The 114473-nt window shown below is 47.6% G+C and overlaps 1 protein-coding gene and 1 long non-coding RNA gene across 6 annotated transcripts; one reads left to right on the top strand and one right to left on the bottom strand.

Annotated features, from left to right (window-relative positions):
• Positions 1–9813: 9813 nt before the first annotated feature.
• Positions 9814–82759, bottom strand: RASSF3 (Ras association domain family member 3). Of its 5 annotated transcripts, none has more exons than XM_072843117.1 (7): positions 82552–82689; positions 39832–40010; positions 20213–20320; positions 17102–17330; positions 15369–15478; positions 14602–14704; positions 9814–12412 (listed from the first exon to the last, which is right to left on the bottom strand). In XM_072843117.1, exons 2-7 carry the CDS (start codon positions 39865–39867, stop codon positions 11973–11975), a joined length of 1026 nt encoding a protein of 341 aa, XP_072699218.1. In that variant the 5' UTR covers positions 39868–40010; positions 82552–82689; the 3' UTR covers positions 9814–11972. The 5 variants fall into 5 exon arrangements, with proteins under 5 accessions (XP_072699218.1, XP_072699220.1, XP_072699217.1 ...); XM_072843119.1 differs by having other exon boundaries at positions 39843–40010; XM_072843116.1 differs by lacking the exon at positions 39832–40010 and having other exon boundaries at positions 82552–82739.
• Positions 25673–26597, top strand: LOC140642472 (uncharacterized). The gene is made up of 2 exons (XR_012038891.1): positions 25673–25782; positions 26190–26597. It is a non-coding gene; the product is annotated as an uncharacterized lncRNA (long non-coding RNA).
• Positions 82760–114473: the final 31714 nt, after the last annotated feature.

The raw sequence follows: 114473 nt of genomic DNA, 5'->3' as shown, positions 1-114473 counted from the left end.
GGTAAATGTTATTTACCAAAACAGGTCAAGATTTTGCCAATCCCTGACCTAGGAGGTTGTCACGTATCTTCCAAATTATGAAAACCAGGTAGAAAAAACATGTTAGAGGACACCTTTAAAGTTGCCAAATCTCTATCAAAAAATAATCTGAGGGGCACCTGGCTGATTCAGTTGGTAGAGCATGCGACTTGATCTCGGGGTCATGAGTTTGAGCCCCACTTTGGGTAGAGAGATTATCTAAAATCTTTTTGAAAAAAGAATGCTTAGCTAAATTCTAGAAAAGTAACCTGAGTATATTACAAGGTGAAGCCAACAAAAAACATTTATTTGTATAGACAAAGTAAGGTAAAGTACAGGCTCTGATGGATCAATGTTCTTTAAGATTTTTTAAAGTAATCTCTCCACCCAACGTGGGGGGGCTTGAACTCGACCCCAAGGAGGAGAGTTGCATCCTCTAAAATCTTAAAAAAACATTCTCTGAACCTGCAGATCTGATGCTGATAGGATCGAGAGACTCAAAGGATGTTCGTAATCAGTACTTACTGTGCTAGAACACCTCTGCAGGATGGGTTTTTTCCTTATGCTGCATTTACCCAAGCTCACAAAGTTAGAGAATAAGGATTCCAAAGAAGATCTGGCTTCAAAGCCATCTTTCTGCTAAACTCCACTGTCTCTGATCAAAAAAAGGGTTTTTCCCTCTTCTATTACACATCTGAGTGCCTACTGTGCCCGGCAGTGAGGTAGATTATGAAATGGAATTATTCTGTCCATGACATCTAGGAAAGCATATAGACTGACAACAGATAAACTACCAACCAAGAGGACTCTATCCAGCAAAGTTATTCAGAACTGAAGGAAGAGGGATCCCTGGGTGGCGCAGCGGTTTGGCGCCTGCCTTTGGCCCAGGGCGCGATCCTGGAGACCCGGGATCGAATCCCACGTCGGGCTCCCGGTGCATGGAGCCTGCTTCTCCCTCTGCCTGTGTCTCTGCCTCTCTCTCTCTCTCTCTCTCTGTGACTATCATAAATAAATAAAATCTTTAAAAAAAAAAAAAAAAAAAAAAAAGAACTGAAGGAAGAGAGTTTCCCAGAAGACAAGCAAAAGCTAAAGGGGTTCATCACCACTAAACTGGCCTTACAAGAAATGTGAAAGGGACTTTTTTTTAAAGATTTTTTTAATTTATTCATGAGAGACAGGCGTGGAGAAGCAGGCTCCATGCAGGGAGCCCCACATGGGACTTGATCCCCTGGTCTCCAGGATCACGCCCTGGGCTGAAGGTGGTGCTAAAGTGCTGAGCCACCTGGGCTGCCCTGAAAGGGACTTTTTTAAGCTGAAAAGGGTGCTAATTAGCAACAAGATATATGAAAGTATAAATCTCACTGGTAAAGGTAGTGGATCAATCTTAAAGCTAGTATAAGGCTAAAAGGTAAAAGTAATAAAAGTAGGGAGGCCTGGGTGGCTCAGCAGTTGACTATCTGCCTTCCAGCTCGGGGCGTGATTCTGGAGACCCAGGATCAAGTCCCATGTCAGGCTCCCTGCATGGAGCCTGCTTCTCCCTCTGCCTGTGTCTCTGCTTCTCTCTCTCTCTCTCTCTCTCATGAATGAATAAAATCTTTTTAAAAAAATAGTAAAAGCATAGGTACAATAAGGGATACACAAGATAAAATATGTAAAATGTGACATCAAAACCATTAAAAGTTGGGGGAATAGTAAAGATGTGTTCAAGTTACCAACATAGACTGGTATAAATATATGTTCTCTGTAAGCCTTGTAGTAAACATCATGCAAAAAAACACTAGTAGCTGTAGAAACCACCACAGAAAAGTCACCAAACCACAAAGCAAGAAGAAATAGCTATAAAACGGCCAGAAAATAACAATTGGCAGGAAAAAAAATTTTTGAAATGGCAGTAAGCACATACCCGTCAATAATTACTTTAAATGTAAATGAACTGAGGCTCCTGGGTGGCTCAGTCAGTTGAACATCCCGACTCTTGATCTCAACTCAGGTCTTGATGTCAGGATCTCGAGTTCAACACCCATGTTGAACCCCTATACCCAGCATGGAGCCTGCTTAAAAAAGAAAAAAAGTAAAAGAACTAAATTCTCCAATCAAAAAACACATGACCAGGAATCCCTGGTGGCTCAGTGGTTTAGTGCCTGCCTTTGGCCCAGGGTGTGATCTTGGAGTCCTGGATCGAGTCCCACATCGGGCTCCCTGCATGGAGCCTGCTTCTCCCTCTGCCTGTTTCTCTGCCTCTCTCTTTCATGAATAAATAAAATCTTTAAAGAAAAAACACACACGTGACCCACCTACATGCTGCATACAAGGAGCTTACTTCAGCTGTAAGGACACAGGAAAGTGAATGGATGAAAAAGCCATTCCATGCACAAGCAACCAAAGGAAAGCGGCAGCTATACACCCATCAGACAAAATGGACTTGAAGCAAAGGCTAGTAGACCAAGCGGCATCACCTAACACTTAAGGGGTCAATCCAGCAAGAGAAGGTAATGTTTCTAAACCTTTCCTTTTTTGTTTGTTTCTAAACATTTCTGTAACGTTTGCATACCCAACACAAGCGCATGTAAAGATACAAAGGAAATATTAACTGAATGCAAAAAAAGGGGGAACCTGTCCCCACTACCTGGATTTACAGGGAAACTAGTTCAGACTAAGGGGGAAGTAGCCACAACCGTACAAGTGGTTTCCTATCCCCACTCCACAGCATGGTGGTTGGAGAGGTCAAAACAGCTCCTTTTTCACACCTCCTGTATTTCCAGAACAGCTGGGGTAAGCCAGCAGCCAGGATGGCTCCTAATGATTCTGTGTGGTTCCTTTCCACATGCCAGCTGGCTGGTCCACGCACCCAATAGGGCAGGCATGTGTGGCAGGTACTGGGTGACACCAGAAGCTAATCATGGAAGACCCCACCACTTGTCCTTGTCCTTGCTCGCTCTATCGGATGGCTCGGGAGGAAACCTGCTGCCATATTATGAAGACCCCAAAGCAGCCAGATGGTTGGGTCTCTATGGTGAGCATCCGAGGCCCGTCAGTGAGCAGCCCCGGCTTGCCAGCCAGCCATGCAAGCAAACCACCGTAGTCTTCCAGCCCCAGTCGAGACTTCAGATGCTGACCAGGGCTGCCATCGTCTGAACTACGGTGTCCCAAAGAGACGCCCAAACCAAAGCACCCTCCAGCTAAGCTGCTTCCCAAACTCCTGACCCACAGAAACCATGTGACAGAACAAATGTTTCAGCTGGGGTATGGGGCGGGGGCGGGGGGTAGCTCAGCGGTTGGGTGTCTGCCTTCAGCCCAGGGCATAACCCCGGGGTCCCGGGATCGAGTCCCACATCAGGCTCCTGCAGGGAACCTGCTTCTCCCTCTGCCTGGGCCTCTGCCTCTCTGTGTGTCTCTCTCATGAATAAATAGTTTTTAAAAAAAAAAGGTTTAAGCTGATATTGAAGTAATTCGTCATGCAGCAACATAGGACTCCTATGATGACAAAATCTGGTTTACCAAGTGAGCAACCGAGGCGAGGCAAGCCTTCCGTCAAAACCTACTCAACTGGGCAGTCCCGGTGGCCCAGCGGTTCAGCGCCACCTTCCACCCAGGTCATGATCCTGGAGACCCGGGATCGAGTCCCGCGTCGGGCTCCCCACAGGGAGCCTGCTTCTCCCTCTGCCTGTGTCTCTGCCTCTCTCTGTGTCTCTCATGTATAAATAAATAAAATCTTAAACCGACTCAGCCGAGGGTGCCCAAGAGGGCCATGCTGTCCGGGGCCGAGGCTCACCTGGTGTCCGAGGTGGGCGAGAACCGTGTGTCACATACAGGAGGCTCCCGGCTGTTGCCCCACAGCCAGGCCAAGGCTTCCTGCTGCCACGGTCGCCTGCCCGGGCTCGGCACACGTCAGGCTGGGGGGCTCCGGCCGGGGTGGGGTTGGGGGGGGGACAGTGCTGCGCGGCCCGTCGTCCAGGCCCGTCCCAGATCAGGGGAACGGCAAGGTCGCTGGGCCCGCGGTCAGCGGGACACCCGGGACTCGCCACCACCCGTCAGGTGGCCTTGGGCCTCTGCGCCTTCGCGGATGCTCCCCCAGCAGAGGAGGCGGGGGTCCCGAGCGTGCCTGGGGAGCACGGTTGGGGCCCGCGCAGAGCCCCGAGCCCGGCCAGGTGCAGAGGACACCGGTTCCCAGGCAGGAGCGTGCAAGCCGAGCCCTGCAGCCGGGACCCCTGCCAAGTGGCTGCAGGCCCGGAGCCGTGCTGGGGGTGGAGGGGCTCCCACCGGGCGGTGCTCGCACCCACACCCACTAGAAAGCAGGCTGAAGGCCCCGGGGGCGCCCACGCCGCCCGTGCTCACGCCGCCCGTGCTCTGCGTCTCGTGCTCTGCGTCTCGGCATCACTGGCCTCTGGCAAGGGGCCGGCCCGGTTCTCCCTGTCCCGCGGCTCTAAGGCGTTGCCGGGCAGCGCAGGCGGCTGGGGACAGCCCGGGCTCCCGACCGCCTGGAATCTCGGTGTGTGATGCTCATCTCACGTGCTGCCCAAGGACGGTCTTCAGAAACCGGTCCCCGCTGTGTCGAGCATGTTCACGTAGGGCATGGGACCTGCTAGGCAACGCCTACTCCTCAAGATCTCAGCTCTAAATCGCTTGCAGAAGGCAGGCCTCTCCCACCCGTTAAATGCTCATAAGGCTCTGTACGTCCCCATGACAGCACTCACCAGTTTGTATCTCACATGGTTTCCGTGAAGCAAGGGGCTGTCAGGTTCTTTCCCACCATAATCCACCCAGTACCCAACATCTCCAGGGCGATCTATAGGTAGATGGCGAATGAAAGAAGTTAAAACACTCCGCGTGCTACTCTAACTTTTTCTGCAAAGAACAGAACAAAGCAGTAGAAAGTGAAAGTTTAAAAAAATATACCAACAGGCGGTTAAAGGATATAGATATCGCAGAACCCAACGGGATGTCAGATCGACTCCTTTTTCTCTTTGTGTTATGTAAGCTCTTATACCCAACAGGGGGCTTGAACTTCCAACCCCAAGGGCAAGACTCACGTGTCCTGCTGGGTGAGTGAGCCAGCCAGGTGCCCCAGACTGACTCACTTTTCAAATATAATTAATTCCAAGCTGTTGGCTGGGAAAGGAAAAAAGGGGGAAGCAGAGGGGAAGGAGGAGGGAGGGAGGGAGGGGGAGGAGAGGGAGAGAGAGGGATGGGGCAGGAGGGAGGGAAGGAGCCATAATAAGAATTGTCATTTTGATAAGCCTAAACCGCCTGTAATTCCAATCATACGAAAGGCAAAGGATGTTAGAATATCACTGATCAAAAAAGGGGGGGAATCCCTGGGTGGCTCAGCAGTTTAGCACCTGCCCTCGGCTCAGGGCGTGACCCCGGGGTCCCAGGATTGAGTCCCGCTTCGGGCTCCCTGCATGGAGCCTGCTTCTCCCTCTGCCTGTGTCTCTGCCTCTCCGCGTCTCTCATGAACAAATGAATAAAATCTTTAAAAAAAAATTTTTTTTTTTTTTCAAAAAATTCCAGTTGATCAACAGCCTGTACCAGCCAAAGACTCAGGTAGCCACCGGGCCGTACTGCGCGTACAGCTCCCCTCCAGAGCCAAGGGCCTGGGGTCACGGAGCCTGTGTGCAGCCAGCCCACTACGCTCAATTTAAAATTTGTTTAAACAGGTACCATGTGATTTCACATGTATGTGGAATCTAAAAAAAAAAAAAAAAGCAAAAAGAGACCCATAAACACAGAGAACTGGTGGCTGCAGGACGGGGAGGGGAGGCGGCTTGTGCAAAACAGGCAAAGGGGAGACATGGGCTTCCAGGTAGGGGATAAACAGGTCTGGGGACAAAGAGCCCGCAGGGGGTGCAGTGTGTGGTATTCTAACTGCCTGCGGCCCAGGCCATGACCCCGTCCCGGGATTGAGTCCCACATCGGGCTCCCCGCAGGGAGCCTGCTTCTCCCTCTGCCTATGTCTCTGCCTCTCTCTCTCTCTGTGTCTCTCATGAATGATCTTAAAAAAAAAACAACAACCGTGTTCTATGGGGACACACGGTAGCTGCACCAGGGAGACACAGCAGGTGTGACTTGTGGGCTCACTGTGCTGTGCACCTGAAACTAACCTAACCTTGTGTCAACTGCAGTAAGAAAGGGGGTTTTATAAAAAGCATCCAGAGGGATGTCCGTGCCCACGGATGTGTCCCTCCAGCCTCTGGATCCCTCGGAGGGCCCGCAGTCAGTTTACGAACAGTTCGGGGCGCTGGTGAGGGCGGCAGATCCTCAGAACCCCGTGCTGGGGGAGACGCAGAACAATCAACTAACAGCAGCACCTCCGGGAGGTGTGGGGACAGTCCATGAAGGGCACGGAAAGCTCATTTTGCCCTGAAAGCTCTTCCTACAGGTCCCAGGCTGCCCTTCCCAGGTGCCAGCTTCCTCCGAGTGCATGTCCTTCCCGAGACCGACTGTGCCTCCGCTGCCTTAGGTACAAAGGAACTAACCTGCACCAGTGAGCTGGGGGTGGTGGGCACAGGGCCCCCCGGGGAGCAGGAACGGTGTTCCTGGCCGTACCACACCCCTCCAGGTCATTGTCCTCGGCGCTCACACCCCTCCCGGCACAAACTCCATCTGCAGGAAGGCGACGGCAGGTGGACTCCTCTGAAGGCCCACACCTGGGCGGCCCGGTCACCAGGTGTCTCCAGCGTCTTTCACCGAGGCGGCGTCAGATGCTACCCCGACTGCTGCACCTGAAAATCACCAACTCTGACCATTTTCCGTGAGAGATGACACGTGCAAGACAAGACTTGAGGCGTCTACCCTTCTGAAAAGGATCTGAAGACCCACTGGGCTCAGTGCAAACCACTCGAGTTTTAAGATGTTGCCTTGCGATCAGCAGCAGCAGTAATTCAAGAATGCTAGCAGCTCCAGGGTTCCTAAAATTTAAGTAAATCTTCTTGCACCTGAAAACCAGAAAGCCCTCGGGATGCCCAGGTGGCTTAGTCAGTTAAGCTTCCTAGTCTTGGTTTCAGCTCAGGTCATGGTCTGGGGGAGTGGGGGGGCTGACCCCTGCATCAGGCTCTGCGCTCAGTGGGAAGTCCACTGCTTGACATTCTGTCTCTCTCTAAAGGCACGGGGCGTGAGAGAAGAAAATCAGAGAGCAGGAGAGCAAAGCCGCCTGGGGCTCCACTTCAGAGAAGGAACTACACAGGATTTCATTAATCCCTCCTGCTAATAAAGGCTGCCAGAAACAAGGGGGGCCCCCAGACACCCCCCCACCCAAGACCCAGATGCATTAAAAAACTAAGACTCACGTAGAAAGATGTAAAGGAACTACTCTGGTTGCAGTAACGCCCTTCCAGAAGCAAAGCCAAAAACCCCAACTTCCTTTGAAGTGTACAAAGAGCTCCGGCGCTCCACTGTTTGTGTATAAACATTTAAAAATTCCAATATTCACATTTCCAAGAGGGGAAGGAGAGAGGCGCTTCTGGGGTCCAGCTGCTGCCAAGTCCTACGTGAGCCGCACATGAGTCACAAGTGTCCTTGGAGACTGCTATTTGAGATCAAAAGGGTCTGTCCTCCACCCTGCCACCCTCACCTTGCAGAACTCCAGGGCAAGGGCTGCCCCAAACCAAAATGAAACCAAAAGGCACCAACCAAAAAACGCAAGCAAAACCAACACAACCCCACCGATGACGCTTCACCTGGAAGTGATTTAATGCAACCCGCTCCCATCCCCATCCCTAATCTGTGCACAAGGCTGCTCTTCTGCACACCCAGTTAGGCATGTGGTCAGTCACACCAGACAAGTGTGCACTTTGAGGACCCTGAGTACTTGGTTTCCTGTGCTCCTCTGGAGAGGCTCATCCTGCACCAGGGAGTGGAGCTCCCGCCTCCGCCATGGGAACCCTGCACCGTGGGAACCCTGCACCCCCCCAGCCAGGCTTCTAGTGCTTCGGGGGTACGGAGTGCATGGGGGGTGGGGCACACTGGCCCAGCTCCCTGCCCCGTCAGCCCATCCCACACAACAGAACCTGTGGAATGAAAACGCACGTGGATGGTTCAATACCGTGTGACCTGTAATCCCTTGGACGGGATGCTAAATGCACAACCACAGGGGAGGACGGTTGTCCTTTCATGTCCCCAAATCCCCACTGCACCGACTGAGAGGCTGGCTTCCAGACGAACTGCTCGTTCTGGGCTTTTAATTGGCAGGTGACCTGGAAAACTGGATCAGAGCCCCCAGGACGGGGGAGCAGCGGGGCAGGACCAGGCAGGTGGACACCTACCTCACGGGGGAGAAAATGAATGAATACGTGTTATTAAGGTTTTTAGACTAACGCCCGGCACACCGTCAACACTTGGTTTGAATTCGTGCCACAGTAAAGGGACCTTCCCCTTCCCTTCACACGCACGCACAGGATTGCCATTCACGAGGATTCTGCAAAACAAGGAAATTTAAACAAGTTACCAACTGGTGACAAATTCTGACAAAAAGCCTAGAGCAAGAAGCTAACCAACTCCCTTTAAAAGATAAAAATTCCTAAAAACCCACCGTGTCCTTGGGTAGTAACCCAGGCCCAACTCCCAAACTAGGTTCCCTTGGCTAATTCACCAGAGACCTATACCAAGCCGTCCTTGCTAGCCTGATATTTTCACTTCTACAACAGTTTTGGGGGACACCCCGGTGGCTCAGCGGTGTAGCCCCTGCCTTCAGCCCAGGGTGTGATCCTGGGGTCCCGGGATCGAGCCCCGCATCGGGCTCCCTGCGTGGAGCCTGCTTCTCCCTATGCCTGTGTCTCTGCCTCTCTCTGTGTCTCAAGAATAAATAAAATATTTTAAAAGATAAATTTAAAAATAAAATAAATAGGGATCCCTGGGTGGTGCAGTGGTTTGGCGCCTGCCTTTGGCCCAGGGCACGATCCTGGAGACCCAGGATCGAATCCCACATCAGGCTCCCGGTGCATGGAGCCTGCTTCTCCCTCTGCCTATGTCTCTGCATCTCTCTCTCTGACTATCATAAGTTAAAAAAAAAAATTAAAAAAAAAAAAAATAAATAAATAAAATAAATAAAACAGCTTTGTGGGGGGGCACCTGGGTGGCATAGTCACTTAAGCATCTGCCTTCAGCTCTGGTGGTGATCCCAGGGTCCTGGGATCGAGCCCTGAATCGGGCTCCCCGCTGGGGGTCAGGGTCTGCTTCTCCCTCCCCCGCTGCTCATGCTCTGGCTCGCTCTCAAATAAATAATAAAAATCTTTATAAATACATCAATAAAGCAGCTACGGACCCGAAATGCTTTCCCCTTGCCCAGGGCCACAGCCTCGCTCCTGCCCCCAACCCCCCGCCTCCAGGGGCCGTGCAGCCGGACACACGCCGGCCTGGAGCAGGTGCCCAGGTCACCCCCCATGTCAGCACCCGGTGCCCCTTGCTGACCACCACATGCCCCCCATGCCACCACCAGGGACACTCACGCGGACACACACAGGGTGAACCCAGGTGGCTGTGCGTCAAGGACGGGAGGCCTGAAGGCGGGAACGGAGGGCACAGGGCGAGGCCTTCTCAGGAACCCGCAGGTGCCCTCCCGCCACCGATTCTTGGTTCACCCCGACAGACGGAGACCTCACGATGCAACTGTTCAGGCCGCGTCTGGGAGCAGAGCCGCCGCCAGGGATCCCCCCGAGGGGTAAGAAAACAGGAGAGGCAGCACCTGGAGGGCGCGCGGGCCCCCATGCCCAGGACACCCTCCTGCAGCTCGTCCCACTCCCGTGGCCTCCGTTTACCCGGCACGTTATTATCGTAAATAAAAACACACGAACAAACATCAACGAACAACTTCGACTTTTAATAAATGGAAACAATTTGCCATTCCAGGAACAACTGTAGGGAAGAAAAATCTTCCCTATAAAAATAAACTCATCAAAATTATAAATATACCTTTTTTTTTTTTTTTTTTTTTTTTTTTTTTTTTTTTACTTCTGCGATTTAGATTGCTCCCCTGCAATACTACCCCCCCTTCACTTAGACAACATTCCGGTACCATCACTTATTGAAGAGAAAACAGTATTACAGCAAAGCTTAGTTTAATTTAACATAACAATTTGTACAATGATTTTTTTTTTTAAATCTCTGGCCATCGTGGCCTTTCTTCTTTTATGCATGAAAAATGCTGCTGCAGGAACCAGTGTTTGGCAGAGAACATCAGTATCGAACTATATTCACTGACAGATTTTTCAATACGGCAAGTTCTCCAAACTGCAACTTGTAGTGCACACGGCAACGAGCGAGGTTCTGGATACTACGGAGGAGGATGCCTATTTTAGACAATCTATTTCAAGTAAAAAAAAAAAAAAAAAAATTCACAGATAACCATCAGCTACTACTTTAGGTTCTAACAGTGTCTTAATCTGAGAAACAAATGCTTCACAAAATATAAGCTTACTGAGTGGGCAACCGAAAGACCAGCTGGCTGATAACAGTATACGCAAACCCAAGCCACAGTCTGAACAGTAAAACCAGTATAAAAATCATGAGGGCATTCCCTGAACAATAAAGGTAAAGTGTCGGATGACGATGTCACTAAAACCTCATCAATGCACTAAAAAGAAGTTCCATGCAAAATTAAACAAGATGTGCCATACATATTTTATAGCTAGTTCTACTTTATTTTTTTTCCAACTCTCCTTAAAATGCTTAGGAAGATATGATTGTCTCAGTAACTCATGTGGCGCCGCAGAACCACGGCTTACACCTGCCTCCACCAGGACGGGCAGTCTCTGAAAAGTCAGAAGCGCCACCAAGAGGGGAACAGAAATGCAATAAAAGGCACAGTTCACTTAAGAGGCAAAGAAATGAAGCACCTTGGAATTTCAAAAAGAATCCATTAGGTGTCACCAGAGTGTTGACAATTCCTTGGGAATTTATAAAACAAAATATATCTAGACTGAAAAGTAGATTATAAGGCCCCTTTAGAACCACAGCACATCTTTCCCATTGTCTTCAGATTGCTGCAAAGAAAATGAGGTTATTTACTGTGCTTTAAAGGAAGGCTTCCATTGCACATGCCTTTCTTTGGTGGGTAGGAACATGCACTTTTGTTAAAGCATTTCCGCAAAGAACCCCTCTTGTGTGCTTGGCTTTTGGGGGCGGGGGGAGTCCTCCGTCCCTGGCCACCCTCCTCTTTACAGACCAGGACTCCTGGCAGGAGGATCTGAAGGCCCTGAGTCTATAACTATATCCTCAGGTAAGCAGAGGGCAGTCGCTGAGGAGGGGGAGGGGGAAAGAGGTGGGAGTGGAGCAGGAAGAGGGGAAAGTGCGAGGAAGAAGGAAAAATAGGGAAAGGAAGGGAGTGACTGTCACACATGGATGCTAAGAGCTCTCTACCTCCATCTCCCAGCTAGCAAGAAAACTGCCACCACCCCTGCCCCCGGACCCAGAATCCTCTTCAACTCAGAAAACAGCTGGGGGGGAGGGGCGCATCACAGGACAGAAGTTAGCAGGTGATCACTGCACCCCCCCCAGGCCGGTCCTCAGGGGGCGACCCGGCTGCAGGGCTCCCCCTCCATCTGGGCCCACGAGCTCCACCTGCCAGAAGGTTCGAGTCTCCGGTCAGCTGCAGACTTCCCATTCCTCCTCTGGGTCCAGCTCCTACTTTCTTTGGCTCTGCTCCCACATTACACTTACCAGCAAATCCAGCTATCCTACAGCAAGCTTAACCTCAAAACCATAAGCCTTCGCGTCACCTACATGCACCTGCCCTGTGCACCTGCCCTGCCGAGGCCACTGCCTCCACACCTGCTCGGCACCTTCTCGGTCGAGCTCCTAGTCTCCCTTCACAACCTCCTCAGGGTCCCTGGTCCTGGCCTCTCCACTCCCACAGATCGCATCCCCTGACATCTAAAAACAAGAAGAAAAACGTCACCCGGACAGGTAACTTCAACACGGGACAAGTATTCGGATAGATTCCTTGTGAAGCCTGGAAAAAATCACCTGCATATCCTGAAGCTGAACGTCCTCATCACAGAATTAACTAAAACAGAGTAAGGAAATAAAACCCAAAAACAAAAACCCCAGAGTCCCTGCTTCCAAGCAGCCTGGGCGGCTCCGGGCCACACGAGCAGATTCACAGCTTGCCGGGGGGTCGGTGCCGCAGAACCACCGAGAAGCTGCCCGGCAGCGGGCCGCCGAGGGGCCCAGGCGACAGCCGCGATGACAGCCGTGACGACAGCCCCGACGACAGCCCCGCGGCAGCCGCTTCGGACACAGGCCCCGCGTCCTAGTCGGGCTTCCACACCTCGCCCAGGGCTTCCTCCAGCTTGTGTCTGTAGGCCGCGTAGCGCCGCCGCACGCTCTGCAGCTGCTCGGCTTCCTCCTTGTCCAGGATGCGCAAGAAATTCTGCAGCTCCGGGAGGCTGAAGGCTTCCCACTGCGGGGACACAAGGCGGGGACGGAGGGGGCGGCCTGAGCGCGTGGGGGGCGGCCACCCCTCCCGCTCCGGCCCTGCCCCGGGGAGGGCACCCAGGATGGCACCCAGGCCCAGGCCCGGCCCCCAGGAAGGGCACCCAGGATGGCCCCCTGGGAAAACATGTAGGCCCAGCCCCAGCCCCGGCCCCCGGGAGGGCACCCACACAGCCCCGGGCCCCCGGGAGGGCACCCAGGCCAACTCAGGCCTCCCACAGCTCTCCATACCAGCTCTCACTGGGGCCGAGGACAGGCCTCAGGGCCCCAGGTACACTAGACACTTTGGCCTCTGACCTGGCCCCCCTCCACCTGAGCCCAGAAGCAACAGGAGCCACTCCCCCCGCCCTCTCCCTGCAGCCCCCACGGTCACTGCTGCCTCCCCACCCCCCCATCTCACCAGCTCCTAAGTGGCTCTCCAACTGGCCTGCTTTTCTCTGCTACCTCTGCTGCCTCCTCGGTCACTGCCCTCTTCTCCAGGCCCCGGAAGAACCCGCCCCATGACCCCGACTCCACTCTTCCATTCCCCAATCTGTTCCTCCAACAGCCAGCCGGACTACTCTCTGGAACACGCAAATCCAGGCATGCCCGGCCCCTGCTATAGTTGTTCGATGGCTTCCCCTGGTTGTTCCTGCTAAGTCTGCAAGACTCTAACCTCTCCGCTCCCCTCTCTCACGCTGTCCTACTCACATTTCCCTCAGTAGCTCTGCCCACGCTCTCCACGCTGCCTGGCGAACTCCTACTCAACCTTCACGTCTCAGCTTAGATGCCACTTCCTCAAAAGAAGTTTTCCACGATTTCCTTCCTCCTTCCCTTCCCACCCAGGACGTGGTCTACTAGAAGCCCGCACTGAGCAATGACAGCCCTGATCACAAGAGATTTAAAAATTACGATGATTATTTGCTTAGTATCTCCCTCACCTACACTTTACCCACGCTGCAGCTGTGGAGCTTCTCACTATCCAGGCTGAGCCTCTTGCCCGAGTCTCTGACTTGTTTCCACAATAGCACCGGGTACACAGAAGGCACAAAATAAACACTGTGGGGTTTAAAATTTTTCTTGATTGGGATCCCTGGGTGGCTCAGTGGTTTAGTGCCTGCCTTTGGCCCAGGGCGCGATCCTGGAGTCCCAGGACTGAGTCCCACGTCAGGCTCCCTGCATGGAGCCTGCTTCTCCCTCTGCCTGTGTCTCTGCCTCTCTCTCTCTCTATCATAAATAAATAAATAAAAATAAAAAATAAATAAAAATTTTCTTGATTGATCAGTAAAGGTCAAGAAAGGTGCTTGCCATCACTGGGGAAGATTTTGGTTTTTTGTTTGTTTTCCAACCACCACATCCTCCCTGGGACCTCCGCTGAGAATCACTGCCTTAACCAGGAACAATTTTTCTCTCTCTCCTTTTTTAAGATTTATTTATTTATTTGAGAGAGAGAGCGTGAGTGAGTATACGCACATGAACAGGGGGAGGGGCAGGGGGCGAGAATCCCAAGCCTGACTACCACTGAGCAGAGAGCACAGACCCCATCCCATGCCAGGCTTGATCTCACAACCCCAAAACCATGACCCAAGCTGAAACCAAGGGTTGGATGCTCAACTGACTGAGTCACCCAGGTGCCCCGGGAACAACTTCTGATGGGAACTCCCAGGGGCGTGGGGAGGGAAAAGACAGGAGACAGCCTAATACAAATGGGACAGATGCAACAGAAAGAATGAAACCACCAAGTAGGCACAATGGCAGAAGGCTTCCTGGAGAAGAATTCTGACCTGGTTATCAAAGAAACATGGAGTAGGAGGAAAGAACTTTCTACTTTCTATTAATTAAAGTAGCAGTCTTCCTAAAACTCCCCAAATCAGGTTGCAACTTACAGATCTAGGACCATAATTTACAAGGCATGTTCACATATATTTTTAATTTGTGACTCAAAACCACCCTTTAAAGTCTTTAGTCCCACTTCACAGATTTCAAACCCGAGGACTGAAAAGATGAGAAATTCTACCCGAGGTCATGCTCCTCAACTAACAAGAGGAACAGTAGGAAGCAGAGGCCCGGTTTCCTAGCTTTTACCCTGGAAACTATTCTCACTGCATCACACAATGTTGCACACGGACAATTCATACCATTTCCTGTTCAGACAGCAGACAGACACCCAGGGCTTACAAGATTGACTCAAGTGTCGTCTTAAAGCTGGCATTTGATCTAGAGAAGGACTGTATGAAGGGCTTTTCTTCCTCCAACTGAACTGGCCTAAATTCAATCCTCCCTGGAGAGAAAATGGCAAATGATGCACATACAAACGTAATTTCTAAATCCCTTTGGCAAAAAAATAAAAATCATTTTGGCAAGAGAAAAAAAAAAAGATTCTACAAAGTTTTATGTCCTTCATGGTTTAAAAAAAAAAAAAAAAAGGCTGCATTTCCTTTTTGTGCGTAGGACATTGTACTTTTTGATTACATTTCCTTTCATTTCCCTTCAAACGAAGGAGCCTGGAGAGGTCTGTTAGTAGCAAACATATGGAGAGTATCAACTTTCATGGTTTAGCTGGATTAGGCTAATTTGGAGGTAGAAAGAGTGAAAAGGGCTCTTTGGGTGGGAGGAAAGTTTCTTACTCGCTCTCTTCCCACTTCTGAGAATTACAAACCAAGACAATAGATATTGCAAAAAAACGTACAGACCTAGATATCTGTATTTTGTAGATACATTGTAGGCTAACTTTGGGTTCATTTCTGGCAATTCAAAAACACACAGAAAATGGTCCTCTGCAGACCAGCTCTCCCCATCCCAAGAGATACAGACAGACGGCCAGACGTGCGTGCACATTCTCTCTCCTCCTGTTCCCCCTCATCCCCACCCCCCACTGGGAATACAGCAGTAAAACAGAGCCAGCTGCTCTATGTGGTTTAAAGGAAGAACGAACAATCACTTACCTCTCCGATTTCATGTTCACGAAGAACGAAACTCAGTGTGTCTGTCCTGGGCCCAGCTACCAAACGCAGGTAGAGCGGATGTTCCCGGTCTGAGAGCTTGCAGGCATAGACTGCGTAAGGAAGCAAGCAGCCCGTTACACAGCATCGCGCCCTTCCCTGGACCCCACACCCAGCTCTCTATCCCCTCCTCCCGACCCAGGCCACAGCGCACGACACCCAGCCCCCAGGTCGACCTCCTCCTCATCTTATCCCCTTGAACGGCCGGCAGTGGAATGAAATCTATTTACGTTCCAGCTGCACAGTATATGCTATATCTTAATTAGAAAGGAAATGATTCTCAGGAGTGAATTCAAACAGGTATTAGTTAGTCCCAAGATGGGCTCAGAACGCATTCTGCTGCTCCATTTAGAAAGCAATACGCTTTACGCAAGCACCTGCAACCCCTTTAAGAAACAGTAATAAATAAATAGATAGAAAAATAAATAATAAATAAATAAAACAGTAAAAATATACCATCCAAAGAACACAAAATCAGAGCAACTCTCTCTGTAGATTAATTTAGAATTATTAGCAGCTGCAAACAAACCAAGCAGTCGGAACGCAAGCTCTGATGGGTTTAGGCACAGCTGTGCGTGTCTCCTGTGAGACAGACAGACACATACACACGAGGGACCCAGCACCGCCTGCACTGCTGAAAGAAGCTGCCGCCCAGGAGGGCAGTATTTCCACAGGATGCTCCTGCTGTCCGTCTGTGCAGCTCAAGTCCAGGCGGGCAGGCAGTGCAGCCGGCAGGACGCGATGCCACCCGAGCTCGTGCACGTTAGTCCAGCGCTCCTGGAGGGAAGGGCCTCAGAGCTGCGGGCTTCCCTGCAGGTGTAAATCCCCTCTCTTGGAGCCTGGGCCTGTGGCTCTTTGCGTGCTGCAGGGCCCAGGCCGCAGCTGGGGCGAGGTGCACGCTCGGCATCCAGCTGCGCTCGTCCCCGGGCAAACGGAGGACACCTCGAGCGTGTCACCCCAGCAGCTCTTCCTCCTGCAACAGCCCAGGTAGCTGACCGCCGCACACACGGACACACTCAAGGGAGACCCTGGTGACCAGCGGACCGGGCCTCCACCGCGGGGGACAGCCGCCGCTCAGCGCCTCTTCCAGTGTTGGTTCGCTTAACCGTCTCGGCCTGCCCGCTGAGCGCGGTATGAGGTCAGAGGCCGACGGCAGCCGAGCGTCCTGCATCCCCCGGACGTGCCCCTGGGGAGCCCGATGCCGCTGCCCAGCCCGGGAGAGAGAACGCGGCTGCCTCTGCGCAGCAAGTCTGAGGCCTGCGGGGACGCGCGTGCGCCTCCCCATCCTGGAGGCCCCCGGGGCAAGGCCCCAAGCCACTCCTGGTGGAGTGCGCTCGTGCAACCTCCAAGCACAGAGGCATTCTTTTTTTGTCCTGAAGGGCATTAAAGTTAAGGCTTAAAAAAACTCTAAGCTATGCCCCCCACCCCGTGAACACATCACAAAACCCGCCGCAAATGCCCATCATGTGTGGACACCTCGGAGCTCCCCGGAGCCACAACTGCCCGGCTCGAGACTACGGAAGGCCGGGAAGCACTGCCAGGGTACGCCCCAGTCACCGTGGCTTCCCGAATCTGTCCCTGGGCTCTGGGATCCACACACCCAGCCGTGTTCCCTCTGCTGAGGAGGACAAAGACCTGAAAGCAGAGGCCACTTCATCCCAGGCCTGGCAGCGTACCTTGGTCTTCCCTATGACAACGCTTATAAAGTGCAAACTTGGCAGGGCTCTCGGTCACGAGAAACTTCTTGAGCAGGGCCTCGATCACTTCCCCGACGGTGTTCGTGCTGCTGATGTGAAGCGTGTTCATGCAGCCGTTGCTGCTGGGAGCGAGCTTTCCAGAAGTCTGGGGGGGGCTGCAGAGCTCCATCTGGACTTTAATGAAGCCAGTGTAAATCCCATTTGAATTCTGAAGCAGGAAGAAAAAGCGCACGTTGGTTGGGCCACCCGTGGCCTTCTAGAGAAGGAGCCTAGCAGGACGGAAGACTAGGAGACCCCCTTCCTCTCGATCTGAGCTCCTACAGCCGTAGAGCTTCACTAAAGATTGCCCCTAAGGGCAGGATCTGGGAGGGAGGTCAGCGCCACCGGGCAGCAGGCAGTGCTTCCAGGGACGGACGGAAGGGGTCTGCAGGACAGATGCGGCGACAGACGCTTCCTGGTGCTGCGGGGACCAAGCAGAGACTGACGCCTCTGCGGCCACCGGTGGAAGGTGGGGGTGGCCGGAAGGGTTCCCGTCCCCCAGAGCAGGGGCCTGGAGCAGGGGCCAGAGACTCCCAAGGGGCACTTGTGCGTGGGGGACACGTCGGGGCAAGCTGCTTAGAGCAAACATCTGCAGCTGGGGGCCAGCTATCACCCAGAAAAGGAAGGTCACGGGGCGCCTGGCTGGCTCGGTCAGCTAAGCACCTGCCTTAGGCTCAGGTCCCGATCCCGGGGTCCTGGATGGAGCCCCTCATGGCTGGGGGCGGGGGTGTCCTTGCTCAGTGGGGAGCCTGCTTCTCTCTCTCCCCCTGCTCAGCTCTCTAGAAAAGAAAAGGAAAAAGAAAAGAAGGGGAAAGGGAAAAGAGAAAGAAGAGAAGGTCGCTAGGGTACCTGGAAACAGCCAAGCAAAGCTGGAGGGAACAATATGCAAACAAGCTAGCTCATCCCCCCTCCTTTTTTTTAAGATTTTATTTATTTATTCATGAGAGACACAGAGACACAGAGACAGAGACAGAGACCCAGGCAGAGGGAGAAGCAGGCTCCCTTGGGGAACCCGATGTGGGACTCGATCCCTGGCCCCCAGGATCACGCCCTGAGCTGAAGGCAGGCGCTCAACCGCTGAGCCCCCCAGGCACCGCACACGGTGTCATTCCTGGTGGCAATAATGGGTGTCCTAAATCAATTTCACTGAAATGTCCAGGCACAGCATTTGTCCCCTACAGCGTGGGGCACGGGATGATGCATCTCGGGTGCCTCCAGCAGCAAGTGTAAAACAAGTAGAAGCTAGTGTGACCTGTGGATATTCTAAGCCCTTGTCCTTTTTGTCTTGCCCTGTATTTATACCTCCCTTCTGGATACTATTTTCTGTTTTATTGAGGGATGCTTTTTATACAGGAAAACTGCACATATTTAATATACACGACTTGCTGAGTTTATTAGTATTTGTTCTAAATGATGGTAGACTTACGGTCTCTTAGTTGCCAAAAATAATAACGATGGCCTAGTCTTCACTTTTTTCTAAAACTATTTCTAAATACACATCCAGTGTATTTAGGGGGGAAAAAGTATTCTAATGTTTTATTTTTTTTTATTAAAACAAATCATCAGGTGTCATATAGAAATGGGACAGTTAAACTAAAACTTTAAAAAACCTCCTTTTAAGCCCATTTATTTTTCTTCCTTTCCACAAGATCAATTTACAACACTGATTGACTTGCTCGTTCTTGTGCAAAGTATCACACAACACTTAAAACTTCTAGGTTTGGGGATCCCTGGGTGGCCCAGTGGTTTAGCACCTGCCTTTGGCCCAGGGTGCGATCCTGGGGTCCCGGGATCCAGTCCCGCTTCAGGCTCCCTGCAGGGAACCCTACTTCTCCCTCTCCCTGTGTCTCTGCCTCTCTCTTTCATGAATACATAAATAAAATCTAAAAAAAACCCAGTCTTCTAGGTTTGTAATGAGATGCGACCTTGCGTGTTTTAATCTCCACGGGGGAGGGAAGAAGAACCCGTGGCAAGCAGAATAGGTCTCCTTCGATGCAAAATGCATTTGAAACCAGAGAAGCATCACTGCCAGAGTAATGAAGACTAATCTTGGGATCGTGTGTCCGGCTCCCCGCTTTCGGGGGAGTCCCCCTGGGGAGGGATGCTTTCTCACGAGGTTTTATAGGTCATGCTCCTTCCCAAAGTCCTGTCTAAGCGAGTCGCCCGGTCCTCTGCTGAACGGTCAGTTCACAGTCAACGGCCTGAGAGGCAGGAGCCCAAGGGCCCCGGGGACGCACCGAGGGCTGGCAGGTGCAGCCAGAGGCCGAGGCAGACGCCAGGCCAGGGGGAGGCCCGGGATACTCCGGCCTCGCTGCGGGCTCTCCGTCCAGGGCACTAAGGCCTGGGCCTTCTTCCCCCGTACCCTCACTCCCCACGGCCCTCGGAACAACGGTGGGTAGCAGCTGAGGGTTACCTCTGCCATCTTCCAGGACAACCAGCCCCGAGGAGTCTTAGCTCAACTGTATTCTAATCCAGGGCCATGAAGTCCTCTTGCCGCCACTTGCAAATGTATTTGCCCAAGATAAAACTTATCTAAGCCTTACCAGAAGGAGTTACCTCCTGTGTGGTCAACGGGCAACGGCTATACTCAACGCCAAAAATCCTCTGGAGGGGTCACACAACTTTTACAATAAATCTTGCCAGTGTTAACTGATGTAGAGAGAAAGCTACTTCAAGAACAGCTTTAATCTGAGCGCTGCAGAGATACTCCCACGTTACTGTCCCGCGTGCCTTGACCATTAAACTTCTGCAGATGCTGTTCATAGATTTTTTAAGATTTATTCATGAGAGACAGAGACAGAGAGACAGAGAGAGAGAAAGAGAGAAGCACAGAGATACAAGCAGCGGGAGAAGCAGGCTCCACCCAAGGAGCCCGACGTGGGACTCGATCCCAGGGCCCCAGGATCACGCCCCGGGCCAAAGGCGGCGCTAAACCACTTAGCTACCCGGGCTGCCCCGTTCAGATATTTTTAAAACATACAGATGGGAACACCGACGACTGAGGTTTGTCTTTTGACATGTGTCAGCGTAAAGAATACTATGGGTGCTTACCAAGGTCATCTTCAACTTGTCTGTGACTGCTAGGTTGTATTTGTGAACTTTCTCTTGGATTTCCTCTTTGCTGAGGTAATTGTGCGTCTCCTTCTCTTTCTCCACATCCTAGAAGAAAAATAGGCCATGCTGCACATGAACAGGCACAGAAAGAGATGCAGATAAGCCGGGATTCTTTTCTCATCCCACACAAGGGCTCGGAGCACTTGACCTTGAAATCCACAGACACTAACACACATGCCCCCCCCCCCCCTTCAACTCTCAGGGTCACACACCAAATACAGCTTTCATTCCTCAGGCCAAGTCTCCCCGAGGGCTGTAGAGCCAATAAAACTAATCTGTCAGCAGCTAAAAGCAACACTTCCCTCAACGTGGTCCTTTGGTCAGACCGTCTTTGCTGAATTTCCCTTCTGCACAAGCACCATTCGCTGCGAGCACCTGCAAGACTGGCTATTTTCATTTGAAACGACATTTAAGGACACCTACCGAAAGCTTCTCTAGCACATTCTACCAACTTTATGTTCTTTACAGCTTCATCCCATTTACAAAGCAAAACAAAGCACAAGTCCCATTACAAAGCAGAAGGGGACCTACCGTCCCCCAGTATGGGACTTAATGACGTGACCTGGCACGAAGCAAGGACCTGGTTAAGGACACCCACCAGAGGGTCACTTCCGTTCCAAACAAATCCTCGTGTCCGGATTTCCCCTAACCGCCCATTCTCACAGGCCCCAACCTCTCTCTACACTGCGGGCAGGACGGTATTGGTTGAACCCTCTTACCACTGAAGGATTCGCCAGTGGTGTACGGTCTCAAGAGCTCAACCGGTGTGGGACGTTGTGCAATGGCTAATATGCAGTCACAGGGCCCAAGCTTGTGTGCTACAACCCCCCCGGAGCCAGCTGGACAAGACACCTGGCGTGTACTGCATTTAAGTCTCCCACCAACCTAACCCAAGATGACATTGTTCCAGTTTCCAAAGGAGATCAAGTCCTAAGTGAATTCACCTGCTAAGAGAAACTTAGCTGTTCTGTGGCAGTGATGGAACTTACCTGAAGCCTGGTCCCAAAGCCCACCAACCCTCAGTCACTCCCGTTCCTGAGGTGACGTGGCTTGCCGGGGCTAACCCCACTAGTTAACACACCAAATCCAATTTTAATCCAGGTCCTCTAGGGGCTGTTTCCACGAACACGAATAGGTCCCCACTGTTCCCCCATGGGTGTCTGAAAACCTGCAAAAAGGCTATGGATCATACTCAACCCTGAGTAGCACCCAAAGGACGAAGCATCCTAACAACCTTCAAGGCAAGAAGAGGAAGAGTAACTAATATGGACTGATATATCGCCCACAAAACCCCCAGGCAGGTGTCTCTTTTTGGATCATCCTCGCAGCCGGAAGCTACCCACGCCAGTCTGTGCCCACCGTCCCCAGGAGCTGGTGCCACAGGCCCCACGGAGTGGCTACCAAGGAACCTGTAGGAACACGTTACAAAAGAACCTAAAATGACTCTAGGGGCGCCGGGGTGGCTCCATGGGTTAGCTGTCCGGCTCTGGATCTCAGCTCAGGTCATGATCTCACGTCATGGGATGGAGCTCCTCATCCCTCTCGCTCTGCCCATGCCCCCTGCTTGCAGGTGCACATGCGCGTGCTCACTCTCAAATACATACAATCTTTAAAAGGAAAAAAGAAAAAAAAGGGTGGGGGGAGGATCCCTGGGTGGCTCAGGGGTTGAGTGCCTGCCTTGGGCCCATGGCGTGATCCTGGGGTCCCGGGATCGAGTCCCACATCGGACTCCCTGCATGGAGCCTGCTTCTCCCTCTGCCTGTGTCTCTGCCTCTCTCTGTCTCATAAATAAATAAAATCTTTTTTTTTTTTTTTTTTTTAAATTTTTATTTATTTATGATAGTCACAGAGAGAGAGAGAGAGAGGCAGAGACACAGGCAGAGGGAGAAGCAGGCTCCATGCACCGGGAGCCCGACGTGGGATTCGATCCTGGGTCCCCAGGATCACGTCCTGGGCCACAGGCAGGCACTAAACCGCTGCACCACCCAGGGATCCCCAATAAATAAAATCTTTAAAAAATAAAAGAGAAAAAAGAACATAAAATGGCTCTTGACCATTCAGGTCGTGAGTTTCTTGAATTCACACCCTGAACTGGCTGAGGTGTGCGGACTATAAAGTATGTCGGTAACTTCTCAAGTTCAGTGGCATCCAAGTCCAGGTGTCCCAGGGGTCAGTGGTGACAATGCTGGGGAACTAGCACGAGACACCTGCTCGTTCCCTAGCATGAGGAGTGAGCCCCAAATCCCTTGGGGACCATTCTGTCTGCCAACATAAAACCCCAAAGCAATCCTATTTTTGGTGTCAAGGGTTATTAGGAAAGAAAAAAAAAAAAAGCTATAGATCGAATTTTTCAGAAGCTTCAATGATTTTTTTTTTTAAGATTTTATTTATTTATTCCTGAGAGACACAGGGAGAGAGGCAGAGAGACACAGGCAGAGGGAGAAGCAGGCTCCGTGCTGGGAACCCGATGTGGGACTTGATCCGGACCCCGGGGTCATGTCCTGGGCCGAAGGCAGGCACTCAACCACTGAGCCACTCAGGTGTCCCTTCAATGACTATTTCTAAAGAAATTCAAAAATATTGCACCTTTCTGCTTGTCCGGCTCTTTCCAATCCACAATTAGCAGGCCACGAGCCATAGCTGAAAAAAATAATGAGGCTTTGTTCCGACATTTATTTTTCAGTCCAGACAGTCCAAAGACTCTTCAAAGCCAATACTAAAAAGTAGACAGTGAGATGGGGCACGAGGGTGTTATGAAAAGTATGCCCAATACCAGCAAGGCCAGGGCTCCGATCCCAAGTCTGTCGCCAACTAATCCCATGCCCTCAGCTCAGTGACCTGAGTCCACTCCCTCATTTCCGTTCAAATAAAGGTACCAGAGTGAATCATCTCGAAAGTGCTTCCTGGCCTAACAGGAGAATTTTGCAGAGATCTGAGGCTGCTCTCACTCATGTGTGACCTGTAGAGCAGGATGGTGCCATTTAAGGAATCAAGGCAACCAAAGGCCCATCATTAAAGATGTATAAAAAAATTTTTTTTAATGTACGAAAATAGGGACTCCTGGGTGGCTTGGCGGTTTAGCATCTGCCCTCCGCCCAGGGCGTGATCCTGGGGTCCTGGATGGAATCCCACATCGGGCTCCCTGCAGGGAGCCTGCTTCTCCCTCCTCCTGTGTCTCTGCTTCTCTCTGTGCCTCTCTCATAAATAAATAAATAAATAAATAAAATCTTAAAAAAAAAAAAAAAGGTATGAAAATAAGGGCACCTGGGTGGCTCAGTCAGTTAAACATCCGACTCCTGGTATCGGCTCAGGTCATGATCTCAGGGTCAGGGGATCGAGCATGGAGCCTGCTTGTGATTCTCTCTCACCCTTCTCCCTTCACTCCACCTCCCCCCCCAAAAATTTTTTAAACAAATAAATAAAAATGAACAAAATAGCTAACTGCACAAATACTGGAGCATATGTCCAGTCTCGAGGCTTGCTGCCTAAATAAGAGATGATCCTAAAAATGAAAAGGAAGGGGGGGATCTCTGGGTGGCTCAGGGGTTTAGCACCTGCCTTCCGCGCAGGGCGTGATCCTGGAGACCCGGATCAAGTCCCACATCAGGCTCCCTGCATGGAGCCTGCTTCTCCCTCTGCCTGTGTCTCTGTCTCTCTGTGTCTCTCATGAATAAATAAACTCAAAAAAAAAAGAAAAAAAAAAGAATGAAGAGGAGGGAGAAGAGTGGTTAAGAGTGAAGAGGCAGGGTCAAGACAATTCAGTAAATTGTTTCTTTGTTTTGTTTTTAAGATTTTTTTTTTCTAAAGCAATTTCTACACCCAGTGTGGGCTCAAACTCACAACCCCAAGATCAAGGGCAGTGTGCTCTACTGGCCAAGGAGCCAGCCAGGCATCCCTGGGGAGTTCTTTTTTATTTTTTTTTTTTTATTTATTTATGATAGTCACAGAGAGAGAGAGAGAGGCAGAGACACAGGCAGAGGGAGAAGCAGGCTCCCTGCAGGGAACCCGATGTGGGATTCGATCCCCGGTCTCCAGGATCGCGCCCTGGGCCAAAGGCAGGCACCAAACCGCTGCGCCACCACCCTGGGGAGTTCTTAACTGCAGGTGCTGAGCTCAGCACCCAGGCCTCCCAGGAGCCTGAGGAAGACTGAAGGAGCGAGCTGGCTGGGAAAGAGAAACTCCCCCTGGATCACCCACACAGGCGTGAATGAGACACGCTGGTGCCCCAACTCTCCTTCCCTCTCAGAGATCAAAAGGCCAGGAAAGAGGTGACCCAAGGGACCTCCTAGAGCCTTTCAAGGCAGACCCCTCTCGTTAAAGGGTCAGCTGGAAAGCAGATCCCAGAGAAGCAGCTGACACCTAAAAGGCTGCGACCCTGATTTTTTTTTTTTTATTATGAAGACAGAACTGACATAGGACACTGCACGTGTTTTAGGTGCCCTGCGAAAGGACCGGACAGGCGTATGTACTGCAGCGACTGCCACAAGTAACAGGCATCCTCGCCTCACGTGATTACAATTCTTTATCCCTGCCATGAGAATGTTCAAGATCCACCGTCTGCTGGGACCCTGCACTGTTCAAGTCCACTGATGTCGCCCAGCACGGCCACAGAGCAAGGCCTGCTGCCCTGAGCAAATATTTGCTGAGCTTCTGCTGGGCGCCAGGCCCTCGCCCAAGCGTGGGGATGTCAGGCACGGCACGTCCACCTGCACGGTGCTTACCGTCCAGCACAGTGGAGTACAAGGGGAGGGAGGAAAGGTGGGGCGGAAGCTTCTGGAAGCAGAGGGACAGGCACATGAGTCCCAAGCTCAGGCCCTGGAGTGGAGAACACTGGTTTCTTTCAGTGTCAGGACTGAAGGAAGTCTCTAGAGCTGGAGAACTTCCAAATCTTTACCCCTTTAAAAGAGACTGCACCCCCCACACACACCAGGAAGAAGCCTCCTGCCCCTCCTCCTGCGGGCACAATGCCTTTGGGAAGCGGCATGCAGCAGCCCAGGAGGCCAGAGCTGGGCACAAGGGTGCAAAGGTGCAAAGGAGGAGGGGGTCTTTAAAAACCTGCATGGGGGGATCCCTGGGTGGCGCAGCGGTTTGGCGCCTGCCTTTGGCCCAGGGCGCGATCCTGAAGACCCGGGATCGAATCCCACGTCGGGCTCCCGGTGCATGGAGCCTGCTTCTCTCTCTGCCTCTCTCTCTCTCTGTGTGTGTGATTATCATAAATAAAAAATTTAAAAATATTTTTAAAAAATTAAAAAAAAATGGGAGTGCAGAAGAGATAAAACAGTACAGACACTGACCTTGACCTGGGAGGGCAGGAAAGGCCCGGGGCAGCGTCCCTATTGTTGTCCCGGCCACGCCCAGGTGCTCCAGCAGCCACGGGTCCTTTTTTATTCATGAGACACACACAGAGAGAGAGGCAGAGACATAGGCAGAGAGAGAAGCAGTTTCCATGCAGGGAGCCTGACGAGGGACTCGATCCCGGGTCTCCAGGGTCACACCCTGGGCCAAAGGTGGCGCCAAACCGCTGAGCCACTGGGGCTGCACGGGCTGCCCAGGTCCTCTCTTCTCCCAGCTGCTTTGCTTTCCCAGTCTCCCCACTATACCCTCCGGTACACCCATTCCCCGCCCCCCCGGCGGCGGGGGGGGGGGGGGGGGGGCGGGGAGGGGGGCATAAACCCCAGCCTCGCTAGTGTTTGCCTCCAGCAAGCCCGGGGGCCCCTCTGGGGTTTGCTGGCTCCTGGGGGTCACAGAGCTGGGCTCCCCCGTGGACTTCCCCAGGGCCGCGCCCTGCCTGCGTCCCTATCCCCGGGTTAGAGCCACACACCGCCCCAGAACCTACCCCTCCTACAGCCTGGGCCCAGGGTCTGAGGGCTGTTAATGCCCTTCCTGCTAACTCCTCTGTAACTCGAAATTTTAGCTCAACTTACAGGTTTGAGCTAAAGAGCTAACAACAACCAGAAGCTAAAGCACCCGGAGGACCCGCTGCGCTGCCGCCGCCTGGGATGAGCTAGGTCCTATCACCTCTCGGCCCCGTCCTTGCTGTGTGACCGAAGGCAGGCCTTTCAACCCCTCTGTTCCGCCCCCCCGCACGACGAGCAGGCCAGAGCTGCAACAGCACAGAGAACACCAGGACGCCCAGGGGCTCAGCGGTTTGGCACCTGCCTTTGGCCCAGAGCGCGATCCAGGAGCCCCGGGATCGAGTCCCGCATCGGGCCCCCTCTGCCTACGTCTCTGCCTCTCTCTGGATTTCTCATGAATAAATAAATAAAATCATTAAAAAAAAAAGAAAAAAGAAATAAAGAAAAAGAAAATATAACACAACTCATTATTCAACAATTCTACTGAGTGCCCCTGGCGCCCGGCTCTGGGCCAAGCGCCTAAAGCTACAGCACAGTCTTGGGGCCGCGGCCTCTCCCTCCTTTCCGGACTGACAGCCTGATGCAGTTGGTCTTACTCCTGCCCCACCCCCCTGTTTTCTTTAAAATAAAAAAAATAAAAAACCACTGACCCTTTAAAAACCACCACTAGCATAGTGTCTCTGACTGGGTGGGGAACAACAGAGGCACAGCACCTGACAACGGACGGACAGACGCCAGGTAAACAGTGTCACCACCTCTCTGTCGCTGGTCCTACAGCTCCGTGTGGGGCCGCTCGGGCTCCTGGCCGGGCTGCAGCTCAGCCCATGCCAGTGGAAAAGTGTGTATTTACCTGGCCAACAGGTGCTCACTCCAAGTGAGGCGAGATTCCAAATTCACAAATCCCTACTTTGAATGTCACCCTCCAGATGTGGAAACAGGGCAATCACCTACTGTGGTCCCAAACGGACTGGGATACCCAGGGGCACCAGCCACGGAACAGGTGCCAGTCTTGGGTACAGAACAGAAATCAGGCACCCGGCATCCGACCCGTGCCCGGTCTCGGAGCAATGGGCCCCTGCTGCAAACGGGATGCACAGACAGCTCGAGTGGAATGGAGTCTTGATTAATGACTTTTTTTTTTTTTTTTAATTCATGAGAGACACAGAGACACAGGCAGAGGGAGAAGCAGGCTCCAGGCAGGGAGCCCGATGTGGGACTCGATCCCGGGACTCCAGGATCAGGCTCTGGGCTGAAGGTGGCGCTAAACTGCGGAGCACGGAACCCCATGCGGGGCTCGATCCATCCCCAGACCCCACGACCGTGACCTGAGCTGAAGGCAGATGCTTACCCCAGAGTCCCCTGGACCCCTTCTCCCATTTTTATTATTTTTAAATAATCTAAATGTAAATACTGATGTGTGGCCTGGGGGACTCGACTGGACAATGTGAATCTGGACTATAACGTGCACGGCTGCCAACGAAGAGCAAGACAGGGAAACCCTAAAAGACAGCAATGTAAAATAATAGGTCAATGTAAAAAAGACAACCATTCTGGAGCAAACGGAATTCTATTCCTGAAAAAAGAATAGGAACACTTTTTCTGGGGTGCTCGGTGCTGCTGTTCTTGACCTTAAAAGTACAGGGTGCTGCTTGCTGCCATGGTCTCAGGGCACCAGCGCGGACAGTCGGCCAGATGCCACGTCCAGAAGCTCACGCTTATCTTGGGGCACGGCCATGGCACGCGGATTCACTCTGGCCAGTCCAGTTGCTCCCCCTGCCAGTTGGGAAGATCTTTTATAAATATTGGCTATAGGGCTGGGGCTGAGGGCTCAGGAACCATCCTGCCCGACTTCAGCTTGTAGCCTCTGCGCAGCCAGGAAGGACGTAGGCCGTTCACGTCTCCAACAGCAAGAAAAAGGGAACGATTCTCCCCCCACTCGGCCTCGGGGTCGGGAGACCTGCACCACTGCTAGCTCAGGGCAAGGAAAGGCAGAGGGAAGAGGAGGGGGGTGGCTGAGGGGACACTGCTCCCCAAGCCAGAAGGGCGCCTTCCTCCTCCTCTGCCTCCGCCCTCAGAGGCCCCAAAGCACATTAGGATGCTATAGGATCCGGGAAGACCAGCAGGTTAAAACCAACCGGTATCAGCACCCGGCAGGAAACTAAGAAAACAGACCGGCGCCACTGTTGGAGGTGTGAGCTCATTAATTATGAGCAGATGGAACATTACATAACAACGGACATTTCTCTTATCAATTATTCACCTCGTGAGCGGATTCTGTATCCGTTCGGGGATATTAGCGCACCCGACCCGCACCTGTTGAACTTGACCGCTTTAAACCACCTTTGTCTCAAGGCTACTTGTGAAATAACAAAGAGAACAGCAGAAGGGAGTCTAGGTGGGTGTTTTAGAGGACTTTTTTTTTCTTTCAAAGGGACTTTGAAAATAGAAGCAGGCAGCAACCTTATAAGGATGGAACAGTGTAGTAGGCCTCTCTTGCACGCACGTGTGCCATCTACTGCCTTTCAAGTCTCCCAGCCGCCCCCCCCCCAGCCTCGCCCCTTCCACTTGTCCAAGAGCACTGCACCACCCCGCGCCTCCCCTGGGACCCCCCTTCTCGGGGTCCACCCCACTAGGAAGCTGTCCTACCCACAGGAGCCCCCACTGCTCTATCCCGGGAGCCCCCAGGCAACCCCATCCATGCATCCCGGGCCCTCCGCGGTGGGTGGGCTGCTTGCGGTGCTCCCTCCTGCCTCCAAGGAACCCGACAGCATCTTTGAATCTTGCACTCGGGGATCCTGTCCTGGGACGGGCTCGATGCCCCAAAGTGGCTGCCACACATTCCTTTTCAACCGGAATCCAGCGGGTCCGGAGCCCACATCTACAAGACTGCATTTGCAATCCAACCCCGCTTGTGTACATTCTTATCAATCTGCATGAGGTTTTTTGTTGGCTTCTCAAAACTAAACGGATCTGCAAGGGCACACAAAAGGCCTTTATGACACCAGACAGAAAGTCTTCTATGCTTCTGTTCCCTGTCTGCACCACCGAAGGGGGAGCCCCTGGCCACCCCCACACGCTCGGGGCAGGAGAGCAAGCACGGGCCCAGGGTGTTAATAAGATTAACTGCAGTTGTGAGCCACCCGAAGCGTCCCATCTGGGCCTCCCATGACCTCACTTCTTAAACCCCCCTGGTTACCAGTCCGCAATACCCTATATGGTTGTACTTTCAAAACCGGGTCGTGTGCCAATCGTCAAACAGCCACTCGTTTGTCTGGAGCCAGAAAACAAACTTGGAGGTGGACCAGTCTCCTCGGAGTGCCCCAGCTGGAGAGCCCAACCTCCAGGCATGCCCGACCGCACTCGGACTCAGAAACCCCAGGCTCAGAGGGGATACACTTTCACAACTGGTTTTAGGGCTCTCAAATTCTGGGTGAGCTCAGTGACAGAGTATTAGCAGCCTCAGAGATAAGCACATCCAAATCCAGCCACTCAGCTGTGATCATTAGATCATTAGAATGAGGCCCCTGGGGAGTCAGCACCCCCCTGAGGTTTGGGGCAGAATGGGAGACGCAGTGGACTCTTGGGGGTTTCCAAAGAAAGGTGCATCCTCCTCGAAGGACAGCTTCCCTGATTATTAAAACACCATTGGACTATGGTTCCTGTCCTTTTCCGCACTGAGTTCTCTAATATATATTTTTTAATTTATTTAAGAAATCTGCACACCTACTGTGGGGCTCAAACTCATGAGCCCAAGACCAAGACCCACACATGCTCTTCTGACTGAGCCAGCCCGGCACCCCAGTTTTCTAATGTTCTATATTATATACACCACTGCCCTAATCAAGTACCTACAAAGTAAGGGTATTAGGAAAATTAACTGGAAAAGTAATATAAGGAATCACTGAGAAGCCAGGAAGGAAGTGAGAAAGGCAAAGGCACCACATTGGTAAGTGGTGACACGGTGTCGACCCTAAGTGACACTAAGTTCTAGATTAAAACAGCTCACTGGGGGAGCCCCGGTGGCGCAGCGATTTGGCGCCGCCTGCAGCCCGGGGCATGATCCAGGAGACCCAGGATTGAGTCCCACGTCGGGCTCCCTGCATGGAGCCTGCTTCTCCCTCTGCCTGTGTCTCTGTCTCTCTGTGTTGCTCGTGAATAAATAAACTAATTAATTTTTTAAAAATAAAATAAAATAAAACAGCTCACTGCTCAAGGATCCGAGGGTCATCTGGGCACTGCCTTTGGCTAAGAGCAATTAAAACTGTAGCTCCGGAGATGCCTGGGTGGCTCAGTGGTTGAGCGCCTGCCTTCGGCTCAGGGCCTGATCCCGAGGTCCTGGAATTGAGTCCCGCGTCGGCCTCCTGCATGGAGCCTGCTTCTCCCTCTGCCTGTGTCTCTGCCTCTCTGTCTCTCATGAATAAATAAATAAAATCTTTAAAAAAAAAACTAGCTCCAGAGCCACAGTCCTAGTTTAGCTTAGCCCAGGGACACTAGAGGCTCTTACAAAGGTCAGAGTTTGCCAGTCAGGTCTGTGACCTTCACATCCTTTGATTGGTTATGGAACCTTTGAACCTTGGCTACAAGGGGAGGGAGGTTCCAGAGAAAGGAAATGAGCAGGCTCATTTGGAGGGGAGCCAGACAGGAAGCGTGAGGGACCGAAGGCTGCAACAACCAGGGGGAGGCAGGTGGAGCCCAGGGAAGCTGCGCAGGCGCCGGGTTGCTCCAGCTCCACCAACAGCAGGAATCTGAAAATCCAGGGCAGTGGCTTCCCAGCAAATAGGAGCCATCACCTAATTTGGATGGAGAACGGAGTGTCTCAAGTAAACCAGAAATGTGGGCGCCTGGGTGGCTCAGCCGGTTAAATGTGTGCCTTTGGCTCAGGTCATGATCCCAGGGTCCTGGGATCCAGCCCCAGGTCACGCTCCCTGGCCAATTGGGGAGCCTGCTTCCCAGTCTCCCTCTGCCTGCCCCTCCCACTGCTTGTGCTCTCAAATAAATGGTCTTTTTCTTTTAATTACGTAATTTAAAAAAATTAGAAATGTCTATAGGTCAGCACTCCAAGAAAAATTATCAGCAGCAAGCTTCTCCAAAAGATACCTGGCGATCTTCCTTGCCAATTATAGTCTGGAGTCTAGGTTAACACCCCATAAAAAGATGTGAAAGCAACTGGCACCACGAGAGGAAGGGAGAGAATCGTCAGTCCTTTCAGGCCAGATGTCCGGATGAAGAAAGATTTTAATTAGACAAACTTGAAAGTCCGAAGGGGGCTGCAAGGGTTAAAGCTGCTTTCTATCCCTCCAGTTCCCATCCACTCCCTCTCCCAGCAGCCTCCCCACCACTCCAGGCTGCTCTTTTGAGTAAGTCTGTTCAGAGCTCTTAAAAGGCTCCACTGAAGTGTTTGAGGACTGGTTCTTCTACACCACAGGCAACTCGGGATGAAGGACAAAGAGAGAGCCCCCCATTTTTACAAATGCTGCCCCAGGTGAGGAGTCACCTTTTGTCTTCCGACCAAGGAGTTAAAAGTACTCTGGAGTCACTAAAAGGTTAGATCAATTCAAATAACGACTCAGGCGAATTATCACCTTAAAAGCATTTGACATAAGCAGTCGGTAGAGACAGTTTTTTCTACAGAAATCCTCCCCTGCCCTCCTGCTTAGTTGCAGAGGGGGTGAGAAATACAGAAGTCACCAGAAGAGGGGCTGTGATCCTGGGATCCAGTCCCCGCAGGGAGCCTGCTTCTCCCTCTGCCTAGGTCTTTCTTTGCCTCTCTCCATGGGTCTCTCGTGAATAAATAAAATCTTAAAAAAGAAATTTTTTTTAAGTCACCAGCAGTGTGTCAGGGATACAAGGCTGGCCACAGTCAGAGGCTTGGGTGAATTAGGTGACACCCAGAGATGATCAGAAGGAGAGAAGCTGGGAGAAGCCCCTGCCAGAAGGATGCCCAAGGGCCTGGTGCACGGCACCCACCGCGCCCACCCACCCCCAGCCCAGACCTACTGCCTCCCCTCTGAGAGCTGCCCTTAGTGAATCTGATCACCAAACTCCAGACTCTGTGCCACCCCCTTCACAACCAGACTCTGAAGTCTTCTAATAACCCTATAACTGGGTACGCCACTATTAGCCCTATTTTGCAGATAAGGAAATGGAGGCTTACGAGGACGTGCAGTTAGTGCAGAAACTAGCAAGTAAGGTTCATAGCGGGTCCGTCCGATTCAAAGCCCATGAAGCCAAGAAAGCAGGAGGAGGAAAGAACCAACCATGAACTTCAGATGATGAAAATAAGAGGAGAGACCCTCGGGTCTATGCACTGCTGGCTTCCAAAGGCTGTTCTGATAACACTGTGTCCAACCTAAAATTTGGAAGAGTGAAAACCTAATACAACTAGCAGTTTATTAGAGAGTCATATGAGAGCACCTGGGTAGCTTGGTCAGGTCACCATCAGACTCTTGACCTCAGCTTAACTCTTTTTTTTTTTTCCCCCCCAGCTCAACTCTTGATCTCAGGGTCATTAGTTCAAGCCCCTGTGTTGGAAAGAGGGAGAGAGAGAGAGAGAGACTTAGTAATCTGGCCAGGACCACAGAGAATTAAAAATCAGAAACTGAAAAAAGAAAAAAATCAGAAATTGTTTCCCCGCATTAAGGAAATAGCTAAATAATACTTCCAAATCTCAAGAGGGGCCATACAGGAGCTGTTAATGGGAACCCTACAGAAGACTTTTTAATGGGAGGAGAAAAAAAAAAATTGGAAGAGAAACCGTAAGACAAACTACGTGCCTAGCTGGACACCAAGCCCAAAGTGGAGTCACTTGTGCTAAGCCCAAGTCCCCAAACTAAGATCAAATACCGAACTTACAGTTGCAGCCTCCCCCCAGGAGTGGAACCTTACACCAGTCGACCCGATTACACCGGGTCAGCACTAGTGAGGTCATCAGCCTGAGAGATCCCTGCTGTCCCCTAAAGGAGGGTGACCTTGCCACAATCTGCCCCTTTTGCTTTTTCTCTCTCGCCACAGTTCCATGTGCCTCTCCCTGCAAGTGCCACCGCCACTGTGCCCACCACCCCAAAATCTTTTCCTCTTGTTACAGCTCTTCAGAGTTCCGATGGGCCAGATGGGATGCAGCTCACTCAATTCCTGAATCACGGACCAGAGCCAGTGAGATCATGGAAGATTGACTCAGCTGAATTTTGTCTTTTAAGGTGTCAACGTGCCCACGGACAAGAGAGAAACAAGCCAAGATGTTAGAACCGTGCTTACGCCAGTCTGCTGAGATTGGAGGTGGGTTTTCTTTCTACACAAAACTTCCCACAAAATTTTCAAGAGCTTCTCTGGAAGTCTGTAGGACTGTTGATCGGGAAAATAAAAAGACTTCCACGCATTAAAAAATTAGATCCTTAAAAACGAGTAAAAACAAACAAGCAATTCAGCACGTATGTCAGCATAAATGGACACTCTGCTCCTCGGCGGAGGGGCCACCTCGAGATATTCGGGGGCCCCTGGGGGGCTCAGGGCGTGATCCCGGGGTCCAGGATCGAGGCCCCCATCGGCTCCTGCAGGGAGCCTGCCTCTCCCTCCACCTGTGTCCTGGCCTCACTGTGTGTCTCTCATGAACAAGTGAATAAATTACTTTAAAAGAGAGAGAGAGAGAGAGAGAGAGAGAGAGAAACAAGTTCAAGAGGAGGTGCAGAGGCTGCAGCACAGCACCGCGAGGCTCCCCGTGACCCATGCACAGCCCGCCGCACCCACACCCCCGCCTGGGAGGCTGCCAGGGTCGGCACCCAGAGGTGCCAGGTGAGAACAGGCCCTCGGAGGGCCGGGGAGTGAGGGAGCCTCTCTGCGTAAAAAACAAAAGCCAAACTGTTGCCAAAGGCTGTCAAAGGGAAAAGCCAGGTCTTTAACATCACCCCATCAAGGCAACCAATTTCAATTTATAAAATCAAAAAGCTCCCCTCCCCTCCCCATCCCCAAAAAACAAGCTACCCTCCCAAAACTGGCCCGGAAATCCAGCTGCCAGCATGGGGCGGGGGGGGGGGGGGGGGGGGGGGCAGCAGGAGGGGGGCAGGGCGCTGCTGGTGCAACCCTGAGGATTTGCACACCCTCTCGGGCCTGCACAGGAAGTCCCAGGCTGCGAGGAAGTGCCTTCCTGCCCCACCTTTCCTCAAGGCTGGAGATCGCCTACCCCCACACTGCCTACCCCCCCACACCAGCCCAGGGCGGTGCAGGGGGAGCTGCCTGCAAGGGGGAGATGCACACAGGCGCAGAGAGCCCCAGGCAGCCTTGAAGTGGAAAGAAGAGAGGCCAAAGGAGGCTTATTAGCATTAGGGTTTGGGGCAATCCTCCAGCCGCGCGTCTCTAACCTGAAGACCTGCAGGGGGAGGTCAGCACACGCAGCAATGCACGCTGCGGGGTCCCTGGGGGCCGGGAAAGGGACCTCCTGAGAAACGCAGATGTGGGGCTTCATCTTGCACGGTGGACCCCAGGTCCCCAGCACACAGATGTCAAGGTTCCCTCTCTCGTCCTTTCTCCCAGCCACCACTCCACTCCTCTCAGGGAGGAAAACCAGGGAAGGTTTTCACAGTCCTCTAACATGTCTAACACACCTTTTAAAACCACCACTTCCAGAATGCTCTAGAAAAGAACACTTGGTGTTGAACAGCATCTGATCCCCAAGGGCCACGCTGTCCAGGCCCGACTACACGACCAATTCCAGGCCAGTCCTATGGTGCGTGTGACATGTGAGAGTCTTCCAATTTAGCACTTTCCTTCCTTAGGAACGGTTTCCCTTCCCAAAAATATCAAAATTGAAATACTCCATTTCCAAGTCCCACTCTGCCGGGAACCCCCTTCCGATCACCGGGTCTCCTAAGGCCCTGAGGCAGGATTAAGAAGAAAGGACACAGGGACTGGTACATGCTGGGTAAGCTCTGCACTGCTCCTTAGGACACGGAGTTCTGGGCCAGGTCCAAACATGGGTTACATGTGTCGCCCTCCCCAGAGGGCCCTGACCTGGGAAGGCTGTTGACCCCTGATGAGGATGCAGAGGCCAATGCAAAGGTCACCGGGGCAGCATGCTCCTCCAGGGCCTGGGAGGAAAATCAGTTGCCAACCAGCTTTGTGTGCGACTTAAGAAAGGAGGCTTCGTCCGTCCACCCGTGGGCCACCCATGGGCCACCCGAGGGCCACCTGTGGGCGAGGCTGGAGGGGAAATCGGGTGCGCAGACCTCTGCCCCTCCCTCCGCCCTCACTCAGAGCCACCACTCTGCTCTGAACGCGGAGGGGGGCCACCTCAGCCCAGCCCGGGAGGTCACCCCGGGAAGGGACCTGCCCACAGACACAGGCCACCAGCTCCCTGTCAGCCTCCTCCGCTGTTGGCAAAGAAAGTTAAAGCAAACTTTGGTCCCCATCTTCCTTCCCCACCACCGGATCCAGAACTCAGGGGGGGCACCGGGATGACAGGGGATCCTCCCGGACTATCCCAGCTGGTACTAAATGGGACTATTTCTAAGATAGAGAAATTCTGTTAGTCTCAGACAATGAAAGACCCCTTTTTTTTTCTTTTTTTTTTTTTTTTTAAGATTTTATTTATTTATTCATCAGAGACACAGGCAGAGGGAGAAGCAGGCTCCATGCAGGGAGCACGACGTGGGACTTGATCCCAGGTCTCCAGGATCTTGCCCTGGACCAAAGGTGGTGCTAAGCCACTGAGCCACCTGGGCTGCCCTTTTCTTTCTTTTTCTTTTCTTTTTCTTTTTTTTCTTCTCTTCTTTCTTTCTCTCTCTCTCTCTCTTTCTTTCTTTCAAGATCTTATTTATTTATTCATCAGAGACCCAAAGAGAGGCAGGGACACAGGCAGAGGGAGAAGCAGGCTCCACACAGGGAGCCCGACGCAGGACTCGATCCCAGGACCCTGGGGTCACGCCCCAGGCCAAAGGCAGATGCTCAACCCCTGAGCCCCCCGGGTGCCCCTAGGACCCCCCCTTCTGTCAAGGGATTTGAAGAGAAAGCACACACACTCCAAGCAACTGAAAAAACGGTTTCAGAAACTGACAAATACAAACCGTAACCTGGGTGCGCCTTTCACAAAATCACTGTGGTTTCCCACCTGAGGCAGATAAGCCACATTTTTCAAAACCTCGTGGTATTTTCAAAACATAAACACACCTTAGAAGTGTCCAGTGCTGGGCAGCCCAGGTGGCTCAGCGGTTTAGCACCACCTTCGGTTTAGCACCACCTTCGGCCCAGGGCGTGATCCTGGGGTCCCGGGATCGAGTCCCACGTGGGGCTCCCTGCGTGGAGCCTGCTTCTCCCTCTCCCTGTCTCTGTCTCTCTCTGTGTGTCTCTCATGAATAAATAAATAAAATCTTAGAAAAAAAAATGTCCAGTACCATCTAGGGCTGGCGGAGGAAAGGGAGCTCGGGGCGTGTGCTCAGCCCCCAGGCACAGGCCTCTGCCTCGAGCCCCGCACCCTGACCTCCCACCACCTGGGAGCGGCTCCCAACCTCAACTAGTATTTCTCTCTCTCTCTCTCTCTAGCTTTTTCTTCAGTTCCCACTTCCTGAATTTGCAGGTCTCTGTCAACACCACCACCAAATCATGTTTTTCCCTTTCTGCTCGGTAAATGCATCAATTCTGACATTGACAAATATTTGCCAAGCGCCTAATATTTAGCAAATAGCCGCGCGAGGCCTGGGGTGGAGCAGGGAGCAGAACACAGGTTCTATGTGCTTGGGGGTCGGGGTGGGACATGGAAAGAGGTATCATCGGGGAAGACGGGGGACAGAAAGGAAAGCAAAGGAGAGAAACAGCTTGGGAAGGCTTCCTGGGAGAGGTGAGATCTTAACTGGATCCAGCCTCAGGTGTTTATAAATTCTTCTGTCAAAGATAAAAGTCATTCCTGGTTTGCTTCCCCATCAAACAAGTTACCCAGAGCCCATAAAACTAGAGAGAGAAGCGGCCAGAGCTCCTAATGGAAGGATTTAGAAAACCAGACGACAGACCTCAAATCAGCTAATTTTAGACAAAGAGAAAATACTTTCTGTGCTGCTACAGGGTATTTTTAGAAGGCTGTTTCAGTTAACCACTCTGAACATCTCATCAGGAAAAAAAAAAAAAAAAAGAACAAAATTTCAAATTTACAAAGCAAGTTAACGGCTTCCTTTGTGCCTCATGGCTTTCATCCTAAACAGAAAATAAACAATTGGCATTCTGCAACTAATTCCATTCTATGCCTAAACACTCTAAGTACCTGCTAAGCACTTAGGGAACAAAGTTGACTCTAGCTGTTCTTTCTTACTGTATTTCTTAAGGAAACACTGAACAGGGGATCCCTGGGTAGCTCAGCGGTGTGGCGTCTGCCTTTGGCCCAGGGCCTGATCCTGGGGTCCTGGGATCGAGTCCTGCACTGGGGCTCCCTGCATGGAGCCCTCTTCTCCTTCTGTCTCTCTCTCATAAATAAATAAATAAAAATCTTAAAAAAAAAAAAAAAAAAGGAAACACTGAACGATGAAGCACATATGAGCAACAGGCAATAAATTAGCACAAAATGCTAAGTTTTCCCTCCCTTCCCAAACCACCCAAACACAGTTTAAACAACACTTCATAAGCAGAGAGCAACGCCAAGCCTATCCACTAGGCTCTTAAAACCTGACTACTGGCTCAGCCTGAGAGCAAATCAAACTCTGAAGTTTAGGATAAGAAGTTCCAGAAAGTTCAGCTTTCACTGCGCACAGTGGCACCTGCTTATTTTCTGCAAAAAATACATCAGTCTTGGAGATTTGGACTGGACCACCCAAGGCCCTGCCACTCCTTTTTCAGATGTTACAATCTCAGCCTAATTTCCTGAAAATACCCATGAGGCACCAAGCAGACTGCCCCTGGGTCTTGGATTCCTGCCAGCCAGGAAGCCTGCAAGGAAAACACAACAAGCTCACTCTGAAATGCTCGCTGCTAAGACCCTCAAATGGTTGTGCTATTCATATTAGTCCCATTCATTCAACAGGTTAACGAGTGCCCAGCCCTGTGCCAGGGCACTTCCCAGATATAGACCCTGCCCTTGAGGAGCTCAGGGAAGGGAGAGAAGCAGGTGGTTTCTTGGGAACGGCTTCCCTCTCAGCAAATACTGTGCACGCTGCCACGTGTCAGGTACTAGTGCAGACACTGTCCTGGCCCCAGTGCACTGAAGTGCACCCCCTGCATGGGGGAGGTGGGGGGGGCCTCATCCATTTATTTTTGTAGAACCTTTTCCAAACTGACGACATGATGACACTCCACATCCTTAAGCATGAATCTCTGAATAAAGCTGTTCTCCTACATCATCAAAACCCCTTTATCAGGGATCCCTGGGTGGCGCAGCGGTTTGGCGCCTGCCTTTGGCCCAGGGCGCGATCCTGGAGACCCGGGATCGAATCCCACGTCGGGCTCCCGGTGCATGGAGCCCGCTTCTCCCTCTGCCTGTGTCTCTGCCTCTCTCTCTCTCTCTCTCTCTCTCTGTGACTATCATGAATAAATAAATAAAATCTTTAAAAAAAAAAAAAAAAACCCTTTATCATACCTGAGAAAACTGGGAAGAGCTTAATCTCCATTCCGTATTAAAAGTTCCCCATCTGTTCCAGAAATACCTTTTATAGCTGTGTTTGATCCAATCAAGGTGCTCCTATTGATCTGTTAGGTCTCTTTGGTCTTATTTTAAACCACGGTTCAATCCACTTCTGTTTTCACTAAAATGTCAGCGTTCAAAGATGAAATAGGCACAAACATAAAGAGAAAAAATACTGCTGCATTCTAGAACTCAGAATTTTCATTCCCAGGTAACCAGGGTATCAGGTGTATCAAAAGTTCTAGATTGCTAAGTGTAAGGACAGCCAATTGCCGATGCACCCCAAGCCCCCAGCAGCCCAGAGAACCCAAGCGAACGTCAGGCATCCCGAAGGACCATCCGCACCATGAGCGTCTCCGGCCTGCCCAGAGCATCTGGCGACCCAACTGTCTGCTGCGCTGTTCCGGCCTACTCCCTTCCCTGCGCAGAGATTACAGGCTGGCCTCTCAACCCTGTGGGAACTAATAATAACCAGTGGTAAAGCCAGTGATTTCCCAGGTGGACAGATCAGCTGTGAAGAAAGCAAAATTAGACACTTTCTGGGAACCTTCAGCGAGACTCTGCAACCACACCAGACCTTCGGGATGCCATTCAATCGGCCTTCAAAGACCCCAATACCATGGGTGTCCACGTGGCGGGCAGAGCAAGGCCCGGCTTCTGTCCTGCAAAACACTGAAATGCTTCCAGAAGAAAGTTCCCGCTGCCGACTATTATCAGCAACCTCCCGTGACTTTTTAACTCACGTACTCTTGACCAACAAAAAGTGATCGCTTAACATTCCTCTTTCATTACCTTCTAAGTCTCTTCACCTGCTTGTCAGCAAAAAGGATCATCATAAAAATACCTGCCCTCAGAGGGTCCTTGTTGAGAGTAAGGGAGGTAACACACATGAAGCCCTTTCCAGTGTCAGGCCTACCGTCATCCTTACCACTGCTACTGGCACCTTTTTTAAAAAAATTATATTACTTCTTTAAGCAATCTCTGCACCTAACGCGGGGATTGAATTTACAACCCCAACATCAAGAGCTGTGTGCTCCACTCATGTCTCTCATGAATAAACAAAATCTTTAAAAAATAGATAAATCAATCAATCAATCAGTCTAACTTACTGACAGCGCACCTGGGGGCACAGTTGGTATAAGCATCGGGACTGTCGGTCTCAGCTCTGGTCCTGATTCTCAGGGGCCTGGGATGCAGCCCTGCCCGGGTCTCTGAGCTCAGCAGGGAATCTGCTTGAGCTCTTCCTCTCCCTCTGCCCGTCCAGCTCACGCATGTTCTACAATAAATTCTTTAAAAAGCAAAAAACAAAAACTGACTTAGTGACAACTATTAAACTGGGGCAGACATAATGTATAGAGAACTGAAAAAATTAGCAGTGGCCTTCAATAAAGTTTAATTTTTTAAAAAGATTTTATTTATTTATGAGAGAGGCAGACAGACAGAGAGAGAGAGGCAGAGACACAGGCAGAGGGAGAAGCAGGCTCCGTGCAGAGAGCCCGACGTGGGACTCGATCCCGGGACCCCAGGATCACACCCTGGGCTGAAGGTAGCGCTAAAACCGCTGAGCCACCCAGGCTGCCCAGTTTGTTTTTTTTTTTTAATACCAGTAATAGAACCCATATTCCTTGAACTAAGAAAACCACCACTGAGGAATAATGAGAAACTGAAGGTGTAAATCGCACAGAGCAAGCTCCCATCCCCGAATGGATTCCTGCTAATTCCCAAAACTCGCATGTAGCTGTGTCGTAAGGTAGGGCTCAAGTCGAGGGAAAGCACTGCTTTTGCTGTTCCACCAATCAGCAGGCACCACACCTTCCCTAGGGCTGTTATCCTCTTCTCTTTATCCAAGCACATTTTGTTAGAAACCTGACGGCTCTGAAAACGTGTTTCTTCCTTCTGCCTGCGGACTCAACAGAGAGCAACACAAGATGGTCTTCGTTACGTACATTAACCATGGTTCCCGCCTCAAAATCTATTCCTCCAGATGCCCACAGGGTCATTTCAAAAGGGAAGAAAGGGGAGAGGAGAGATTTAGGGAAAGAAGTGACCAGTGCGGGGAACTGGCGGGAGGAGGGTCCACAGTTATGTCTGGGCTCCAAATCTCACACTTAGGTCATTCCTGCTTCCAGCACTGGGCAACTCCTCCAAGAAAGCAGCCCCTGTGGTTTCTATTTAAAACTTTTGAGTTTTCCCACAGAAGACACAGAATTAGCTACGCAGCTTTAACCTAGAATAGCTAAAACTTACTAAATGCTTGAACTTTCCAGGGTATACCCAAAGACACCACAAACATGTACCTCTCAAACCCTTTGTTCCTGGAGCCTGCATTCCCAGCCTGCCAGCACCAGGCCCACGCCCTCCCAGAAACATCCAGGACAGCAGAGTTCCGCTTCAACAAAGAGGCAAGTTTTGGCCTCCAACCGAAGCATAAAGACCCATTACACAGGGCAACACCAGGCAGCTACATTATGGGTTAAATAACTCAGTATTTCCTCCTTCCCCCACCCCAACACACATACACACGCTCCATGCTGTTTTACTCTCTTCTCCTTACCACTACCACTATTTAATATATAATTTAGGCATTTATCTTATTACAGGCTTCCCCACAAGCATCTGAGTTTCTGGGGGACACAGGTATTTTTTGTCCCGGTTTTGGTGTCCAAGACCTAGAGCAAAGCCTGGCATACAGATGGTGCTCAATACACATTTAAAAAAAAAAGATTAATTGATTCATGAGAGACACACAGAGAGAGGCAGAGACAGAAGCAGAGGGAGAAGCAGGCTGCCCAGGGGGAGCTCAAGGCAGGAGTCGATGGGAGACCCGATCTCGGCTCCCCAGGATCACGCCCTGAGCTGAAGGCAGATGCTCAACCACTGAGCCGCCCAAGCGCCCCTCCATACGCATTTCTGAACGAAAGAAACGAACAGGTTTTGCTGGGCATAACCTCAAAGGAGAGAACACTTTCTGAAAGCCTGCTATGCATCGAGCAAACGCTAGAACTTTACCTAAGAAACATTAGTGCCCTTCCACACGAGAAGCCAAGGCCAACCTGTGGGTCACAGACACAGCTCCACTTGGCAGGAGCAGAATCTGAACCCAAAGCCTCCCACCGGAGGGCTCTTCCCCTGTACAGAAAGCCCCAGAGACAAACCCTGAGAACAGACCTTCCCAAGTACAGGGCTGGGGCAGTAGGTTCTGCTGACTTCTTTAGTTGACATTTTATTTTAAGTAACCTCTACCCCCAGAGTGGGGCTCAAACTCACACCCCCCCCCGCCCCTGCCCGGACCAAGAGTCGCATGTTCCACCCACTGAGCCACCCAGGTGCCCGCTGACTTTAATGTTTAGCAAATGCAAAATAAAGCTTCTTGTGCATCCATGGAGACAGGGGGGAGATGGGGTGAGGCTCCGGGACTGCCTCCCAAATCCTCCGCATTCAAGAGGCCAGAGAGCAGGCAGGGAAAGGACAGTGGTGTCCCTGACGGGCCCTCCGCGCAAATGCATCATCCGAAGCAGAAAGGACGGCTAGTCTGGATTAAAGCAGACCAGCAGGGACGATGCTTCCTCAAAACACAACCAACAGTTATCCTGAAACAGACTGCCTGAAAGGAAGAGAGTTTCCAGAAACTTCTCCAGCTTTTTTTTTTCTAACTTCCAAGTATTGTGCATTGAGTATGTGTTATCTTAGTCACTGCATCAATTTTAAAAAAAGAAATTTCCCTGCGTTTCAAAGATAAAACAAATGACAGCACCATCACCTACTTAAAATTAAGATCTGATGTTGGCCTCCTCCTTAAAGGTCAAGAAATCAGATTAATGACCTACTGGTAACTTTACTCAGGAAATACGAAGCTGCGCTTGTCCCTAATAGCACCTCTCCAGGTTTGGGCAGCAGTTGTCTTACAAGACAAGCCAACATAAACCTCTCAGGATTCATACCCTTAAACACAATGAGCTAGTTCTTTAAAATAATTTCCTTTTAAATGCCTATTACAACAGCTCGTAAGGTCACTGGTGAAGGATAATGGAATTAGCAAAGAGAGGTATTGCTTTTAGTGGAATTATTTTCCTTTTTTAAATAATTTATTTATTCATGAGAGATAGGGCGGGGGGCAGAGACACAGGCAGAGGGAGAAGCAGGCTCCATGCAGGGAACCTGGGCGGCGCTAAACCGCTGAGCCACCTGGGCTGCCCGTGGAATTACTTTCTAGTGTCCCTTGGGGCGGGGGACAGGATTTGTTTCCAGAAACATTGCTAATAAAAATTTTAAAAACTGGGGATCCCTGGGTGGCGCAGCGGTTTAGCGCCTGCCTTTGGCCCAGGGTGCGATCCTGGAGACCCGGGATCGAGCCCCCCGTCGGGCTCCTGGTGCATGGAGCCTGCTTCTCCCTCTGCCTATGTCTCTGCCTCTCTCTCTCTCTGTGTGTGTATGACTCTCATAAATAAAAAAAAAAAAAAAAAAAATGGGATCCCTGGGTGGCGCAGCGGTTTGGCGCCTGCCTTTGGCACAGGGCGCGATCCTGGGGACCCGGGATCGAATCCCACATCGGGCTCCCTGCATGGAGCCCGCTTCTCCCTCTGCCTGTGTCTCTGCCTCTCTCTCTCTCTCTCTCTCTCTCTGTGACTATCATGAATAAATAAATAAAATCTTTAAAAAAAATAAAAAAAAATAAAAATAAATTAAAAAAAATTTTTTTTAATTTTAAAAACTAAAAAATTTAAAAAATTTAAAAAAGAAACATTGCTAATAATTCTTAACCCTTAGCATTTGATTTATCTATACTTTCTTTCAAATTTTGCTATATTAAAAACACAAGGGGCGCTGGGTGGCTCAGTCTGTCAGGCATCTGCCTTCGGCTCCGGTCACGATCTCGGGGTCCTGGGATCGAGCCCCATATTGGGCTCCTTGCTCAGCAGGGGGCCTGCTTCTTCCTCTCCCCTGGCCTGCAGCTCCACCAGCTGGTGCTCTGTCTCCGTCAAGTAAATAACTGAATAAATCTTTAAAAGACAAGCAAGATTTGCTGTATGTTGAAAAGGTACACCCCCCATCTCCCCCCACCCCTTGGAAAAGTGACAGGGAAACAGACTCATTTACTTTTATTATAAAATTCGCAAACAGATCAAATCAGGATAAAGTACTCCACAAAAACCGATCCCTCCCGGATCCTAAAGTGAACTGCACGGGGGCTTAGGACAGCCTTGGCATTCAGCCCAAGAGCTAGGGACCCGGTCTCTCTAGGCTTGGCCACTGTGCTTTGACTTCTTCATTACTCAGAGAGCAACCACCAGTTGGGGTTTAATTTAGGAGGAACTAATCTTATCAGGAAATTGCTTTGTATTTCAAACTGTTCCAAAAATATCTCACCCCTGCCTCGCTTCACCTCTCTGCCACCTCCCTCACCTCCTCCTCCCTGGGGAGAAGAATTTATTTAACAGATGGACTGCCTCTGAGAATGAGCTCTCCCTAAAAACATTAACGGCATAAAAAATGTGTTTTGAAACTAGACTGTCCAAGCTCATGGTCGCTGACCCATCAGCCCCTCATGCCTCCCTCCCATAATTTGTTCTTATCAATTTTCAAATAATTCTATTTTGCTCTGTGCTACAGACGGGGTTGTTCGCATCCTCCCCAAAATGTGTACGTTGAAGTGCTAATCCCCAGGGAGATGGCATTAGGGGGTGAGGCCTTTGGGAGGTGATAGGGCCTAAAAGGATAGAACCCTCAGAGAAGAGACTGCAGAGAGTTCCCTCGCCCCCGACCACCCGGTGAGGACACAGCAAGCTGTGAGCCAGAAGCAGCACCCGCCCCCCCAGACACCCCATCTGCCGGGCCCCTGGTCTCCGACTTCCAAGACTCTAGAACTGTGAGAAATAAGCTCCTGTGGTTACATGCCACCTTGCCCATGGTTACAGGACCCTCTGTAAGCATGTGCTGCCTCAGGTGGGCATTTCGCTGCCCTCCACTGCCCAGCCCATCAGTTCCTCAAGGAGCTGCCTGGGTTTGCCTCCTGCTGCCTCAGGAATAGGAGCCACCAGATAGCTCGCCTCGTCCTCATCCTGGGGACTCCCACAAAAAAATTCATTGCTCTTCTGGCACCAGAGGATTTTTACCCCCCCTAAGAATTTTCAGGCTGCAAACTCTTATTCTTTTATAGACACGGTCTTTTTAAAGAGTGCATCTGTGGGTATCAAATTTCAGCCATGTATTGATTTTACTACTTTAAATTAGATTTCCAGACACTTCGCAGTCAGCCCCCAAATACTACCTAAATAAATAGTGCCACCCACACTTGCACCACAGATGAGCACTATGCAACGTGACACTTTTTAAAAAGCAAATGCATCTCTCCCAAGCTCCCTCAGGATTATCAATGCCTTGGAGCACACTTTCATCTTTCTCCAGTGCAGAGCTCAATTTCGGGGACACGGGAGACGCTCCACAAATGACAGGTGGAAGGATCAGAAGCAAGATTACAGCAGGTGGAGGCCTCACTGAGCATCTGGCTGGTCCCTCACACACACTCAGGGCAGGAGCGGAGGCTGAGCCACTGGAACCGGTGCCCAGTCCGGTAGGGAACCTGGACACCATGTCCCACCCTCTCTGCTCCTAAAGTGAATTTACTTTAAAAAAAAAAAAGGGGGGGGGATCCCTGGGTGGCGCAGTGGTTTGGCGCCTGCCTTTGGCCCAGGGCACGATCCTGGAGACCCGGGATCGAGTCCCACATCGGGCTCCCGGTGCATGGAGCCTGCTTCTCCCTCTGCCTGTGTCTCTGCCTCTCTCTCTCTCTGTCTCTGTGACTATCATAAATAAATTAATTAATTAAAAAAAAAAAAAAAAGTAAGCTCTTGGGACGCCCGAGTGGCTCAGTGGTTAAGCACCTGCCTTCAGCCCAGCTCCTGATCCTGGAGTCCCGGGATCGAGTCTCATGTCAGGCTCCTTGCAGGAAGCCTGCTTCTCCCTCTGCCTGGGTCTCTGCCTTTCTCTGTGTCTCTCATGAATAAATAAATATTAAAAAAAAGTAAGCTCTATGCCCCAGCGTGGAGCCCAACACTGGGCTTGAACTCAGGACCCTGAGATCAAAACCAGAGTAGAAATCAAAAGATGGAGGCACAACCAACTGAGCCACCCAGAACCCCCTCAAGTGATCGTACTCTTGAGTTCCTTTTATGTGTGGTCAAATACACATGACATAGAATTTAACCTTTTACCCATTTTTAAATTCTTTCAAGATGTATGTATTTGAGAGAGAGAGAGAGCATGAGTGGGAGGGGCAGAGGAAAAGAAGAGAATCTCAAGCAGACACCTCGCTGAGTATGGAGCCCGACGTGGGGCTCAATCTCATGACCCCGAGATCAAGGGTCGCACGCTCTGAACCTGCCAGGTGTCCCACACGCTACCCATTTTTAAGTTCAGTGGCCTTGAGCACGGTTCACAGTTGTAAACCCTACTTAATGTGATCACCAACACCCACCTCCAGAATGTTTTCTTATCTCCCCCTCTTCCTCTCCCTCAGCCTGACAACCACCATCCTACTTTACCACGTGGAATCTGACTACTCGTGGAATCTGACTACTCGAGGCAGCGCAAGTCAGTGGAATCGCAGTCTTCTTCTGACTAAGCTTAATGTCTAAGGTTCCTCCACAATGAGGCAAGTGTCAGAATTTTACTTTAGACAATTACTTTGTTGACAGCCTGCAATGAATGGTCCATAAATTAAAAGGACCAGTATCAGGAAATCCCAGATTTTCCATGGGGCAGACAGGCCCGATTCTCTGATCACTTCTTGCCTGAATGAGCCTTCAGCCTGATTTTTCTTATCACCGGGCTTACAGACGCAGGCTTGTGTAAACAGCTTTCACTGCACAAATTCACCCCCATTCAGCATTTCCCCACCACCAGTAGATAAGAGTGTTTAATGTTCTTTATCTTTCATTTCAACTACTTTGGAAGGTCTGGGGCATAGAAAAAGGAAAGCAGGAAAGCACAAGCAATTCTGCACTCTTCTTTGCACTAAAAATTCATTAATAAGATCTCTTTCTTAGAGTTACTTAGATAAGAGTCCCATACCAGGGGCACCTGGGTGGCTCAGCGGTTGACCATCTGCCTTTGTTTGGCTCAGGTCGTGATCCCGGGATCTGAGATCAAGTCCCACATAGGGCTCCCTGCAGGGAGCCTGCTTCTCCCTCCGTCTATGTCTATGTCTATGTCTCTGTCTCTCTCTCTCTCTCTGTGTCTCTCATGAATAAATAAAATCTTTTAAAAAAAAAAAAAAAGTCCCACACCATAAAATTCACCCATGTGAAGCATACAAGTCAGTAGTTTTAGTATTCTCACAATATGTACCAACACCCCCAAGATCTAAGTTCACAATATTCTCAGACCCAGAAAGAAACCCTGTCCCCAGGGGCAGCCTGGGTGGCTAAGCAGTTGAGCGTCTGCCTTTGGCCCAGGGCCTGATCCTGGGGTCCTAGAATCGAGTCCCACATCGGGCTCCCTGCACGGAGCCTGCTTCTCCCTCTGCCTGTGTCTCTGCCTCTCTCTGTGTGTGTCTCTCATGAATAATAATTTTTTAAAAAAAGAAACCCTGTCCCCATTAGTACGTGGACCCCACTCCTTCCCATTATGCCACTCCAGAGTTTCTATCTAATAGTCTTACATTCCAGGAACACCAGGCTGGCTATGTGAGTAGAGCACAGTGACTCTTGATCTTGGGGTTGTGGGTTCAAGCCCCACACCGGGTGTTGAGATTACTTTGAAATCTTGGGGCACCCGGGTGGCTGAGACGGTTGGGCATCCGACTCATGGCTTCAACTCGGATCATAATCTCAGGGCGGTGGGATTGAGCCCTATATCAGGCTCCATGCTCAGCAGAGTCTGCTTGGAGATTCACCCTCTCTCTCCCTCTCCCCCCACATGTGCATGCATTTTCTCCCTCTCTCTCTCTCTAGCTCTAAATAAAACTAAAAATATATATTAGTCAGACTAGTGGCCAGATTATTGTGCCAAGCTAGAAATTACTCCTCCCACTGCTGCTAAATTGATTTTATTGGGTTTTAGAATGGAGAAAACAGAGGGAGAACTGGCATTCTGACAGTGAACAATAACAACACCACTTTCCGAAATAAATTTGCTCTTGACTTAGAGAAGCTCCACTAACAACTGCCCGCTACCAACCTGGTGATGCCTGAGGGTAAACCTGAGCTGGGAATCCATGGTCATCACCCTTAGACATCCTTCCATAGACATGCTGCTGATTGGTTCCTGACGATCCCGAGACTTTAAGGAGAATTATGCTGAGAATTATATACTGAAACAATCAGCTTTCTAAGTAACGAAATCATGAAGCAATAAGTATGTGATTTCTGTGGTAAACCTGACATAAGGTGACCACATATTCATAAACTCTCCTGGAGTTAAGAGGAAGCAAAAGACAATCCTCCGTAAGTCAAAAGAAGTCCCCAAGTCTGGGGGCTGTGCAAGTGCTGGCTGGGAAAATCATCTTTCTTCTACAAAAGACTTAGTGCCCATAAAGCCCTGGTCCTAAAGTGTGTTAAAAACAAAAACATGGGCCCCTGGGTGGCTCAGCGGTTGGGCATCTACCTTTGGCCCAGGGAGGGATCCTGAGGTCCCGGGATCGAGTCCCACGTTGGGCTCCCGCAGGGACCCTGCTTCTCCCTCTGCCTGGGTCTCTGCCTCTCTCTGCGTCTCTCATGAATCAATAAATAAAATCTTTAAAAAAAAAAAAAAAAAAAGCCTGAGGCCTGGCATGAAGCGAGCACCGTACCACAGTGTACACTGAACAATACAGAAGGTTTAAAAACAATGCCTTGGAAGGAGTCACAGATCTGGGTCTACAAAGCAAAACATATGGTCATATTTCTGTATGTCGTCTTCTCAGAAAGCTACACTACTCAAGAAACCTTCAGATGACCACGTTTATTTGTGATTAGCACCTCAGCTCTTTACCTTGTAGCTTCTATTCCACCCTCCTCCATCCCTCTGCACAAAGGAAATTGCTGATACACCGAAAAGCACGGTTATCACCAACTGGTCTACTGTACATTTCAAGCCGCTGCCTTAGCACTTCCAGTAATTCAAAAAGACTGTCTGGGGGCGCAGGGCTGGCACAGGGGGTGACACATGTGACTCTTGGTCTCAGGGTTGTGAGTTTGAGCCCCACATTGGGTGTGTAGAGGTTACTTAAAACTAAAACCTTTAGGGGGAATCCCTGGGTGGCTCAGCGGTTTAGCGCCTGCCTTTGGCCCTGGGCGTGATCCTGGGGTCCCGGGATCGAGTCCCACGTCGGACCCCCTGCATGGAGCCTGCTTCTCCCTCTGCCTGTGTCTCTGCTCCTCTCTCTATGTCTATCATGAATAAATAAATAAAATCTTAAAAAAAAAACTAAAACCTTTAAAATATTTTAAAAAACACGTTGGGGCACATGGGTTTGTTCAGTGGTTGAGCGTCTGTCTGCCTTTTAGCTCAGGGTCATGGTTCCAGGGTTCTGGGATCGAGTCCTGCACTGGGTTCCCCGCAGGGAGCCTACTTCTCCCTCTGCCTGTGTCTCTGCCTCTCTGTCTCTCATGAATGAGTAAAAACAAATCTTTAAAAAAAAAAAAATTTCCTGTCTTCTCACTCTCCTGCCCGTAGGATGTGAGTGTGTCCTAGAGGTCACAAGACCCACTTTCCTCACTGACTCCAACCTACAGCAGGGGGAGAACAAGTACGTTAGAATCAACGGAGGCATTTTTTTTTTTTTAAAGATTTATTTATTTATTTATGTTGGACATAGAGAGAGAGAGAGAGGGAGGCAGAGACACAGGAGGAGGGAGAAGCAGGCTCCATGCCGGGAGCCCAACGTGGGACTCGATCCCGGGACTCCAGGATCGCGCCCTGGACCAAAGGCAGGCGCTAAACCACTGAGCCACCCAGGGATCCCCAACGGAGGCATTTTTAAAAATCCAAGAGGCTCCTGGGCCCCAGAGCCACCAATCAAAGCTCCTGGGCAGACCCACCCAGTACACTTCCAAGAGCTTTTAGGAGCAATTCAGACGCCCACCCTTGGTGAACTCTACTTCTCCAGAGCTCTAGCCAGGAGCCCTGGTCCACTCTCACAGCCACAGCCAGTGGCTGGCCACAACCCTTCTGACCTTCAGCTCTACTGCAATGTCCTTACCACTGCCCCATGCATCTTTCTGAAGAGGGAAATATCTCAAAGGCTTCGTGGCCACAGAATCAAGAAAGCACCTCCAGAACCTAGTCCAGGACTGGGGGCCAGGTTTACACCTGCCACATATCTCATGTGTGCATCAAACACAAGAATCCGTCGGGAGCACAGACCCCACCCCCTAGCCCAACCTCTAGTGCCCCCATGTCTGAGGTCCAGCTGCCTTTCAAAGTACAGGCCTCATTCCTCCTTCTATACAGAGCCTGGTACCAGGACAGCACAGCACACCATCAGGCCCTTTCCTCCACACTTCCTGTGTCATGGTCAGCCAAGTGCATTTCTTTTTTTGGGTACCTCATACAGCACTCTTGAAAACTGGACCTATTTCCCAATTACTCTGTTTTATACTCCTAGAAGGACCCCCCCACCCCCAGAAAAAGAACAACCCTGTGAATAAAACAAATATAGGCCTCATTTACTTTTGATGAATAATAGATCACATGACATAGCACTGGGCAAAAGACGGCAGCTGCAGAAAGAATACTGAATTATTTCATTTATATAAAAAGTTTGGGATGAAGCAAAGTTAACTCATAGTAACAGAAGTCAGAATAGTGGTTCTAGCCAAGGGGTGAAAGGATTACTGATTAGGAATAGACATGAAAGTGTTTGCTTCAGAAGCACATAAACTTTTAAAAATAAATAAATTTAAAAAAAGGAATGGACACAAAAGAACCTTCTGGGGTGTCAGAAATGTACTGTATTTTGAGCTGGGGGGTAGTTGGTAGGGGAAGGTGGAGAGAAAGAGACCCTCATGAAGCTGTGATGGAGATTTGCACATTTTACTTTATATTAGTTATACCTCAAATTTCAAAATTCAAATACATAAATGAAGATTCTGTGTCTGAAGATAAAACAAGCTCCATTCTTAACCTCAGAAACAACGTGGGGTTTTTTTTCTTCTCTTTTTTCTTTTTTTGGTAAGAGAAGGCAGGCTAGAAGGCTAGTAAGAGTTTTACTTTATAAAACCTATACCTAAAAGCACCCAAAAACTTTAAAAATTAAAAAAAAAAATTTTAATAAATTAAAAAAAATAAAAAATAAAAATAAATTTAAGATTTTTTTAATTTACTTATTCATGAGAGACACAGGGAGAAAGGGAGAGACACAGGCAGAGGGAGAAGCAGGCTCCACCCCAAAGCGGGTCTCGATCTCAGGACCCAGGGATCACACCCTGAGCCAAAGGCAGACGCTCAACCGCTAAGCCACGGGGTGTCGTTCAAAATGAAAATATTTGTACAGAAAGGATAACTTCATCTGTAACGTCCTGTCCTGTAAAGGACAGTGGGTAACAATGCCAATTCTCACAGGGTTGCTGTGATGCTAATCAACAGAGATAACATAATAAAGCACTGAATACAGTGCCTACTGGTCAGTACAGTATCTACTCATCACTTTATCAGCTTGCAGGAATCATCTGTCCATGTCCTTCAATCTCTTTCAGCCCAGCCCTCAAAAGTTCTCAGCCTAGCAGGCATCTGATAGGGGGAGAATAAACTCAGAAGCTCTCTGAAACCATGCAAGCCATAAACAATCCCCACCTGATTCCAGGATACCCAAGCTGTCTAGGCCACACTTATCATACCTGGGTCTATAAAATCCTCTGGGCACGCCCAGGTGTACCAGAGGTCGTTGGGATAAAGCTGGCATATAAACCTGAGGCAGGCTTACTTACAACTCAGAAGAAAACCCATTTATATTTAAGCTGACCTTAAGACTACGTTTGCTAACACACAGCACTGCTGAGAAGTCGTAAGCTCCCAGCTGCAGGCACTGCGAGTGTGGTTCACTGGCCCTCACTCCTCCAGACCCACTCTTGTACTCTTGCTCTCCCCACCTTCATTTCTAGAACAGTTTTAATAGCATGAGCACCAGGAATTTAGAATATTCCTGGCTCTCTACCTTAGAAAGCTCTTATCAAGGTACTCATGGCTTTGTAGGCAATTTTAACTGATGATGGTTTAGGCTATTTCCTTGAATTATCAACACCACTCTCTATGGCTTACTGACCCTGCAAAGCAAAATATTTATATTCAGTAATGTCGACATGCAAAAAATCCAAAGAACAGGAAACTACAGTTAAGAAAAACAAAATACCACAATAAGATTAACAAACTATATGCAATTTTAAGGACACCTTTAGGAAGTTGCCTTTGTGTGAAAGCATATTTTGGACACAACTGTTTGCATGCCACAATGAATCTTAACTTCATTTAAATGATTAGTCAATCAAGGGGAACAAATGAAACTCTGATAAAGTGAAAAAATTAAATAGTCCTTGTTTAGGACTAAACTGCCAGGAACCTCTGGGTAATTTTTACCCACAGGCACCAAAATAAAATCATATGCAAATTTTTTCTATTACAAAAGAAAAACAAGACAATTACAGGAGGAAAAAAAAAAAAAAAAAAAAACAGAAGCCAAATGAGATTAACCTATCATCCGAAGAGGTAAAATTTTTGGGGTTTTTTTATTTTCCCTAGTCTTGTATTTAAATTATACATGCTGTTTTTAAAATCTTTTCCGGTTAAAAAGTTTTGTAGTATCTGTGTACTGAATACTTTAACAATCTCTAATGTCTGTTGGTGAAAGGGTACAGAGTTTCTATTCTGTAGAATGAGGGAGTCTAGAGAATGTCCAGGCAGGATAACTATAGTTAATGTTCTACTGCACACAGGAAACATGTTACCACGGTTGCTCTCATCCCACAAAAAAAAAGGTCAATGTGAGATGACACGTTAATTAGCCTGTTAAATAAATAAATAAATAAATAAATAAATAAATAAATAAATAAGAATTAGCCTGACTGTAATAATCCGTACACTGTGGATACCTAGTCATGTTGTAGATCTTAAATATATAAAATTTTTATTTGTTGATTTTTAAGGATTTGAGAGAGAGAGAGCAAGAGAGTGAGTACAAGCAGGGGGAAGCAGGCTCCCCCCTGACCAGGGAGGCTGATGCGGGGCTCCATCCCAGGACCTGGGATCATGGCCTGAGTTGAAGGCAGATGCTTAACTGACCAAGCCACCCAAGTGCCCCATAAAATTTTTATTAAAATAAAAAAACATGTAATAGGGCAGCCCTGATGGCTCAGTGGTTTAGTGCCACCTTCAGCCAAGGGTGTGATCCTGGAGACCTGGGATCGAGTCCCACATCCGGCTACCTGCATGGAGCCTGCTGCTCCCTCTGCCTGTGTCTCTCATAAATAAATAAAATCTTAAAAAAAAAAAAAATGTAATAGATAATATGTGAATGTTATTTTGGACGAGGCCCTGTCTGTTTTTTACATTCATTAACTTTGGTCACATTCAAAATGACCTAAAGAAAGCTGTGATTACAATTATCAGAGCCATTAAGAAACTTGCCCACATGGGGATCCTGGGTGGCTCAACGGTTTAGCACCTGCCTTCAGGCCAGGGCCTAATCCTGGAGACCAGGGATCCAGTCCCTCGTTCCGTTCCCTGCAGGGAGCCTGCTTTTCCCTCTGCCTGTGTCTCTGCCTCTCTCTGTGTCTCTCTCATGAATAAATAAAATCTTTTAAAAGAGTTGTTTAGGGATCCCTGGGTGGCGCAGCGGTTTGGCGCCTGCCTTTGGCCCAGGGCGCGATCCTGGAGACCCGGGATCGAATCCCACATCGGGCTCCCGGTGCATGGAGCCTGCTTCTCCCTCTGCCTGTGTCTCTGCCTCTCTTTCTCTCTGTAACTATCATAAATAAATAAAAATTTTAAAAAAATTTAAAAAAATAAATAAATAAAAATAAGAGTTGTTTAATCTTTTTAAAAAAATGCTTGATGAGCCTTTATATGACAAATCTTTTCATATATCCATGGGTTTTGGTGGGTTTTGTTGTTTTTTCTTTTAATTGAAGGATAAATTTTGAGAAGTAGAATTGCTAGGTCAGAGGAGAAAGCAAACCACTTAAGAAACCAGGTAAGGGGTGCCTGCCTGCCCCACTGGGTAAAGCATGGGACTTCATCTCAGCACTGTCAGGTCAAGCCCCATGCTGGGCACAGAACCTACTTCAAGTAAAAATTTAAAAAATAAATATATAAGCAGGTGATTTATCAACCTGAGCTTATTTTACCAGCTTACAGGAAGCCTAATACAGTAGAGAAAAGATCATTTGCAACAAATAACTGCAATTTGATGGCTCCAAGTATTGGACTAAAAGTCACTATGTACTTCAGGGAATCAAAGGAGGCTAAAGAGGATGAAGGAAATGCTGTTCACAACACATTACCTGCCCATTAAATCCCCTTGTGTCGGGCAGCCGGGCCGCCTTCAGCCCAGGGTGTGATCCTGGAGACCCGGGATCGAGTCCCACGTAGGGCTCCCTGCATGGAGCCTGCTTCTCCCTCTCTCTCTCTCATATGAATAAATAAATAAATAAATATTCTATTTTTTTAAGATTTTTTTTTAAATTTTTATTTATTTATGATAGTCACACAGAGAGAGAGAGAGAGAGAGAGAGGCAGAAACACAGGGAGAAGGAGAAGCAGGTTCCATGCACCGGGAACCCAACATGGGATTTGATCCCGGGTCTCCAGGATCGTGCCCTGGGCCAAAGGCAGGCGCTAAACCGCTGCGCCACCCAGGGATCCATAAAAATTTTATTTAAAAAAAATATATCACTTCTCAAGCCCAGTCTTGACAACTGTGCACTCGTTGGACCCCACATCCACAGGATTTCCCATTTGTTCTCTATTTTGACCATCACCTGCTTTAAAGTTTGTAGTATAAACTAGCAGGAGAGTGGAGAATCTGTAAGAGGCCCACGAAGCCTCAGATGATCAGTCAGTGACCGACATTAAATCCGCAGGAACGCAAAGCTCACCCCTCATCTCCTCATACAATGGCAAGGAGACCCTTCATTCTGTATTCCTGCACAAAGCCTCTGTCAACAATGACAAGATTCACTGCAGGACTTGTAGCCAAGGTCTTGTCTTGTCATGACAGGATTCATGAGAAGTAGCTCTCTGATTCCTGCCAGAAGGAAATAAAGGTTTGGAGAAACCACTAAACCATAATAGCAAATGGTTTTTGGATGTGACTGAAAAGAGAGCTGCATAGAAGTTCTTTAAAAAGTTGTGGGGGGCGGGGGGAAGGAAACGCCTGGGTGGCTCAGTGGTTGAGCGTCTGCTGTCAGCTCAGGGCGTGATCCTGGGGTCCTGGGATCAGTCCCACATCAGGCTCCCTGCAGGAAGCCTGCTTCTCCCCCTGCCTATGTCTCTGCCTCTCTCTCTGGGTCTCTCTCTCTCTTTCTCTCTCTCTCATGAATAAATAAATAAAATTTAATAAATAAATAAATAGTTGTGGGGGAAGGAGTGCCTGGGAAGCTTAGTTGGTTAAGTGTCCAACTCCTGATTTCAGCTCAGGTCATGACCTCAGGGTTATGAGACTGAGCCCGTGTCGGGCTCCACATTGGGCATGGAGCCCACTTGGGATTCTCTCTCTCTGCCTCTACCCTTCCCTGTACCTCTATTTAAAAAAAAAAAAAAAAAGTCTTGGCGGAAATATCAAAGAACTGATTAGAATCAGCCTAAAGCCAGTCCAACAGGTCTCCTGGAAACCACAAACTAAACCTAGGCAGCCTGAGGAAGACTATGATAAGAAAAGAGAACCCTCTTTCACCCAAAGGGAGCGTGCTAGGTTACTTCAAAAAGATCCCATCAGGATTCATTCCATTCTGCTTGATCAGAGATAGGAGGAGGACAGAAGAGATTTGCAGTACAGCTTGGACACTGAAGTCACTAACACTGTGGCACATGTTTGAAAGTGGCTCAGAGAGTAGCAGCCAAGGTACTTAAGCCCTTAGGTTCTCAGGTCAAGAAAAATCATTCTGTAACAAGGTAAAGTGATTTGATGATCATTTTGTAACATGTACAGACACTGCATCATTAGGTCTACACCTGAAACAAATACATGTCAATTATACCTCAATAAAAATGTTTTAGTATTTATTTATTACAAAGAGAGAGAGAGAGAGAGAGAGAGAGAGGGAGAGGGAGAGATAGAGAGCGAGATGGAGAGTATGTGTGAACACACAGAGGGAGAGGAGAAGCAGGCTCTCCACTGAGCAGGGAGCAGGACGCAGAGCCCCTCCATCCCAGGACCCCAGGATCATGAACTGAGCTGAAAGTAGATGCTTACCCGACTGAGCCACCAGGCGCCCCAATATAAACTGTTTAATTTAAAAGACCATCTCAGGGACACCTGGGTGGCTCAGGGGTTGAGCGTCTGCCTTTGGCTTGGGACATGATTCCAGGGTCCTGGGATTGAGTCCCCTGCTGGGTCCCCTGCTGGGTCCCCTGCTGGGCCCCCTGCTGGGCCCCCTGCTCGGTGGAGAGCCTGCTTCTCCCTCTCCCTCTGCCTCCCTCCACACTTGTTCCCTATGTTAAATAAATAAAGCCTTTAAAAAAGAAAAGAAAGAGGGGCAGCCCCGGTGGCTCAGTGGGTTTGGCGCTGCCTGCAGCCCAGGGCGTGATCCTGGAGACCCAGGATGGAATCCCACATGGGGCTCTCTGCAGGGGGCCTGCTTCTCCCTCTGCCTGTGTCTCTGTCTCTCTGTCTCTCATGAATGGATATATAAAAATCTTTAAAAAAAAAAGGGGGGGGGGGCAGGGGATCCCTGGGTGGCTCAGCGGTTTTGCGCCTGCCTTTGGCCCGGGGCACGATCCTGGAGACCCGGGATCGAGTCCCGCGTCGGGCTCCCTGCATGGAGCCTGCTTCTCCCTCTGCCTGTGTCTCTGCCTCTCTCTGTCTATCATGAATAAAAAAAAATAAATCTTTAAAAAAAAAGACAATTTCAAATAAATTATAGAAAATTTAAACACAAAAAATAAAAAATAAAAAATAAAAAAAAATAAAAATAAAATAAAATAAAAAAAAAAAAAAAGAAAATTTAAACACCACAGAAAATATTATCTAATCCAAAGTCTCTCTTGCCCCACCAAGCCACACGCCATGTCACTTCAGGTGAGCACAGATAACCAAAGAAATACAGCTTAGGAATTTCTTTATAGTCTTTCATTGTAATCCTAGGTGAATATATGCAATCACACAGTATCCATTTTTTTTTTAAGATTTTATTTATTCATGAGAAACACACAGAGGCAGAGGGAGAAGCAGGCTCCACACAGGGAGCCCGACACGGGACTCGATCCCGGGTGTCCCTGGGCTGCAGGCAGGCTCTAAACTGCTGGGCCACCAGGGCTGCCCACACAGTATCCAATTAAATGGAACTTTATGCAAATCACCAACATTAGATATCATTAGCACATAATAAATATTACCTATTCTGTATTGCAAAATTTCCTCAAAACACGTATTTCCATAGGTCCATGACAGTTTCAAGAAAATATTAACATACAAATTAAAAAGAAATAATTAAGTCCTCGAGCTTCCCAATGCAAAGACGGAACCGAAGAACCTACCCAACAAACTCATGAAGACACACACTCCCTTCCCCATGACTAAAGCAAGTCCACTCCTGGGATTATAACCTACAGAAAGTCTCGCGCCCACGTGAAAGGAGACACGTAACGTATTGCAAGGTCATTTATAATAGAGAAAAATGGGAGGAAATAATAATTAAATGTCCATCAACAGAAAAATGGACACACTATCGTGTTCAGCAAGTCAAAAGAATGAACTGGAGTGGCAAGAATCTCAAAAACAAAGTTGAACAATGGAAGTGAGCCACAGAAGAAAACATGGAATATGACACCACAGCCACAAAAAAAAAAAAAAAAAGCAAAGGAACACTAACTCTGATGATTAATATTTACATAGACACCAGTAATCAAAGTATTAAAGACACGGACAGCAATGGTAAGAAAAGAACTGGAGAGAGAAAGGGGAGAGAACATGGGGCCAGGAAGACCCAGGGGCTTTAACTCCGTCTTCAAGGTGTTCTCTAACGCTGGGTGCTCGGGGCGCCTGGGTGGCTCTGTTGGGTTGTGTCCCACTCTTGGTTTCCCCTCAAGTCACGAGCTCAATGTGAGGAGACTGAGCCTCCAGACAAACTGGGCACTCAGTGCAGAGCCTGCTTGGGCTTTTCTCTCTCCTCTCCCCCACCCCGCCCCACCCCCTATACATGTGCAGGTGCATAACCCGCCCACTCATTCTCAAATAAAATCTAAAAAATAAATAAAGCTGGATGACAGCTATAAAGATATTCATGCTGCTTTTACATCATTACTGTGTCACCAATTCACTGCATATGTGTCAGGCTGAGTACTCAGCCTGGAGGCCACTTGGGTTTCTCTCCCTGGCCCTCTGCCCCTTCCCCTGGCGCCTGGGTGTCTCAGTTAAACATCTGCCTTGGGCTCAGGTCACGATCCCCGGGGCCTGGATCCCATTCCGGGGTCCTGGGATCAAACCCAGTGTCTGGCTCCCTGCTCAGCAGGGAATCTGCTTCTCTCCCTCTCCTCCCACTCCTCTCTCTCTGTCACTATCTCGGTCTCTCTCAAATGAATAAATCCAATCTTTAAAAAAAAATAAAATCTATGAAAAAATAAATGCCTGTTGATACCATAAAAGCAGGATTTCTCTCTTCTATAGCATTAAATCAAAAAGTAGTACAGACAGTTCAGAAGAGTCTAGAGGCTGGGGGTAAGAATAACCTCAATCACCCACATGTCTATACAAATTCTAGAGCACCCACCACACTGCTGGAACTTCCAAAGGATCCTAAGACTGATTTCCCCCCAAACGGGGGAGGGACCAAGGGGGTGGGTGGTGCCTGGCTGGCTCAGTTGGAAGAGATAGTGACTCTTGACTTCCAGGTCATGACTTTGCACCTCAAGATGGGTATAGAGATTAAATAAAAATGTAACTTAAGGGATCCCTGGGTGGCGCAGCGGTTTAGCGCCTGCCTTTGGCCCAGGGCACGATCCTGGAGACCCGGGATCGAATCCCACGTCGGGCTCCCGGTGCATGGAGCCTGCTTCTCCCTCTGCCTATGTCTCTGCCTCTCTCTCTCTCTCTGTGTGTGTGACTATCATAAATAAATAAAAATTTAAAAAAAAATGTAACTTAAAAAATTAATAAAACTTAAAAATAATAATAAAGACTTAACTTCTGTTTATTTTTTTAAGATTTTATTTATTTATTTGAGAAACAGAGGCAGAGACACAGGCAGAGGGAGAAGCAGGCTCCATGCCGGAAGCCCGACGTGGGACTCGATCCCAGCGCTCCAGGATCATGCCCAGGGCTGAAGGCGGCGCTAAACCGCTGCGCCACCCGGGCTGCCCTTAACTTCTGTTTAGTTGTTAACATTTCCACAGATCAGCAATATTACTTGCTTCTACATTTTGGGAAGACAAACAGAAAAATGCCTATTTTATGGCAGATCCAAAGTAAGGGTCTGCAAACCAGTATTTAGCTAAATACAAACTATAATCAGTCTATTTCCTGAAAACCACTTTAGTATGTTATTGTTATTTTTTTAATCTATCTCTGGGGGTACACCTGGGTGGCTCAGTCAGCTAAGCATCTGCCTTCAGCTCAGGTCACGATTCCAGGACCTGGGATTGAGTCCCACCTTGGGGTCTCTCTCCCCAGCAGGGAGCCTGCTTCTCCCTCTCCGTCTGTCTGCCACTCCACCTGCTTGTGCTCTGTCAGCAAAATCTTAAAATATATATATATATAAATATATTGTTTATACATATAAGTAAAAAAAAAAATATATATATATATATATATAATCCATCTCTGGACATTGCATTAGAATATCTAATTATTAGGTATCCACTGCTGCCAAACCTGGGCAATAAAACATGGTGATACCACAACTCAAGACAGTGTATTTCATCTTCAAAGATTTTTTTTAAAGATTTCATTTATTTATTCATGAGAGACACAGAGAGGCAGACATAGGCAGAGGGAGAAGCAGGCTCCCTGCGGGAAACCTGATGCAGCCGGGACCCCGGGATCACAACCATGACTGGAAGGCAGATGCTCAACCACTGAGCCCCTTAGGCGTCCCTTCAAAGATATTTTTAAAATACAACTAGTCCCCAGTTTTCTCAAATCTCTCATAAAAAAATATATATATATGTATATATATATTAACAAAGGGATTTCAACCTAATAGAAAAAAATATATAGATAGATAGATAGATAGATTAAAACATTTCTATAGGGATCCCTGGGTGGCCCAGCAGTTTAGCGCCGCCTTCAGCCCAGGGCCTGATCCTGGGGTCCCGGGATCTAGTCCCACGTCGGGGTCCCCCGCATGGAGCCTGCTCCATCTGCCTGTGTCTCTGCCTCTCTTTCTCTCTGGGTCTCTCATGAATGAATGAATGAATGAATGAATGAATGAATGAATGAAATATTTTTTAAAAAATTGTTTTTCCTATCAAAACCTTCTTGAATTTATTTCCTGACATCTTTTGGTTCATTAATTTTGAGCTATTTGGGGAACACATCCACATTGTGGTCGTCAAAGATTTTATTCTAAGAAAGCGAATAATATACTGAAACGGCCTGAGAAGTTGACGTTTTACAGTCTATATCCACATCAAGATTTATCTTCCTCTTGTTCCTTCAAATAAATCTCAACCACTTCCAATCCAAGGACAATGATCTCATGCTTCCAAATCCGTCTCTTAGGGGATCCCTGCGTGGCTTAGCGGTTTGGTGCCTGCCTTCAGCCCAGGGCCTGATCCTGGAGACCTGGGATCGAGTCCCACATCGGGCTCCCTGCCTGGAGCCTGCTCCTCCTCTGCCTGTGTCTCTGCAGCTGTCTGTGTCTCAAATAAATAAAATCTTTAAAAAAAAAAAAAACAAATCCGTCAACAAATCCGTTTCTTGCAGAGACCTCCACCCTGAGCTTCCGGCCGGGACTCTAGCTGCCAGCGGGACGCTACACCAGTGTTCTGAGAACGTGCCTGGATCGGAGCTGCCCACCACCTGCCCGGCCTGGCCTCTGGCCCCCGGTCCCACGAGGGCAGTCCCAGCCTCGCCGCCCCACACAGGCCTTCCCCCTCCCCTCCCTCCCCACCTGCTCCACCAGGTGCCAACCCACCTGCCGCCGTCGGGACCCTCAGAGCCCTCCCACTGCAACTGGCCCATCAAGCCCTACTGACCTTCCCCGGGTTACCGCGACGGCCCCCCCCATGACAGCCCCCCAGACGGTGGCCCTGCCCGCAGCTATCGGCGGGATCGTGGGTCGCACCTCACTACTTCTCCCTAAATGCTTCCTCCTTATCCAGAAAAGAAAGTCCAGAGTCCTGGGCCGGCAAGCAAGGCCTCTAGAGCCCGCCTCCCTCCTGCCTCGCACCACACCCTCAGGAGCCCTTCCCCCTGCTCCACCCTGGGCGCGACCCGGCCCTGGGGAGCTGTGCGCCCCGCCTCTGCCTCCGCGCCCCCGCCTTCTCTGCACACACCTGCCTCGACTCAAGCTGCTCGTCACCACCACCTGTATCAAGCCTGCTCCTCCCTCTGCCTGTGTCCCCATGTCTCTGCCTCTCTCTCCCTCTCTCTCTCTCTCATGAATGAATAAATAAAATCTTTTTAAAAAATAAAAAAAATAAGGGGATCCCTGGGTGGCTCAGCGGTTTAGCCCCTGCCGTTGGCCCAGGGAGTCCCACATCATTCCAGCCTGACCCTCCCCCCCCACCAGCCACCTCCTTTCCAAGCAGTCCCCTGTCCTCCTGGGTCCACGCATCACAGCATCATCCCTTCCGCTGCTGCCGAGGCAGCCGACTGCTTCAAGGACCCCCACCTCCCGTGTCCTCCAGTCCCCAGCCACTTTCCTTCTACTCAAGGGTCTCATCTAAAAAGGATGCCAGCGAGCCACCGCCTCCCTCATCGGAGGCTCCGAAGCGAGGCAGCCCGTGTCCCCCACCCGAGAGGCGCCCCCAGGGCCCCCTGGCTCCCCTTCAGTGCCTGGCTTCTGTGCACGCTGCACTCGTCCTACTGACCAAGGCCCAGCTCAGGACGGGCCGTCCCTGGGCTCCCCGAAGGCACTGCCCCGCCCGCCCAACCCTCCAGCCCGGCTCAAGGTTATCTCTGGGGCACACCCTGCGCGGCCTACCGGCACTGCCGGGGTGGCCCCTCGCCTGGTCCCCCCCCCTCCAGCACAGGCCGCAGCCGTCTCCCCAGATCGGGCCCTCCTCCTCTCCTCTCCTCACAACAAACTCCGATGCCCCACGGGCAGCTCAGAGCACTACACCCGGTCCCCTCGCTCATTCATTGGCCGCTGGAGTCGGCACACTGAACGCATCGCACTCCCAGATCGGAGTTTTCTTCTGTTCCCTTTCTTCTCTATTCCCTTTCTTCCCTTCTCTATCACCTCCTGAGTCACCCAAGCCAAGAAACCCAGGACTCGGGGGATCCCTGGGTGGCTCAGGGGTTTAGCACCTGCCTTCGGCCCAGGGTGTGATCCTCGGGTCCTGGGATCGAGTCCCACGTTGGGCTCCCTGCATGGAGCCTGCTTCTCCCTCTGCCTGTGTCTCTGCCTCTCTCTGTGTCTCTCACAAATGAATAAATAAAATCTTAAAAAAAAAAAAAAAAAAAAAGAAACCCACGACTCATCCGTGTCCTTTCTCACCACCCCAACACCCACACATCCAGAGCTACCAAAGCCCCCCCCACAGTTCACCAGTATCTGCAGCCTGGGCCTCTTCACTTTATCCCACCTCAGTAACTGGACAGCTGCTGAGCCTGGCCAGAACTCGCTTCCGCGAGCCCTGATGGCCACAAAGCACAGGTCAGTATTTTGAAGCAGCTTTTTAACTCCACGTGTTAACCTTTTTCGGTGACATACATTATACAGCTGGGGGGAATCTACTACTTTATAGTTCAGCCCACATTTTCCCTTTTGATCACTAAAATCGTTAAGAAAAAAAAAATCAGGGATCCCTGGGTGGCGCAGCGGTTTGGCGCCTGCCTTTGGCCCAGGGCGCGATCCTGGAGACCCGGGATCGAATCCCACATCGGGCTCCCAGTGCATGGAGCCTGCTTCTCCCTCTGCCTGTGTCTCTGCCTCTCTCTCTCTCTCTCTCTGTGAGACTATCATAAATAAATAAAACTTTATTAAAAAAAAAAAAGAAAGAAAAAAAAATCAGTGCCTAAATGAATGTAAGGCCTATATATAAATTCAGAGATACTTCAAATAATGTTTAAAAACATAACATTAACGAGTCTTGGTATCCTACTATGCCACAAAATGCTAATATAACATTTTAGTTCATATAAGCCATTCTAATACAATACTCCTTTTCATACAGCCAGCATTTCAAATTAAAATGAACACACACAAAAAAAATAAAATAAAATAAAACAAAAAAATAAAATGAACACAAAATGTGAGCAGCTACTAAACCTGCCATGTGGGCAGCCTGGGTGGCTCAGTGGTTTAAGCGCCTGCCTTCCGGCCAGGGGGTGATCCTGGAGTCCCAGGATTGAGTCAAGCATCAGGCTCCCTGCATGGAGCCTGCTCCTCCCTCTGCCTGTGTCTCTGCCCCTCTCTCTCTCTCTCTCTCTCTGTGTCTATCATGAATAAATAAATAAAATCTTAAAAAATAAATTAACCCTGCCATGTGTATTATCACATCACACATTTTCCAAATCTAAAACGCACCACAGAATTTCAGGGACATGAGGACGTGCTTAATGAAAAGAACAGGAGTCACTAGAAAAATACTTTTTTTTAAAAAACAAAACTTCCGGGGGATCCCTGGGTGGCTCAGTGGTTTGGTGCCTGCCTTCGGCCCAGGGTGTGATCCTGGAGTCCCAGGATGGAGTCCCACATCGGGCTCCCTGCATGGAGCCTGCTTCTCCCTCTGCCTGTATCTCTGCCCCTCTCTCTCTCTCTCTGTCTCTCATGAATAAATAAATAAAATCTTAAAAAAAAAAAAAAAAGAAATTTAAAAAACAAAACAAAACTTCCTAAAATTGCACACTGAAGCATGATCCTTCTAACTAATAGCAGAAAACCTCACTCTTCACATTAAAAGGAACCATTCCACCCAGTACATACCTTTAGAGTTACAGTGAGTCTTCCTAAATTATCAGAAATCCCTCAAGTATTTAAAAGTCCAATTTTAGGGGTCCTTGGGTGGCTCAGCGGTTTAGTGCCTGCCTTCGGCCCAGCGCATGATCCTGCAGACCCGGGATCGAGTCCCACGTCGGGCTCCCTGCATGGAGCCTGCTCCTCCCTCTGCCTGTGTCCCCATGTCTCTCGCTCTCCCTCTCTCTCTCTCATGAATGAATAAAATCTTTTTAAAAAATAAAAAAAATAAGGGGTTCCCTGGGTGGCTCAGCGGTTTAGCCCCTGCCGTTGGCCCAGGGCAGGATCCTGGAGACCTGGGATCGAGTCCCACATCAGGCTCCCTGCATGGAGCCTGCTTCTCCCTCTGCCTGTGTCTCTGCCCCTCTCTATCATGAATAAATAAATAAAATCTTTAAAAAAAATAAAAAAATAAAAGTCCAATGTTAAAAGAATATCTTTCCCTATAGGGTCTTGCTGAAGTATCTCCTAAAGTCTGTATGAAATTAGAAACAGATGAATGTTCTAAATGAATTGCTCAGATTAAAAATAACTCTTCTCAGTAAAGACAATAATGAATCCAGTTAACCATCCCACTCACAAATCATTCCATACGGCCTCTCTAAAGCAAAGACCCCTAACCCTCAGGAGTTTTCATTCTTGTCAGGAAGGTGATACTTCAAGATTACCTGTAGCAATCAGAGGACAAGACACTGTAGGAAAGAAATGAGCCTTGAACTGGCCATCCATGGATCGATGAATGGAGAGGCTGAGCGAGGCACTCTATACAGGGTGCGGGCAAGGGGACAGAAGCCTCTGGAAGCCTCACATTTGGATGTATTGTATTAGACAAGAGACTCTGATGTTTTTTTGTTTTGTTTTTTAAAGATTTTATTTATTTATGAGAGAAAGAGAGAGAGAGAGAGAGAGAGAGAGAGATGCAGAGACACAGGCAGAGGGAGAAGCAGGCTCCATGCAGGAGACCTGATGATGTGGGACTCGATCCCGGGTCTCCAGGACCAGGCCCTGGGCTGAAGGCGGTGCTAAACCGCCGAGCCACCCCCGGGCTGCCCAACTCTGATGTTTTGTAATAGAATTTAACTTGCTAAAAGAAATCTGGAACATTTACCTAGCAACAGTAATGCAGACCAACTGGAATAAAAGAGACACTGGAAACAAAAGACAAAATTTAATCTTCCAAAGGAAATGAATATACTTCCTCACCCCCAAGTAGGAATGCACACCTGCCCACAAGCACTCATTCTTCAGGAAACTGCCCCCACTGCCCTAGCATTCTCCCTCAGAACAGGACTCTCACAAATTCATCCTGTCCTATTTTGAGGAATGTGGCATTGCTGGTGGGCTTTCTTAAATAGTTCTTGACACTGTTTAAAGCTCCTGCAATCTAGAAGTTCAGAACATTTAAGTGTTTCCTTTGGCTTACATGAAACCCATTCTTGGCTGGCACTATACAGGGACGGATTTGATAAACCAGCCAGGACTCCCTTGATTTCTTTCCCAAGACATTTTCCCTCTTTAGGAAAAGAAATAATTCTGGGGATCCCTGGGTGGCTCAGCGGTTTAGCACCTGCCTTGGTTCCGCCAGGGGTGTGATCCTGGAGTCCCGGGATCGAGTCCCACGTCGGGCTCCCTGCATGGAGCCTGCTTCTCCCTCTGCCTGTGTCTCTGCCTCTCTCTCTGTGCCTCTCATGAATAAATAAATAAAATCTTAAAAAAGATTTTATCTTGAGGCGCCTGGGTGGCTCAGTCGGTTAAGCATCTGTTTTTGGCTCAGGTCATGATCCCAGGGTCCTGGGATTGAGCCCCAAGTAGGGCAGACCCCCTACAAAGTGGGGAGTCAGCTGCTCCCTCTCCCTCTAACCATCCAGGCTGCTCATACTCTTGTTCACTCGCTCTCAAATGAATAAAAATACTCCTTTAAAAAAAAAATTCTACATATTCCACTCATTTCTCAAACACCCATGACTAACCAATTCACTTAAGTTCAACCCCACCCAACCAGATATGACCTAATGCAGCCGTTTCCAAACTCATTCATTTGGCATCTCAATACATTTCATGGAATCCCTTTCAAGACTTTTATCCCTTTTAAGACTTACTTTTCCTCCAATCAGGAATTCAGCTCTAGAATCCATTAACCATTAACTTCCAGAGTTACTTCCTTTGGAACAAAGTACAGGCCTAGGACCCAGGTCTCCCCATCCCCAGCCCAGTGTATTTTCCATTTCACATGACACAGAATTTATTACCATTGGTTTATAATTATAATTATAATTATATCCCCTGAAATAAACATGTTCCATTGCCTTCACCCAACTTCTTTTTCTTGATTAGGATTCTGATACACATCTGATCAAATGAAAACTAGGTGATCAATTAACAACGACGACAGGGCACCTGGCTGGCTCAGGGGAGCATGTGACTCTTGGATCTCTGGGCCCTGAGTCAGAGCCCCACATCAGACATGGAACCTACTTTAAAACAAACAACCAACCAGGAGTGCCTGGCTGGCTCAGTTGGCGGAGCATGTGACTCTGGAGCATGGGGAGTTGTGAATTCGAGTCCCACAGTGGGTGCAGAAATTACTTAAAAATAAAAACTTAAAAAAAAAAAAATCAAATGGGGCCCCTCCCTGGGTGGCTCAGGTCATGATCCTGCAGCCCCAAGATCAAAGAGACTGAGCCCACACCAGACTCCCTGCTTAGTCTGCTTCTCCCTCTCCCTCTCCCTCTGCCCTGCTCATTCTAATGAAATCTTTTAAAAAACTAATTTTTTTTTTACAGAACAGACCTCACTCTATGCCCTGTGACAAGTACCACTCTACAATGAACGTATAGTGGTGAACAAGAGAGACACGTCTGCGCTTGTGAAGCTCACAGGATAACAGGAAGGCTTAAGGACCACATTTACTTGAAGCCCCCAACGCATTTGTTCCATAATGAGCTAGAAAATCATCCTTCTCCAAAGCATCAGAGTGCTTCATAAACACCATTCATAAGGTAACTTAAACTTGCTGCTTAGATGTAAAATGTTCAGGTCCCCAAATACAAATCACTACCTCGCAACTAAAAATAGACCTATGTGGAATGAGCCAGGGGAATACATTCATTTTTCAGTAACTATCAAGTGTCATCTCCAATACCATAGGTTGAGAATTTATAAGACAATATATATTAAGAAAACAATTTTATAGTACTCTTTAAACACACTGGTGATGTAGTCATATTTGCAATTATAATCTAGGAATATTTCCACACACATTATTTTACTTAACTCCTCTAGAATAACTGTTTTATTTTTTTTTTTTTTTTTTTTTTTTTTTTTTAATTTTTATTTATTTATGATAGTCACACAGAGAGAGAGAGAGAGAGAGAGAGAGGCAGAGACACAGGCAGAGGGAGAAGCAGGCTCCATGCACCGGGAGCCCGATGTGGGATTCGATCCTGGGTCTCCAGGATCGCGCCCTGGGCCAAAGGCAGGCGCCAAACCGCTGCGCCACCCAGGGATCCCAGAATAACTGTTTTAAAGATTAACAAGCTGATACTCAAGGAACCTGTCCAAAGCTCCCAGATCTGGCAAATGACAGATTCGAATCCAAGATGATTTCCCAATCCACACTATCTTAGTAAAAGCTCCTGCCAAATTGTTTTTAATTAATAATGCAGGGGAAGACTATTAGAAGCCATAGTTAACATTTATTGAGCATGCACTCACATGTGGGATTAAAGTCCCAAGTTTTTTATACGAGTGAGGATATTTACATAAAGTGTATCAGTAAAATTTACAGTTCAGCTAATTTACAATTCAAGCGATTAAAAATACAGCAGCGTTCAGAATATAAAGCCAGTTTTAGACAATCAATTTATTGTAAGAAACACAACCAAAAGGAAGGGGAGACTGGGGACAGAGAGGGAACAGCAAACCCCAAGAGGCTCACGTGGTCCGAAGGAAGAGGTTTCCCACCAGATTCCAACACTCATGCCAGTTTTATAGAGCATACATGATCTCTGAAGAGTTGGCCAAACAGATCACATGACAATGCCTGTGCTCACACTGTACAGAAGTGGGCTTGTTTCCAAATTGTGGCCTTGGCAGCAGTGCTGACACGGGGTCCGGGTGGGGGGTACTGGGGCGCTGGGACCCCAGCCACTGCAGTGGACAGCCAGACAGCCCTCCCTCGCAGTGAGTGACACAGTTCACACGCATTACCTCATTTGATCTGATCTCATCAAAACCAGAAACAAAACAGTGACTAAGTCCCTAAACAATGAGCACAGGGCGATTTACACTTTCTGGAGGAAAAAGGAAAAGCCCCCAGGAAGAAGCAAAATTGTCACCAGGCCAAGCCAGCAGCCAGTCCTGCAGGCAGGTAAGAGGGGAGAACAGAGGAAGTTCAAAGAAAAAGAAAAAAAGAAAAAGAAAAAGAAAAAAAAAAAAACCAACAATTTGGACACCTGGGTGGCTCAGTGGTTGAGCATCTGCCTTCTGCTCAGGTCATGATCCCGGGGTTCCTAGGATCCAGCCCACATTAGGCTCCAAGCTCAGCGGGGAGCCTACTTCTCTCTCTGACTCTCCCTCTCACTCTCTCAAATAAAATCTTATTTTTAAAAAATTAAAAAATAAGAGACGCCTGAGTGGCTCAGTTGGTTGAGCGGCTGCCTTTGGCTCAGGGCGTGGTCCTGAGGTCCCAGGATCAAGTCCCCCATCAGGCTCCCCTTAAGGAGCCTACTTCTCCCTCTGCCTGTGTCTCTCCCTCTCTCTCTCTGTCTCTAATGAATAAATAAATAAAATATTTTTAAAAAAATAAAAATCTAAGGGCAGCCCCGGTGGCGCAGCAGCTTAATGCCGCCTGCAGCCCGGGGTCTGATCCTGGAGACCCAGGATCGAGTCCCACGTCGGGCTCCCTGCATGGAGCCTGCTTTTCTTTCTGCCTCTTTCTATGAATAAATAAATAAAATATTTTAAAAATAAAAATAAAAATTTAAAAACAGCAAACACTTCACTAGTTTCTTAACCTGTACATAAACTCTTTTAAGTAAAAGGGCAGCACTTGCACAGGCCGGATCATCCTCTTCCTGCTGGGCTGGCCTGCTTTAAGGGGAAAAAGAAGTTGGTTAAGATGTTGATAGGTGGCCTCAGGCTTGGTCAGGAGACAACTACCCCTTTACTAGAAAACAAAGGAACTACAGAGAGAATCAAAGCGGCTTTTAAAAAAGGGGGGGGCGGGGGATGCAGCCTCCAGGAATGAAGCTTCTTCCTGAAGAGGACACTGTGGTCAATAAAACCAGAGACACACCTAACTTCGCGCTACCGGTCATTCTTTGGCTTCACATCTCCCATCCATGGTCATTCAGTTCTCCACTCGGATCAAAACTCAAATGAAGTCTGTGACCACATAGGAAAGAACCTTTTAAAAATAAATAGCTAATTTTTTTTTTAATTTGCTAATATTTATCACAGATTATGTGCCAGGCATTGCTGGACTTGCCCAGAACACCAGCCTGCCCGGATTTAAACCCAGGCTGCCTTACACAGCTGCTTGTCATCAATCAAGAACACACCCCCTCGTAGCCCGTAACAAAATCCAGTTCCCCTTTTTGTTTTCAATAGGCCTCGCCTCAAAAGACCAAGATCCACTGTTAATTAAAATGCTACAGAACCACCTCCAGGGAAAATGAATTTTAAGTTGATTTGCTGATACTGGCGCTATGTTTGCCTTTTTGAAAGGTACTACTTTGCCCTACATGACCTACCTCCACTCCTCTGCACCAAATAGCAGGAATAATTATGCTTTGAGTACAGTTCCTAGAACACATTTCCCCTGCCAGACAGAGACCAACAGGACAGCCAAGGATCAAACCCCATCGGAGCGCAGCAGCAGCAGCAGCCCCACCACCACACTCCCTCCAAAGGCCTGCACCACGGGGCCAATGCTGGTCATTAGAGAAAGCAATTTTCAAACTTCAGAAAGATCTGAAAGGGCAGTAACTTGCCCCCAAAGGAAAACTGGCAAGAAAAAGCTATCCACAAGCCTGTTTAAACAAACAGAAACAGACCTTAAATGGACAAAAATATCACTGTTGCTTTAAACCACCTACATAATATGTACATTTTCCCATAGCTGGGAAGTCACTGACTAGTCAAGGATCCCTGAATTCACCTCTGCAATGCCATTAAAACCTGAAATCTGAAGGTCTAAACCAATAAAACTGTAATTGGTTTAATTTCTCCTCTCCAAATTCTGAGATTAGAATCCAAATAGGGGATCCCCGGGTGGCTCAGTGGTTGAGCATCTGCATGTGGCCCAGGGCATGACCCCGGGGGTCTGGGGATCAAGTTCCACATCGGCCCCCTGCATGGAGCCTGCTTCTCCCCCTGCCTGTGTCTCTTCCTCTCTGTGTGTCTCTCATGAATAAATAAAATCTTAAAAAAAAAAAATTAGAATTCAAATAAACCAACTGCATTTTAATTCCCTTCCTTGGAAAGCTCCATCAACTGTAAAATACCGTGGAATGCTAAACTTCATTTTTAGTATTGGTATTTGTTTCCTCCTATGAAATGCATACAGCTATTCTGTTTTCTATTTTCATACAACTTTTTTGGGTTTTGGTTTGCTGCTTGAGAACTGTGATCAGATACACATAAATTTCTAGGACTTCACTGGCAAAATATCAAAAAATATTCCTTGAAACAAAAATGTATAAGAAATTTGAGTGTATTTGTTTGAGTTGCCTACAAATATGAGGACTGGGGCCCCTGGGTGGCTCTCAGTGGGTTAAGCATCTACCTTTGGCTCAGGTCATGATCTCGGGGTCCTGGGATGGAGCCCCCTCCCTATGGGCTCCCTGCTCAGTGAGGAGCCTGCTTTACCCTTTGCTCCCCACCCCCCACTGCTTGTGGTGTCTTAAATAAATAAATCTAAATCTTTAAAACAAAAAAAAGAATATGAGGATTAAGGATGGCTCATAATCTAAAGTCAGAAATAATGCTTTACATCTCTTTAAAAGATTAATTTAATTAAAATATTCTGAACAAGGGGCATCTGGGTGGCTCAGTCCATTAAGTGGTTACTGGCTGCCTTAGGCTCAGGTAGTGATCCAGGGTCCTGGAGTGGAGCCGCAGTCCTCAGCAGGGAGTCTGCTCCTCTCCCCTTCCCTCCCTCTCAAAAAAATAAATAAAAATTTAAAAAAATAAAATATTAACAAGAGAAAAAATTAAATGAGGGCAAACCAGGAGTTAATCAGATTATAAAAGATTAAACAAAAAATTTTCAACACAGGCAAGGCTTAAAGTAGACAGCAATGCCAGATTCCATCTAATTGCAAGGTTTCAACAAAAGACAGTAAGCTTGTAAGTAAACAGTATAAAAATCCTCTTTGTAGGTGGAGTTTTTAGTTTGTCCTACAACCCTTTTTTCAATACCTAGTCTGTTTATAAAACAGGTTCCTCTGAATTCTATCGAGTGGCTGGAAAACTGGCACTAAATTTACTGAAATTCAAAGATAAGCAGGCATGTTCCGGCACTTTTTTTTTTTTTTTTTAACATGGTTAGTAACAAAACATATCATCCAGCTCCCACCCTCTGTATTCCACGGTGTATTCTTAGGACACTGATGCTTTCTTAGTAATGCCTTTCCTGTGTCATAATTACAGGAGTAAGGCAAGTTTTCTTTGCTCCAAGTTTCAGTGATGTCAGCCTGAGACACACTCTAAAGTATTTCAAAATGCCAGAATATGTAATGTCCCTTTGGAACAAACAGGGCAAGTCAAAAATAACCTGAAGTTTAGCTGACCGCAAAAAAAGGAGAACCAGCTACCCAGCTAAATATGCACAGGGCTCAAGAACTGTGTTCTCTGGAGACTTCCTGCCCACCTCGAGTGGTCAAAGGCCATGAACAATGCTCAGAGCAAGAGGAAGAGCCACTCAGAAGTACAGAAAGACATTAAATTTACTGTTAAAGGAATACAAATTAAATAAAAATAAGGTGCCTTTACAAAATTTTTCCTCTATGTTTTAAGTATACTGTAGGCCCACTGTGAGGCTTGAACTCATGAACCAAGAGTGGCATGCTCTCTGGACTGAGCCGGCCAGGCGCCCCAGCGTTCCCTCTATTTTAATGACTATACTCAGTGGAGCTAAGGGCACAACAAAACTAGTTATGCTGCCTTCAGCAGGACGTGATCCCGGAGACCCAGGATTGTGTCCCACGTCGGGCTCCCTGCCTGGAGCCTGCTTCTCCCTCTGCCTCTCTCTCTCTGTCATGAATAAATAAATAAAATCTTAAAAAAAAATCTTAAAAAAAAATGGCCATGCCATCACTGCCAAGCAAAATTCCATTTTGTACATCTATCCTGAAAAGCTAAAATTTCAGGAAAGGATGGAAAAGGTTTCTCGTTCATAATGTTCACCAAATTGTTATGTATAGGAGCAAAAAAAAAAAAAAAAAACAAACAACAAAAAAAAACCAGCAACATTTCAGTTTTCCAATATTTGGAAAATAATGCCCGTTTGATAAAATACAAGGCAGGCATGAAAAGGATAGCTGTGCTAGCTGAAATCATTCAGCAAGAGCTCATAATTTTTTTTAAAGATTTCACTTATTTATTCATGAGAGACACAGAGAGAGAGAGAGAGAGAGAGGCAGAGACACAGGCAGTGGGAAAAGCAGGCTCCACACAGGGAGCCCAACGTGGGGACTTGATCCCAGAACCCCAGGATCATGCCCTTAGCTGAAGGGTGACACTCAACCGCTGAGCCACCCAGGCGTCCCAAGAGCTCATAATTCTAAGTTTAAATAGCAAGATTCAAATTTGCTGGGGCTGAATTTCTTAAAAAACTAAAAATATAATTACCATATGATTCAGCAATGCCACCTGTGGGTTTATACCTGGAAGAGCTGAAAGCAGGGTCTTTAAGAGTTACCTGCATACCCATGTTCATCGCAGCTTTATTCACAACAGCCAGGAGGTGGACGCACCCAAATATCTGCTGACTGATGAATGGATGAGCAAAATGTGGCATATACACGCATACAGTGGAATATTCTACTCAGGGAAGTATCTATCACATGCTACAGCATGAACCTTAAGGATCTTGCACTAAGTGAAGTAGCCGGTCACAAAAAGATCAATACACTGTATGATTTCCCTTATATGAGAGATCTAGAATAATCATAAGCATAGAAACAGAAAACAAAATGCTGATTTCCAAGAGTATTTGCAGGGGAGGGGATCCCAGTTTACTGGAGACAGTTTCAGTTTCCAAGATGAAAAAGTTCTGGCAATTGGAGACATAACAATGTAAAGGTACTTAACACTACTGAACGCTTAAAATTGTCAACAAAAACTGTTTAATGACAAATTTTAGGTTAGGTGTATTTTAACACAATTTTTCAAGTGGGATTTAAAAACTCAGTATGATTATATGCACATAAAAAGACAAGAGAGGGGCACCTGGCTGGCTCCATCTATATAGCATGCGACTCCTTATCTTGGGGTCGTGAGTCTAAGCCCCACATTGGGTGTAGAAATTACTCTAAAAAATAGACAAATAGGGCAGCCCTGGTGGCTCAGTGGTTTAGCGCCTGCCTTCAGCCCAGGGCGTGATCCTGGGGACCCGGGACTGAGTCCCACGTCAGGCTCCCTGCATGGAGCCTGCTTCTCCCTCCGCCTGTGTCTCTGCCTCTCTCTGTGTCTCTCATGAGTAAATAAATAGAATCTTAAAAAAAAAAAGACAAATGAAAAAACTAGGAAACAATTCTACAAAATAGTATTTGGAATAGGACAGTAAGATATTGGACCATTTTCCTCAAAATTATATGATGCAATTTTTATAGTACTCTTATTATCAAAAAAACAAGCATACTGCTCTAGGGACCCATAAAATCTTAACACATTTCCAGCAAAAATGACATGCTTATGAAAAATTATTTTTAAAAAAGAATTTTATTTATTCATGAGAGACAAAGAGAGAGAGGCAGAGACACAGGCAGAGGGAGAAGCAGGCTCCATGCAGGGAGCCCGACGTGGGACACGATCCCCAGACCCCGGGTTCACGTCCTGGGCCAAAGGCAGATGCTCAACTGCTGAGCCACCGAGTGTCCCATTTTTCCTTGTTTTGGCATATACAAAACAAAGATGGGAGCCAAATTTTGGACTAAGATCTTGTTCTTTACATGGATGAGAAATGACCTATACAGACTACGAGAGAGAGAGAGAGAGAGAGAGAGAGAGAGAGAGAGAGAGAGAGAATGAGCAATGGGAGGGGCAGAGGCAGAAGCAAACTCCCTGCTGAGCAGGGACTCAATCCCAGCACCTGGGATCATGACCTGAGCTGAAGGCAGACACTAACCTGACTGAGCCATCCAGTGCCCCTAAATCTTTTTTAAAGATTTAATTTTTAGTAACCTCTACACCTAACATGGGGCTCAAACTTACAACCCCAAGGATCAAGAGTCACATGCTCCACTGACATAGCCCACCAGGTGCCCCGAGACTTACAAAGTAAACAGCAGGTTTCTGTTTTGTTCACCAAAACCCCAGCACCAGCCTAGCATATTGAGAATATACCATATACATGGAAATGAATTTAGAAAAACCACCTTCGCGATTTTAACACACACTTTGCCTAACCCACATTAATTTCATGAAAAACACCTTGCTGATTGCTTTCTCAACCTCTCAAACCCAGATCTTCTCAATCTATCCTTCTAGTCTCCAATTCCCAAATTCATCTTTCCTCCTCTAATTATCGCACTGTTCAGCATCTGGGAAAAGAACTGAGCGCTGCAATATATAATTAGTAAATTATTCTTAGCTCACTGAATCATGTAGCAGCAGTTAGCAATTACAGTCCATAAAATGTGGATCACTCTTGCTGTTTTAATATTCTATGAAGTAATGACCCCCACCCTCCGTAAACTCAAGGCAGAGTTGCAGTCTGAAATACCATTAGGACAGTTTTATCCTATCAGCTCATGTATCAGAAAAAAGGGAACTTCCCCACACACAGGTTTCACAACCTCAAAATGCTGGTACGCATGACCCAAGATAGGGTGAAAAACTATTCCCAACAGTAAAGGGCAAGTTCCCCTTCATGCAGAGAAATCTTCCCAGAGTGCAAACCCATCTGCAGCCACTGGAGGATGGAGATCGAAACCCCTGGCAAGAATTAGCTGCTCCGCTTTAGCAAAAAGCACTGTCCAGCAGAAAAGAGAAAGTGGGCCACAGAGATAAAGTTTAAATTTTCCAGTAGCCATGTTAAAAAACAAACAGGTAAAAATTAATTTTATTTAACTCAGAATATCCCAAATATTACTTCAACACGTAAGCAATATTAAACAATCACTATGATTTTTCTTTTAAGATTTTATCTATTTGCAGAGACAGAGAGAACAAAAGCAGGGGTAGTGGCAGACAGGTGGAGAGAGAGAAGCAGGATCCACCCCGCTTCCCCCCGCCTCACCCCACAGCAGAGCGGGGAGCCTGATTCCAGGGCCCTCACTGTGATATATTTATATTCTCTTTTTCTTTCTCTTGGAAATCCAGTGTAGTTCATACTTACAGCACCTCTCAATTCGGGCAGCCACATTTTAAGTGCTCAACAGCCGCAGGAGGCCAGTTACTACCATACTGGACAGTCCAGTTTTGGAATGATGGTCACTTCTAGGGCTGCGCGAGCGGCGCAGTTAAGCATCCTACTCTTGCTTTCAGCTCAGGTCATGATTTCATGGGTCCTGAGATCCAGCCGCATTCTCAGCAGGGAGTCTGCTTGAAGATCCTCTCCCCTACCCCTCACCCACTTGCACATGGGCTCTCACACACCGCTCTCTAAAATAAATAAATAAATCTAGAATGGTGGGCTCTTCTATTCCTAATATTTTTACACGCTATCACATGTCAATCATTTTTTATGAGCTCAGGCATCTTTCCTACTGCATATCTGGCCCTCTCCATTAAAAAAAAAAAAAAAAAAATTACCAAGTAACCAAAAACCATTTGACTAGCCACTGATAGCCAAACCAGAAGTATTAAGAAAAACCTGGAAAATAAACCTCATTTGAGAAAGTTTGGTAAACCCTGGTTAGTGGTATTCATATTAACTCTCTTTAATGCACTTCATATCCTCATGGATGACGAGGTTTCTGTTGGAACACAATCATCTATAGTTTCTGGACAGTTGTCAACAGGAAAATGTGACTTGTTTTACAGGGATACACTTCTCAGTAAACCTTTCCATCTAAACAGATGTACAGCTTTACCACATTTTACACAATAGAGGTGTTCCCTGAAAAACTGTCAACAGCAAGAGTTTCCTTTGCACTAAAGGAGCAGCTCTGTGGGGAAAAAAAAGGAGATATTCTATTTGCTAGCTTTTTAAAAATATTACTAAATTGGGGGCACCTGGCTGGCTCAGTCGGTGGAGCATGCGACTCTTGATCTCAGGATTTTGAGTTCGAGGGGATCCCTGGGTGGCTCAGCAGTTTAGCTCCTGCCTTTGGCCAGGGGCACGGTCCTGGGGACCTGGGATCGAGTCCTATATCGGGCTCCCTGCGTGGAGCCTGCTTCTCCCCCTGCCTGTGTCTCTGCCCCAACTCTCTCTCTGTGTGTCTCTCGATGATTTGGGATGAATAAATAAAATATTAAAAAAAAAAAAAAAGGATTTTGAATTCGAGCCCCACATTGGGTGTAGTATTAGTTGGGTATAGTATACTACAGTATAGTATTTTTTATTACTTAAAAATAAAATCTTAAAAAAAAATAAAGTAGGCATCCCTCCCCTCCTAAAACCCTCTGTTCTTGGGGCACCCGGGTGGCTCAGTAGGTTAAATGCCTGCCTTCAGCTCAGGTCCTGATCTCAAGGTCCCAGGATCCAGTCTGCCTCTTCCTCTCTCTCTGCTACCTCCTTCCCCCACCCCCGACTTATGTGCTCGCTTTCTCAAATAAATAAAAATCTTTAAAAATAAATAAAATCTTAAAAAATAAATTGCACTTTCCCTCCATAGCAAAAATGTTTGTAAAATATATTCAATAAATTATTGAATGAATGATAGGCTTTCTTAAAATAAGGGGGAAAATATATGAAGTGCATTTTGCCTAAATTAATAACATTTATTAACAATAGCATCTGTTTTTTTAAAGGACTACTAATGTGTAAGATACTGTGGAAGCTATGGTCTAGTTGGGAGAGAGGGAAAAATTGTGTACATTTGTGTATAAAGGAAAACTCATGGTACCAAGTACTGTGACTTCCAACCAAAATCAGCAGGCTTTCATTCCTTCAGGCACCTACCTCGATGCTTACATCGAACATTTCTTTTATGAGCTCAGTGAATATGGCAGTCTCTGTCCCCATTGAACCAAACATATTATAATTTTTACTATGAAAAGAGAGAGCAGGAGCTCCTGGGTGGCTCAGTGGTTGAGCATCTGCCTTGGGCCCAGAGCATGATCCCAGGGTTTTGGGATCAAGTCCCACCCCACAGGGAGCCTGCTTCTCCCTCTGCCTGTGTCTCTGCCAATCTCTCAATGTCACTCGTAAATAAATAAAATCTTTAAAAACAAAAACCAGGGACTTTATCACCAAAAGACAGCTACCTATGTGGGCGGCTGGGGGTAGGCAAGAGCTGGTGCGCAGGGCTGAGTTGGGGACCACGCCACAGTACAAAGCACTCAGTCTGCCTCGGTTTTTTTCTCCCAGAAAATGAATGTTTACAAGTATGACATGCACTGTCTGCCAAAGGAAGTCTAAAAAGAATAAGCACATTATTGGATATTTTTAGCTTTTCTTTTCATAAATGTTTTGTGTCACTGCTTTCTAAATAATTCCAAATCTTGCAAGTTGGCCAGAAGAAGAAATGGGGTAGAGCATGTATTGTTCATAGAAGAAGGGACTAATTTTCTCTTGAAATTGAGTTAAAGGAATGTCTTTGTGAGTCCTGCGCAAACACAAAATTCCAGTGGATTAATATGTACCGTGTAAGAACAGAATTTATCAGACATGGAGATGAAATGGGCAGATCACTGGGCACCAAGCAAAAGGACTGGTGGGAATGTTTGTATTTGACAATATAGGGATTAAAAATTAGTGCAAGAGTTAGTACAGCCAAAAATCTTTGAGGTTGTAAACCATTATTCTTCTACACACACAAACCCACACCTGTGACTTATCACCAAAGCCTCTAATGGACACCCGGAATAAAACAGTGCAACTCATTACTGTTGATTCTAGCAGAACCAAACAGCAAGTTAGAAAAATATTTAAATTATAAGGAGAGTAATCACAGGGCAAACTGGAGACCTGCTATGTGAAGTCTCACAGGCCTGCCTTATTAAACAATTCTTCAGTATAACTTTGTTAGAAGTGTGAGTGGCTCAGAGACAATTTTAAGACTTCTTGACTATTCTGCTAAAGCAAAAAGTGTCTCATTTCCTTATTCCTATTAACTCATGGTGCCATTACTTAACTACCCAAGACTCAGGAAGAAAAGTGTTTACCATAGCTTTGGGGTAAGATTATGCCCCAATAGACGACATTAAATAATTTTGGCCCATTTCTACTCTTGGAAGTCTGAATGTGTAGAAAAGGAGAATTATGAGTTACAGAACCACACACATTCTTGGTCCCGCATAAAACAGCAGCAGTGAATTCACAAGCGTGAATTATGGACACTGTAATGAATATATATGCAAAAAAAAAAAGAATATATGTGCAGATTAGGGGGGGTCAGCATTTTAAGGAACTCCTGAATTAGAAATGTCCATATTTGCAAAGAGAAAATCAAATTTTAAAATTTGGGGGTGGGGGGCTGCCTGGGTAGCTCAGTTGGTTAAGCGTCTGACTCCTTGATTTGGGCTCAGGGCTGGGAGATAGAGTCCCTGGGGGCCTCCCCTCTGGGCAAGGAGCCTGCTTAAGATTCTCTCTATCCCTCAGCCCCCCTCTGTTTGCACACACATCTGCACACATGGGCGCGCGTGCACACACACACACACACGTGTTTTCTCTCAAAAAAAAAAAAAAAAACACGTGGCTGAGAATTAAAAAGGAAAAGTGTGTGGGCCCTTTGGTGAATCACTTAACAAGGCCTCACCTTTCAGTAAGTTAATTTTCCAGGGGGTTCTTGGAAGAATCACAAGACAGGGTGCATCTGAAAACCTGTAATGTGCCAATTATTATCAAACCAGGAAAGCATGCATTCATACAACTAATAATCACTGAGCAGTCACTGTGTGTCTGGTACCAGTGGAGGCCCAAGGTACAGCAATAAACAGGACTTCCAAACTGCCACAAAAAGACCACCTCTCATTCCTGTTTATATCCTCCAGACAGGTTTTTAGGCCTTTTCCTTTTTTTTTTTTTTTAAGAGGGTACCAACATAAGGGAGATAACAATAACATTTTCTTTATATTCATGATTTTTGTTTTTGTTGGAGACAAAAATTGGGCTAAGTTCCTTTGCCTGGCAAGAGAAGAAAAGAAATTCCTCATCCCCCACCCCTTTTTTCTCTATCCTACATTTACCACAAACATCTTGCTTTCTCTGGATACTTTCAGAAGTCCTAGAAACTGAATTTTCCTGGCTTTTTTTTTTTTTTTTTTTTTTTACTTATTTATGATAGGCACACAGTGAGAGAGAGAGAGGCAGAGACACAGGCAGAGGGAAAAGCAGGCTCCATGCACCGGGAGCCCGATGTGGGATTCGATCCCGGGTCTCCAGGATCGCGCCCTGGGCCAAAGGCAGGCGTCAAACCGCTGCGCCACCCAGGGATCCCTTCCTGGCTTTTTCACCAGGTGGTAAGCACCCCCCAAAAAATTACTATGATCAATAATAGACCTTATGACATCTCCACCTCTCTAGAGAAAGGAGAGGGGATCCCTTGGGTGGCTCAGCAGTTTAGCGCCTGCCTTTGGCCCGGGGCGTGATCCTGGAGTCCCAGGATCGAGTCCCGTGTCAGGCTCCCTGCATGGAGACTGCTTCTGCCTCTCTCTCTCTATCGTGAATGCATAAATAAAATCTTTAAAAAAAAAAAAAAAAGAGAGAAAGGATAAATTTCACCTTATGCTGTCAGAAATGCTTATCTTATTCTTATAATCACCAGCATAATAAAATGAATAAGGCAGGGCACCTGGCTGGCTCATGATCTAAGGGTCACAAGTTCAAGCCCCACTGGGGGTAGAGATTACTTAAAATAATCATAAAAAGAAATAAAACAGGCATATCTATTAGCTTAGGTAAGAGAAGTGTTCTATACTTAGGATGCCTGCTTTTAAATTTGCAAGTTTTATACTTCTTTAACTCACAAATCTTATCAAGAATTTAATGCGCTCATTCAGTCACTTTAACCAAAGAGCCCACAAAAATTCAGTTTCAAATACTTCTGCCACCTGGCAATTAAGTCCTGTAACTCAGTACTTTGCGTTATTATGTTAGGAGGGGTAATACACAGGCCATAAAGCTTTGGAATATACGGAACAAGCCCTTTAAGCCAAGAACTAGGTCTTGCTGTCCTGATTTTCACCACAACCCTTGAGAAAATATTATTACTGTTAGACCTATTCTAAAAGCTAAACAGGTAACATTATTTAATAAAGATGCTAGATTAGTGAGCAGAAACACTGTATATGTAAATGCAAAAAAAGAGATGTTTTTACTTTTCAAAGCACTACAACATTCTCAATTTTTTTTTTTTTTTTTTAATGGAACACCCCATACCTGGAGAATCTGAGAACTAGCAAGTTTTCTGGAGGAGAGCCACCTCTGGAATCCACTTCAAACTAGCACAACCACCTCGATCAAGTTCTAGTCAAAAGGTGACAGTAGTGTAACCGGCAGGAGAAAATACAAAGGAGAGGAGAGGGGAAAAAAAAAAAAAAAAAAAAGAGAGGAGAGCAAGACAGGGGAGGAGGCCAAGAAAGAAAAAGCCAAGTGAAAGACACACAAGGAAAAGCAATTCTTCCCTAACCAACAGACACGAAACAGTATTTCTGCCTTCTAAGCCTCAGAGCGAACTCACGCTGTTAAAAGACGCCCTACTGAAAAATCAAGAATCAGCTATGAACCGAATGTTTGCAGATCCTCCTTGTAAAATTCAAATGATGAAACCCTAAAAGCAAAAGGACTTGGAAGCGGCACCTTTGGGCAGAATAAAAGGCCACGAGGGTGGCCTCCCACGATGGGATCAGTGTTTTTTTGTTTTTTTTTTTGTTTTTTTTAATTTTCAGGCATTCTTTTTAAGATTTTGTTTTTTATTTATTCAAGAGAGACCCAGAGAAAGAGAGAGAGGCAGAGACACAGGCAGAGGGAGAAGCAGGCTCCCTAGAGGGAGCCCGACGTGGGACTCGATCCCTGGACTCCAGGATCAGGCCCTGGGCCAAAGGCAGGGGCTCGACCTCGGAGCCACCCGGGCGTCCCTATCGGCGTCCTTCTAAGAGGAAGAGGCTGGCTCTCTCCCCACGGGCCAGCCCTTGCTTCACCGCCAGCAGCAGCCGCCTCCAAGCAGGAAGCCCAGGCAGGAAGGGGCCCTCGCCCAGACCCCAGCAGCCGGCCGGGCCCCCGGACCATCTGCAGCCGCCAGGGCCAGTGCTGCAGCCCCCGGGCCTGCGGCGGGTCACAGCGCCCGGCTACGGGCCCGCAGCCCTAACGTAGCGACCGCAGGGGGCGGCCCGGCGGCCCAGCGCCCCAGCGCCCCGGGACCAGGGCCACAGCACCCGCGCCCTGGGCCGCGCCCCCGCCTCCGGCTTTGGGACTGAAGAGGGTGAAAAGACTAGCATTTCCGAATCCTAAGAAAAGAAACTTGACCTCAGAAAGCGGTTGGGGGGTGGCGGGCGGGGAATCCCGGGGTGGCTCAGCGGTTGAGCGTCTGCCCCCGGCCCAGGGCAGGATCCTGGGGTCCCGGCATCGAGTCCCACGCCGGGCTCCCTGCAGGGGGCCTGCTTCTCTCTTCCTGCGTCTCTCATGAATGAATAAATAAAAAGAAATCTTAAAAAAAAAAAAACTTTCTGAAGTCTCCCAATTTGGGAACGCCCGGGGGGCTCAGCGGTTGAGCGTCTGCCCCCGGCCCAGGGCGTGACCCTGCAGACGCGGGATGGAGTCCCCCGCCGGGCTCCGTGCAGGGGCCTGCTTCTCTCTCTCGGTGTCTCTCATGAATAAATAAATAAAATATTTTTTAAAAAGCAAGAGAGCGGCTAGGGTTCAAAGGAGTGGCGAGGAAGCCCCGGCGCTACTCCGCCCCGCGGCCCCAGGCCCCCGCTCCGGTCCCGGGAGCACGTCCGCGGGCAGGGCTGGGGCGCGCGTGGGGGCGCCCGGGGGAGGCTCCGGGCCCGGCGGGGCCGCCGCCGCCAGCCTCCCGCCCCGGCCCCTCCGAGCCGCGCTGCCTCCAAAAAAGGAAGACGCCGGCCTCGCGCCGCGCTCCCGCCGCCGGTGGCCCCCGGCCCCGACCCCCGCCCCGGCCCCCCACGTGCGCGGCCTCCGGGCGCGACCCCGGGCCCCCGGCGGCCGCCCCCGCCCCGCCCCGCCCCGCCCTGCCCGCGGCAGCCCCGGCGGCCCCCGGGAGCGCGGTCCCCGCCGCGCGGGCCACTCACTTGCTGGCCGGCGCGGGGCTTGCCCTGGGGCGCCCTGCGGAAGAAGGAGGTCCTGGCGGTGAAGAAGAAGTCCTCGGCGTCCTCCTCCAGGCTGCTGTAGCCGCTGCTCATGCTGCTGCCGCCGCCGCGCGCCGCCCGCCGCCCCGGGGCGCAGGCGGCCAAGGCAGGGGGTGCCGCGCCCGCCCGCCCGCCGCCACCCCCGGGCCGCCGTCCCGCTGCAGCTGCGGCCGCCGCTCACTCCGCCGCCCGCCCCGGCACCGGCCCCGGCCCCGGCCACCCGCCCCGGCCCCGCCCCGGGGCCCGCCCCCGCCGCTGCGCCCCTCCCCTCCGCGGGGGCCCCTCCCCCGGGGGCGCTCCTCTGCCCCTGGGGTGCCCCTCTCCTCCCCGAGTGCCCCTTCTCCCCCCAGGCACCCCCTTCTCCCCCCCGGGTGCCCCTCCCCTCCCCGGGTGCCCCTTCTCCCCCCGGTGCCCACTTCTCCCCCCGGGTGCCCCCTCCGCTCCCCGGGTGCCCCTCCCCCCAGGCACCCCTTCTCCCCCCGGTGCCCCCCTGCCCCCCGGGGTGCCCGTCCCCTCCCACCACGCGGCCGCAGGTGTGGGGGCGCAGCCGGAACGCGCACTCGGGACGCCCGCGTGTGGCCGGGCCGTGCCCCGGGTCGCCCCCAACCTCCCGCGCAGTCCGCGGTGACCCCCGGGTCTGGGGAGCCTTGGGGCGCCTTGGGGAGCCCCGCCCCGCCGCGCCCGGGCCGCAGCCTCGGCGAGGTGACACCCGGTAGACTTTATTCAAAAGAAAACTTCCTTTCTGGGCGCCGGGCGGAGGGGCGGCTCCTGCGGCCTCCCCCGCCGCGGCCCCGGGTCAGAGAACGGACGCCCCAGGTCGCCGGGATCTCGGCGGCCCCGGGTGGAGGCGGCGGGGGGCGGGGGTTCGTCCTACGGTTCCGGTATCTATTAAGTAAATGTGCGTTTTCAGTGTCAGGGTTGCTGTGATGGGGTGATGGGTTCAGGGCACTCTATTCCCCAAAAAAGCCATATTTTCTGAAATCCTACCGGGAGGTTAATCCTTTTATTTTTTTAAATCCTCTTTTAGAATGCAACATTTTCTTCCTAGCCACCTGTGGGGACCATCTACACCTTGGGGTTATTGAACTGATTTCAATCCTGCTAGTTTCCTAGCGGAGATCCTGCCCGAAAGGAGGCGGTCTTGAAGTTTCACCACCGCTGCTGCGGTGAGCTGCCTAAATTTAGAAGCTTCTTTCTTTTTTATTTTTTACTTTTTTAGAAGTGTCATTAAAAGAGGAAGAGAAGGGCTGCCAAAGAGAATATTCGGCCATTATCCTGGAACTTTCTATGCATATTTCCTTTCGTCCTCAAAACAACTCTAAAGTAATTAGGACTAGGGATCCCTGGGTGGCTCGGCAGTTGAGCGCCTGCCTTAGGCCCAGGGCGTGACCCTGGGGTCCTGGGATCGAGTCCTGCGTCGGGCTCCCTGCTTCTCCCTCCGTCTGTATCTCTGCCTCTCTCTCTCATGAATAAATAAATGAAATCTTTAAAAAAATAAAATAGTTAGAACTAAAAAAAAAAAAAAAAAGTAGGACTAATTTCTGCTCATTTTACACCCAGAGCAGCTGAGGTTTTTAAGAGGAAAGTAGGGACGCCGAGGTGGCTCAGCGGCTGGGGCATTTGCCTTTGGCTCAGGGCGTGATCCCGGGGTCCCCAGATCGAGTCCCGCGTGGGCCTCCCTGCATGGAACCTGCTTCTCCTCTCTCTGTGTCTCTCATGAATAAATAAATAAAATCTTAAAAAAAAAAAAAATAAAGAGGAAAGCAGCTGCAGGTGGTAGGGCTGAGGGCCACCCTGATTTGCTGTTTGTCTGAAGTCTGCAGCGCCCCTTCCAGGTCCTCAGCGTGGCCTCCAGTGGGCTGTGCCTGTTGATGCACCAGTGACGGGAGAGCTGGCTCCTGAGTCAACCTACCGCAGGCGGAACTAAGCCTTGCAAACCTGCTCACCTTCAGGCTTACACACCCAGCTAGCAAAGCTGTGCACTACCCCCGAGTGATTCACGGCTGCTGCGAGAGGCTGGCCTCGGAGTTACCGCCCATTTTGAAGATGCTGCAACCTTAATGCCCTCTTCCCAGCCACACAGCTACTGAATAATTAGAGACCAGGAATTCTAACTCCGTATCTTCTTACCCAGTCTAAACTGATTCCTGGTGCCATGCACATAACCCAATGTTTTAATTACTTTATGATAGATTTTTGGTTTTTGTTACTACATTCACATAATCTTTATTAAATACCTCCAATTTAAAAAAATAATAAAATAAATAAATACCTCCAATATAAGACTAATGTGTAGGTTAAAGATTTTAAGTCACTTATTTTATGGTGGATGGGGACAGGGAAATAACCCAACCTGGGCTAATTAAAGTTTCTGAATACTTGGCAGAAAAGTATTAAAAGGAAAAATGCGTTAAAGTGTTTTAAGATTGGGGCACGTGGATGGCTCAGTGGGTTAAGCGGCTGCCTTCAGCTCAGGTCATGAGCCCAAGGTCCTGGGACAGCCCAGCATCAGACTCCCTGCTCAGAGAGGAGCATGCTTCTTCCTCTCCATCTGCAACTCTCCCTGCTTGCGCTCTCTCTCTCAAATAAATAAATAAAATCTTTTTAAAAATGAAGTGTTTTCTGATCCACAATACCATAAAAAGGATTTTTTTCATGGTGTCATTTTTAAGTCCCAAAGGACTAGATCTGTCAGCACACCATCAGTATCAGTTATAACAAAGAGGCATAACTGAATAATGAAGTAGAAGCCCTACTTTCAGGCAACAAAAAGTAAAAAACGAAGGAAGGAAGAAAGAATTGGCATTCTGATTCCCAAAAGCATAATAATCATATTTCTAAATATTTCTTTTTTTTTTAATTTTTATTTATTTATGATAGTCACACAGAGAGAGAGAGAGAGGCAGAGACACAGGCAGAAGGAGAAGCAGGCTCCATGCACCGGGAGCCCGACGTGGAATTCGATCCCGGGTCTCCAGGATCGCGCCCTAGGCCAAAGGCAGGCGCCAAACCGCTGCGCCACCCAGGGATCCCATATTTCTAAATATTTCTGATGGTATTCTTGATTAAAGAATTTATTGAAATTTGGTTCATAAAATTAGAATTTGTAAAAATTCAAAATGTCACATTAAACAACTAGACATTTTTACCATTTAGAATTCAAGGAAGGGGGTGGAATAAATAAAATGTATACAACCAAGTTCAGTTTTGAAAGAAGTTACTGTCAAACACAACAGGACTTCTAAGGGGACTCCATTATCATAAATGTTCCAGTAATATTATGAGAGCCTGATGATTTAAATTTATAGACTAGTAAACTTTTATTTCCATGTTCAATGGGGGAATATATTTTAAACAGAATAAGTATATGCAAAAAATACACAAATGCTTTGCAATTTTAATCATCCTGTACATCAAATCATTTTCCTTCAATCAACGTAAAAGGAGAGGCTTTAGTAACGGTTTAACCCTTCTTGTTCACGCAGTAAATCCCTCCAGGAGAGGAAGAGCATGTGACTCTTGATCTCAAGGGTTGTGAGTTTAAGCCCCACACTTGGGTTAGAACTTAACAAAAAAAAAAAAAAAAACAAGAAACAGGTGAAAAATAATCCTATAAAAGTGATTAAATAAGTTCAAATCATTATTCAGATTCTTTAAGCACTGTATATCCACAAATAGTAGAAACTCAAATACATATAATCAATGTAGAAAAAAAAGTTTTTGGCACTGCTCACCCTTTAACTAAAATATATTTAAAAGTAAAACTCTTCTTTTGTTAACTTGTCCTAATAAAACACAAGATCATAAAGGAAAAGATTTCTAGATTTGTGTAAACTGCTTGGTAGGGAGTCTGCTTCTCCCTCTCCCCCTACTCCCCCCGACCACAATCATGCTCGCTCGCTCGCTCTCCCTCTGCGTGGGCCTCGATTTTGTTTATTTGAGAGAGAGAAAGAGAGAAAGAGCACAAGTGACCCTGGGATCATGATCTGACCCCAAAGCAGATGCCCAACTGACTGAGCCACCCAGGTACCCCCTAAATAAATAAAATCTTTTTTTTTAAAAGGAAGACCTTCCTTTTTTTTAATTTTTATTTATTTATGATAGTCACACAGAGAGAGAGAGGGGGGCAGAGACACAGGCAGAGGGAGAAGCAGGCTCCATGCACCCGGAGCCCGACGTGGGACTCCATCCCGGGTCTCCAGGATTGCACCCTGGGCCAAAGGCAGGCGCCAAACCACTGCGCCACCCAGGGATCCCTGTAAAATCTTTAAATAATAATCATAATAAAATTTTCACTCAGTCAACAAATATTTAATGAGCACATACTATCTACTAAACACTGACCTCAACACAAAGGCTACATCACTGGATAAAACAGACAAAAATTTTTGTCCTAGTAGTGCATATGCTTTAGCGTGGGTTAGGAGACTGGCAAAACAAAAGAAGACAATTACATAGTATGTTCAAAGGTAATAAGTAGTCTTGCATAAATCATGGACAAAAGATAAAGAATGTTTTATAGAGACTTGTTGTCTAAGCTCTCGCTGAGAAAGTCACCTTTCAGCAAAGCCATATGGGAGTTAAGGGAGCTGGCCATGCAGATATCCTTGGGGAAAGTATTTCATGCAGAGAGAACTGCAAGTGCAAAGGCACTGAGAAGGAGTGTGCTGGCATATTTGAATAAGAGCAAAGAAGCCAGTGTGTCTGGGTGAGTGATTGGAGGATAAAGTCATAGGAATTTCGGTACAAAAGGCAACAGGGGGCAGCCCCGGTGGCTCAGTGGTTTAGCGCCGCCTTCAGCCCAGGGCCTGATCCTGGAGATCCGGATGGAGTCCCACATCAGGCTCCCTGCATGGAGCCTGCTTCTCCCTCTGTCTGTGTCTCTGCCTCTCTCTCTCTCTCTCTCTCTCTCTCTCTCTCTCTGTCTCTCATAAATAAATAAATAAAATAAAATCTTTAAAAAAAAAAGGCAACAGGGATAGAAAGCTTACTGTTTCTATAATGCCATGAGAACACTTACAGGGGTTTTGCTTTTGTTTCTACTTTGAGGTGAATAACCACTGGAGATTCTGAGCAAACAAACAGCATGATTTGACTTACTTTTTAATTATTTTATATTATTTTATTTTTTAAAAAACCATTTTTAAAAATATTTTATTTATTTATTCATGAGAGAGTGGCACTAAACCACTGAGCCACCTGGGCTGGTGCTAAACCACTGAGCCACCTGGGCTGCCCCCAAAAAACATTTATTTATTTATTTATTTATTTATTTATTTATTTATTTATTTATTTATTTGACAGAGAGAGAATAAGGGCAGGGGTAGTAAAGGGAGAGGGAGAGGGAGACTCTCCATTGAGCAGGGAGCCCCATGCGAGGCTCCACCCCAGGACCCTGGGATCACAACCCAAGCCTGAGGCAGATGCTTAACCCACTGAGCCACCCTTAACCGACTGAGCCACCCAGGTGCCCCTTGACTTACTTTTCTAAAGGACTCCTTTGGTTGCTGGGTTGAAAATAGACTACTAAGACTTATGAAAACTCGGGACACCTGGGTGGTTCAGTCCATTAAGTGCCTGCCTTCAGCTCAGGTCATGATCCCAGGGTCCTGGGATTAAGCCCCATGTCTGGCTTCCTGTTCAGGGAGGAAGGAGTCTGCTTCTCCCTCTGCCCCTCCCCCTGCTCATGCTCTCTCTCTCTCATGAATAAATAAAATCTTAAAAAAAAAAAAAACTTATGATAACTCAAGCAAATGAAAACAACAAAGTACATTTTCCACCCATGAAATTGGTAAGGTTTGGGGTTTTTTGGTATTTTTCATTTTCTATTTTAAGTAAGATCTATGCCCCATGTGGTGCTTGAATTCATGACTCAGGACCCTGAGATCAAGAGTCACTTGTTCTGCCCACTGAGCCAGCCAGGTGCCCCTGAAATTGGCAGGTTTTTTTTAAAGGATTTTATTTATTCTTAAAAGGAGAAGAGAGAATGAGCAAGCACGAGGGACAAAGGGAGAGGGAAAAGCAGACTCCCCATTGAGCAGGAGCCCAATGCAGAGCTCAGTCCCAGGACCCCAAATTCATGACCCACCCTGAAGTCAGAGACACTTAACCAAACTGAGCCACCCAGGTGTCCCAGCAAGTGATTTTTAAAGCAGATCATGAAAAATAAAAAATAAAAAATAAAAAAATAAAGCAGATCATGAAACAACATGTGTAATGATTACATTTGTATAACTGTAATTGTAGATAATATTCTTAAGATGTGCTGGGAAGAAGAACTAATTTTTCAGGGAGATTTATCACAAAGTTCTCAGTGACAGAAACTGTCACTTTGATACTTATATCATCTGGAAAAGTGTGACCATGGAGGCCTTGGAGGTCAGGCCAACCTGAATGTGAATGATAACACTGTAACGTAAGTCTTGTTTGACCTTTAATTTTTTTTTTTTTTTTATTTATGATAGTCACAGAGAGAGAGAGAGAGAGGCAGAGACACAGGCAGAGGGAGAAGCAGGCTCCATGCACCGGGAGCCCGACGTGGGATTCAATCCCGGGTCTCCAGGATCGCGCCCTGGGCCAAAGGCAGGCGCTAAACCGCTGCGCCACCCAGGGATCCCTTGTTTGACCTTTAACAATTTAATTAGCTTATCTGGGCCTCAGGTTCATCATGAGTTAATGAGAATAACAATTTCCATTTTATGCTGTTAGTTTAAGGATTTAAATCATGAGAGACACACACAGAGAGGCAGAGACACAGGCAGAGAGAGAAGCAGGCTCCCAGCAGGGAGCCCTATGTGGGACTAGATCTTGGGACCCCAGGGTCAGAAATCCTCTCCTCTCAGGGAAGGAGGTCCAATCCCAGCTCAGGAGTAAGGCCGGAGTTCACTCAGTCCCAGTGGTCCCATGACACCTGCTGGGGATTGCTTTAGGTGTGAGGAGGTCTCACAGCTGTTGGGACATTGAGCTCTGATGCAAAGGTGGCTGGTGGCTTTTGGAAAAAGTTTCCTCACCTTGAAAAGAGACAAAAAAAAAAAAACAAAAACAAGGACACTTGTGCCTCTTCTCTGTGTGTCTCTCATGAATGAATGAATAAATAAAATCTAAAAAAAAAAAAAAAAGAGGGGATCCCTGGGTGGCGCAGCGGTTTGGCGCCTGCCTTTGGCCCAGGGCGCGATCCTGGAGACCCGGGATCGAATCCCACATCGGGCTCCCGGTGCATGGAGCCTGCTTCTCCCTCTGCCTGTGTCTCTGCCTCTCTCTCTCTCACTGTGTGCCTATCATAAATAAATAAAAAAAAATAAAAAATAAATAAAAAAAAAAGAAAGACCAAAAAATAAATAAATAAATAACAACCACCAAAAAGAAAAAAAACCCAACCCAAACACTTTCTCTTCTTGCACGAGACGATGTCATGCCTAAATGTGGTACCTGGGAATTCTGTAGCGATTTTATGGACAAAACTGACAGGTTCAATGCAGGATGATGGAGTCACCTGACATGGGTCCTTGAATTACTCAACCCTGAAGCTCCCCTAATTAGGACTCCTTGGGGTTTTTTGTTTTTGTTTTTTAAGATTTTTTTTGGGATCTCTGGGTGGCGCATTGGTTTGGCGTCTGCCTTTGGCCCAGGGCGTGATCCTGGAGACCCGGGATCGAATCCCACGTCCGGCTCCCGGTGCATGGAGCCTGTGTCTCTGCCTCTCTCTCTCTCTCTCTGTGACTATCATAAATAATAAATTTTTAAAAATTAAGATTTTTTAAGATTTGTTTTTAACAGGAGACACCCAGGCATCCCAGGACTCCTTGTTATAATGAATTTTCTTTATTGTCAGCCTATGTCATTCTTTTATGTTCCTATCATTTCTTTATTTTTACTGCTGGAAATGTCCCTCTCATCATACACCAGCCAAGTTCTATTCTTCTCTATCAACACTGGGTAGAATCAATGGAGGCACAGAGAGAATCAGAAATAAGATTTTTCAAAATGGAAAAAAAAGATTTTGAAATTATAGCTAAATTATTCGCCTGAAAATAATTTAGAAAGTTCATTCTCTCAACATTTCAACCAACAAACCCATTGCAAAAGGTCGGTCTTTAAAGGGGTTTATTTATTTATTTATTTATTTATTTATTTATTTTTAAGATTTTATTCATTTATTCATGACAGACAGAGAGGCAGAGACACAGGCAGAGAGACAAGCAGGCTCCCTGCAGGGAGCCCGACAGGGGACTCGATCCCGGGACCCCAGGTAGGGCTCCCTGCTTAGTGGGGATCCACATCTCCTTCTGCCTCTGCCCCTCCCCTTGCTCATGCGCTCTCTCTCAAATAAATAAATAAATAAATAAATAAATAAATAAATAAATAAATAAATAAATAAATAAATATCAGACCCCTATGATGAAATGCAGACTAACACAGTGTGACCCACAGCAAATTGTCTAACCTGCTTGAGCCTCAGTTCCACATTTAGAGAGTGAGGGGTAACCACACGTTTGATGTCTGTGTCCAAGAAGATTTCATCTCAGGCTTCTGCATCCCCTCATTACTCTGATAAGAACTGGCCAAGAGAAAGCACCTACCTGGTGAAAAAGTCCTTCATCCTTCTGATACTTAATCATGTTTCCTTCTATCTCAGACCCTCAAAGCCCTTGATCTTATCATTAAATGATAATTGCCTGTTTCCATTCAAAGATAAAAGACAAAGATGGGAAGACCACACCTCAAATTTAGGAGAGACCGGGAAGAAGAATGGGGAGCAACTGCTAATTGGAGCTGTGGCATTTTATTTTGTTAAAAAGAAAAAGGAAAAAAAGAAAAGAAAAAAAAAAGGTGGGCAGCCCCAGTGGCTCAGAGGTTTAGTGCCTTCTTCAGTCCAGGGTGTGATCCTGGAGACCCGGGATCAAGTCCCACGTCAGGCTCCCTGCATGGAGCCTACTTCTCCCTCTGCCTGTGTCTGTGCCTCTCTCTCTCTCTGTATCTCTCATGAATAAATGAATAAAATCTTAAAAAAAAAAAAAAAAAAAAAAAAGGTTGGGGGAGCCCGGGTGGCTCAGTCAGTTAAGTGTCTGCCTTTAGCTCTGGTCATGATCTCAGGGTCCTGGGATGGAGCCCTGCATAGGGCTCCCTGCTCAGCGAAAAGCCTGCTTGTCCCTCTGTCCCTCCTCGTACTTGTGTGCTTTCTGTCAAATAAATAAAATCTTTTATTTTATTTTATTTTTTTTTTAATCTGAAAAAAAAAAAAAAAAAAAAAACAAAGGATGAGGGACGCCTGGGTGGCTCAGCAGCTGAGTGTCTGCCTTGGGCCCAGGGCGTGATCCCAGGTTCTGGGATCAAGCATCGGGCTCCCTTATTTATAAATAAATAAGTAAAGTCTAAAAAAGAAAATTGCAATTTTTTTTAAAGATTTTATTCATTTATTCATGAGAGACATAGAGAGAGAGGCAGAGACACAGGCAGAGGGAGAAGCAGGCCCCATGCAGGGAGCCCGACGTGGGACTTGATCCCAGGTATCCAGGATGACACCCCGGGCTGAAGGTGGCACTAAACCGCTGAGCCACCCGGGCTGCCTGAAAATTGCAATTTTTATGTGTCCTTTGGTTTCCTTTTACTATTACAAAATGAAGGAACATCTGAAGCATATAGAAAATACCAACAACACTGCAAAAAAAAAAAAAAAATGTTTCCAGTGCCCATATAAAATAAAATACACATTAACAAAAAATAAATAAAATAAAATAAAATAAAATAAAATAAAATAAAATACACATTAACATTTTGCTATACTTCTTTTCATCCTTTATTATTTTTTTTAAGATTTCATTTACTCATTCATGAGAGACCCAGAGAGAGAGGCAGAGACACAGGCAGAGGGAGAAGCAGGCTCCCTGCAGGGAGCCCAATGCAGGACTCCATCCCAGGACCCTGGGATCCTGACCTGAACCGAAGGCAGATGCTCAATCACTGAACCACCCAGATACCCAAAATACCAGTTTTCTAAACAAATACATTTTTTAGAATAATTATATTTTGAGGTGCTTGGGTGGCTCAGTCAGTTAAGCAACTAATTCCTTTAAAAAAAAAAAAAAAAAAAGGCAACTAATTCTTGATTTTGGCTCAGGTCATGATCTCAGCCCAGGTCATGATCTCAGGGTCCTGGATTGGTCCAGGACCAGGCTCTGAGCTCAGCAGAGAGTTGGCTTGGGATTCTCTCTTTTCTTCTCCCTCTATCCCTCCCCTCAATCATGCTCTCTCTCTCTCTCTCTCTCTAAAATAAAGGAACAAAATCTTTAAAAATAATAATAATTACATTTTACCGCTTCATGGAATTTCACACATAGATCATGGAAACAAAGTAGGGGCCTCAGTCCTAAAACATCTGAAAACATAAGATTCTCTTACATTTTGTGAAAAGAAACAATTTTTTTAAATTTTTTTCTTTATTTATTTATGATAGTCACACAGAGAGAGAGAGAGAGAGACAGAGAGGCAGAGACACAGGCAGAGGGAGAAGCAGGCTCCATGCACCGGGAGCCCGACGTGGGATTCGATCCCGGGTCTCCAGGATCGCGCCCTGGGCCAAAGGCAGGCGCCAAACCGCTGCGCCACCCAGGGATCCCAAGAAACTATTTTTTTTAAGTGATCTCTCTCCCCAACATGTGGCTTGAACTCACCACCACTAGATCAAGAGTAGCATGTTCAACTGACTAAGCCAAATAGGCACCATGAAAATTATCTTATTTCAAAATCACAATAACTACTAGAATAGTTTTAATAAGGCCTAGATGGGTAAAAATCTAATATGGTCCTCGTTATAGGCACCGTGAGGGTTTGCAGTGGTGTTAAAAGAAGAAGGGGTGCCTGGTGGCCCAGTCAGTGGAGCATGCGACCTGATCTTGGGGTTGTATGTTCAGGCTCCAGGCTGGATGTAGAGGTTAGTAAAAAATAAAATCTTAGGGGTGCCAGGTGGCTCAGTTGGTTAAGCATCTGACTTCAGCTCCGGTCATGATCTCAGGGTCCTGAGATTGAGCCCCACATCCGGTTCCTGCTTGGCGGGGAGTCTGCTTCTCCTTCTCCCTCTGACTTTCTCCTACTCATGCTCTCTCACAAGTGCACTTGCTCTCTCTCAAATAAATAAATAAAAATTTTTTTAAAAAAGGTTTTTAAAAATCGAGAAACCAGGGATCCCTGGGTGGCGCAGCGGTTTGGCGCCTGCCTTTGGCCCAGGGCGCGATCCTGGAGACCCGGGATCGAATCCCACGTCAGGCTCCCGGTGCATGGAGCCTGCTTCTCCTCTGCCTATGTCTCTGCCTCTCTCTCCCTCTGTATGACTATCATAAATAAATAATAAAAAAAAATAAAGTGCTGATGCTTTTAAAAAATAAATAAATAAAAATAAAAATTGAGAAACCAAATATACTAGCAATAAAACTTCTCCAAGTTATGGCTTCATAATTTTAAGAAAATCCAGAAAGAACCACACAAAAGCACTTGGGTCTCAGATGTTCATTGGCAATTTGCACTTACTATTAACTCCACGTAGGTCGGTTAGGGGTACGTCACAGCCAGGCTAACAGGACGGATGCACACACGTTGAATGTACACTGTGGAGAATTCTAGCTTTCCTCAAATGAGCAAAAACAATAGAATAACAACCCCCCCTCCCAAAGAAAACACTAACATTGAATCATTTTGGCAAACATACAGGACTTTCAAAGAGCATTTGAAACTGAAACTTAATTTAGTGGGCTCTTCCTCAAATAATTGGGAATTTTACTGAGTAAACACACTTTGTTGGCGTCTGTTAAAGTTCTAGTTTGTTCGTGTCCAGTGAAAGAAATCCTATAGGCCAAAAACGGAAGCGAATGGTGTTGTGGTTTTTCATTTCGAAGACATTATTCTGAAAGAGGATCTCTCCATAAAGAAAAAATTCATACATCTATTGAACATTTACTGAGCCCTTGCTGTGTGCTAGATTCTGAGTCCTTGGTATTAAAGTATTGAAGTATTAACTGACCTCACGACAGCTTTCATTTTCCCTTGATGAAAGAGAGTACCCCTTACCGCGACCACATTACGAAGCTGCCTTAGCTCCTAAATTCGCCCACCCAACCCTTGGCCAACACTGCCTGTGAAGCTCAACCAGTCTAGAAGGGGAGTAGCGTCAGACCATCCCGGAGAAAAACCAGCTTTCTGTCAGTCAAAAATACTTAGCAGTGAATTAATTTTAATAGCGTCTTTGTGTGAGAGATACTTGCTACTTGAAGCTTTGAAATGAAACATGACTGGTTTTATTCAATTGACCAGGACACGGAATTTCCAATATTTATTTTGATCAGTCCTTCCTACTACTTTAAGTACCCACTCTAGGGATGGCTCAGAGGTTGAGCATCTGCCTTCTGCTCAGGGCGTGACCCCGGGGCCCCAGGATCGAGTCCCACATCGGGCTCCCTGCATGGGGCCTGCTTCTCCTTCTGCCTCCCTCTCTGTGTCTCTCATGAATAAATAAATAAAATCTTAAAAAAAAAATTACACGCTGGAATCAGGCAATCAATACATTGATGAAAAATGCATCAAAATGCAAACCAGAGATGAGAAAGTGTGAAGAGATTTGGGGAGTCGTGAAAAAGACGGGCCGACAGGAAGAGACTATGAAGTTCGGAGATGAGAGGTAAGGCCTCCGGCAAAAACTTAGTAGGCACAGCCAGTTCTCGGGCTGAAGCAAACACGGGTCAGAGAAAATCTGACCAGAGAGGTGAGGGCCAAGGTGTTGAAAGAGAAGCTGAGGAGTTAAGACTTTATCTGCAAGGAATTGGGGAACTACCAGTGAGGTGACCTGGAGAAGAGGGAGCTGGGGCAGGGGGCCGGGTGGGGGGAGCTGTGTTGTAACCCACCCCCGGAGCAGCAGACAAACAAGCTTGCCCATCTCTTGTGAAACTTCCTGTGGTTTTCTGAGGGACTCGCACAGCACAGAGGTTGAGGGCTGGTGGGGTGTTGGGAAACGACTCCAAATCCTTGAACTTTGCTGTCACTGCTGTTGAAAACAATGAAGCGAAATTCAATTTCCGCTAAACTCCTAACATTCAAGGAATATGGGCCTTGACGAGAAAGCAAGGCCTTTTTTCCTCCACCCTCTTAAGGTCCAGGATCTGGAGCCCTACACACTGAATTGACAAAAAGGTTAACAGGAGGAGAGAGTCTATTGTTGCACAGGCCTATGGAAGCTTCACAGAAAAGGAGGAGAGCCCCAAAAAGGCAGATTGACCAGGAGCTAGTATAGCCTCAGATCAGGGTGGAGATAGATTTGGACCTTGGGGGAGTGGGTTTTAGGGAAGTTCCTAGGAAATGTATGGTAAATGAGGGCTCATCAGTGAGGTTTGTTAAGCAGATTCAAGTTGTCTCCGGTGATAAAGGCTATCTAGGCAGCGATTCTCTTTCTAGAAAGGGAGAGGAAGACACCTTTACAAATGAAAATAAATGTAAACCTTTATAATGTAATAAATGTAAATAAAATAAATGTAAGCCTTTATAAATGTAAACAACCTTTACAAAAGGGGAATTTATACTCTGGTTTTAGAGTTGCCCACCCCACCCCACCCCACCCCCAGTTGGCTTGGTGCTCAGGTGCCTTCAACCCCAAAAATCCTTAGGTCAAAGTGGCATATTTTGGAGTAGCATATCCCGATCCCCTTCACTACCCTGCTGGAAGTACCAAAACTACCAAAATTCTTTTAGAGGCTGCCATAATTCTTTTTGCTTCCTCAACCTACTACTTGCCCCATAATCCCTCAAATAGAAAAAAGCAATCCTATTCAACTTTGCTAAGAAACTTATAACTTTTGGGAGGCACCTGGGTGGCTCAGTGGGTTAAGCATCTGCCTTTCAGCCCAGGTCATGATCTCAGGGTCCTAGGATGGAGCCCCGGTCAGTCGGGCTCCCTGCTCAGGGGGAGTCTGCTTCTCCCTCTCTCTCTGTGTCTTTCTTTCTCAAACAAAACCTTTCTAAAAAGAGAGAGAGAAAGAAACTTAACTTTTAAGTAGAAGTTCCCTTACAGAAAAAAATGCATTTTTTATTAGTTATATGTGTCTTCACCTCCCCAGGTGGAATATACATTTAGGCTCTATGTTTGTTTAAACCCCAGAAGGGAATTACGAAATATTTGTTGAAAGAAAGTGTTTACAACAGCTAAGAAATAGTACAAAATCATGGCAAAACAGAATATAATAGGCAGAGTCAAAAGCAAATAACAGGAAGTGTTCTAAATCTTGATTGTGGTCACGGTGGGTTCTACAATCACATACATTTGTCAAAACTCCTTGAACTATGCTCTAAAAAGGGTGAGTTCTACTGTGTATAGATTATACCCTAATTTTTTAAATGAGGGGAGAGGCAATTAACAAACCAAGAAAATGTCTTTGCAAATGTTGTCACAAACAGCAAATATCGGGATCCCTGGGTGGCGCAGCGGTTTGGCGCCTGCCTTTGACCCAGGGCGCGATCCTGGAGACCCGGGATCGAATCCCACGTCGGGCTCCTGGTGCATGGAGCCTGCTTCTCCCTCTGCCTGTGTCTCTGCCTCTCTATCTCTCGAATAAATAAATAAAATATTTAAAAAAAAGAAAACACCTTAAAATAAGTGAAACTAACAATATACATTTTAAAGCTTTTATTTATTTATTTATTTATTTATTTATTTATTTATTTATTTATTTAAGAGAGAGGGAAAGTGAGCATGAGCAGAGGAGGGGGCGGGGAGAGGGAGAAGCAGACTCCCCATGAGCAGAGAACTCTCACCTGCTGGATCCCAGGACGTTGGGATCATGACCTGGGCTAAAGGTAGATGATTAAAGGACTGAGCCATGCTGGCGTCCCTGAAACTAACTAAATATTTAGTATCACACACACAAGGAAAATAATTGCTCTGAATGTCTTTAAAATAGTATATTACTATATATTCCTGAGTGTGATAAATTCCAAGTGTTGTAATCTTAAACTCTAATAGTGTTACATTGGTATTGTTATTTTTAAATGATTATAGGTATATTTTTATAATAAAGTAAGTGATAATGATGGCATTGGTTTTTTAAAAAAAGATTTTATTTACTTATTTGGGAGAGAGAGAGAAAGAGGAGGGGAAGGGGCAAAGGAAACAGGAGAAGCAGACTCCCCAATGAGCAGGGAGGCCTTGGCCTGCTGGATCCCAGCCTGGGATCGTGACCTGAGCCGAAGGCAGACACTTAACTGACTGAGCCACTCAGGCGCCCCAATGGCATTATTTTTTTTATTTTTTTATTTTTGTTTGTTTGTTTGTTGGCATTATTTTTTTTTAAGATTTTTATTTATTTATTCATGAGAGACACACACACACACAGAGAGAGAGAGAGAGAGAGAGAGAGAGAGGCAGAGACACAGGCAGAGGGAGAAGCAGACTCCTCACAAGGAGCCTGATGCAGAACTCGATCCCAGGACCCCGGGATCATATCCTGAGCCGAAGGCAGATGCTCTACTGCTGAGCCACCCAGGCGTCCCAAAATAAAAGTTTTTAAAAGAAGCGTAAGATCTCTATTTTTAGTATTTCCACTGGAATAGAATCATCAACCCCTTAAGCTATTTAAAAACGAATTCAGTTGGGATCTGAGCTCCTATGAAGAAGCCTCCCAGCATCCTTTCATCTTCAAAGCTATTTAAAAATCTCAAAGATAAAGCTTCCTTGTGTTATTGAGTGGTTTTCAGTTAATAGCTGCATTTCTAAATAACAGGAGTATAATAATAATAGCTTGATGCATCTCGGGCCATGCTTTTTTAAATGCTTAGGGCACTTTCTCACGTAGTTATCTCAGCATCACCTGGAGGCTCTGTAATTACTGACACTTCACAGATGGGAAACTGAGTCTGGGAGAAGTTAAGCAATGTGTCTATGATCGCAGTTGAACTGATACGGGGACTCAGGTTTCCTATCAGCCAGTTCAAATATTTTCTACAGATTACAGAGGAAATCAATATCAAGAGACGAGAGTGGAATTCATAGCATTTTAGCTCTTACTATAGCACTGTGGTTAAATAGTACACATATTAGTTCAACGTTTTTTGGTTTTTGTTTTTTTTCCTTTTAAGATTTTATTTCTAAGGGACACCTGGATGGCTCGGTGGTTGAGTATCTGCCTTTGGCTCAGGTCATGATCCCGGGGTCCTAGGATCCTTCTTCTCTCTCTGTCTGTGTCTCTCATGAATAAATAAATAACATCTTATAAAAAAAAAGATTTTATTTTTAAGTAATGTCTACACCCAACATGGGACTCAAGCTTTACAACCCCAAAATCAAGAGTTACATGCTCTACTGCCGGAGCCAGCCAGGTGCTCCCATATTTGATCAACCTAAAACTCTCAATTTTTCATGTAATGGATCACCTAGAACTACTTAAAAACCTTACTATGCAGGGGATCCGCGGGTGGCTCAGGGGTTTAGTGCCTGCCTTCGGCCCAGGGCGTGATCCTGGAGACCCTGGATCAAGTCCCAGGTTGGGCTCCCTGCATGGAGCCTGCTTCTCCCTCTGCCTGTGTCTCTGCCTCTCTCTCTCTCTGTGTGTGTCTCTCATGAATAAATAAATGGAATCTTTAAAAAAAAAAAAAAAAAGAACTTGCATAACCATTAAAAAAAAAACTTACTATGCATTTAGGCACTTGGGTGTGTATGTGTGTCCCCTTTCATTACTAGGAAATCAAGGATGCCCCTTCTACTTTATTTGAAAATCAAGTTTATGGGCAGTCCAGGTGGCTCAGCAGTTTAGTGCCACCTTCAGCCCAGGGTGCGATCCTGGAGACCCCAGATCGAGTCCCACGTCGGGCTCCCTGCCTGTGTCTCTGCCTCTCTCTCTCTTTCTGTCTGTGTGTGTCTCTCATGAATAAATAAATAAAATCTTAAAAAAAATAAAAGAAAAGTTTATGGGCTATGTCTACAAAATAATCATAACAGCACATAGTGGTTATTGAGAATGTTTTGCTATCTTGGCCTCATTCCTTCCTACAGAGAAGAATTTAGCTAATAAGCTCATGTTCATCAAGTCGTCACGGAATGCACTGTTACAAGGTGAGCCTTGAACATTTTTTCTTTATGAGGGGAAAAAAAAGTTAATTTGAAACAGTATCCTTAAATGTTTTAAAAGTATGCTCATGTTTGTTGAAGCAATACTGGCATGTGGGAAGGGCCTAACTATGGGACTGCTATCTTTAGTCTTTAATTATGGAGTGTCATCTTTAACTATTTGATTACTCTGACACTTCTATGCAAAAAAAGAGAATTAATTTTCAACCAAAATTCCCACATTGCCCTCATTGTTTGATTCATGTAACACATTTGGTATTATTTGAATACTTTATTACATTTCAGAAGGCATTATAATGGTTTCTTATTTTTCCTTCAGCTTTTCTTATAATTTGGGTCAAAGCAGCTTTTTGCAAATTGAAAACTAAAAAGAAGACATGTAAAAAATATAGGAAATAAAAGATGTGCACTTTGATCCCATTAAATATATGCAACCAGGCAGCCCAGGTGGCTCAGCGGCTTAGCATCCCCTTCAGTCTAGGGTGTGATTCTGGAGACCTGGGATGGAGTCCCACATTGAAAGTTACATTAAAATAGATTTTGGAGGGCACCTGGGTGGCTCAGTCCGTTGAGTATTCAACTCTTGGTTTCAGCTCAGGTCATGATCTCAGGGTCCTGGTATCAAGCCCTGTGGTGGGCTGCATGCTCAGTGAGGAGTCTGCTTTGTTCCCTCTCTCTCTCTCTCTCTGCCTCATGGCATATGCATGTGCAGGCTCCTTCTCTGTCTCTAACATAAATAAATAAATCTTAAAAAAATAAAATAGGGATCCCTGGGTGGCGCAGCAGTTTGGCGCCTGCCTTTGGCCCAGGGCGCGATCCTGGAGACCCGGGATTGAATCCCACATCAGGCTCCCGGTGCATGGAGCCTGCTTCTCCCTCTGCCTATGTCTCTGCCTCTCTCTCTCTCTCTCTCTGTGACTATCATAAATAAATAAAAAATTAAAAAAATAAATAAAATAAAATAGGGGGACGCCGGGGGGGGCTCAGCAGTTGAGCATCTGCCTTCAGCCCAGCGTGTGATCCCAGGGTCCCGGGATCGAGTCCCATGTCAGGAGCCTGCGGGGAGCCTGCTTCTCCCTCTGCCTGTGTCTCTGTGTCTCTCTCTGCATGTCTCTCATGAATAAATAAATAAAATCTTTAAAATAAAATAAATATTTATTTTTTTCAGAGAGAGAGAGAGCATGTGAACAATAAGTGGGGAGGAGTTGAGGGGGCATAGGAAGAGGGAGAGACAGAATCCTAAAGACACTCCATGTCCAACACAGAACCCAAGGCAGGGCTCAATCTCACAGTCCTGAGATCATAACCTGAGCCAAAATCAAGATCTTTTTTTTTTTTTTAAGATTTTATTTATTTATTCACGAGACACAGAGAGAGAGAGAGAGAAAGAGAGAGAGAGACAGTCAGAGACACAGGCAGATGGAGAAGCAGGCTCCATGCAGGGAGCCCGATGTGGGACTTGATCCCAGGACTCCAGGATCAGGCCCTGGGCTGAAGGCGGCGCTAAACTGCTGAGCCACCCGGGCTGCCCAAGATTTGGACTCTTAACAAACTAAGCCCCCCCCCCACAGGTGCCCCTTAATATTTATTTAAGTTATCTCCATGCCCAACATATGGCTTAAAGTCATGACCCCAAGATCAAGAGTCACATGGTCCACTGACTGAGCCATCCAGGTGCCCTTATGCCAGATTTTAATCTACAATAATCAGAAATTTATTTTTATTTATTTTTAAGATTTTATTTCTTTTTTCCTAGAGACACATAGGGCGGGGGGGGTGCAGAGGCACAGGCAGAGGGAGAAGCAGGCTCCATGCAGGGAGCCCGATGTGGGACTTGATCCCAGGACTCCAGGATCAGGCCCTGGGCTGAAGGCGGCGCTAAACTGCTGAGCCACCCGGGCTGCCCAAGATTTGGACTCTTAACAAACTAAGCCCCCCCCCCACAGGTGCCCCTTAATATTTATTTAAGTCATCTCCATGCCCAACATATGGCTTAAAGTCATGACCCCAAGATCAAGAGTCACATGGTCCACTGACTGAGCCATCCAGGTGCCCTTATGCCAGATTTTAATCTACAATAATCAGAAATTTATTTTTATTTATTTTTAAGATTTTATTTCTTTTTTCCTAGAGACACATAGGCGGGGGGGTGCAGAGGCACAGGCAGAGGGAGAAGCAGGCTCCATGCAGGGAGCCCGATGTGGGACTCGATCCAGGGTCCCCAGGATCAAACCCCAGGCTGCAGGCAGCACTAAACTGCTGTGCCACCAGGGCTGCCCAATAATCAGAAATTTAAAAGAGTTATTTATTTGAGAGAGAGAGAGAGAGAGCACAGCAGGGAGAAGGGCAGAGGGAGAGGGAGAGAGAGAATCTCAAGCAAGAGTCCCCGCTGAATTCAGAGTCTTCCTCAGGGCTCAATCCTAGGACTCATGAGACCATGACCTGAGCCGAAGTCAGGAGTCAGATGTTCAACCCACCGAGCCACCCAGGCGAGGGGGAGGGAGAAGCAGGCTCCCCGCTGAGCAGGGAGCCTGCCCTACTGGGGGCTCCATCCCAGGACCCCGGCATCATGACCTGAGCCAAAGGCAGGCACTAACCAACTGAGCCACCCAGACGCCCCAACAATTCACTTTTCCATCCTTCCATCCATCACAGCAAACAAAAGCCCGAACGCAAAGAAATACTCCCCTGTGACATTTTCCTTTTATTCCCTCTGTATATTCCCAGTAACCATGTGAGTGAAACTTGGAATAACTTGCTCTTTCCTGATGTACTCCTTTAACAAATGGATTTTGATAAATATAGAAGTCTAAAGATGCAGCCAGCGGATGGTGTTCATTTAGTTAACACCATGGAACAACCAAGTACTATAATCTCTACTGGGTTGAGATACCATTGTCTATGTTGAAGTATTTTTAACTGGAACAAAAATAGAACTGTTACAGTTTCCATATTCTTCCAACAGTTACATGTTGTAAGTGGTCGGAATGATAAAAACCAACCAGGACCTCACATCTTAGTATAGAAGCCACAACTGTGGAAACTGAGCTGCCCGCCTGGCAAATACCAACAGAATACCACTCTCTGCACTAGAACCATCTGTCCCTAACCCTGCAAGTGAAAGGGAGGGGGGACTGTGACACCACCAGGCTTCAGACACCTTAATCCACTAACAAAACCCAGGCCTTTTATTTTAATTTTAAGATTTTATTTATTTATTCAATAGAGACACACAGAGAGAGGCAGAGACACAGGCAGAGGGAGAAGCAGGCTCCCTGCAGAGAGTCCAATGTGGGACTCAATCCCTGGACCCAGGATCATGCCCTGGGCCGAAGGCGGACGCTCAACCACTAAGCCACCCTGGCGTCTCCTAAAACCCAGGCCTTTTAAATTAAATTATGTATTTTAGGGGTGCCTGGTGGCTCAGTCCATAGAGCATGAGACTCTTAATATCAGGTTCTCCATTCAAGTCCCAGATTAGGCACAGAGACTACCTAAAAAAAATCATGCATTTACATTGCACTTGTCTACTACCCGGAAAGGCAGCATGTCTTACAGATAAAATAGCCATATTAGATTGTTCTCAAACTATTAGCTATTTCCCTTGGGGAAAAATTAAAAATAAAAGTCATACACACCCACACACCCACACCCACACCCACAACTGCTACCACTCCATAAAAAGGAAGGGGAGGGGACATCAAAGACAGACTTAAAAAGAGTATGTGACTTTAGAGATAAAGCATTTGGCTTTGGGTGAATTATTTTACTTTACTTTTTTTTAAAAAAAGATTTTTATTTATTTATTCATGAGAGAGACACAGAGAGAGGCAGAGACACAGGCAGAGGGAAAAGTAGGCTCTGTGCAAGGAGCCCAATGCGGGACTTGATCCCAGGACCCCAGGATCATGCCCTGAGCTGAAAGCAGATGCTCAACCACTGAGCCATCCAGGCGTCCCTACTTTACTTTTTAAAAGAGATTCTATTTATTTATTTGAGAGAGAGAGACAGTAAGTGAGAGGCAGGGGGGTGAGGGCAGAGGGAGAGGGAGACTTAAGACTCCCCGATAAGCATTGGAGCCTCATGTGGGGCTCGATCCCGGGATTTCGGGATCACGACCTGAGCAGAAGGACGTTTAACTGACTGAGCCACTCAGGTGGCCCTATTTTACTTTGATTGAATCTTGGTTTTCTCATCTGAAAAAATGAGGATGATAATAATACTATGTATTATATATGTATCACTGATTATCTCTGGAGAATGACTTCATGGAGTATTTTCACTAATTTTTTTTAAAGGTTTTATTTATCTATTCATGAGAGACACACACACAGAGAGAGAGAGAGAGAGAGGCAGAGACACAGGCAGAGGAAGAAGCAGGCTCCATGTAGGGAGGCCGAAATGGGACTCGATCCTGGGACCCCAGGATCACGCCCCCAGCCAAAGGCATACGCCCAACCACTGAGCCACCCAGGGATCCCCACTTTCTAATTTTTTAAAAGGTTTTATTTATTTATTAAAAGATTCATGTAGGGACACCTGGGTGGCTCAATGGTTAAACATCTGTCTTTGGCTCAGGTTGTGATCCTGGGGTCCCAGGATTGAGTCCCACATTGGACTCCCTGCATGGAGCCTGCTTCTCCCTTTGCTTCTCTCTCCCTCTGTGTCTCTCATGAATAAATAAATAAAAATCTATTAAAAAGATTTATGTATTTATTTTTGGAGGGATAGAGGGAGAGAGAGGGCACATACATGAGTGAGAGTGGGGAGAGGGGTAGAGGGAGACTCCCAAGCAGACTCCCTGCTGAGCGTGGAGCCCTGGCACCTGAGCGGAAATTAAGGGATAGATGCTTACCCACCGGAGCCATCCAGATGCCCCTTAAAGATTTCATATTTAAGTAATCTCTAACCCAATGTGGGGCTCAAACTCACAGCTCTGAGATTAAGTCACATGCTCCACCGACTGAGCCACTCAGGCACTCCTCTAATTTTTTTTTTTTGTTTAGATTTTATTTATTTATTCATGAGAACACACACACACACACACACACACAGAGAGAGAGAGAGAGAGAGAGAGAGAGAGAGGCAGAGACACGAGTAGAGGGAGAAGCAGGCCCCACGCAGGGAGCCCCATGCAGGACTTGATCCCAGGACCCCAGGATCACACCCTGCACGGAGGCCGACTGAGCCACCCAGGCTCCCCTATTTGGATGCTTCTGGTGGCTGGCAACAAGACCTCTGAGGGGTGAAGAGCAGGTGACAGAGAAGCCAAAAGGGGGATGTGGGAACAGGGAGAATAGGAGCTCTGCAGGACAAACTACCTCATAATTTTGCCTGACACAGGCTCCATGAATAAAGGCCCCCCCCTTTTCCCCTCTGGTCGGAAAGGGCAGGCAAGCACCCCAAGTAACTGTGCGACATTGGGTAGGTGCAAAGTACCTGCATTTTTTTTATTTTATATTTTTTATTATTTTATTTTATTTTATATTTATTTTAATTTTTTTAGCACCTGCATTTTAGCTGAGAAAAGAGGAGACAGAAAGTGGAGATTTCCGTGTTTGGACCGGCCCTGCAGGAGCGAAGCTGGCTGCGGCCTCTCAGTCATAATCAGAGGAAGGAAAGGCCTGGGCCATCTGAAGGCTGTGACTGCGGCCGAGCCAGTGGCTGGGGTCGTGGCCTGGGACGCGGCGACAGCTCAAGGTCAGCGGGTGTCCGCTTGGGCTCGGGCTGCCCGGGCCGCACTGGGCCAAGGTCGGGCCTGGGCAGAGGCAGCCGCGGAAATTCATCCAGAACCGAGCGCCCTGGGGACGCCCGGGTGGCTCAGCGGTTGGGCACCTGCCGTGGGCCCAGGGAGTGACCCCGGGGTCCCGGGATCGAGTTCCGAGTCGGGCTCCCTGCATGGAGCCTGCTGCTCCCTCTGCCTGGGTCTCTGCCTCTCTCTCTGGGTCTCTCATGAATGAATCAATAAAATCTTTTAAAAAAGAAAAGAAACTGAGCGCCCGCAAGCCCACTGGATTTTCCATGCAAAACAACCCCTCGCTGGGAGCTGGGGCTGGAAGCAGGAAGAGGACAGGATGGAGGAAGGGAGTCAGGGCGAGTCCCCAGCAGGAGCCCGGGCCTCTGGGCGAGGTCAGTGGGCGAGGGGAAGGCCGGCCCGGAGGGAGGCGCATGGAGAGGCGCCCTGGGTGTCTGCAGAAACCGTGTGCACCCCCGAAACACAGCTCTGACTCCCCCTACCTGCCATGGGACACCTGAGCTTTGCACCCCATTCACAGGGAGTCCAAAAAAAAAAAAAAAACAGGAATCGTCCTTTCTAATTTCAGAAAATGCTCAAACACATCAGCTGCATCGACTGCGCCAGGGCGCAGAGACTGCTGTGATCCAACCTGGGGACAAAGCCTCACTACCCACCAGGTGCCCCGTGTCCTTCCCCAAGCAGCTCCGTTGCCTGGCGGCGAGAGGAGGGTGCAGCTGGGGTGAAGGAGAGATCTCCGCGGGGGGCGGTCTGCGCTGTGGTGGCTCAAGCCAGCAAAAGGTAGAAGAAGGCTCGAAATTTTGAAAATGGGTCCTCAGAGGCCCAGGGCTTCTGCAAAGCTTCCTGCAAAGCTCCTTCTACACTTTCAGCCCCCTCATGTGAGAGTTGAAAAAAATAAATGGAGGGGCACCTGGATGGCTCAGGGGTTGAGGGGCTGCCTGTGGCTCAGGTTGTGACCCTGGGGTCCCAGGATCGAGTCCCACGTCGGGCTCCTTGCATGGGGCCTGCTTCTCTCTCTGCCTGTGTCTCTGCCTCTCTCTCTCTGTCTCTCATGAATAAATACATAAAATCTTTTTTTTTTTTTAATTTTTTTTTATTTATGATAGTCACAGAGAGAGAGAGAGGCAGAGACATAGGCAGAGGGAGAAGCAGGCTCCATGCACCGGGAGCCCGATGTGGGATTCGATCCCGGGTCTCCAGGATCGCGCCCTGGGCCAAAGGCAGGCGCCAAACCGCTGCGCCACCCAGGGATCCCTAAATACATAAAATCTTAAAAAGAAAAAAAAGAGAGAGAGAGAGAGACAAATACATGGGGTATAGATCAGAAGAACCAGAACACAAAAAAGACCTAGTTTTATATCCTATTCCCCTTTTAGCGGATCTTTCGCCTAGAATCCCTTCTAGATTCTGGAAAGAGAGAAATATTTTAATAACTGACAACACAGGGACGCCTGGGCGGCTCAGTGGGCTAAGCAGCCAGCTCTTGGTTTTGGCTCAGGTGGTGAGACCAGGTGGGGGGGGGAGTCTGCTCGAGGATTCTCTCTCCCTCTGCCCCTCTGCCTCTTGGTGCACTCTCTCCCTCTTAGTCTCTCGAAGATAGTAATCTTAAAAAAAACTGACCACACAAAGTTATAACAGTAAGAAAAGGCTGTTGATTAATGACATTTGGTGCCTCCTAATTTGCTTATTTATTAGAATGATGCTAATAGGGGTATCTGGCCGGCTCAGTTGGTAGGGCATGTGTGGGTTGTGAGTTCAGGCCCCACACCCCACACTGGGTTTAGAGTTTACTTAAAATAAAATGATGCGAATAGTCCTCACCTCCCTAGGATGTTGTTGGGATTAAATAAATTCATTACATATTAATTAATACATATTAATGATAAATAATACATAATTTGTACAGAATGAATGTACATAAAGCATAGTGCCTTTCACATTGTAAACCACTGGTAAATATTAGATTTTTTTTTTTTAAGATTTTATTTATTTATTCATGAGAGACACAGAGAGAGGCAGAGACACAGGCAGAGGGAGGAGCAGGCCCCAGGCAGGGAATCCGACGTGGGACTGGATCCGCGGTCTCCAGGATCAGGCCCTGGGCCGAAGGCAGCGCTAAACTGCTGAGCCACCCAGGGATCCCCTAGATGTTTTTATCATTATAAGATGATAAGCTCCCTGAAGGCAGAAACCATAATTTAGGCATCATTATATACCTTGAAGTCCAAAACCCGTGCCCTGTATCTGGAGGCTGCACGGTCAAGTCGGCTGTAGGAATTCCCTTCTAACAACATGCCAGCAGCCCTCCCGCTTCTTTCTCCTTCATAAACACCAATTTCTCGAAGACTATAATCTGAAATGCCACAGTGAACTTCATGGGCATGAAATGGACCCCGCTGACTTAAATGGCAGCAGCAGGTGGAACCGTTCTCAGCTTCAGACGTGGGAAAAGCTTCAAGGACGCGCGTGAGGTCTAGCATCAGTCAGGGCAGGGCTGGGCCCAGAAGCCAGACTTCCCAGCAGCACGGCCTCCATGAGGTGAGCTGGTGCCTTTTCTAGGACCTCCTCAGAGTAGAGCTTAAACTAGGGAACTTTCTGGGGGAAATGGGATTCTTGCAAGAAAGAAAGGCTTTCCTTTCTTTCTTTAGGTTGTCATTCCTAGAAGGCCATGTGACAGTTTTAGGGATCATTTTGAGAAAAGAATATCATGGTCACTACCCACTCTTTGTTCTTACAAAATATCTTTCCATCCTTGGCCAGAGGCACCCATGTTTGACATATCTGCCATCATAGGGTACGTGCCTCTCCGCATCCTGCGTCCTTTTACTTTGCACAACAGCATCGATCTTTTTCCATGTTCCCACATTTCATCAAAAAGATCATTTTTTAAAAGATTTTATGTATGTATGTATGTATTTGAGAGACAGATAGTGAGAGAGAGCTTGGGTGGGGAGGGGAGGGAGAAGCAGGCTCCTTGTGAGGAGGGAGCCCAGTGCAGGGCTCCATCCCAGGACCCCAGGATCATGACCTGAGCCGAAGGCAGATGCTTAAGGACTGAGCCACCCAAATGCTCCAAAAAGATAATTTTTAAAAAGATTTATGTGTTTATTTTAGAGAGAAAGAGTGCGAGAGGGGGAGGAGCAGAGGGAGAGGGAGAGAGAGACTCTCAAAGCCATCTCCCCACTGAGCACCAAACCTGATGTGGGGCTCCATCCCAGCACCCTGAGATCACAACCTCAGCGGAAATCAAGAGTCAGGTGCCCAACCGACTGAGACACCCAGGCACCCCAAAAAGATCATTTTATTTAAATAAAAATTTTTTTCAGGGCACCTGGGTGGCTCAGTCAGTTAAGTGGCTACACAAGGCTCAGGTCATGATCTCAGGGTCCGGGGATCCAGCCCCACATGCAGTTTCCTGCTCAGCAGGGTTCTGCTTCTCCCTCTGCCTCTCCTACCCTGCTGGTGCTTTCTCCCTCTCAAATAAATAAAATATTCAAAAATTTTTTTCTTTCACATAGGTTCCATGCCCAATGGAGGGTTTGAATTCACGACCCCCAAGATCAAGAGCTACATGCCTTACTGGTTTAGTCAGCCAAATGCCACTATTTTTTTTGTCACTTAAATTAGTTCTCAGAGGCTAAGTGTACCTGCACGGCAGCATGTGTCAAATCAACTCCTCTCTGAGCAGAAGCAAGTTTACAGACATTTAAGATACTAGACTAACTTGCAAATAAAGAAAAGCCATTTAGCTCATCACCTATTTTCATTTCCCTGTTTCTCACAATCAAAGCAATTAAAATAAATAAAATAAAATAAAATAAAAAATAAACAAAAAAAACAAAAAACAAAGCAATTAAATATTTTCACTAACTGAACACAATGCTTCCCAGGAAAGACTGAATTTCCCCCTTAAAGAAATGAAAGACGATGGAGCAGATAGAAAGGGGGTGATGAATGTATCTTTAGTCCCATTTTTCATCAGTATCTGGTGGCCTTTGTGGTTTTTCTCCCTAAAGCCATGGCACGCTCCTTTATTATGTATCAGCCTTGTGGCTTTGGTGGGATTTTCCTTTAGTTCCAAAAGTCAGTCCTGATTTAGTGTAAAAGGATTGTTTTCAAACAAAGTAGAATGTGCCCCCTTAACCTCCCCAAATTGGGAAATGGTGTGTGGGGGGTGAGGTGTCTAGTGGCATTTGGTGTTTGGGGAGCCAGGCATGCTGTGGAGCAGTCTTGCACCATAAAGAACTATCTTCTCAAGATGCCAACCACACACCTCTGTTGAAAAATACTTGTGTACAATCAGTCAAGATGTCTCATCACCCTTGCCACAGTGATCGGTTGACATGTCCAGTCTTTTTTTTTTTTTTTTTTTTAATTTATTTGTTTAGGAGAGACACGCAGAGAGAGAGGCATAGACACAGCAGAGGGAGAAGCAGGCTCCATGCAGGGAGTCCGATGCGGGACTCGATCCCAGGACCTGAACTGAAGGCAGACGCTCAACCACTGAGCCCCCCAAGTATCCCTGACGTGTCCAGTCTTTAGCCAATCAGACCTTGGCCTTCCCCGGGCACTCAGCCCAGCAACTCACAACTGTTGAAGATGTATGATTAAAGTATAATTTACATGCGTAAAAGTGCGTAACTCTTAGGAGTACAGCTCAATGAATCATCACAAAATAAATACACCCACATAAACACCATTTGGATTAAAAACTACAACTCGGGCAGCGTTAAGCTTCTCAGGCTCTTCCTTTTTTTTTTTTTTTTTTTTTTAACATGTTAGGCTTTTTTTTTTTTTTTTTTTTTTTTTTTTTTTATGATAGTCACAGAGAGAGAGAGAGGCAGAGACACAGGAGGAGGGAGAAGCAGGCTCCATGCACCGGGAGCCCGACGTGGGATTCGATCCCGGGTCTCCAGGATTGCACCCTGGGCCAAAGGCAGGCGCCAAACCGCTGCGCCACCCAGGGATCCCTCTCAGGCTCTTCCTAATCATGATCCCCTTCCCCTTCCTCAAAGGGAACTACTTTATGGACTTTTGACAAAACAGATTCATTTGACCTGATTTTCAATTTAATATAAATGGAATTATATAATATATATGTTTTTGTGTAATATTCTGTTGTATGACTACCACAATTTATTTGACTACTGATAGACATTTGGATTGGTGCAAATTTTGGCTATTAAAAATAGTTATCATGACTTTTTGTGAACATATGTGTGACTCATTCAGGATATACGTAGAAATGGAGATAATGGGTTATAGCTCATACATACGTCCATCTTTAGCAGATAATACCAAATAGTTTTTCAAAATAGTTGTGGTAATTTATACTCCCACCAGCAGCTTTTGGAGTTTCAGTTGTTCCATAGTCTTGTCTTCACTTGATATTTTCAGCCTTTGTAATTTCAAATATTCTTGGGAATGTGTACTACATCTCTCTATTGATTTTATGTATTTTAAGTAAAATCTTTGCCCGACATGGGGCTTGAACTCATGACCCCCAAGTCAAGAGTCAGATGTTTTTTTTTTTAATACTTTATTTATTTATTCATGAGAGACACAGAGAGAGAGAGGCGGAGACACAGGCAGAGGGAGAAGCAGGCTCCATGCAGGGAGCCCGACGTGGGACCTGATCCCGGGTCTCCAGGATTACACCCTGAGTCAGGGGCAGACGCTCAGCCACTGGGCCACCCAGGTGTCCCCCACTCTTGGTTTTGATTCAGGTCATGATCTCTGGGTCGTGACCTCCTGATGGTGAGATCAGTCCTTACATTAGGTGTCATGCTCAGCGTGGAGTCTGCTTCAGATTCTCTCTCCTGCTTATTCTCTCTCTCAAATAAATAAATAAAATCTTTAAAAAAAAAGTCAGATACGGGATCCCTGGGTGGCGCAGCGGTTTAGCGCCTGCCTTTGGCCCAGGGCGCGGTCCTGGAGACCCGGGATCGAGTCCCACGTCGAGCTCCCGGTGCATGGAGCCTGCTTCTCCCTCGGCCTGTGTCTCTGCCTCTCTCTCTCTGTGTGACTATCATAAATAAATTTAAAAAATTAAAAAAAAAAAAGTCAGATACTTAACCAACTAAGGCACCCAGTCACCCCTTTTATAATTTCAATTTTAGCTAGTCTTGGGCAGCCCGGGTGGCTCAGCGGTTTAGTGCCGCCTTCAGCCCAGGGTGTGATCCTGGAGACCCAGGATCGAGTCCCATGTGGGGCTCCCTGCATGGAGCCTGCTTCTTCCTCTGCCTGTGTCTCTCTCTGTCTCTCATGAATAGATAAATACAATTAAGAACAAAAAAAGTCTCTATACCCAACATGAGGCTCGAACTTATAACCCCAAGATCAAGAGTCACATGATTCATTGGCTAAGCCACCCAGGCACCCTAGTTTATGATTATTTATATTGATTTGACATTATTAAATAATAATTATATTGGTTTAACTTTTTTGAGAAAATTTAATCTTTCCATATTGTTTTTTTAATATTGGCTTAGCTATTCTTGGCCCTTTGCACTTCCAAACATATATCAGAATCAATTATGCAAATTTTCAGAAAAGTCCTTTTGGGACTTTAATTGGGATTGCACTAGGGAGATCAATTTGGGGATAACTGATATATTTACAATATAGAGTCTTCCAATCCACCAACATGCTACAACCCTCCTTTTTTGTTTGTTTGAACATATAGCTTCTCTAGTTTCTCTCAATAGTTTTCTGTACAGAATGTTAAAAATCTTTTGTTTGTTTTTTCCTAGGTATTTGATTCCTTTTTATAATATTACAAATGTTACCTTTGTTTCCTTGTCCCCCCCCCCCCCCCTTTTTTTTATGAGCTCTGGAGCCAATGGCTGGCTTGGGTTGATCCTTCTCATAGTAAGGGGTAGAAGAACAAAAGAGGAAACTGCAGCAGGCAATCCTACTTTGCTGGCAGCACATCTGCTAATATCCCAAATATTATGGCCAAATATGACTCAGCCCAGAGTCAACAACAGTAACTTTGCCCAGGATGAGAGGACCCTGTAAGTTACGTGGCAAAGGGTGTGGTACAGGGAGAGTGAGACAGCGAGGCTATTAATGCAACCTATCACGTGTCTTTATCAGAGTAAGAGGAATCCCAGGGGAACCAGGGCGGTGCTCAGTCAGGCGAGCATCCTACTCTTGGTCTCAGCTTGGGTCTTAATCTCAGAGTCCTGAGTTCCATCTGCATTGGGCTCCATGCTGGGCATGGAGCCTACTTAAAAAAAAAAAAAAAAAAGAACAACCCCTTCCATTTCTAGGTTGTTAAGATTTGTTTATTTATTTATTTATTTATTTATGAGACAGAGAGAGAGAGAGAGAGAGAGAGAGAGAGGCAGAGACACAGGCAGAGGGAGCAGCAGGCTCCATGCAGGGAGCCCGACACAGGACTCAATTCTGGGACCCCAGGATCATACCCTGGGCCAAAGGCAGACACTAAACCACTGAGCCACCCAGGGATCCCCAGTTTTTAAATTTATTTTATTTATATCTATATTTTTAAGATTATTTATTTATTTATTCATAGAGACAGAGACAGAGAGAGGCAGAGACACAGGCAGAGGGAGAAGCAGGCTCCATGCAGAGAGCCTGACCTGGGACTTGATCCAGGGTCTTCAGGATCACGCCCTAGGCCGCAGGCGGCACTAAACCGCTGCGCCACCGGGGCTGCCCCCCAGTTTTTTTTTTTTAATCATCAACATTTTATCAAATACTTTATGCATCTGTTGAAGTGATCCAATTTTTCTTCTTTGTGCTATTTATAAGGAAAATTACATTCATTGACTGAAGATGGACCATTTGAACAAAAACCTTACATTTTAAAGTCTGTATGGGGGGATCCCTGGGTGGCTCAGCGGTTTGGTGCCTGCCTTTGGCTCAGGGTGCGATCCTGGAGACCCGGGATCAAGTCCCGCGTCAGGCTCCCGGCATGGAGCCTGCTTCTCCCTCCTCCTGTGTCTCTGCCTCTCTCTCTATGTCTGTCATAAATAAAGAAATCTTTTTAAAAAATCCTATAAAAAAATAATAAAGTCTGCATGGGGGCAGCCTGGATGGCTCAGCGGTTTAGCGCTGCCTTCAGCCCAGGACGTGATCCTGGAGACCCGGGATCGAGTCCCACGTCGGGCTCCCTGCATGGAGCCTGCTTCTCCCTCTGTCTCTGTGTCTCTCATGAATAAATAAATAAAATCTTAAAAGAAAAAAAAGTCTGCATGGGAACCACACAAAGAAAGGGTCATAAATCTCTGGAAGTGACTGGTGTGAGGCTGTTCACGCCAGACCAGAGCAGGCTGCCAAGACCTTGGCTTCTTTCCCCACTCGTGGCAGCCAAAAAGCACAGGTGCCTTAAGAAAGCGCTGACTCGTCAGGAAGCTTATTAATGCGGAAGCCTCCAGAAAGGGCTCATCGCCTGGGCTTCTGCTCCCCCACCAGGTAACAGGGAGGCTTCCCAGTTGCTTCTGGGGGTGTGGGGGGTGTGCTCCTCTCCTGTTGCCCAGTGGCCCCGCCGTCCTCTGAAGCCCTTGTGCTGCAAACCTGACAACCTGACAACCTCTCTTCTCTGTCTGGAAGTCCCCGCATCTGCAGCCTGTCACCATAGAGCACAGAGCACGACAAACTCAGACACAACTGCCACTCCTAGGCCATTTCCCGGGTGCCTCCTGCACCGGCCAGATAACATCTGGAAGCCTGTTTCCCACCGGCCTGCTTCTCTAGGCCTACAGAACTTTGCTCTGATGGATCATTCCTGTCACTGGAATTCAAAATTCTCTTGACAGGTAGGTAAGACTTTGTCTCCCGAGAGAGTCCTAGGGCTTCTGCTTTTCCTCCACAGCACACCCACTGGTGTAGGCCTTTCTGGAGTCAGAGCGTCCCTTGAGGTGTAAACATTTACATGTTTCAGGAAAATGCCTTCAGATGAAGTCACTGCCAATTCCTTGAAACCATCCCGACTGGCTTCCAAGGAGCCAGGAAGCAGACAGAGTTAGAAGGACCTAACCTGAG

The sequence above is a fragment of the Canis lupus genome, chromosome 11 (genome assembly GCF_048164855.1).
Source record: "Canis lupus baileyi chromosome 11, mCanLup2.hap1, whole genome shotgun sequence".
Lineage (NCBI taxonomy): Eukaryota > Metazoa > Chordata > Mammalia > Carnivora > Canidae > Canis > Canis lupus.
Note: the sequence above shows the minus strand (reverse complement) of the source record. Positions and strands in the feature narration are given on the sequence as shown.

Excerpts from the sequence above, each read along its gene's own strand:
- RASSF3 (XM_072843116.1), bottom strand. The coding sequence starts at position 82,662 with ATGAGCAGCGGCTACAGCAGCCTGGAGGAGGACGCCGAGGACTTCTTC. Across the intron at positions 17,331-20,212 it reads ACAAGTTGAAGATGACCTTG|AATTCAAATGGGATTTACAC; the intron begins GTAAGCACCCAT and ends TTCCTGCTTCAG. Across the intron at positions 14,705-15,368 it reads GTGAACATGAAATCGGAGAG|GGAGGATTGAATTTAGGCCA; the intron begins GTAAGTGATTGT and ends TTTTCTCTCCAG.